A 127,596-nucleotide genomic window follows, 5' to 3' on the forward strand; every position below is an offset into this window, starting at 1 on the left:
TCTCTGGAAAGACCAGAAAATAGCTGGTCAGCAACGCTGCCCATCAAACCGGACAAAGCTTGAGACAATCTGCAGAGAAGAATGGGAGAAAATCCCCAAATACAGGTGTGCCAAGCTTGTAGTGTCATACCCAAGACGAGTCGATGCTGTAATCGCTACCAAAGGTGCTTTAAACAAAGTACTGAGTAAAGGGTTATGAATACTTATGTAAATGTGATATAAAAACCCGTTTTTGCTTTCTCATTATGGGGTATTGTGTGAAAAATATCTGTAATAATTTTTAGAATAAGGCTGTAACGTAAGTTTATTTAGTAAATATTTTCTAAACTTGTATTTTTCTTAACAGCATTGTTGGTTAAGCGTTTCACTGTAAGGTCTACACCTTTTGTATTCGACACTTGACAAATAAAATTTAATTGGATTTTGAGGCAGGCACCCTGACGAGGCTTATATTTTTCGCCATTTTGTTCAAATCTGAAAACGATGTGAGCCACGCCTATTTTCGGAAAAATTGCATTATGGGCCCTAAAAGCACGGAAAAAGTGTCCACTTCGTATTTTGTCGAATTTAGTATGTCATCCAAGAACTTTTGGCATAGAAACTATATCCACACTATTACCAATAAGCATACTATATACTCAATTCACGTCACAAATAATACGGTTAGTATGAGTATTCGAACACAGCTCAGGTTTAGTGAAGAGAATAATTGGAGGGCGGTCTCACACTCCAGTACAGTAGGTGGCGATGTATGCACCTTTCAGTTGGTTGCGTCAATACAAATGTAAAAGTAATAAGCGGAAGTGAGTAGAGATCGAGAACAATTTCCACGTTAGCCTTTTTGTTTTTTAGACATTTATTAACACCCTGAAACTCAATGCGATTCATTTTAACTGCAAAACAACACGTACTTAACTCGGGTAGTCTTTAATTCGCGTTGGAGACAGGACTTGGTTGATAGCAGCTAGCTAGCGTTACCTAGAAAACATCTAACGATACTAGTAAACAATGGCTAACGATATGGTTTTTCACACTCAAATAGCCTCGATTATGGAGGTGCTAGCGAATGCAGCCGTGGCAGAGATCTGTAAACTCGTAGACGACGACTATGCAGTGTTTCGTTTGGAAATGTCTCAAAGCCAGAAAGACAATAGGGGATTGCGCAGGAAACTACAGCTACTGGAACTGAAGGTGGCACGGGAGCGTGCAGAGAGGACAATACGAGAGCGCGTCCTTGCCATTCGTCCCAGTAGTGTCAAGATCCTCGACCGATACAGAGGAATGGCAAGAGGTACTTTTTGGTGAAGGCTGAGGTGCCTGTTCGGTTATTTTCTGGGCATGTGTTCAGATGTGTTACCCAGAATTGGGTCTTAGTCAGTTTTTGGATAGTATACAATAGTTACCCAGATTAAGCTATCTTGTAATATTTTATTTATTTTACCTTAAATTGACCTGCTTGGTAAAATAAAGAAAAAATATTATTGCACAGAGACACGATGGCCATTTTTCCGAATACCCATTATTGCGTTCTAAATAGTAGGTTGTTAGAGGTCAAAATGAAACTGTTTCTGGTGTTATACTTTGTATTCCATGTTATAGAGAAGCTTCTCAGGAACACAGAACACTTTATTTCATGAGGATAGGAGTTATCATTGCTAAAATGTCGTATTTTCTAAGTGATCGAAAAAGGCAAATTCCTAGTCCAGGGGTTTCAATTAAGGCCTAGACAACCAGGTGTGGGGAATTCCTTACTAATTAATTAGTTAGATTAGTTAATTAATTAGACCTTAATTAGTCAATGAATTACAAGGGAGTAGCGAAAAACCCGCAGACACTCGGCACTCCGTGGAATGAGTTTGACACCTTTGCCCTATTCAATAATGGCACCAAATCACCTGTCTGGATTATTAATTTCAACACGTTTTGTCCAATATCCCAAGATCGGGTTGTCATATTGTTATGCCATTTTCATGGCTGATGTAGAGTTAATTCAAATTAAAGTAAAAAGTATGAGGTTAAACTTCAATATTATGCTAAGGTCGACTTAATATCCAAATGAGGCAGTACGGGATGCATAATTACAGTAACGTATAATCAATAATTTAAGGTAGGGTGGTCATGTTATTAACAAATCTTAATTCCTTATGCAAAACTGAGTTTAACAATTTATGAAGTTCGAATGCAACTTTTATACTACAATGCAAATTAGGTAAATACAGCATGTTAAGCCCGTTTATTTAAAGTAAGGGGGTCATATTGTTAACTTCTTGGATTAGCAGGTGTGTGACATTGTCTGTCATGGAAAGCGCATAGTGTTCGTAATGTTTTGTACACTCGGTGTATGTTAATATGACCACCTTTAAATAAATGGGCTTAACATGCTGTATTTGTTTAATCCAGGTGAGAGCTATGACCCGTTATTGATGTCACTTGTTAAATCCACTTCATTCAGTGTAGATGAAGGGGAGGAGACGGGTTCAAAAATAATTTAAGGCTTGAGACAGTTGAGACATGGATTGTGTATGTGTGCCATTCAGAGGGTGAATGGGCAAGACAAAAGATTGAAGTGCCTTTGAATGGGGTATGGTAGTAGGTGCCAGGCGCACCAGTTTGTGCCAAGAACTGCAATGCAGCAGGGGTTTTCACACACAGCAGTTTCCCATGTGTTTCAAGAATGGTCCACCACCCAAAGGACATCCAGCCAACTTGACACAACTATAGGAAGCATTGGAGTCAACATGGGCCAGCATCTCTGTTGAATGCTCTCGACACCTTGTAGAGTCCATGCCCCTACGAATTGAGACTGTTCTGAGGGCAAGGGGGTGCGCAACTCAATATTATGAAGGTGTTCTTAATGTTTTGTAGACACAGTGTATATTTGTTTTATGAAGAACTGGGAGGTTGTAACAATTTCATAAAGAAATACCAGATAATTAGTGAATTGCAACATTCCATTCACTTCAATGGGATTTTATTTACACCTTTTAAGCTAGACACACCAAACTAATTTTAAAACAGTCAAGCGGATCTCTCTTGTGGGCAAAGTAATAGTTAAAAAATGAACTTGGAATACTGCAGTTCGCAATACTGCCTATAACACTTCCTGTGCCATTACTGTAATATCTGCATGTGTAGCCTAATTGCCACCTTCTCAAAGACATCAGGAAGTTGAGACATCACACTAGCAGATTGGAGTTTTTTTGTCAGGACATTAAGACCAGAAAAATAGAGCCCCCTCCCCACACATGCACACACACCAATGTGGGCATCTCACTCTCTCATCAAATATCGGTATGTAGGTGCATTAATATGGTACACAGTGCAGCAAGGGTGACTTAAATGGTCAAGTGTACAGTAACAGTGCAAACATGACGAACAGTAGCAGCATTGGTAACAGGTTATATACATATGTCCTGGAGAATAAAGAAGATCGAAAACATAGTTGGGTTACATTGTAATGTTATGTGTTGGTCTTGATGAGTTATTATAGTGATGGGAGGATAAACTGCACCGTTTCCAGCCTATAATTAGCCCAGGCTGAGACAGAGTGAGCTTCCTGCTAGCCACCTGCACAGCAAGATAGATGGGACACATTTGAAATAAAACCATCAATCACAAAATTCCTGGATTGCACAATACAGCCTCTGCAGAGCAGAGACCAACAGATGCGTATCTGTATTCCCAGTCATGTGAAATCCATAGATTAGAGCCGAATGAATTTATTTCAATTTGCTGATTTCCTTATATGAACTGTAAATCAGTAAAATCTTTGAAATTGTTGCATGTTGTGTTTTTTTATATTTTTGTTCAGTATAGAATTCTCACATAGCGTCCATTGTTTGTCGCGTCAACTATAAATAGTAGCAGAGGTGGAAAAAAAGTACCCAATTGTCATACTTGAGTAAAAGTAAAGATACCTTAATAGAAAATGACTGAAGTGAAAGTCACCCAGTAAAATCCTACTTGAGTAAAAGTATTTGGTTTTAAATATACTTAAGTATCAAAAGTAAAAGTAGAAATCATTTCAAATTCCTTATATTCAGCAAACCAGACGGTACCATTTTCTTGTTTTCTTTAAAAATGTATGGATAGCCAGGGGCATGCCGCAACCCTCAGACATAATTTACAAGCTAAGCATGTATTTAGTGAGTCTGCCAGATCAGAGGCAGTAGGGATGACCAGCGATGTTCTCTTGATAATTGTGTGAATTAGATCATTTTCCTATCCTGCTAAGCATTCAAAATGTTAAGAGTACTTTTGGGTGTCAGGGGAAAATGTATGGAGTAAAACGTACATACTTTTCTTTAGGAATGTAGTGAAGGAAAAGTATAAAGTTGTAAAAAAATATAAATTGTAAAGTACAAATACCCCCAAAAACGACTTAAGTACTTTACATCACTGAATAGTAGTCAAAAATAGCTGATATTCAAGTATGGGTTGTGCTACCAAAATGAACGAATTGCGCAGAACAGCGCAATTGCGCATTAGATGAAGCATTGTCAGTATGGATGAGCCTAGTGTATTTGTTGTTTAGGGCATACGTTTTTACTAAACAGTACTTTCTAAATAATATATAGTATGATTAGTATGCAGTTTAAGTAGTAGGCAAGCCAGATTTCGGGCACTGCCAGTATCATATTCTAACCAGATTCTGATTTACTGAATTACTTATTGTCATATTCAATAAAAACAATGTGATGCATGGAACATAATCAATCAATCAATCAATCAATAAATAGTATATCAAAAAGTTATGAGAAGTGTTACCTTGCGTCCTTGCCAATTGTAAACAGTGTCAATAGTGTACAATATAGCGTTGAGGATTGACAGTACCTAACCTAACCACCTCTTTTCCCCCAATCACTCTCAGGTGAAGGACATCTCACTGTAGGCCACAGGAGTATTGTGAAGCCAGTGGGACCCAATGCGTGGAGAGATGACCAACCCATAGCTATAGATGAGGGGAGTGGAACCTCAACCCAGCATGTTATCGTGATAGAGGTCAGTGTCATAGTGTAACATTAGAAATTACAGTACATCAAATGTGGTCCATTTTATTTCAGAAATGGTCCACTCAGCTATTAAAATCAAATAACATTTTATTTGTCACATGCGCCGAATACAACGGGTGTAGACTTAACCATGAAAATAGTAACACAAGGAATAAAATATACTAGAATGGAGCTAAACAAAAAAAGAAACGTCCCTTTTTCAGGACCCTGTCTTTCAAAGATAATTCGTAAATATCCAAATAACTTCACAGATCTTCATTGTAAAGGGTTCAAACACTGTTTCCCATGCTTGTTCAATGAACCAGAAACAATTAATGAACATGCACCTGTGGAACAGTCGTTAAGACATTAACAGCTTACAGACGGTAGGCAATTAAGGTCAAAGTTATGAAAACTTAGGACACTAAAAAAACACCAAAATAAAGATGCCCAGGGTCCCTGCTCATCTGCGTGAACGTGCCTTAGGCAAGCTGCATGGAGGCATGAGGACTGCACATGTGGCCAGGGCAATAAATTGCAATGTCTGTACCTTGAGACGCCTAAGACAGCGCTACAGGGAGACAGGATGGACAACTGATCGTCCTCGCAGTGGCAGACCACGTGTAAGGGTCAGTGCAGATAGTCCGGTAACCAATTAATGAACTATTTAGCACTCTTATGGCTATTTAGCAGTATTGTGGCTTGGGGGTAGAAGCTACAGTATCTCGGAGCCTGTTGGTCCGAGAGTCGATGCTCTGGTACCGTTTCCAGACTATGGCTTGGGTGGCTGGAGGCTTTGGCAATTTTTCGGGCCTTCTGGCACTGCCTGATATAGAGGTCCTGGATGGAAGGGAGCACGGCCCAAGTGATTGACTGGGCTCTCCGCACCACCCTCTGTAGCCCTTTCCGGTTGAGGGCAGTGCATTTGCCATGCCAAGCGGTGATGCAGCCAGTCAAGATGCTCTCAATGGTGTAGAACTTTTTGAGAATCCGAGGGCCCATGCCAAATCTTTTAAGCCTCCTGACGGGGAAGATGTGCTATGGTGCCCTCTTCACATCTGTGTGGGTGTGTATGGACCATGTTAAGCCGTTAGTGATGTGGATGCCAAGGAATTTAAAGCACCCGACCCGCTCCACTATGGCCGTCGATGTGGGTGGGGGGGCATGCTCTACCCTCTTTCTCCTGTAGTCCATTATCAGTTCCTTGGTTTTACTGACATTGAGGGAGATGTTGTTGTCCTAGCACCGTGTCGTCAGCAAACTTGATGATGGTGTTGGAGTCGTGAACAGGGAGTACAGGAGGGGACTAAGCACACACCTATGAGAAGCCCCTTGTTGAGGGTCAGCGTGGCAGAGGTGTTGTTGCCTACCCTCACCACATGGTACCGGCCCGTCAGGAAGGCCAGGATCCAGTTGCAGAGGAAAGTGTCCAGTTCCCGGTAGAGGTCTTCACGGATCCACCTGTACCTGAATACCCGAGCGGTTCCGGATCCAGAATTCTAAATAATGTCACTGGTCTGGGTCGGATCTGAAATTGTCTCGGGTATGTTTAATTTTAACTGACTTGTCCGGAAGGATCCGAACGAGACTGCTGCGGTAGAGAAATGTATGCATCTGCTCTTTGCTTTTCACAAAAGTGGCGCATGTGACTTGTTGTTGACCAAACATAAGTCATCAAAACGGCAATAGGTTACAGTCATAGTTTCTCTGTGTGGGGCAAAGCTATCTTAACTAGCTTCTCCCGGTTTGATGCAAGACAGGTAGCCACTACAAAATCCTATTGCATGATTAAAAAACCTATGGCAGCTATTAGTTCGGAACGGGCCTCTATATATTAAAAAATAAATTATGCATATCCGGTCAAGGTTGGAAAAGCCCCAGGTCCAATTTGGAATGGGTCCAACTTTTTGGACCCATGAAGGCCTCTAGTCCCAGTGTCCCCAGCTTTGGGATTAGCTTGGAGGGGACTATGGTGTTAGACTACAGCTCGGTGTTCATGAACCGCATTCTCAGATACTTATTTCCCCTCTTGTTCAGGTGGGAGAGGTCAGTGTGAAGTGCCATTGAGATTGCGTCATCTGTGGATCTGTTGGGGCAGTATGCGAATTGGAGTGGGTCCAGGTGGTCTGGGATGATGGTGTTTGTGTCATGGCCAGCCTTTTAAAGCAATTCATAATTACAGGTGTGAGTGCTACTGGGCGATAGTCATTTAGGCAGGTAACTTTGGAGTTCTTGAGAACAGAGACAATGGTGGTCAGCTTGAAACATGTTGGGATTACAGACTGGGAATGAAAATGTCAGAAGGCACTTGCAAGCTGGTCTGCGCATGCTTTGAGAAGATTCCATTTGGCCCGGAGGCCTTACGAGTGTTGACCTATTTAAAATATTTACTCACATCAGTCACAAAGAGCGAGATTACAGTCATCCGGAACAACTGGGGCTTTCACACAAGACTCAGTGTTGTATTCCTTGAAGCGAGCATAAAAGGTATTTAGCTCGTTTGGAAATTCTGCATCACTGGGCGTCTCACAGCTGGGTTTCCCTTTGTAATCCGTTATCATCTGCAAGCCCTGCCACATACGATGAGCATCAGAGCCGGTGGAATAGGATTCCACCTTCCTCCTATATTGTCCTTTTACATGTTTAATGTCTCATCTAAGCTCGTAGCGTGCTTTCTTGTATGTGTCCATGTCTGTGACCCATTCCATGTAAGAAGTAGCTCTAGCCTTTATCCCAGCGCAGATATTGCATGTAATCAATGTTTTTTGGGGGTTTGGATACGTTTGTATGGTCACTGTGGACGACTTCGTCTATGCACTTATAGATGAAGCCCGTGCCTAATGTGTCAAACTCCTGAATGCTATCAGATGAATCCCGGAACATATCCCACATATACATATCCCATATCCCAATTTGCTTACATGTACATCCTAATTTATCTGCCATAGGGGAGCTTGTGAGACTTCCCTATGACATTGTTATCTTATTCAAATCATGTACCTGTAATAACCTCCTCTTTTGTGTCAGTCTGCAGATCCAGAGGCTGCAGGTCCTGAAGGATCGTCTCTGGTCAAGCAGGAGAGGACTGAAGGAGAGGACCCACGGCACAGCGGAGACACCCAAACTAGAGCAGTGGCTACTGTGGCACCTCCTGAAGCCACGGTGGACCTCACCACCGCCAGCTCACCCCAGCCCAGGACCGGATGTAGCATCACGGAGGTCAGTGGAGCGCCGAACACCGTCCTCAAGTCAGAGAGGGACGCCGAGACTTTAACTGTAACACACAGGCTATTACCAACAGGATCCGATCACAGATCAGATCCAGACAGACTGGGGAAACTGGGCTGTCCTCCTGCTCCTGGCTCAGAGTATTTACCGGTATTTCACCAGAGCCAGAGGATGGTTTATTCCCGTGATGATGGTGACGCATTACACTCTGGCGGTGATGATCCGTCTTGTTCTTACACTACAGAGATGGACCTTGGCAACATGCCCATGGGTTTAGAGAGACAGACTGCTCTGTCTAGAGGTTACTGGAATGGGTACAGTAGTAGTGTTTACTCTGAAGGGTGCCAAGATAAGAAAGGAGAGGTTACATTGGTAGATGATGTAACTGTGAAAGTGGAGGGCGACGCTCCTCTGACATGGAATGTAGACGAGACTCACTTAGAAGAACTCTCACAAGGCAGAGATTTCTTAGATTACAGGGGAATCTTAGAGACAAATCATATTGTTGCCACCAACTCCCCTTTACACTCTTTCAGGGATCGCGACCCAGTGTCCACATCAACTGCACCTTCCGATTCACACGGCTGTGTCCTTTTCGATCAGGTATTGAACTCAAAGGACCAAAGGGCGTGGGGAGGGGGACCAACATCAGACAATAGTCAAGAGAAGGGGTTCCTCTGCATGTTCTGCAACAAAGGCTTCAGCTGCCCCCAGAAGATGGAGATCCACCAGAGGGTCCACACAGGGGTGAAACCCTTCAGCTGTAACCAGTGTGAGAAGAGGTTCTCCCAGTCTGGTGACCTGAAGAGGCACCAGAGGGTCCACACAGGGGAGAAACCCTTCAGCTGCCCCCAGTGTGAGAAGAGGTTCTCCCTGGCTGGCAACCTGAAGATGCACCTGAAGGTCCACAAGGGAGAAAGACCGTTCGCCTGTACACACTGTGGGAAGAGGTTCTCAGAAAGGAGCTACCTCAAGATACACCAGCAGAAAACACATTCTACTCTATAACATAGAAAATAATCATTCCACTCGATAGCTTCTGACGTTTAGATCAAACCCTGCATAAAGAAGATAATTTTTCTTTTTTTAAGCTCTACAGATGCATTTGGAATAACGAGAGTAACAGATTTCAGTGTCGACTATTCCTGGGTAGAATATTGCATACAGACATTGTGATACATAAGGCATATACACTAAGTGTATAAAACATTAGGAACACCTTCCTAATATTGAGTTGCACCCCCTTTTGCCCTCAGAACAGCCTCAATTCGTCTTTCCCATTAACCCTCAATGGCACACCTACACAATCCATGTCTCAATTGTCTCAAGGCTTAAAAATCCTTATTTGACCTGTCTCCTCCCCTTCATCTACACTGATTTGATGTGGATTTAACAAGTGACTTCAATAAGTGGCCATAGCTTTCACCTGGAGTCACCTGGTCAGTCTGTCAAGGAAATAATGAGTATTCCTAATGTTTTGTACACAGTGTATAAGCCTAAAAAGACTGTTACATATTATTTTTGTACTCTGCTATATGATGTTCACAAATGCCTGTTTCATTTCTTCCGTTCAACTACTTAATTTTTTACCCCAATATACTTTTTAGTAAGAAAATAAATGGAGTTTATCAAGTTTGTGCAGAGTTTGAGTTGAGACATTACATTTACATTTTAGTAATTTAGCAGATGCTCTTATCCAGAGCGACTTACAATCAGTGCATTCATCTTAAGATGGCTGGGTGAGAACCACATATCAAAGTCGTAGTAAATCAGGGCTCAACATTCAGGGGGAATTGCAGCTGCTGATTTGGCGTCCTTTTTGAACTTGCTCCTCAAGAAATGCTGTCGGCCATGACAGAAGCCATACTTGAGTTGGCTTGGGTGTGTGTGGTTTAATGTGGGTGTAGCTCCCTCCAGTAACCACGAGCACAACCGTTCCTTGATTTTAACTGGCGGCTTTATTCTGTAGATTGTCAGAATTATCACCTTTCGTGAGAACTATAAAGTAAAAGAAAATACAGTTAAGCACACTCTTACAACCTCCTTATCTTACGAGTGACTTATTAGCTTGGTATAACTCTGAAGTGCTTACATACATAAACATTTTTGCCGGCGCTATAACAGTATCAGATTAAACACATGAATAAAGGAAAAATACCTCACCTCTATCGTGTTTGTCCTTGCCACCACCAAGACACACCCATATGTCAGAACCTTGCCTGCAGCAGCCCCCCCCCCCCCCCCCCCCCCCACTCAGTCACAACAAACAAACCTTCTGCTTGTTGAGTACAATAACTACAGGCAGATGATAGCTGTATGGTGAGATGCCGGAGGAAGCTTTGAATAGGTCAGTAGCCTACAGTGTAAAAACGACAAGAATGTGATTGCTAAATTTATGTAAATATGCTAAATTTATGTAAATATTCTAAACTAAGTATTTTGATAACTTTCAAACGTAGTAACAGGTCCATGTAGAATAAACAACACTTTACATAATACCATAGAAGCAGTGTTCTGCTAATATAACAATGTGAACCTTTGACCTTTCATTGTCATTCCCAGCCGATACAGATACTCTATCTGCATTTTGTCTGGCGGTAATGTGGCTGCCTTAGCAAACATATCAGTGGTCATACCTTCATGTGTTGTGTCCCGTATAAAACAGGAGTTCCCTGATCCTGGTGCAGAATAAACAGTTTCTCCCTCCCCGTATTGACTGATACCATTTAATTCAATAATAAATAAAGACAATGCAAGGAAAAGTTATCTAGTAACATGTTTATGCCGAGTGCCAGGTCTCTCCATTCAGAGACTCGAGCCTGTCTGTCGGTCAGGACTCCATCACATCACCTTGCAAGTCTCCAAGTGCTGGCTCCATAGATGTATCCGTCAACATATACACAGTCACTGTTCTATCACCAATCCTAACTGCCATTGGTAATATCTGACAAACATACTGTGTTGAAGTTTTAACAGGTCAGACTAAACCTACCTAATTCTGGTCTACTTATCGACAATCGTTGTTGCGCAAACGAGGTGAGGCTGGAGGTGAGGTCTTTGCCATTGTAGATCAGGTTGGTGGCACCTTAATTGGCGGGATGGGCTCATGGTAACAGCTGGACTGGAATAAGTTGAATGGTATCAAATACATCAAACTTTCCATTCGTGCCGTTATGAGTCGTCCTCCACTCAGCAGCCTCCATTGATACAAATGCACACAGAGCACTGATTACATTATCAATGGTGGTTATGATTAGCGTGGTGGAACCAACCTGATCGCTGAGTATGCCTTTCTATTTCACTTCAGATATCATGATATGTGAAATAGAATGGTAAACGCAGCGATCAGGCTAGGTTATGATGTTGAATTGGGGGAAAAAAATTGATAACTGTTTTGACCAGGTCAAATTTGACCAACCTGATTCAAGTGTCCTCCCTGTTCCATTTATAGGAATGCTCACAGCGAGTGCATGTCTGCGTGATGTTGAGGGTCCCCTTGCTGGTCTTCTCTATGTTGGCTGTTCGGCTGCAAACTGGACATCTCTCAAACAACTGCAGCAGGCAATCCTTATAAACAATTTACTTCCTCATATCATGAGGTGGTGTTGACTGGGAGAGCCTGTGACAGCGTTATACAATAGACAGCCACGGGGTTAATTGCATTTTGTTATAAAGAAAGGAGAAGAAAGGAGAACACGTTTGATAATGCACTTCACAACCAAAATGATCTACTACTTCTATCTGCTTGGCTGAGTAATTAACCTACTAGCTCATCAAACCGGGTATTTTTTTTATACATCTTTTCACATATCACACATTTACCATTGTTGATGAAGCAGTCTGTCACCAGGCTATTAACTCGGAGTCAAGCTAATTCTAGGTTGTCACTAGTTACCACAGCCACAAAGTCAGAAACCCAGCCTATTTCTAAAATGTATCTTTTATTAAAATGTGATTTTAAACCTAACCTTTACCACAATGCTAAACTTTTGCCTAACCCTAACTTTAAATTAAGACCAAAAAGCAAAAAAATATAACATATCAATTAATTTTTAAGATGAGCTTCCAAACTCTGTTTTAGAAGAGATGTATGTAACCTTTATTTAACTAGGCAAGTCAGTTAAGAACAAATTCTTATTTACAATAATGGCCTATCCCAGCCAAACCCATACGACGCTGGGCAAATTGTGCACCGCCCTATGGGACTCCCAATCACAGCCGGATGTGATGCAGCCTGGATTCGAACCAGGTACTGCAGTGACGCCTCATGCAGTGTCTTATACCACTGCGCCACTCGGGACCAAAACTATCCTACTTAGTAGTCAATTTTGACACTAGAATAAATGTTTCTGACTCCTATCGATACCACACAGGCTGTTTTCAAAGGGATTAGTTGCTTTTTAGGGGCAGTTGCTTTTTCACGCTTGTCCTCGTCTGGGAAATAAAGTAAAATAAATAGTCAAAAATTGTCGCACAAGAGGAATATAGATTTAAGGTGTCCAAATGGACAAGTAAAAGAAATCACACACATCACAATATCAAACTACTACTCCGATCAGAATTGCATCAGAGCTGAATGTCTTGAGCCAATAAGTATTTAACTCCTTTGTTATGGCAAGCCTAAATAAGTTCAGGAGTACATTTTGTGTTGCTGAAGTCACATAAGTTGCATGGACTCACTCTGTGTGCAATGATAGTGTTTAACATAATTTTTAAAATAACTACCTCATCTATCCCACAGATACAATTATCAGTAAGGTCTCTCAGGTGAGCAGTGAATTTCAAATACCGATTCAACTACAAAGACCAGGGAGGTTTTCCAATACCTTGCAAAGAAAGGCACCTATTGGTAGATGGGTAAAAACAAAAAGCAGACATTGAATATCCCCTTGAGCATGGTGACTTTATTAATTACACTTTGGATGGTGTATCAATACACCCAGTCACTACAAAGATAGACGGCCTTCCTAACTCCGTTGCCGGAAAGGAAGGAAACCACTCAGGGATTTCACCATGAGGCCAATGGTGACTTTAAAACAGTTAGAGTTTAATGACAGTGATGGAAAACTTAGGATGTATCAACAACATTGTAGATACTCCACAATACTAACCTAATTGACAGAGTGAAAAGAAGGAAAATATTCAAAATCATGCATCCTGTTTGCAACAAGGCACTAAAGTAATCCTGCAAAAAAATGTGGTATAGCAATTAACTTTTTGTCCGGAATACAAAGTGTTATGTTTAATGCAAATCTAATATAACACATTACAGAGTACCACTCTCCATATTTTCAAGCATAGTGGTGGCTGCTTCATGTTATGGGTATGCTTGTAATCATTAAGGACTGGGGAGTTTTTCAGGATAAAAAAAAAAATGGAATGGAGCTTAGCACAGGCAAAATCCTAAACCTGGTTCAGTCTGCTTTCCACCAGCCACTGGGAGAAGAATTCACCTTTCATCAGGGCAAGAACCTAAGAACACAAGGCCAAGTCTACACTAGAGTTGCTTACGAAGAAGACGACAGTGAATGTTCCTCAGTGGCCGAGTTACTGTAGTTTTGACTTAAATCTACTTGAAAATCTAAGGCAAGACCTGGAAATGTTTTTCTAGCAATGATCAAAAAACAATTTGACAGAGCTTGAAGAATTTTGTGTGGAAAGCTCTTAGAGACTTACCCAAAGACTCAGGTATTCACACCCCTGAGTCAATACATGTTATAATCACCTTTGGCAGCAATTACAGCTATGTAAATGAGATATTTAATTTTCAATAAATTTGCAAAAATGTCTAAAAACATGTTTTCACTCTGTCATTATGTGAAGATGTGCGAGACAAAATCTATTTAAACAATTTTGAATGTGGGCTGTAACACAACAAAATGTGGAATAAGTCGAGGGGTATGAATACTTTCTGAAGGCACTGTATCTCTTGATCTGCTTGACATGTTTAGTGGGACGGCCAAGAGACCAGAGGTGGCGGAGTGCTCGATTTGGGGTGTAGAGTTTGAGCATAGCCTGAAGGTAGGGAGGGACAGTTCCCCTTGCTGCTCTGTAGGCAAGCACCATGGTCTTGTAGTGGATGTGAGCTTCGACTGGAAGCCAGTAGAGTGTGCTGAGGAGCGAGGAGACATGGGAGAACTTGGGAAATTGCAGCGTTCTAGATAAGTTGCAGGGGTTTGATGGCACAAGCAGGGAGCCCAGCCAACAGAGAGTTGCAGTCGTGTAAACAGGGAGATGAAAATAGCCTGGATTAGGACCTGAGGAGCTTCCTGTGTGAGGAATGGTCACACTTGTCAGAGCATGAACCTGCAGGAGTGAGCCATTGCTTTGATATTCTCTGCACTCTGAGTGGGGGACGCCGTGGAGTTGTCAACCGTGATGGAGAGGTCTTGGAGCGGGCAGGCCTTCCCCGGGAAGATAAGCAGCTCCGTCTTGTCGAGGTTGAACTTGAGGTCGTGGGCTGACATCCAAGCTGAGATGTCTGCCATGCACGCAGAGAGACGTGTTTGTGTGGTTTTCACATGGTGGATTTAACACTTGTTTATGTTTAATAAACACAAAATGGGACTTTTCAATCTAAGACTTTCAATGAGACTCTCTTTAGTATACATCACATCTGATCTCACCCTATTCTGCATACACCTGACAGCGCTTTATAACCAATATACACTTAAATATAAATAAATATACCTACACACTAACAAACCTACTGTACACGTCAAAATAGTTTAGTCAGGTTTGCCTGATGATGACTCATTTTTACCCACAACATCTTATTTATGTCCACCATGATGGGTTTAACAACAAAGTCATTCTGTAACTACAGTATGGGACTCAAACATAGTGGGGATGGGCAAACACTCCATGTTGACACTGTGTTTATTATCTGTGTGTACGTACCTGAGGGAGTGTATGTCTGTGTAATCTGTATCACCTGTCTTTTCCAGGAGGAGGAGGGTCCAGAGGTGCTTCTGGTGAAGGAGGAGGGTCTGGGGAACCCTGAGGGGACCATGGTCATGGAGGACAACCAGACTACACCTCCTCCTGAAACCACAGAGGAACCAGCTGAGCAACACAGGACCACACACAGTCTCACTGAGGTGAGCCCACTGTGAACTACTGTCTGAATGATATTAGTTCAGGGCCTGTATCCACAAAGCCTCTCAGAGTAGGAGTGCTGATCTAGGATCAGTTTAACCACTTTAGATAATAATGAATAAGACCGATTTAGACATATGGGGACCTGATCCTTGATCAGCACTCTTACTATGAGGCGCTTTATGGATATGGCCCCAGGTCTTGATTCATTTTGTCTTAAGTGTGGGACCATGCCTTTGAATGACCATAACATTAAGTATCAAGTAATCAAGTTATTTGCATAGTATCAAATCAACTAACAAGTTCGCATAGTACTTATAGCAATCCCTCATTGCCCAATCAGAAGATGCTCCATAGCAGGGTGCTCATATCAGATTTCTTGATCCAACATCCTCTCACTTTGTATCTCTTACAGTCAGTAGACATGGAGGATGGGAAGCCTGATCTGCTGCTGGTCAAAGAGGAGACAATAGAAGATGGACCAGAGAGCATTGATCTGCTGAGTGGACTAAAGATAGGGGAGCAAGGTAAGGGAGAAATACATATAACCTACATACAGTAATAGTTCTTCAATGGGAATAGTGAAGCACCTGGCTATAATTTTTTTCTTCATTCATAAAATGAAATCAATACAACTTATGTTTACATACAAAAACACACATTATAATGTATGTTATAAAAACATTTATGTAGCATTATCTTCCAGGTTTTTAGTCTATTTTCTAACCTCTTCCTGTAGATGGTTGGCTGGAGGCTAACAGAGGAGACTGGGCAGCCATCTTGAATTCCCAGAACCAGACGGGTGCAGCTAAGGGCCCAGGGGATATCATCACTGAGCAAGCCAGGACCAGAGGCGACATAGTGGAGGTCAGTGGATGGGACACCGTCGTCAACTCTGGGCTGGGGAACAACACTGTTAACCAGAAACAGACAGTCAAACACAAAACAGACCAGAGCGAGGCATAGATTTTGTCTGCGGGGACGGGGAGGTGTCTGTATTCGGCTGGAGAGAACAGACACAGACTCGGCTAGCGATGCTCCGTCCTGCTCCTATAGTTGTCATTCAGAGACTGATGGTGCCTCAGGTTAACCCCCTAACAGATGCTGCCTTCAGCCTGCCTTCTATAGGATCTATCAACTGGAACATGAACCCTGCGACAGCACATTCACTCCCTGGTTAGGCTGCCAACTGTGCCAGGACAGTATTTCACACTCGTCCAACCTGAAGAGGCAAATGGGAGTCCACACAGGAGAAACCCTTAGGCTGCCCCAGTGTGAGGAAAGGTTTTCCCATTAGCACGACCAGCTGAAAATGCACCTGAAGGTCCACACGAGAGAGAGGCCGTTCGCTTGTAGGCACTGCAGGTTTTCAGAGGAGCTACACTATACATACAAAAGTATGTGGACACACGGTCAAATTAGTGGATTAGGCTATTTCAGCCACACCCGTTATGACAGGTGTATAAAATCGAGCACACAGCCATGCAATCTCCATAGACAAACATTGTCAGTAGAATGGCCTTACGGAAGAGCTCAGTGACTTTCAACATGGCACCGTCATAAGATGACACCTTTCCAACAAGTCAAATCGTCAAATTTCTGCCCAGCTAGAGCTGCCCCGGTCAACTGTAAGTGCTCTTATTGTGATGTGGAAACTTCTAGTAGCAACAACGGATCAGCCGTGAAGTAATGGGCCATATAAGCTCACAGAACGGGGCCGCCAAGTGCTGAAAGCGCGTAGCGCGTAAAATTAATCTGTCGTCAGTTGCAACACTCCCTACCGAGTTCCAAACATCCTCTGGAAGCAACGTCAGCACAAGAACTGTTCTTCGGGAGCTTCATGAAATGGGTTTTCATGGCCGAGCAGCCGCACACAAACCTAAGATCACCATACGCAATGCCAAGTGTCTGCTGGAGTTGTGTAAAGCTCGCAGCCATTGGACTCTGGTGCACTGGAAACGTGTTCTCTGGAGTGATGAATCACACTTTACCATCTGGCAGTCCGACGACGAATCTGGGTTTGGCAGATGCCTGGAGAACACTACCTGCCCCAATGCATAGTGCCAACTGTAAAGTTAGATGGAGGAGGAATAATAGTCTGGGGCTGTTTTTCATTGTTCGGGCTAGGCCCTTACTTTCAGTGAAGGGAAATTTTAACGCTGCAGCAATGACATTCTAGACTTTGTGGCAACAGTTTGGGGCCCTTTCCTGTTTCAGCTGGACAATGCACAAAGCGAGGCCCATACAGAAATGGTTTGTCAAGATCGGTATGGAAGAACTTGACTGGCGTTGCACAAAGCCCTGACCTCAACCCCATCTAACACGTTTGGGATGAATTGGAACGCCGACTGCAAGCCAGGCCTAATCGCCCAACATGAGTGCCCGACCTCACTAATGCTCTTGTGGCTGAATGGAAGCAAGTCCCCGCAGAAATGTTCCAACATCTAGTGGAAAGCCTTCCCAGAAGAGTAGAGACTGTTATAGCAGCAAGGAGGGGATCAACTCCATATTAATGCCCATGATTTCGGAATGAGATGTTTGACGAGCAGGTGTCCACATACTTTTGGTCATATAGTGTACCTCAGGATACACCAGCAGAAAATGCACACGGCCCATGTATAGATTATAGTGATATGTATTCTAGGTGAATTGAGTAAATAATGAGTATGATGTGGAAGAGTAGATGATATGGTGGTTGGTGTGATGGTGTCTGTAAAAATGATTCACTATTGAAAAGTGGCAACCCTGACCTGTTGTTTGATGCTGGTGTTTTATGAGGAAATGATAGTGCCTTCATGTGTTTACTTGACATGATGTAGTGAAGATGTGTGAAAGATAATGGTGAACCTTTTCCAACGTATTCTAAAATTAATTTTATCAAAGCGAGGGTACCAGATTTACAGAAAAAGTCAAGTGTTACCATAGTGAGAAAAGTTATTCCTCTTGTCACATATCGTTTTGTGCAATAAAAGTACTGTACTTCAAAGTTGAATGTATGACCATTTTGTTTAAATTAAATACAAAATTGACTCTGTGCTGACAGACTTGGTTATTTTTGTATTATTGCAGGGACTGAGTTTCCCTTATCAGTTGAACCAAAACATTATACTTCATTCTTGAATCAACGCATATAGACCGTTTTTGGCTCCATACTGTTAGGTACTTGAATCAGTGTTCGAGACAGACTTAACTGTGGTTAACATTTGATAATTATCATGTCATGTTTTTGTGTGTACAGCAAAGTTTCTTTCATAAACTTTTAAATGCTCTTCTGTACAATTTGTGTTTACAGTCTGGAGTCCATGAAGACCTGCTAATATCTGGTGTTGCTGGCAGGAGAGACTGGGCCTCTGAGGTGGCTGGTCACAAGCCCTGGCTCTTGATCAGGACCCTGAATCAGGAGCCGTCGCACTTCCTTCCCGAGTCGGAACGGGGACGGAATCGCGAGGGACCGAGACTCCACCAACACACAGAACACACCCAGTGGACAGGTGGACTGAACAACAGTCCTGGTGGTCATCAGAGAGACAGAGGCTCCAGTCAGGGATCCAGTCCGCAGCCCAGACCCTTCTCTTCACAGTCTCAGTGCAGGGATGAAGTAGGGCCTGGGGCTGATAGAGACAGACCCTCATGTTCCTATGATACAAACACCACAGTATCCATAATGAACAGAGCAGGTCACCCTGGGCTTCAGCCTTCACAGAGAGTGGTGGGAGACCCCCCGGGTGATAGTCTAGCAGCAAGTCTGTCTTCACCTTCAGGGTCTTGTCTAATGCCTGGTGACTGGGTTCATAGAAGTCCTGGGTCTGGACCTGTGTCTAGCCTTCCTCAGCTACCTCATAGTTACCCCACCAATACAGACAGGGTCAGGATGGGTGTTCACCACAAGAGGTATCTAGCTTATAACGCAGCACACAATCCCAACAACACCCAAACAATGGCTAGAGGTCAAGGAGGAAGCTCAAAGACTCCTGCTTCTACCTCCTCTGGTGTCATTGGGTCACAACGTGGGATGCCAAGCATTAGCACAGACGAAGACAAGCCATACTCCTGCCCCACGTGTGGGAAGCGCTTTGCAAAGGCGACCTACGTGAAGAAGCACCAGACCATTCACATCAAGGAGAGGCCTTTCAAGTGTAAGCTGTGTTACAAGAGCTTCTCATTCCTGAGTTACCTTATCAGACATAGGAGTGTCCACAACAGGGAGCAATCGTAGCATTGGGTCTTAAGATGTACACAGGAGATATCTGGAAACTATTATTTAGCTGAAATATTATAGTTATCATGTGAAATGTCCTGGAGTTTTGGGGGGGATTACCAAGTCCCTCAGTTGAGCATCTGGGTAAACTCACATTCTCACATGATAGACTTGTTTGGTGTGCTGGCATAGCCAAAACACTGTCATGTTACTGAAGAGTAACACTATATTCCCCCTCTGAATTTGGTTTTGCCTATGTTCTATTCATAATAAATATGTCCCTCTTTTTTATAACACCTTTATCCCCCCCCCCCCACACACACACACTCAGGTTGTACCTGTTCCTTTATGTACAAAAAATAGGTGATCAAAATACACCCTCTTTTTATAACACCTTTATAACAAGCCAGGTCTGCTGAGATGACCCTGAGGTCATGCTTTCATTGGGGAAGAGGTCCAAAAACAACCCCTTACTGTGTCCCTTCCCCCTATTGCCCTCCCATGGCACTGGGTAGTAGGTAGGAGTTCTCCTTAATCAGATAGTTTTCATCCTCCCCTCTATCATCTTCCATATCTGTTATGTGTATTATTGTTATGCATCTCCCATGGTTGTAGCAAACATTGCCACTCAATACTTGACTTCCCCAGCCACACAAGTCATTGCCTGACGAATCAAACTGAATTATTCCGCTGCTCTATCATTCGCTACGTACTTCAGTCTGAGACGGCCATCATTGAAGTCGTTTGTGGTGACATCAAAGTGAGGGGTGTTTTACAAAACAAAGTCATCGGCGATTGGATCATTTCTAACCAATCGGTATCAAAGCCAATGACGAATTTTCAAAACGTAGCTTTACCCAATGTGTGTTCTGGCTCTGTCCTGACCCATTGGTTTCTGCGACCAATCAGAATGGTTAGAATATGTTTGCGTTTTAGAAATCGTCAGGGAGGTACTCTAATAGCGTTTGGCCGGAGCAAGAAGTTTGAGTAGCCAAGCAAAGCAAGGCACACTCAGAGTAAGCTGTATTTATACTGCCGTACGTCACCATGTCAATGGCCTGAAGGCTTAATAAGGTCTTGTGATGACTGGGGTAAAATATTAAACATGAACGAATGTGCACCTGTACTTGAGATTACTGACTGGATGGCTCTACAAACTGTTTAGGAGGGTAATTAACCACATGCCTCTCATTAACCCTTTGTTAACTTGTCATTTGAAATGGGTTTGTGTGAACTGTTTTTAGAGAGACAGTACATCTAGGCTAAAACAAGGACAGTTGAATATTTACCTTACTGAGGTGAAGATGGAATAAAGTCATACTCTTTTCTACTCTATACTTACTGACACACTGTTCTTTCTAAACAAGTCTGCTCTCAGCTTGAAAGATACTGTAGTTGTCATGAAGAGGATTTTATTTTATTTTATTAGGATCCCCATTAGCCGACACCAATGGCGAACGTTAGTCTTACTGTGGTCCGACACATAACGAAAAAGACATTACAGACAATTTACATATATTTAAAAACATTAACATGTGTGTGTGTGTGCATCTATCAGTTACACACACGTTTGTACATCCACACAACAAGTAAGTCACATGGGGGAGAGGCGTTGTGTCGTGAGGTGTTGCTTTATTTGTTTTTTGATAGCCAGGTTTGCTGTTCACTTGCGCTATATGAAATTGAATGGAGTTCCATGCAATCATGGCTCTGTATAATACTGTACATTTCCTTGAATTTGTTCTGGACCTGGGGACTGTGAAAAGAACCATGGTGGCATGTCTGGTGGGGTAAGTGTGTGTCAGTGCTGTGTGTCATTTTACTATGCAAGCAATTTGGAATTTCCTTACACATTTTTTGTTATAAAAACAAGAAGTGACGCAGTCAGTCTTTCCTCAACTCTTAGGCAAGGGAGACTGGCATGCATAGTATAGATATTAGCCCTCTGATTACAATGAAGAGCAAAAAGTTCCGCTCTGTTCTGGGCCAGCCGCAGCTTAACTAGGTCCTTCTTTGCAGCACTTGACCATATAACTGGACAATAATCAAGATAAGATCAAACTAGATCCTGCAGGACTTGCTTTGTGGAGTGTGGTGTCAAAAAAGGAAAGCATCTCTATCACAGACAGACCTCTCTCCATCTTTACAACCATTGAATCTATATGTTTTGACCATGACAGTTTAAAATCTAAGGTAACACCAAGTGTACTGAACAACAATATAAACGTAACATACAACAATTTCAAAGCTTTTACTGAGTTACAGTTCATATAAGGATATCAGTCAATAAAAAAAATGGATTTAACATGACTGGGAATACAGATATGCATCTGTTGGTCACAGATACCTTTAAAAAAAGTAAGGGCGTGGATCAGAAAACCAGTCAGTATCTGGGGTGACCACCATTTTCCTCAAACAGCACGACATCTCCTTCGCATAGAGTTGATCAGGCTGTTGATTGTGGCCTGTGGAATGTTGTCCCATTCCTCTTTAATGGCTGTGCGAAATTGCTGGATATTGGCGTGAACTGGAACACGCTGTCGTACACGTTGATCCAGAGCATCCCAAACATGCTCAATGGGTGACATGTCTGGTGAGTATGTAGGCCATGAAAGAACTGGGACATTTTCAGCTTCCAGGAATTGTGTACAGATCCTTTCGACATGGGTCCGTGCATTATCATGCTGAAACATGAGGTGATGGCGGCGGATGAATGACACGACAATGGGCCTCAGGATCTCATTACAGTATCCCTGTGCATTCAAATTGCCATAAAAAATGCAGTTGTGTTTGTTGTCCGTAGCTTATGCCTGCCGATAGCATAACCCCACCGCCACCACGGGGCACTCTGTTCACAACGTTGACATCAGCAAACTGCTTTCCCACACCACACCATACACGCTGTCTGAAATCTGCTTGGTATAGTTGAAACTGGGATTAATCCGTGAAGAGCACACTTCTCCAGCATGCCAGTGTTCATCGAAGGTGAGCATTTGACCACTGAAGTCGGTTACGACGCCAAACTGCAGTCAGGTCAAGACCCTGGTGAGGACGATGAGCACGCAGATGAGCTTCCCTGAGACGGTTTCTGACAGTTTATGCAGAAATTCTTTGGTTGTGCAAACCCACGGTTTCAGATAATCCCGCAGGTGAAGAAGCCAGATGGAGAGGTGCTGGGCTGGCGCAGTTACACATTTTCAAAAATGACATTGGAGGTGTCTTATGGTAGAGAAATTAACATTCAATTCTCTGGCAACAGCTCTGGTGGACATTCCTGCAGTCAGCCAGCCAATTGCACGCTCCTTCAAAACTTGAGACATCTGTGGCATTGTGTTCTGTGACAAAACTGCACATTGACAAGTGTGGCTGTTTAATCAGCTTCTTGATATGCCACACTTGTCAAGTGGGTGGATTATCTTGGCAAAGGAGAAATGCTCACTGCTAAACAAATTTTGGCACAACATTTGAGAGAAATAAGCTTTTTGTGCGTATGAAACATTTCTGGGATCTTTTATTTCAGCTCATGAAACATGGGACCAACACTTTATATTCTGTGTTCATAATTTTGTTCAGTATATATGATTTTGCTCAACTGAAACTGGATACTTACATTCTGTTTTGGATTTGAATGTGTTTCTTTTTTTAAACATAATTGAATAAAAAAATACAAGTATGTTAAAAAAATTAATTTGTTTAATTTCATTTATTTTTCGGTTGTTTGTATGATTATCACCCCCAACATCGGTTCTGTTTTTTTGGAATCCTGTTTCTATCCAACACAGTAGGTGGCTCACTAAATTAAGCGCTGGTAGTGCGTACAGATTTTTAGCACCTGAAACATGCGCACAAGATGAAAATACATGCATGAGATCGTGCGCGTGTTTACATGGTTCTGCGCATACTTCAGGTGCTAGAAATCTGAATGCACTACCAGCGCTTTGAAAAGTTGATGTAATTATACTTTTTTTGTGGATATATTGTCTCCAGTGGAGATTTCAGCATGTAAATCTTGGTGGGGCAAAAAAAAAAAATACATGCCAGCAAAGCCACAACACAACACTAAACAATACATTAAATCCACTATAACGGTGACAAACGGTGCCCACAAACTGTTAGGGCCTACACAAAGCTGTCCCAACAGCAGTCCCAACACCTTCTCACTGCTACACCTGGCTATCAGCGGAGCCTTGTCTGGCAGCGAAACAGTTCATTCAGCCTCATGTACTGCCTTTTAAAAAAACATAGCTGATATGGCTGACTTGCTTAAACAAATGTGGTTTCTACAGACAATTGAGATGTACAAACTATGGCATAAGGGGACGACGAGCATATAAGAGGCAATCTGTAATTTCGATTAAAGACATTAATAAGCGAGCTAGGACGGACATAGTCAATTTAACTATTTGTTCAGCACTTTTGAAATGTAAAGTGACAGAATTCAGAACATGGGTCGTTCTTACAGTGTTCTCCCTGTACACCAAGTCAGAACTGTAGGATAAATAAAGGGGGAATATAGCAGACAATGAAAGCTCTTACCATATTTGATTATTACATTTCTCTAAAACAGGCTATAGGCTACATATGCACCACCAAGTCAGAAACAGTAGGCTAAATTATGATGGGAAAGGGGACCAAATTATTAGGGTGAGGCACATAGGCTACTAACAGCTTACTACACAACATACACTAAGTATTACTTTCTTAGCTACAGTATACATATCTCCCTGGCATATTTCATAATTTATGCAGCAGCATACAATACATTTTTTGGACTCACCTTGTTGTGCTGTGCTCACAGGAAGGTGGCACAGCGGTCTTTCGTGGGAAAATGTTGTCATCAAACTTTGTTGTCATTCTCTGGATTTATGGTGCTTTCAAGAAAACTGGGAACTCGGGAAAAAACTATATCATGAGGACATCAGTGATCTTCAGGTTGGAGCTCTAGAAAGATGCCCAAGTTCCCGACTTGCAATTCCGAGTTGGATGACCATTCAAAATGTATTTTCCCCAGTCAGAGCTAGTTTTTTTCCAGAGTTCCCAGTTATCTTCCCAGTTCTGAGTTTCCAGCGCGGCAGAAGTCATGCTGGATTGACAGAATGGCCAATGTTGAATGTTTATCCTTTTAAGCTTGGTAAAGAGACCCTTAAACCCAGACTTGGACCACATACCCACTCCACTGAATAGCAGGCTAGTGATTGCTTTGCAATGCTTGCAGTTAGCCACTAATTCCTTCCAACCATTTCTCTTCATTATTTCTCTTAATATGAGCCTTCTTGCATGGGTACATCTAATGTAACTCTATGGCAGCACCCAAGGGGCTTACATTTTTGAGCTCTACCCTTAGATTTTGCGGTGACGTAGTGTCCCCATGAGTTACAGAACACTGAGCCAATCACAGCGCAACTAGAGAACATTACCAACCCCTACGCTCCGTATTTTCCGCTGGCTGACCCACCATCCAGAAAGCACTGAGCTAGGCTGAAACACCTGCATTTTGGAGCTGCCTTACTCAAGAAAGCAAAAAAGAGATCATGTTTGTATGCGGATTTATTAACTCAATTATTTATTTATTTTACATTGTTTGCAAACTGATATGTGATATGTATTAATGCCAACATAACATGCAAAACAGGCACAAAAAAGAGCCCAACTGTTTTTGCTAAACAGGTGGGACTCAAAACAGGTGGGGCTCTGCCCTGTTTTCTTTCCGGCTTTGAGAAATTTCCAAACAAAACACTGGAGGCTATTTCAGTGAAAAATCATACAGTTAGCCATTGTTGGCTAACGTTAGCAGACCTGAGAAGCCAGCAAGAATAAGCAAGACCTAGCTAGAATAATGCAGTGTTCAGGTGCTAATCGGCACTAGCAAACTCTGACATTTCCGACTTGCTTACTCATTATAGAAAGATTATCCACACCCAACTATCTTATCCCTTGCAGGTATCTAACAGCATGTTACAATACAATGCAAAACGGCAACAAATTATATATTCCGATAGTTGAATTTGCTAAATGTACTGCATTTCAGCAGAGCATGTGGTCATGAAAGATAGTTTAGTTCACATTCCTCTTTGTTGTAGAGAACAGATCCCACGGGATTTCCCCCAATTAGAAAAAGGAGATAGACAGTCAACAGACTGAACTGGGCTGTAAGTGCGTGTGTGAAGGGTGAACTGACGGGGCTGGAACTACGTGGTATACCAATGATAACCTACGCTCCTATTATGACAAACAAAGAAGAGGACAACGTCACGCTTATGCAGGTGAAGGATTTTTTAAACCAACAAAATTAATTCTACAAGGATCTGTTACAACTGCAGGAAAATAGCTTAGTCCGAATATTGGTAGATCCAAGAATGGACAATCTGACCAGAGGTCCACGACCTGAAAAACAGTCTGCATTTCTCCTAGGGAGAGCTTGATGAGTTGAAAAAAAGACGGCAGCAACATAACTAACTCTGAAAAAGACGGCAGCAACATAACTAACTCTGATTCCAAGAGAAAAGACAACAACACTGTCTGTGAATCGATGTTGATAATGACAGGGAAATGGGAGTACCTAGAAGGACAATCAAGGCAAAATGACATCGTTGTGGATGTAATCACATAGTCTCCACATGAGACCTGGACGAAGCCTGAGAAAGTGAGGAAAATGATTGATGAAAAGTTGCATTTGGATCAAGAAAGATTGAGGTCAAGCACGCCCACAGGACTGGAAAATATATCACCAGTAGTGATTAAGTTCCTGAGGAACAAGGACAAAGTGGTTGTTCTGGAGAGAACCAAGATCTTGAGAGGAACCAACATCTTCCTATTTTCCTAAACGAGGACTACTCTGAAGCTGTGCTCCAGAGGAGAAAATAACTGATCCCAGCAATGAAGGCTGCCAGGGATCATGGGGACATTGTTAACATCCGATACAAAAGGTCAAATAGGGAGTGTTATATTTGTCCTGTTTCACTGCATGTATAAGTGGGTAACCTGTACGAGTGTGAGGTGTGAATTGGAAACATGTTTTTTTTGCATATCCCAACTCCCCCTGAGACCAGCAGCATACCACCTTGCATCCCATTGCTGATTTGCCTCTGAAGCGAAACAGGGTTGGTTCTGGATGGGAGACCAGATGCTGCTGGAAGTGGTGATGAAGGGCCAATAGGAGGCACTATTTCCTCTGGTCAATTTATTTTTTATCCCAATGCCCCAGGGCCGTGACTGGGGACATTGCCCTGTGTAGGATGCTGTCTTTCGGATGGGATGTTAAACAGGTGTCCTGACTCTCTGTGGTCACTAAAGATCCCAAGGCACTTATCGTAAGAGTAGGGGGTGTTAACCCCAGTGTCCTGGCTAAATTCCCAATCTGGCCCTCATACCATCATGGCCACCTAATCATCCCCAGCTTCCAATTGGCTCATTCATCCCCACTCCTCTCCCCTGTAATTATTCCCCAGGTTGTTGCTGTAAGTGAGAATGTGTTCTCAGTCAACCTGGTAAAATAAGGGATAAATAAAAAAGTAACATCCATCGGAGAGTGGAGTCGCAGCCAGGGCTTCAGACATTATTGACGGTGATCTTGCAGCAATTAGGATGAAGTGCCTTGCTCAAGGGCAGATTACATGTTTTTTGCCTTATAGGTTCGGGGATTCGAACTTGCAACCTTTCAGTTATTGGCTCAACGCTCTAACTGCTAGGCTACATGCCGCCCAGGTGCATTCACTCTCCCACCCAAATAGAAAAAATATTAATATATAACCTCAGAAATAAGGTTAATTAAATAAATATATTGCAAACTTTATATTGGCCATCACTGAGGCTTACTTAGATAATTGCTTTGACAGTACAGTAGTGGCAATACATGAATACTTACACTGACTATACCAAACATTAGGAACACCATTACTAATACCCCCCACCCCCCTACTTTGAAAAATCTCAAATATAAAATATATGTTGATTTGTTTAACACTTTTTTGGTTACTACATGATTCCATATGTGTTATTTCATTGTTTGGATGTCTTCACTATTATTCTACAATGTAGAAAATAGTCAACATAAAGAAAAACCCTGGAATGAGTAGGTGTGTCCAAACTTTTGACTGGTGCTGTATATCTCATGGTGTAAAAGACACCTGATTGATCCATTGTGGAGGCCGTGGGAATGGCACAGTCCATCAGTCAAAGATATGTGTTACTGAAATTGTATGTGGTTATATAACAAACAATGGTGCAACACTAACAAAAATAATAACATGCGCTTTCTCCCTTGTTGGATAGCGGTTGCTGTCCATGGTTTTGAAACATGAATTGGATTGAATTGGCGCCTTTTCCTAGACCATGTTGCTATGTGCATAATAGCAAAGTTAACCAGCATATTGGTGTTGAGAACAATGCCGGAGGCAGCAGCAGAATGAGGAGATGAGAAAACAGCCCTTGACTTATTGTCTAAGAAAAGTGAGGAGAGGAAACCCAAACTTAATTAGGTTTATAATCAATAGCCTAACTGTGAAATGTGCCTGGCTTTATAAATCATCAATATACCTACAGAAATAAGACAAATCCTGCTTCTGTTACCTGTTTGACCGTTTAATAGCCTACTGATTCCATGAGGCTAAGCAACGACATGCCAAGCAAACCATTTCACAAATCCGTCTGTTTTTAATCTTTGCTTTGCTGTAACAAAGGCTTTCCACTTTTTTTGTTAGAACAGCCTCTGGTATTATTTATCATTTATTTTGTGTTTACACTGTACCAAATTAAAAAAAAAAAAATCTAGATCTCCTTGTTATTATTACTATAATAATAATAATAAGTCATTATCGATTGGTAGGCTTAGTATAGCAACCTTGTATAACCACCATCGAGCTGTAGACCTAAAAACACATCCTGTTTAGTCTTAATACCGTAATTTACTTAGGACTATATTTCAATACTTCTATAGGCTACTGTATCAATCAATCATTCATTCATTCATGTCATCACATGAGTCATTCATGATTTGAAATGCAATCAAGCATTTTAAAATAAAATAAAGCAAGTCTTGAATAATTAGCTTAAACAATAAATAAACCGTTCCATTTCGAAAATTGCATTCACAAATTAATTTGACTGTTTTTAGACTTTGCTGTAATTAAGGCTTGCAAAAAAACATTACAACATACTCTCTGGTATGCATATACTTTATTACACATAATATACACGCAGTGCTGCCTCCTTACCTCCTTTTTGATCTCCAGTATTTTCCATAACTAGTCACATTTATTCCACTTTCCCTTTACCTCCTGAGCAACCTGTAAATATTCCCCCCTTTTGAGTTTATTTGTCATGTCCTCTGCATCCATTTTGGTGTTACGGTGTTCAGAGTTTGTTATAACCATTGATATATAATTCATTGATGCAATTATGATATGCTATAGGCATGGCCTGCCCACTCATTAGGCAGGATTAGGGGGCCGCCCATGGCGGCAGATTGACGAAGGCGGCATTTTCTGAGCTAAACTGACCAAGACACACCTCCAATACCAACACATAAAACCTCATAATTCTGCCCCAAAACAATGACAATTTCTATCAACCAGTGGTATATGGGCTTTTAGGTGAGCGGTGATGCCACACTTTGATAAGCAGTGCCCACTATGTCAAAGGCAGGGGCGCAAAATATGTTGCTTGTTCATTCCCAGCGTGCCTCTCCAGGGTGATGTTGGAAAGATGCATCTCTGCAGCGCTCAACCAACGTTCAGTCCAAAAAATGAACTAACAAATCATGTAGCAGATATAGGATATTGTAGAAAGAGTACGTTGCCTTTTCTGTAGTTTACAGAATGGTGATAAAATGTATGACAATGTAATGAGACGGACACTTTTTACATCATGCAGGTTTCTCCGATCAAATAGCCTAACCTAAATGGCGCTCAATTAAAATAAAAAATGAGCTGTCATGTTAACAAAGATACATATCCTAAAAACAGGACAGGTCAAAGTAAAATGGACATTATGGAATGGACTATCACAACTGATGTCCAGGAGTTTCACCCCATTCTCATGATTAGTATAAGTAAACATGAATTAAGGCATTATAATTTTCTCATTATAAAACACCAGCATCAAAACAACCGGACAAGGTTGTCCCATTCATCAGTGAAGCATTTTAGCAGACACCAACCATCACCATATCATCTACTCCAGGGGTAAGCAACTAGATTCAGCCACGGGCTGAATCTTTGTCGGAGTGAATGGTTGGGGGGGGGAATAATTAGAATTTGTACACTGCAAAATGACCACAACTAAAAAACTAAAATCCCCCAAATCCTGTTGATAACCCCTGATCTTCTCTGTCTCATCATACTCATTCTTTCTTCAGTTCTCATCCAGTTCCCTACTACATCCAAAACCAACAGAATTAACTACAAACTAACTAATACTACATTACATATCACTATACATGGGCTGTGTGCATTTTCTGCTGGTGTATCCTGAGATAGCTCCTCTCTGAGAACCTCTTCCCACAGTGTGTACAGGCGAATGGTCTCTCTCCCGTGTGGACTTTCAGGTGCATCTTCATATGGTGCTGGCGGGAGAACCTCTTCTCACACTGGGGACAGCTGTAGGGTTTCTCCCCTGTGTGGACCCTCTGGTGCCTCTTCAAGTTGGACGAGTCTGAAAAACTGGCCCGGCACAGGTGGCAGCCGAATGGTTTCTCCCCTGTGTGCATCCTCTGGTGGATCTCCACCTGTTTGGGCAAACGGAAGGCTTTCCCACAGAACGAACACGGGAAGCGCTTCTCTTTGGCGCCGCCACCTTTACTGATTCCATCTGTACTACTGTCATTTGTCAATGGGCTTGTGTAGCCATTTAGTGTTGAGGAACTGGCATTGTCTGAGGTCTGATTTAACATAAGGAGAGTGTGAGGAGGATGAAGGCCAGGGAGTGTCTGTGTTGTCGCAGGGTCCATGTTCCAGTTGATAGAGCCTATAGAAGGCAGGCTGAAGGCAGCACCTGTTAAGGGGTTATTAACCTGAGGTGCCATCAGTCTCTCTGACTCACAACTATAGGAGCAGGACGGAGCATCGCTAGCCGAGTCAGTCTCTTCTCTCTCCAGCCGCATACCGAAACCTCCCCGTCCACGCAGACAAAATCTACGCCTCGTCCTGGTCTCAGCCAGTCTGTTGTCATGGAGACTAAATTCAGCTGTTGTTTTGTGTTCGACAGTCTGTTTCTGGTTAACATTGTTGTTCCCCAGCCCAGAGTTGAAGACGCTGTCCCATCCACTGACCTCCACTATGTCGCCTCTGGTCCTGGCCTGCTCAGTGATGTCGTCCCCCGGGCCATTGACTGTACCCGTCTGGGTCTGGGAATCCAAGATGGCCACCCAGTCTCCTCTGTTAGCCTCCAGCCACCCACCTGCAGGAAGAGGTTAGAAAATAGATCTTAAAAACATGGCAGAGAAAACTACATAGGGAGTTTGACTCAATTACTTGGTCAAGTTCATACATTATGTGTGTTTTGTATGTAAACATAGGGTTGTATTGATTTAATTTTATTAATGAAGAAAATAAATAAATAATAATAGCCAGGTGCATCACTATTCCCACTGAAGATCTATTACTATTAGTATGTAGGCTATATGTATTTCTCTCTTACCTTGCTCCCCCATCTTTAGTCCACTCAGCAGATCAATGCTCTCTGGTCCGTCCTCTATCGTCTCCTCTTTGACCAGCAGCAGATCAGACTTCCCATCCTCCATGTCTACTGACTGTAAGAGATACAGAGTGAAAGGTTTGGATCAAGAAATCTGATATGAGCACCCTGCTTTGGGGCATCTTCTGATTAGAAAATTAGTGATTGCTATGAATACTATGCAAACGTGCTAGTTGATTTGATCACTTGACATTCTTTATTGGTTTGCTAATTCAAAGGCATGGTCCCACACTTAAGACAAAATGAATCAAGATCAGGGCTTGTATCCACAAAGCGTCTCAGACTAGAAATTTGGTCGTAAGTGCTGAGAAGAGAGACATTTTACTACTACTCTTATGGCTAAAAATAAAAGCTATGCGTGAAGCCTCTTCTAGTCGACAGATATTTAGGACCCCTCATGAGTTGTCCTAACCGATTAAGAGTTACCAGCAAGTGTCTTGATTATAAGAAAAGGCAGAGTCAGTGGCTCCTGTACCCCATGCAATTGTTTTGGAGTTCAAAGAATGTTTTGATATTTCTATATGATCAACCCATAAATAATCTACATTGAACAAAAAAAAAAGCAATATGCAACATTTAAAAAAAATGTACACATCTCCTTCACAGAGTTGATCAAGCTGTTGAGTGTAGCCTGTGGAATGTTGTCCCACTCTTCAATGGCTGTGTAAAGTTGCTGGATTTTGGCGGGAACTGAAACACGCTGTTGTATACGTCGAACCAGAGCATCCCAAACATGCTCAATGGGAGTATGCAAGCCATGGAAAAACAGGGACATTTTCAGATTCCAAGAATTGTGTACAGATACTTGTGACATGGGGCTGTGCATTATCATGCTGAAACATGAGGTGATGGTGGAGGATAAACGGCACGACAATAAGCCTCAGGATCTCGTCACGGTATCTCTGTGCATTCAAATTGCCATCGACAAAATGCAATTGTGTTAATCGTCCGTAGCTTATGCCTGCCAATACCATAACCCCACCATGGGGCACTCTGTTCACAACATTGACATCAGCAAACATCTCGCCCACATGACGCCATACACATCGTCTGTGGTTGTGACGCCAGTTGGACGTACTGCCAAATTCTCTAAAAATACGTTTGAGGCGAGTTATTGTAGAGAAATTCCCATTCAGTTCTCTGGCAACAGCTCTGGTGGACATTCCTGCAGTCAGCATGCCAATTGCACGCTCTCTCAAAACTTTAGACATCTGTTGCATTGTGTCGTTTGACAATGCTGCACATTTTAGAGATAGGGCCTTTTTATTGTCCCCAGCACAAGGTGCACCTGTGTAATGAACATGCTGTTTAATAAGCTTCTTGATATGCCATACCTTTCAGGTGGATGGATTATCTTGGCAAGGGAGAAATGCTCACTAACAGGGATGTAAACTAATTTGTGCACAACATTTAAGAGAAAAAAGTTTTTTGTGCATATGGAAAATTTCTAGGATCTTTAATTTTAGCTCATGAAACATGGGACAAACAATTTACATGCTGTGTTTATATTTTTGTTCAGTACAGATCTACATGCAACAGTAGGCTATCTTTTGCGCTTTTGACAATGATTTTACATGAGGCCTAAGTCACATGATACGCCTAAATACTTATAACCACAAGGCTAATAAATAATAAAACATTTCTTTTGATTATTGAATTGACATACATCATGTTATTTCAAGTTATGAGTTGGGCAATTGATTTATAAGCAATTGACAGCATCTAGGGCCTACGGTTTGGTGATTAATGATAGACCTTTCATACGTTTTAAGCAACATTATCGAGTTGATGCCTAGCCTACCGTGCCAAAAGTAATTTAGAGAGTTGTTGAACGGGAGTACGCGTGTGTTGATATAATAGCTATCCAAATTCTACTTTTAACAACCATACTATATGATTCAGTGCAATATGCCTATCACATTATAAAAAATATCAGAATCGCCCCGACCCGGGCGCGAACCAGGGACTTTCTGCACACATCAACAACTGACACCCACGAAGCGTCGTTACCCATCTCTCCACAAAAGCCGCGGCCCTTGCAGAGCAAGGGGAAACCCTACTTCAAGTCTCAGAGCAAGTGATGTAACCGATTGAAACGCTATTAGCGCGTACCCGCTAACTAGCTAGCCATTTCACATCCGTTACACTCACCCCCCTTTCGACCTCCTCCTTTTCCGCAGCAACCAGTGATCCGGGTCAACAGCATCAATGTAACAGTATAACTTTAGTACGTCCCCTCGCCCCGACACGGGCGCGAACCAGGGACCCTCTGCACACATCAACAACAGCCACCCACGAAGCGTCGTTACCGATCGCTCCACAAAAGCCGCGGCCCTTGCAGAGCAAGGGGAAACCCTACTTCAAGTCTCAGAGCAAGTGACGTAACCGATTGAAACGCTATTAGCGCGTACCCGCTAACTAGCTAGCCATTTCACATCCGTTACACCAACATTAGGAAAAAAATAAGAGAAGGCAAAGTTATCGTGTCAGGTGAAAGTTATATAAAACGTTTTACCATTGCAACATTTGACGTAAAGTTACATTCACCGTTGTAGTCTGAAGCGTGCTATAGCGTTCAAAGCTGGCGATGCCTCATTGCGATAGTTTATACCCCATCATTTGCAACAATGTTAATGAGCATCATCATCTTTCCTTTGCAGTAACTCAAACTGTCGTGATAACTAGCTGAGAAACTTTTGAGTTTATTTTACTCATGTTGCAATGATAAAACGTTTGATATCATTTTTGCCTGACACAATCAATTTGCCTACTCTTAATTCTTGGCAAATATGTTAGCATGCATAACCTGATAGTTGAAGCAGAATTTTTATAATTATACCGTTATATGAACACACTCTTCACTCCTGTTTAACAACTCGCATAGGCTCAGTTGGCATCAAATCACTTGCCGATAGTGTTGCATAAAACGTTTGAAAGATCTATAATTCTCATTGAACACAAAGTTAACATAGGCCCTAGATGCCTTCAATTGCACAAGTTAAAAAAGGCATTCCCCATTTAGGTATATTTTTTAACAACGTGATATTGGGCTCCAAAGGGATATCTTGAAATAGCATGATGTAGGTTACTTAAATAATAATTCAAAAACAGGCTAATAAAGAATAACATATGTGGTTATAAGAATTTAGGCATATCATGTGAAATAGGGCAAACTCCCTTATTTAAGTAACCTACATCATGCTATTTCAAGATATCCCTTTGGAGCCCAATATCACGTTGTTAAAAAATATACCTAAATGGGGAATGCCTTTTTGATTGGACATGATTTTGAAAAGGCACACACCTGTCTATATAAGGTCCCACCAGTTGACAGTGCATGTCAGAGCAAAAATCAAGCCATGAGGTCGAAGGAATTGTCCGTAGAGCTTCGAGACAGGATTGTGTCGAGGCACAGATCTGGGGAAGGGTACCAAAACAATTCTGCAGCATTGAAGATCTCCACAGTGGCCTCCATCATTCTTAAATGGAACAAGTTTGAAACCACCAAGACTCTTCCTAGAGCTGTCCGACCGGCCAAACTGAGCAATCGGGGGAGAAGGGCCTTGGTCAGGGAGGTGACCAAGAACCTGATGGTCACTGACAGAGCTCCAGAGTTCCTCTGTGGAGATGGGAGAACCTTCCAGAAGGACAACCATCTCTGCAGCACTCCACCAAGCAGGCCTTTATGGTAGAGTGGCCAGACTGAACCCACTTCTCAGTAAAAAAGGCACATGACAGCCCGCTTGGAGTTTGCCAAAAGGCATCTAAAGACTCTCAGACCATGAGAAACAAGATTCTCTGGTCTGAGGAAACAAAGATTGAACTCTTTGGCCTGAATACCAAGCGTCACATCTGGAAGAAACCTGACACCATCCCTACAGTGAAGCATGATGGTGGCAGCATCATGCTGTGGGATGTTTTTCAGCGGCAGGGACTGGGACACTCGTCAGGATCGAGGGAAAGATGAACAGAGCAAAGTACAGAAAGATCCTTGATGAAAACCTGCTCCAGAGCGCTCAGGACCTCAAACTGGGGCAAAGGTTCACCTTCCAATAGGACAACGACCCTAAGCACAAAGCCAAGAAAACGCAGGAGTGGCTTCGGGACAAGTCTCTGAATGTCATTGAGTGCCCCAACCAGAGCCCAGACTTGAACCCGAACGAACATCTCTGGAGAGGCCTGAAAAAGTTGTGCGGCAACGCTCCCCATCCAACCTGACAGAGCTTGAGAGGATCTGCAGAGAAGAATGGGAGATACAGGTGTGCCAAGCTTGTTGAGTCAGACCCAAGAAGACTAAAGGCTGTAATCGCTGCTGCCAAAGGTGCTTCAACAAAGTACTGAGTAAAGGGTCTGAGTAAAGTATTGTGTGTAGATTGATGAGCATTTATTTATTTTTAATTAATTTTAGGATAAGGCTGTAACTTAACAAAATTTGGAAAAAGTCAAGGGGTCTTAATATTTTCTGATAGCACTGTTTATATACAAAAAAGGAGGAGGACAGACTATTTGCTGACAGGTGTATAAAATCAAGCACACAGCCATGCAATCTCCATAGAGAAAAATTGGCAGTAGAATGGTCTTACTGAAGTGCTCAGTGACTGTCAACGTGGCGCCGTCATAGGATGCCACCTTTCTAACAAGTCAGTTCATCAAATTTCTGCCCTGGTCAACTGTAAGTGCTGTTATTGTGAAAATGTCTAGGAGCAACAGTGGCTCGGCCGCAAAGCGGTAGGTCACACAAGCTCAGAGAACGGGCCGCCGAGTGCTTGAAGCGTGTAGCGCGTAAAAATAGTCTGTCCTCAGTTGCAACACTCACTACAGAGTTCCAAACATCCTCTGGAAGCAACGTCAGCACAACAACTGTTCGTCTGGAGCTTCATGAAATGGGTTTCCATGGCCGAGCAGCCACACACAAGTCTAAGATCACCATGCGCAATGCCAAGCGTCTGCTGGAGTTGTGTAAAGCTCATCGCCATTGGACTCTGGAGCAGTGGAAACGCATTCTCTGGAGTGATGAATCATGCTTCACCATCTGGCAGTCCGACAAATGCCAGGAGAAGGCTACCTGCCCAAATGCATAGTGCCAACTTTAAAGTTTGGTGGAGGAGGAATGATGGTGTAGGGCTGATTTTCATGGTTTGGACTAAGCCTCTCAGTTCCAGTGAAGGGAAATCTTAATGCTATAGCATAGAAAGAATCTCGACGATTCTGACCTTCCAACTTTGTGACAACAGTTTAGGGAAGGCCCTTTCCTGTTTCAGCCTGACAATTCCCCGGTGCACAAAGCAAGGTCCATACAGAAATGGTTTGTCGAGATCGGTGTGGAAGAACTTGACTGGCCTGCACAGAGCCCTGACTTCAACCCCAGCGAACACCTTTGGGATGAATTCTTCTGAACCGGAAGTCAGCTGAACCGGAAGTATCGGAAGTCTTCTGAACCGGAACCCCAACAGAAGCGAGCCAGCTAACTAGCTACTAGCTAGTAGTCAGCTAGCCACTGCTAGCGGTCATCAGCTACCTCTAGCACGAACAACTTTCGCCAGTCTGCACAGCACGACTCAAACCAGAGCAAATCGGACTTACTTTTCTCCATATCTCTGGATTCCTACCACAAGCTCTGAACCTTTTCTTCTTTTTTTTTCTTCACATGGATCATCGCAGCTAGCTAGCTGCTATCCGAGTGGCCACTCCTGGCTAACGTTCCTGTCCCGAAGCAAGAACCAATTAGCCTGGAGCTAGCCCTGCCAGGCCCATCTCCCGGCTAGCCAAAGAGGCCCATCAGCTACTCCCTGGGCTACAATACCTATTTTGCCAACTGGCCCGGACCCCCGCCGACCCATCACGACTGGACCACCGACGTGATTTGCCCGAGAGGGTTTTCTCAACTGGCTCTGCCGTCGCGTCGTCCCCTGAATGCCCATCCGTTAGCCTGCTAGCCGCGGCCTGCTAGCTGTCTAGAACACATCGGACTGTTAGCTTAAGAGGCCCATCGGACAAATTCTTTGGCCACCATACCTATTTTGCCAATTGGCCTGGTTTACCACACGGAGCCCTGCTGATCTGTCTGCCGACGTAATAGCACGAGGGGGCCACAACAGACTTTTGTCCGTCGCGACGTCCCTCCAAGGCCTTTCTGCTAACTTGCTAGCTGCCTGAAGCCACTCACTGGACTCCTTTGATTCACTCGGCTACGCATGCCTCTCGCTAACGTCAATACGCCTTGTCCATTGCTGTTTTGGTTAGTATTTATTGCCTTATTTCACTGTAGAGCCTCTAGCCCTGCTCAATACGCCTTATTTAACACTTTAGTTCCACCTACCACACATGCGATGACATCACCTGGTTTAAATGATATTTCTAGAGACAAAATCTCTTTCATCGTCACTCTATGCACAGGTTTACCCCCACTGTATTCACATCCTACCATACCTTTGTCTGTACATTATGCCTTGAATCTACTCTACCGTGCCCAGAAATCTGCTCCTTTTACTCTCTGTTCCGAACGTACTAGGCGACCAGTTCTTTTAGCCTTTAACCGTACCCTTATCCTACTCCTCCTCTGTTCCTCTGGTGATGTGGAGGTTAATCCCGGCCCTGCAGTGCCTAGCTACACTCCCCAGGCGCTCTCTTTTGTTGACTTCTGTAACCGTAAAAGCCTTGGTTTCATGCATGTTAACATTAGAAGCCTCCTCTCTAAGTTTGTTTTATTCACTGGCCTAGCACACTCTGCCAACCCGGATGTCCTAGCTGTGTCTGAATCCTGGCTCAGGAAGACTACCAAAACCCCTGAAATTTCCATCCCTAACTATAACATTTTCCGACAAGATAGAACTGCCAAAGGGGGCGGTGTTGCAATCTACTGCAGAGATAGCCTGCAGAGTTCTGTCTTACTATCCAGGTCTGTACCCAAACAATTCGAGCTTCTACTTTTAAAAATCCACCTTTCCAGAAACAAGTCTCTCACCGTTGCCGCTTGCTATAGACCACCCTCTGCCCCCAGCTGTGCCCTGGACACCATATGTGAACTGATTGCCCCCCATCTATCTTCAGCGCTCATGCTGCTAGGTGACCTAAACTGGGACATGCTTAACACCCCGGCTATCCTACAATCTAAGCTTGATGCCCTCAATCTCACACAAATTATCAATGAACCCACCAGGTACAACCCCAAATCCATAAACACGGGCACCCTCATAGATATCATCCTAACCAACTTGCCCTCCAAATACACCTCTGCTGTTTTCAACCAAGATCTCAGCGATCACTGCCTCATTGTCTGCATCCGTAATGGGTCCGCGGTCAAACGACCACCCCTCATCACTGTCAAACGCTCCCTAAAACACTTCAGCGAGCAGGCCTTTCTAATCGACCTGGCCCGGGTATCCTGGAAGGATATTGACCTCATCCCGTCAGTAGAGGATGCCTGGTCATTCTTTAAAAATGCCTTCCTCACCATCTTAAATAAGCATGCCCCGTTTCAAAAAAATTTGAACCAGGAAAATATATAACCCTTGGTTCTCTCCAGACCTGACTGCCCTTGACCAGCACAAAAACATCCTGTGGCATTCTGCAATAGCATTGAATAGCCCCCGTGATATGCAACTTTTCAGGGAAGTTAGGAACCTAAATAAACAGGCAGTTAAGAAAGCTAAGCCAAGCTTTTTCAAGCAGAAATTTGCATCCTGTAGCACAAACTCAAAAACGTTCTGGGACACTAAAGTCCACGAGCACCTCCTCCCAGCTGCCCACTGCACTGAGGCTAGGAAACACGGCCACCACCAATAAATCCACTATAATTGAGAATTTCAATAAGCATTTTTCTACAGCTGGCCATGCTTTCCACCTGGCTACCTCTACCCCGGTCAACAGTCCTGCACCCCCCACAGCAACTCGCCCAAGCCTCCCCCATTTCCCCTTCACCCAAATCCAGATAGCTAATGTTCTGAAAGAGCTGCAAAATCTGGATCCCTGCAAATCAGCCGGGCTAGACAATCTGGAACCTCTCTTTCTAAAATGATCTGCCGAAATTGTTGCAACCCCTATCACTAGTCTGTTCAACCTCTCTTTCGTATCATCTGAGATTCCCAAAGATTGGAAAGCTGCCGCGGTCATCCTCCTCTTCAAAGGGGGAGACACCCTAGACCCAAACTGCTACAGACCTATATCCATCCTACCCTGCCTTTCTAAGGCCATCAAAAGCCAAGTTAACAAACAGATTACCGACCATTTTGAATCCCACCGTACCTTCTCCGCTATGCAATTTTGTTTCAGAGCTGGTCATGGGTGCACCTCAGCCACGCTCAAGGTCCTAAATGATATCATAACCGCCATCGATAAGAGACATTACTGTGCAGCCGTATTCATCGACCTGGCCAAGGCTTTCGACTCTGTCAATCACCACATTCTTATTAGCAGACTCAACAGCCTTGGTTTCCCAAATGATTGCCTCGCCTGGAGCACCAACTACTTCTCTGATAGAGTTCAGTGTGTCAAATCGGAGGCCCTGTTGTCCGGACCTCTGGCAGTCTCTATGGGGTTGCCACAGGGTTCAATTCTCGGGCCGACTCTCTTCTTTGTATACATCAATTATGTCGCTCTTGCTGCTGGTGATTCTCTGATCCACCTCTACGCAGACGACACCATTCTGTATACTTCTGGCCCTTCTTTGGACACTGTGTTAACTAACCCCCAGACGAGCTTCAATGCCATAAAACTCTCCTTCCGTGGCCTCCAACTGCTCTTAAATGCAAGTAAAACTAAATGCATGCTCTTCAACCGATCACTGCCCGCACCTGCCCGCCCGTCCAGCATCACTACTCTGGACGGCTCCGACTTAGAATATGTGGATAACTACAAATACCTAGGTGCCTGGTTAGACTGTAAACTCTCCTTCCAGACTCACATAAAGCATCTCCAATCCAAAATTAAATCTAGAATCGGCTTCCTATTTCGCAACAAAGTATCCTTCACTCATGCTGCCAAACATACCCTCGTAAAACTGACCATCCTACCGATCCTCGACTTCGGCGATGTCATTTATAAAATAGCCTCCAACACTCTACTCAACAAATTGGATTCAGTCTATCACAGTGCCATCCATTATGTCACCAAAGCCCCATATACTACCCACCACTGCGACCTGTATGCTCTCGTTGGCTGGCCCTCGCTTCATACTCGTCGCCAAACCCACTGGCTCCAGGTCATCTACAAGTCTCTGCTAGGTAAAGCCCCGCCTTATCTCAGCTCACTGGTCACCATAGCAGCACCCACTCGTAGCACGCACTCCAGCAGGTATATCTCACTGGTCACCCCCAAAGCCAATTCCTCCTTTGGCCGCCTCTCCTTCCAGTTCTCTGCTGCCAATGACTGGAACGAACTGCAAAAAGCACTGAAGCTGGAGACTCATATCTCCCTCACTAGCTTTAAGCACCAGCTGTCAGAGCAGCTCACAGATCACTGCACCTGTACATAGCCCATTTGTAAACAGCCCATCCAACTACCTCATCCCCATACTGTATTTATTTATTTATCTTGCTCGTTTGCACCCCAGTATCTCTACTTGCACATCTATCATTCCAGTGTTTAATTGCTATATTGTAATTACTTCGCTACCATGGCCTATTTATTGCCTTAACTCCCTTATCTTACCTCATTTGCACTCACAGTATATAGACTTTTTTTCCCTACTGTATTATTTACTGTATGTTTTGTTTATTCCATGTGTAACTCTGTGTTGTTGTATGTGTCAAACTGCTATGATTTATCTTGGCCAGGTCGCAGTTGCAAATGAGAACTTGTTCTCAACTAGCCTACCTGGTTAAATAATGGTTAAAATAATAAACTTGGACCGCCGACTGCGAGCCAGGACTAATCGCCCAACATCAGTGCCTGACCTCACTAATGATATTGTGGCTGAATGGAAGCATGTCCCCGTAGCAATGTTCCAACATCCAGTGGAAAGCCTTCCCAGAAGAGTGGAGGCTGTTATAGCAGCAAAGGGGGGACCAACGCCATATTAATACCCATGATTTTGAAATGAGATGTTCGACGATCAGGTGGCCACTTACACTACATGACCAAAAGTATCTGTCAAGTAGGTGGGACTCTTATGACTAAAGAGGCTTCCTGCATAGCTTTTTTTTTAACCATAAGAGTAGGAGTAACATGTCTCTCGTCTCAGCACTTACGACCAATTTTCTACTCACAAGACTTCTAAGAGTAAGAGTACTGATCTAGGATCAGGCCCCCACCTGGTCAGCACTCCTACTCTGAGAGGCTTTGTGGATACGGGCCCTGACCTAATGCCAAACAGACAGTAGTTCACAGTGGACTCACCTCAGTGAGACTGTGTGTGGTCCTGTGCTGCTCAGCTTGTTCCTCTGCGGGTTCAGGAAGAGGTGTAGTCTGGTTGTCATCTATGACCATGGTCCCCTCAGTGTTCCCCAGACCCTCCTCACACCCCTCCTCCTTCACTAGCAGCCCCTTTGGACCCTCCTCCTCCTGGAAGAGACAGCTGATACAGATTACACTCCCTCAGGTACGTACACACACTACGTTTGAGTCCTATACTGTAGTTACAAAATGATGTAATTGTTGTTAAATTCATCATGGTGGACATAAATATGATGGTGTGGGTAAATATTAGTCAAAAGTCTAACAAAGCCAACTAAACTATTCTGACATGTACAGTAGGTGTTTGTTCGTGTGTGGGTTTTTATAGATATATTTAGTAAGTCTATAATGGTTATAAAGCGCTGTTGGGTGTATGCAGAATAGGGTGAGATCGGATGTGATGTGTACTAAAGAAAGTCTCAATGAAAGTCTTAGAATAAAAAGTCCCATTTTGTGTTTTTTATAAACATAAACAAGTTTTAAATTACACAATAATAAAAATACACCATAAAAATCAGCATGAACTTGATGAACTGCATTAATTTTCTCATTAAAAGTGTCTTGAAAAAAAATGTAAGTACTTGAATGAAAGTAATTAAATACGCATTTGTGAACATCATATTGTTACACAGTACAAACAATATGTAACGTACTTTTTAGGGTTATATATGCCTTATATATCACACAGTGCCTGGATGCAATATTATACCCGGGAATATTGAACACTGAAATCTGTTAGTCTTGTTATTCCAAATGTATCTGTGGATATTTTCTGCTGACAACAATAAAAATGTATATTTGTCTTTAATGGTTTATTCTAAATATCAGGAACGAATTCAGTGGAATGGTTTTTCTGCTGGTGTATCCTGAGGTAGCTCCTCTCTGAGAACCTCTTCCCACAGTGTGTACAGGCGAACGGCCTCTCTCCCGTGTGGACCTTCAGGTGGATCTTCAGATGGTGCTGGTGGGAGAACCTCTTCTCACAATGGGGGCCAGTGTAGGATTTCCCCCGTGTGGACCCTCTGGTGCCTCTTCAGGTTGCCTGCCTGGGCGAAGTGCATGTGACACTGGGTACTACTGAAGGATTTATCCCGTGTGGAACCACCTTCTGGAGGCAGCTAAAGCCTTTGTTACAGAACATGCAGAGGAACCGTTTCTCTTTACTACCGCCCGATGTGTCTTCCCCTCCCTGAACCTGGGCTCTAGCCCTGTCATTTGAGTTCAATACCTGATCGAAAAGGCTGTGTGAATTGGAAGGCCCCATCGACATGGACACTGGGTTGTGATCTGATTTGGATTTGTCTCTAAGCTTTTCATGTAATCTAAGAAGTCTCTGTCCTGTGAGTGTCTGTCTCCTAGGTGACTATCTGCATTCCATGTGAAAGGAATGTCACCCTCCACTTTATCTACCACTATAACTTCACCTTTCTTATCTAGGCACCCTTCAGAGTATACACTACCACTGTACTGGTTCCAGTCCTCTCTAGACAGATCAATCTGTGTCTCTAAACCCAAAGATATGTTGCCAGGGTCCATCTCTGTAGCGTAAGAACAAGACAGATCATCACCTCCAGTGTGTAACGCATCACCATCTACACAAGAATTAACAGCCCTTTGGCTCTGGTGAAATACCAGTAAATACTCTGAGCCGGGAGCAGGAAGACAGCCCAGTCTGCCCAGCCCCTCTGGGTCTGATCTGTGGTCAGATCCTGTGCTCAAGAGCCTGTGTGTTACCGTTAGATGTCTCTGACATTAGGATGGCGTTCGGCGTGCCACTGACCTCTGTGATGCTGTGTCGTGGGTCCTCTTCTTCAGTCCTCTCCTGCTTGACCAGCGACGATCCTCCAGGACTTGCAGCCTCTGTATCTGCATCCTGACACAAGAAGAGGAGAGGTTATTACCAGTACATGAGTAGAATTGGATAACAATGTCGTAGGGAAGTCTCACAAACTCCTCTATGGCAGATAAATGAGGATGTACGCAAGTGAATGTATGAGGATGTAAGCAAGTGAATAGCTGAGGGGAGCCTTTCTGAAATGAACTGACCACATTTGATGTACTGTTACACTAACCTCTATCACAATAAAGTGCTGGGTTGAGGTTCCACTCCCCTCATCAACAGTGATTGGTTGGTCATCTCTCCATGTATTACGTCCCGCTGGCTTCACAAAGCTCCTGTGGCCTCCAGTGAGATGTCCTTCACTCGAGAGAGTTATTGGGGGAAAATAGGTGGTTAGGTTAAGTACTGTCAACACTGAACGCTATATTGTACAATATTGACAGTTTTGACAGTCTAGAATTGGCCAGGATGTAAAATTACACTTTGCATAACTTCTTGATACACTATTTATTGATTGATTGATTATGTTCCATTCATCATATTGTTTTTAATGAGTAAATAATAGTAAATGCAGTAAATCAAGAATCTGGTTAGAATATGAGTGTGTCTTTGTGCAATATAGCTAAGTAATCAGGGGAATTATTGCAAACGATTCACAAACTGTCCAAGACCCAATTCTGGTTAACACATCTAGTCACACATGTGCAGAGGGGGCCCCGCTGCCTCGGCCTTCTGCAAAATGTACCTCTTTCCATTCCTCTGTATCGGTCAAGAATCTTGACACTACTGGGACGACTGGAGTGTGCGCGCTCTCGCGTTGTCCTCTCTGCGCGCTCCCGTGACACCTTCAGCTCCAGTAGCTGTAGTTTCCTCCGCAAAACCCTGTTTTCTTTCTGGCTATGAGTTATTTCCAAACGAAACACTGCATAGTCGTCGTCTACGAGTTTACAGACCTCTGCCACGGCTGCATTCGCTAGCACCTCCATAATGGAGGCTATTTGAGTGTGAAAAACCATGGCCATTGTTTGCTAACAACTAGCAAGCTAGAGTTACATAGATAACATATATCAACCAAGTCCTGTCTCCAACGCGATTTAAAGAGGCATAAGTATGTGATGCTGAGCAGTTAAATTCGTAATATTTTGAGTTCCATAGTGTTAATGTCTAAATAAAAACCCTAACGAGAAAATTGTTCTTGGTCATGTTTACGTCAATACTTATCTGGTTTTTAAATGGCGGTTGGCAACCAAAAAGGTGCATTACCGCCACCAATTGGACTGGAGTGTGAGTCCATTACACGTGATACAAAAAAAAAATGGGGGAAAGGAAAGAAAATGTCCCAACCAACTAACCCTACACCCATAGAGCCCCACAGTGGAGACCAATATTTGTATAACTAACCCAAGATTGAATAGAGCCTGTCGTTTCCAATGGGAGCAAATTAATCATAGCGGGCAGAACAAGCAGGAGGTGGGCAGAGCCAAGCACAAGCTAGTGAGATCCTATTGGTGCGTTCTAGCATATATTTGCATATTTCCGTTAGGGAACGCCTAGTCTGAAGTGCGCTCGTGCAATAACTCATTCTAAACAAAGCAATTGTTTTTAAAACTTTGGCAAAGAGTAAAGTCTACAAAACGCAATCCACTCTGTTTGTTACAAATTCTAGTTTTGGAAACAGAAAACTGTATGGAGATCAAATGTGATGAGAAAATTTGCTGGAAAATCCATTTTGCTCCGTCTTCTCCCACTTCTGGCCACCGGGCTTCCTCTCATCACCATATTTGGTAGTGAGTGGAAACGCCAACCGGATGCTTCATATTAATACATCTGGTGAAACATCTGGTGAAACATCTGGTGAAACATCTGGTGAAACATCTGGTGAAACATCTGGTGAAACATCTGGTGAAACATCTGGTGAAACATCTGGTGAAACATCTGGTGAAACATCTGGTGAAACATCTGAATCATTGTTCTATCTGTGGTGGCGGTGTCATAATACCCTTAAAACCTAGCGGTCAAACACGGAAATGGTTCCAATCGTTTTTCCACCATTAATTTTTACCATAGGGGATTTTAGAAACACTTACATTAAGGGCTGTGTTTTGTGTAGCTTTACCCTGGTGTGACTTTTTGATAACTATGTAATTCTCTCGGACAAGGTGAATTTGATCAATATTCAGCTCTATTTACTCTAAGATTTAAAATGCTAATTAGCATCAAAGTAGACATCATGCAAGACTACAAATCTCTGCAAGCTCCTGAACGTCATATCTAGCTGGCACCTTTGCTAACAGGTAAATTAAGAAATGTAGCCAATTTATTCATTACTACATTTAGCTAACATTGGATAGTTAATGCAGAGAATCTTACTTTTGCCTCGATTCTGCAGTCTCGTCCAGATCATCATGACATTTTTAGTTTTTTATGATAGCCACATTAGCAGCCGATTAGCATTTCATTTGTTGGGGTTAAATACAGGCGAATATATTGATAAAAGTCACCTTGTCCGAGTTTTTCCACATTTTGTTAGGTTACAGCCTTATTCTAAAATTATTTATTATTTTTCCCTCAACAATCTACACATAACGACAAAGCAACAACAACAAAAATGTGAAAATATTGCTAATTTAGAAAACAAAATAAACTGAAATATAATATTTACATAAGTATTCAGTCCCTTTATTCAGTACTTTGTTGAAGCACATTTGGCAGTGATTACAGCCTCGAGTCTTCTTGGGTATGACGCTACAACCTTGGCACACCTGTATTTGGGGAGTTTCTCCCATTCTTCTCTGCAGATCCTCTCAAGCTCTGTCAGGTTGGATGAGGAGCCTTTCTGCAAAGCTATTTTCAGGTCTCTTCAGAGATGTTTGATAGTGTTCAAGTCCAGGCTCAGGCTGGGCCACTCAATGACATTCAGAGACTTGTCCCGAAGCCACTCCTGCATTGTCTTGGCTGTGTGCTTAGGGTCATTGTCCTGTTGGAGTGTGAACCTTTGCCCCAGTTTGAGGTCCTGGGCCGCTCTGGAGCAGGTTTTCATCAAGTATCTCTCTGTACTTTGCTCCGTTCATCTTTGCCTCAATCCTGACTAGTCTTCCCTGCTACTGAAAAACATCACCACAGCATGATGCTGCCACCACCACCATGCTTCACCGTAGGGATCGTGCCAGGTTTCCTCCAGAAGTGACGCTTGGCATTCAGGCCAAAGAGTTCAATCTTGGTTTCATCAGACCAGATAATCTTTAGGTGCCTTTTGGCAAACTCCAAGTGGGCTGTCATGTGCCTTTTATTGAGAAGTGGCTTCCGTATGGTCACTCTACCATAAAGGCCTGATTGGTGAAGTGCTGCAGAGATGGTTGTCCATCTGGAAGTTTCTCCCATCTCCACAGAGGAACTCTAGAGCTCTGTCAGAGTGACCATCGGGTTCTTGGTCACCTCCCTAACCAAGGCCCTTCTCCCCCGATTGCTCAGTTTGTCCTGGCGGCCAGCTCTAGGAAGAGTCTTGATGGCTCCAAACTTCTTCCAGTTAAGAATGATGGAGGACACTGTGTATTTGGGGACCTTCAATGCTGCAGATATTTTTTGGTACCCTTCCCCAGATCTGTGCATCGACACAATCCTGTCTCGGAGCTCTATGGACAACTCCTTCAACCTCATGGCTTTGTTTTTGCTCTAGAATGCACTGTCAACTGTGGGACCTTATATAGACAGGTGTGTGCCTTTCCAAATCATGTCCAATCAATTGAATTTACCACATGTGGACTCAAATCAAGTTTAAGAAACATCTTAAGGATGATCAATGGAAACAGGATGCACCTGAGCTCAATTTCGTGTGTCATAGCAAAGGGTCTGAATAATTATATAAAGTATTTCTGTTTTTTTTTTAAATACATTTGCAAAAAAAAAAAAAATGTTTTTGCTTTGTCATTATAGGGTCTTGTGTGTTGATCGCTGAGGATATATTTTTTTATCAGTTTTAGAATAAGGCTGTAACGTAACAAAATGTGGGAAAAGTCAATGGGTCTGAATACTTTCCCGAAGGCACTGTACACAGTTATCAATACGTAATGCCAGGTTAAGCCCACACAAAACACAGCCCTTAGTTATTATGCATTTTTTACCCCCTTTTTCTACCCAATTTCGCGATTACGATCTTGTCTTATTGCTGCAACTCCCCAATGTGCTCGGGAGAGGCAAAGGTCGAGTCAAGCGTCCTCCAAACATTGCCAATACGTGCTTCTTAATACCTGCTTGCTTAACCCGGAAGCCAGCTACACCAATGTGTCGGAGGAAACACTGTTCATCTGACGACCGTCGTCAGCCTGCAGGCACCTGGCCCGCCACAAGGAGTCACTAGAGCGCCTGGCCAAACCCTTCCCTAAACCGGACGACGCTGGGCCAATTGTCTGCCACCCTATGGGACTCCCGGTCACAGCCTGGGATCGAACCCAGGTTTTTTGTACATATGACAGGAGTTTACACATTCTGTTCCAGCCTTTCACTAACACCTCGTTCAACTAATTGTGGTCTAAATTGTTGACCATGAATAGTTGAACATGGTGTTTGTGCTGGGCAGAAAATAAAAACTGTAAATACCAACCATATACAGTGCATTCGGAAAGTATTCAGACCCCTTTTTCCACATGTTATGTTACAGCCTTATTCTAAAATTTTCCACTCATCAATCTACACGTAATACCCCATAATGACAAAGCAAAAACAGGTTTTTAGAAATCTATGGCAAGACCTGAAAATGATCAGCAACCAATTTGACAGAGCTTAAAGAATTTTGAAAAGAATAATGGGCAAATGTTGCACAATCCAGGTGTGGAAAGCTCTTAAAGACTTACCCAGAAAGACTCACAGCTTTAATCACTGCCAACAGTGCTTATACAAAGTATTGACTCAGGGGTGTAAATACTTGAGATATTTCTGTATTTAATTTTCAAGTAATGCGCACAAATTTCTAAAAAACATGTTTTCACATTGTCATTATGGGGTATTGTCTGTAGATGGGTGAGAAAACAAATGTATTTAACCCTTTTGAATTCAGGCTCACAACAAAATGTGGAATAAGTCAAGGGGTATGAAGAATACTTACTGAAGGCACTGTACCTCTCGTGGTGAACGCCAAATCAAATCAAACTTTATTTGTAACATACACATGGTTAGCAGATGTTAATGCGAGTGTAGCGAAATGCTTGTGCTTCTAGTTCCGACCATGCAGTAATATCTAACAAGTAATCTAACCTAACAATTTCACAACACTTACCTTATACACACAAGTGTAAAGGAAAGAATAAGAATATGTACATAAAAATATATGAATGAGTGATGGCCGAACGGCATAGGCAAGATGCAGTAGATGGTATAGAGTACAGTATATACATATGAGATGAGTAATGTAGGGTATGTAAACATTATATACAGTGTCATTGTTTAAAGTGGCTAGTGATAGATTTATTACATCAATTTTTCTATTATTAAAGTGGCTAGAGTTGAGTCAGTATGTTGGCAGCAGCCTGATGGCCTTGAGATAGAAGCTGTTTTTCAGTCTCTCGGTCCCCGCTTTGATGCACCTGTACTGACCTCGCCTTCTGGATGATAGCGGGGTGAACAGGCAGTGGCTCGGGTGGTTGTTGTCCTTGATGATCTTTTTGGCCTTCCTGTGACATCGGGTGGTGTAGGTGTCCTGGAGGGCAGGTAGTTTGCCCCCGGTGATGCGTTGTGCAGACCTCACTACCCTCTGGAGAGCCTTACGGTTATGGGTGGAGCAGTTGCATTACCAGGCGGTGATACAGCCCGACAGGATGCTCTCGATTGTGCATCTGTAAAAGTTTGTGAGTGTTTTAGGTGACAAGCCAAATTTCTTCAGACTCCTGAGGTTGAAAAGGTGCTGCTGCGCCTTCTTCACCACGCTGTCGGTGTGGGTGGACCATTTCAGTTTGTCCGTGATGTGTACGCCGAGGAACTTAAAACTTCCCACCCTCTCCACTACTGTCCCATCGATGTGGATAGGGGGCTGCTCCCTCTGCTGTTTCCTGAAGTCCACGATCATCTCCTTTGTTTTGTTGACATTGAGTGTGAGGTTATTTTCCTGACACCACACTCCGAGGGCCCTCACCTCCTCCCTGTAGGCCGTCTCATCGTTGTTGGTAATCAAGCCTACCACTGTAGTGTCGTCTGCAAACTTGATGATTGAGTTGGAGGCGTGCATGGCCACGCAGTCGTGGGTGAACAGGGAGTACAGGAGAGGGCTGAGAACGCACCCTTGTGGGGCCCCAGTGTTGAGGATCAGCGGGGTGGAGATGTTGTTACCTACCATCACCACCTGGGGCCGGCCCATCAGGAAGTCCAGGACCCAATTGCACAGGGCGGGGTCGAGACCCAGGGTCTCGAGCTTAATGACAAGTTTGGAGGGTACTATGGTGTTAAATGCTGAGCTGTAGTCGATGAACAGCATTCTTACATAGGTATTCCTCTTGTCCAGATGGGTTAGGGCAGTGTGCAGTGTGATTGCGTCGTCTGTGGACCTATTGGGGCGAAAAGCAAATTGGATTGGGTCTAGGGTGTCAGGTAGGGTGGAGGTGATATGGTCCTTGACTAGTCTCTCAAAGCACTTCATGATGACGGAATTGAGTGCTACGGGGCAGTAGTTATTTAGCTCAGTTACCTTAGCTTTCTTGGGAACAGGAACAATGGTGGCCCTCTTGAAGCATGTGGGAACAGCAGACTGGGATAAGGATTGATTGAATATGTCCGTAAACACACCAGCCAGCTGGTCTGCGCATGCTCTGAGGATGCGGCTGGGGATGCCGTCTGGGCCTGCAGCCTTGCGAGGGTTAACACGTTTAAATGTTTTACTCACGTTGGCTGCAGTGAAGGAGAGCCCGCAGGTTTTGGTAGTGGGCCGTGTCAGTGGCACTGTATTGTCCTCAAAGCGAACAAAGAAGTTGTTTAGTCTGTCTGGGAGCAAGACATCGTGGTCCGCGACGGGGCTGGTTTTTCTTCTGTAGTCCGTGATTGACTGTAGACCCTGCCACATACCTCTTGTGTCTGAGCCGTTGAATTGCGACTCTACTTTGTCTCTATACTGACGCTTAGCTTGTTTGATTGCCTTGCGGAGGGAATAGCTACACTGTTTGTATTCGGTCATGTTTCCGGTCACATTTCCCTGATTAAAAGCAGTGGTTCGCGCTTTCAATTTTGCCCGAATGCTGCCATCAATCCAAGGTTTCTGGTTGGGGAATGTTTTAATAGACGCTGTGGGTACAACATCACCGATGCACTTGCTAATAAATTCGCTCACCGAATCAGCGTATTCATCAATGTTGTTGTTCGACGCTATGCGGAACATATCCCAGTCCACGTGATCGAAGCAATCTTGAAGTGTGGAATCCGATTGGTCGGACCAGCGTTGAACAGACCTGAGCGCGGGTGCTTCCTGTTTTAGTTTCTGTCTATGGGCTGGGAGCAAGAAAATGGAGTCGTGGTCAGCTTTTCCGAAAGGAGGGCGGGGGAGGGCCTTATATGCGTCGCGGAAGTTAGAATAACAATGATCCAGGGTTTTGCCAGCCCGGGTTGCACAATCGATATGCTGATAGAATTTAGGGAGCCTTGTTTTCAGATTAGCCTGGTTAAAATCCCCAGCTACAATAAATGCAGCCTCAGGATATGTGGTTTCTAGTTTACATAGAGTTGAATGAAGTTCTTTCAGGGCCGGCGATGTGCCTGCTTGGGGGGGAATATACACGACTGTGATTATGATCGAAGAGAATTCTCTTGGTAGATAATGCGGTCGGCATTTGATTGTAAGGAATTCTAAGTCAGGTGAACAAAAGGACTTGAGTTCCTGTATGTTGTTATGATCACACCACGTCTCGTTAATCATAAGGCATACACCCCCACCCTTCTTCTTACCAGAGAGATGCTTGTTTCTGTCGGCGCGATGCGTGAAGAAACCAGGTGGCTGTACCGACTCCGATAGCGTGTCTTGAGTGAGCCATGTTTCCGTAAACAAAGAACGTTACAGTCTCTGATGTCTCTCTGGAAGGCAACCCTTGCTCGGATTTCGTCTACCTTGTTGTCAAGAGACTGGACATTGGCGATTAGTATGCTCGGGAGCGGTGCGCGATGTGCCCGTCTACAGAGCCTGACCAGAAGACCGCTCCGTCTGACCCTTCTGCGGCGCCATTGTTTTGGGTCGCCGGCTGGGATCCGATCCATTGTCCTGGGTGGTGGGCCAAACAGAGGATCCGCTTCGGGAAAGTCGTATTCCTGGTCGTAATGTTGGTAATGTTGGTGAGTTGACTTTGCTCTTATATCCAATAGTTCCTCCCGACTGTATGTAATAAAACCTAAGATTTCCTGGGGTAACAATGTAAGAAATAACACCTAAAAAAAACAAAATACTGCATAGTTTCCTAGGAACGCGAAGCGAGGCGGCCATCTCTGTCGGCGCTGGAAGATCCTGACCCTGTCTGTATTCGTGGGGGACCCATGAGCTAACTTTTTTGTTGACAAGATAAAGTTAGGGATGACATGCAAACAACAAATGCTGAGCCTTCATATTCATGCTTAACGGACCAAATAATGAAAGACAAGCACTGTAGTTTTGAGTTCAGCAAAATGGGTGTGGAAGAGGTGAAAAAGGTGTTGCTATCTATAATATAATAAAGACAAGCCACCTGGTACCGTCAACCTGGATGGGAAATTGCTGAGGTTGGTAGTGGAATACATTGCGACTCCTGTTTGCAACATCTTCAATTTAAGCCTAGAAGACGGTGTGTGCCCTCAGGCCTGGAGGGAGGTAAAGGTCATTCCATTGCCCAAGAATAGCAAAGCACCCTTTAATGGTTTAAACAGCCGACCAATCATCCTGTTACCAGTGCTTACCAAGCTTTTAGATTTCTTTAAACCAAATACAAAGTTATTAGCAACAGAAAACAAATTAGCAACAGACTTTCAGCATACTTACAAGGAAGGGCACTCAAAATGCTCGGCACTGATGATTAACTGAAACAAATGAATAGAAGATTGTGGGAGCTGTTTTGTTAGACTTAGTGCAGCTTTTGATATCATTGACCATAACCTATTTCTGAAAAAACGTAGGTGTTTTGGATTTGCATCCTCTACCTTATCATGGATTGAGAGTTACCTATCTAATAGAACACAGATGGTTTTCTTTAATGGCAACCTCTCTTATGCAAATTTGGTTGAGTGTGGTGTACCGCATGGCAGTCGGCTTGGGCCATTGTTTTCAATAATAACCTTCCACTGACTTTGAATGAAGCCTGTGTGTTTATGTACGCTGAAAACTCAAGAGTATACTTGTCGGCTACGACAGTAAAATAAATAACTGACACCCTTAACATAGAGCTCCAGACAGTTTTATAATGGGTAACAAGCAATAGGCTGGTGCTAAATATCACAACATCTAAAATCATTTCTTTTTGGGACAAATTCCTCACTCAACGCTAAACCTCATTTAGATCTATTATTGAATAATGTGGTGATTGAGCAAGTTAAGGAGACTAAACTGCTGGGTGTAACCAGCAGCTGCCAAGATCAAAGCATATAGACTCAATGGTTGCTAAAATGGGAAGAGGTCTGTCCATAATAAGGTGTTGCTCTGCTTTCTTGATATCTGCGTCTACCAGACAGGTCCTAGTTTTGTCGCACCTGGACTACTGCCAGTTGTGAGGTCATGTGCGGCAAAGAGGGACATAGATGAATTGCAGTTGGTCGGGAAGCACGTATTGCACTTAGATGTACACAGAGGGTGAATGTCAGTAACATGCTTGTCAATCTCTCCTGGCTCAAAGTTGAGGAGAGATTGACTGCATCACTATTGGTCTTTGTGCGAGGTGTTGAAGGTACTAAACTGTTTGTTCAAGCAGTTGGCACACAGGTCGGACACTAATCGGTACAACACAAGACATGCAATCAGAGGTGTCTTCACAGTCCCTAGGTCCAGAACAGAGGCTGGGAAACACACAGTATTAAATAGAGCCATGACTACATGGAACTCTCGGCCACCCCTGGTAACTCAAGCTAGCAACAAACACAGATTTTTAAAAAACAGATAAAAGAACACCTTACGGCACAACAGGGACTGTGAAGACACAGCCATTTTGATACATTTTGTATTGTAATTTAAACTGTATTGTGTACTGTATTATGTAAATCGTGGGCCTTGCACTAGCCGGAACTGTTAATAGGGTAGGAGCCATCTCCTGTTTCTGAAGCTTGAGGCAGAAACAGGAGATTATGTGGTGTACAAAACATTAGGAACACCTGCTCTTTCCATGACATAGACTGACCAGGTGAATCCAGTTGAAAGCTATGATCCCTTAATTAAGTCACCTGTTAAATCCACTTCAATCAGTGTAGATGAAGGGGAGGAGACAGGTTAAAGAAGGGTTTTTAAGCCTATAGAGACAATTGAGACATGGATTGTGTATGTGTGCCATTAAGAGGGTGAATGTGCAAGACAGAATATTTAAGTGCCTTTGAATGGGGTATGGTAGTAGTTACCAGGCACACTGGTTTGTGTCAAGAACTGCAACGCTGCTGGGTTTTTCACGCTCAACAGTTTCCCATGTGTATCAAGAATGGTCCACCACCCAAAGGACATCCAGCCAACTTGGCAGCACAACTGTGGGAAGCATTGGAGTCTACATGGGCCAGTATCCCTGTGGAACGCTTACGACACCTTGCAGAGTCCATGCCCCAATGAATTGAATCTGTTCTGATGGCAAAAAAAGGGGTACTATTAGGAAGGTGTTCCTAGTGTTTTGTACACTCAGTGTATGCTAGAAGTTTGTTAATGTCATTATTTATATTATGCATTTTATTTGTTGTGTTTTTTTTTCCTGTTTGGACCCCAGGAGGCAGCAGCTAATTGGGGATCCTAATAAATACAAAATACAAACAAAAAAAACTGAGGAAGGCTAGAACCAGGTTTTCTATGAAGTCACTCACCAAGCATTAGATCCTGAAAGAGAAGACAGACTTCCTGTTAGACTCCCACCAGGGGGGTCTCCCACCACTGTCTGTGAAGGCTGAAGCCCAGGGTGACCTGCTCTGTTCATCATGGATACTGTGGTGTTTGAATCATAGGAACAGGAGGGTCTATCTCTATCAGCCCCAGGCCCTGTATCATCCCTGCACTGAGACTGTGAAGAGAAGGGTCTGGGTTGCAGACTAGATCCCTGACTGGAGCCTCCGTCTCTCTGATGACCACCAGGACTGAGGTTGTTCAGTCCACCTGTCCACTGGTTCCCCTTGTCCACTGGTACCCCGTCTATATAGCTAAGTTATTGTTACTCATTGTGTGTTATTTCTATATTATTTATCTTTCTGCATTGTTTGGGAGGGGGCCGTAATTAAGCATTTCACTGTTAGTCTACACCTGTTGTTGACAAAGCATGTGATTAATAAAATGTGATTTGGTTGTTCTGTGTGGTGGTTTTGGTGAAGTCACTGTACCTCGTGGTTGGATCATGGTTCCAACTCGGGAAGGAAGAGCGAAGGCTTCTGATTCAGGATCCTAATCCGGGGCCTGAGGTCCAGTCTCTCCCACCATCAACACCAAGTCCAGGTCCTACTGGATTGCTGACTGTTGTGGAAGGACCACCAGAGGGCAGACTGCTCCCACGGACAGTAGCCCAGCCCGGCATGTGAGTCAAGGTGATCAGAGGCAATTAAGCACAGCTGACGGTACTAATGAGTACTAATGGGGTGACGACAATGCAAATAGTCCAGGTAGCCATTTGATTAGTTGTTCAGGAGTCTTATGGCTTGGGGGTAGAAGCTGTTAAGCCTTTTGGACCTAGACTTAGCACTCCAGGACCACTTGCCATGTGGTAGCAGAGAGAACAGTCTATGACTAGGGGGGCTGGGGTCTATGGCAATTTTTAGGGCCTTCCTCTGACACCGCCTGGTATAGAGGTCCTGCATGGCAGGAAGCTTGGCCCCAGTGATGTACTGGGTGTCTTGTCTTTGGCTATGCCGGATTAAGTGATATGACATGCTATTCTATAAAATAATTTCTCTGTAATTAATATTACCTGATTAAGCTAATCAGGTAGATAATTAACTAGAAAGTCGGAGCACCACGAAATAATGTTTATAGTGCTGTTATCTTCCGAATAAGCTCTTAAAGACCTGGTAATCTTTTACATCAATATTTAATCGTCACCTTATTTAGTCTCATCTGAAAGTTGTAAATTCTTGGTTATCTTCACGAACCCTGGCTAACAAGTTGAATCAGCAATACAAAATTTGGTATAATTATTTATTTACTAAACACCTAAATAATCACACAGAATGGATCATACATTGATTACAAATTATGTCATAAAGAAAACGTCCCTGGTGGACGGAACAGATACGACGGCTGGTTACACAAAGAAAGGGTTTGAGTGAAAGAGCTGGAAGACTGAGTAACAAAGGGAGAAGCTATGTTATCGTAAATACAGTATCTTATGCATTCTAAATTACCCCCCATTTGAAAAAGGAGAATGCAATAAATATTTACTCTGAGCTGCGCTTCGGTAGATTGGTCGTAGATCGTAGGCCGGGTTGTCCAGCATGGATCCCTGGTCCTCTGAAGACTGTCTAGTGGTGAACTGGAGCGTGGTAGAATGGATACTCTGTCCGTCCTCTCCTAGCCCATGTTTAGCGACTGCTGCTAACTCAACGGCTAGGAGGTATCACTTCTGGAGTGAATAAGAGTTCAAAGTTCATACCAAGTTGCCATACTTTTAAGCTCATGCTATATTCTGGCTGGTATAGTCGAAATTCATCCTTTCAGCGTGTTGACCGTCATCTTCACGTTGAAATTCGATGCTGGTTTCATTAGGTTATCTGAACCCTTTTAACGTAAGACGGTCGCCCTAACGTCCTCGGAACAGAAAATTACATTTTCGTCAAGGGCTTTATATAGGAGGGGAGAAAAGGGTGTGTTTCATAGTTTATAACCAATGTCTGTTCACATGGGCAGGGCCACTGAGTTGAGCATAGTTCACTCATGAAAACCCAATTCTCTCATTTGGAAGCTAAAATTACATTTAATTTTTTCACAAATAGTTTAATATTTAAACATTTAAATTGCACAACAATTCCATGTGAATCTGATAACTAGAATGTGTAGACTTTCCAAGATACAGTTTATGTCGTGATATCATCAGTAATAATGTCTTAGACGCCAACTGATCTGGCATCATATTCATTTAGTACCAACACATATTTTCAGCTGGTTGGATTACCAAAATATGGTTCCGTTCCCATCTTTTGATGTCACCAGACTCTCTCTCAATGTTAACCAAGGGAATTTCAAGAGTCACATCGGTAGAGTAGAAAGGGAAAAAGGGGAAAGGCATTTATGGGGGGGTCATAAACCTCCCCCACGTCATGACATGGGCCATACACAATACCCTCTGTATTGCCTTGCGGTTGGAGGCCGAGCAGTTGCCATACCAGGCGGTGATGCAACCAGTCAGGATGCTCTCGATGGTGCAGCTGTATAACTTTTTGAGGATCTGAGTACCCATGCCAAATCTTTTCAGTCTCTTGAGGGGAAATAGGCATTGTCGTGCCCTCTTCACGACTGTCTTGGTGTGTTTGGATCATGATAGTTTGTTAGTGATGTGGACACCAATGAACTTGAAGCTCTCAACCTGTAGTTCCACTACAGCCCCGTCGGTGAGAATGGGGGCATGCTCGGTCCTCTTTTTCCTGTAGTCCACAATCATTGTAGAAATTGTAAAGGATATGGTCACGTGTCAAATGTTTGCAGACGGGAGAAGTATCATATTGAAAAATCTGTGAATGGAAAATGTTGCAACTGTGGTGGGCATCATACTCCGGACTTTCTTGAGTGTCCTGTTAGGGTAAAGGAGGTCCAGGTGTCAAGGATCAGGGTTGCGCAGCGGATCTCCTATGTGGAGGCGGTGAAGAGAGTCAAGGGGCAAGGGGCAACAGTGTTGGCGATATGGTGGTACATTCATTGCAACCAGTTGATAGTGTCCTAAGTCAATCAGGTGATCTGGATACACTCATTGTGAAGATGGTGTATGTTGTGACATTTATAGCCACAGTGATTAATTGTACAGCACAAGTGTCTAAGATGTCCAAGAAGCTGGACATCATATCTGCAGCCTGATACGTTTTTGAGGCTCAAAGACTTGGGGCTCCAAGGACTATTGTCCCGTCCTCACAGGAGGCTTCTGAGCCTCTGTTAGACCTGATTAGAATGGGTTTTTTACAGAAAGCAGGTTGATTTTGTATAGTTAATTTATTTTTTGGTAGTTTGTAAGATATTTTATTTATTTTTACCGAAACATTTTCCTTTTTGGGATCCTTATTATCTACCCGCACAGTAGGTGGCGGAATGCACATCTAATTGTTGCGAACACCATTATACCATAGTAGAAGACGAAGTTTGAATAGAGAAAAGGACTCATTCTCCTGTTTTGTCACTGTGTGTACCGCAATGAGCATGGAGAAAATAAAGAAAACCAGAGAATTGTCTGAGGAGGTCAGACACAAGATTGTAGCCAAGCATGGACAATCAAGGCTACAAGTCCATCTCCAGAGTTCCTGTTTCTACCGTACGTAACGTTATCAAGAAGTTTAAGGCCCATGCCGCTGTAGCCAACTTCCCTGGAAGGGGCCGCAAGAGAACTTGATGGAAGATTGCAGCGAAGGATTGTTTCAATGGTGGAGAAAGCACCTCGATAAACTGCCACACAGTTTCAAGCTGAACTTCAGACACAAGGTATGACAGTTTCAACTCGCACCGTCCGTCGCCAACTCAATGAAAGGGGGTTATATGGTAGGAGACCCAGGAGGACCCAACTGCTGAGAGAGAGACATAAGAAAGCCTGACTGCAATTTGCCCTAACACCTGAACATGCCAAAATCCTTCTGGGAGAATGTCCTGTCGGCAGATTAGAACAAATTAGATATTCTTGGTAAAGCACACCATCTCTGTTTACAGAATTAAGCCTTCAAAGAAAAGAACACCTTCCCTACAGTCAAACTGTAGGAGGTTCAGTGATGTTTTGGTGTTGCTTTGCTGTCTCTGGCACTGGGTGCCTTGAACGTGTACATGGCATCATGAAATCAGGAGAATACCAAGGCATTTTAGATCGCAATGTCAGACACAGTGCCAGAAAGCTGGGTCTCCGTCAAAGGTCTTCCAGCAGGACAATGACCTTAAACACACTTCAAAAAGCACCCAGGAATGGTTCAAGAGAAAACGCTGGACTGTGCTAAAGTGGCCAGCAATGACTACAGAACTAAATCCCATTGAAAACTTGTGGAGACCTGAAAACAGCAGTTGGGAGATGGCACGCAAGAGGAGTGGGCCAAACTGCCAGTACAGAGGTGCAGGAAGCTCATCGATGGCTACAGGAAGCGCTTGATTATACCAGTTATTTTGACCAAAGGCTGTGCTACCAAATATTATGTCTTAGGGTGTCAATAATTTAGTCAATGCCATTTCTGTTTATTTTCTGATTTAAAGGGATATATTAAGTTATGAATCAAAAACAAAAGGTTCTGTAATATTAACAGTGAAATAAAGCATTTGAGACCAAATACAATGTTCAATTTCAACAAATTTTTTAGGGAAAATGGTCAGTTACTTGATAAAAGTGCAAGGACCACGACTGTGTGTGTTGATTAAATAATTAAGTATAATGTTTTGGTTAGACTGATAAGGGAAACTACAATGATACAAAAATAACCAAGTCAGTCAGCACAGAGTCAATTTTGTATTTCATTTCAACAAAATGGTAATTTACTCACATAACTTTTACGTACAGTACTTTTATTGCACAAAACGATACAAGTAGATTAACTTTTCTCACAATGGTACCATTTGACCTTTTCTGTAAATCTGGAACCCTTACTTTGATAAAATGAATTTTAGAATACTTCGGAAAAGGTTTAACATTACAAGGCACCATCCTGATCTCACTATAACACCACCAGTATCAACCTAAAGGGACTAAATTTCTTCATTAGTGAAGCATTTTTACTAGACACCATCACACCACATCATCTACTCTGCCTCATCATACTCATTCTTTCCTCAGTTCAATCAAATTTCAATCAAATGCATTCATAAAGCTCTTTATACATCAGCAGAAACCCAGATTAAAACCCCAAACAGCAAGCAATGCAGATGTAGAAGCACGTTGGCTAGGAAAAACTCAGTCCTCTTCTGGCTGTGCTGGGTGGAGTTCACCTCATCCAGTTCCCTACTAAATCCAAAAGCAACAGAATTAACTACAAACACACTAACTAGTACTACATGTTACTATACTCTATACATGGACCATGTTTTCTGCTGGTGTATCCTGAGGTATCTCCTCTCTGAGAACCTCTTCCCGCAGTGTGTACAGGCGAACGGCCTCTCTCCCATGTGGACCTTCAGGAGCATCTTCAGCTGATGCTGGTGGGAGAACCTCTTCTCACACTGGGGCAGCTTCAGGATTTCTCCCCTGTGTGGACACTCTGGTGCCTCTTCAGGTTGAACAAGTGTGAAAAACTGGCCCGGCACAGGTGGCAATTGAATGGTTTCTCCCCTGTGTGGACCCTCTGGTGCCTCTTCAGGCTGAACGAGTGTGAAAAACTGGCCCAGCACAGGTGGCAGCCGAATGGTTTCTCCCCCGTGTGCATCCTCTGGTGGATCTCCACCTGTTTGGGGAAACTGAAGGCTTTCCCACAGAATGAACACGGGAAGCGCTTCTCTTTGGCGATGCCACCTTTACTGATTCCATCTCTACTACTGTCATTTGTCAATGGGCTTGTGTAGCTATTTAGTGTTGAGGCACTGGCATTGTCTGAGGTTTGGTTTAATATAAGGAGATTGTGAGGAGGATGAAGGCCAGGGAGTGTCTGTGTTGTTGCAGGGTCCATGTTCCAGTTGATAGATCCTATAGAAGGCAGGCTGAAGGCAGCACCTGTTAGGGGGTTAACCTGAGGCGCCATCAGTCTCTCTGAATCACAACTATAGGAGCAGGATGGAGCATCGCTAGCAGAGTCTGTGGCTGTTCTCATACAGACACCTCCCCGTCCACGCTGGCCAAATCTACGCCTCGCCCTGGTCTCAGCCAGTCTGTTGTCATGAAGACTAAGTTCAGCTGTTGTTTTGTATTCGACCGTCTGTTTCTGGTTGTGGTTAACAGCGTTGTTCCCCCGCCCAGAGTTTAGAATGCTGTTCCATCCATTGACCCCCACTATGTCGCATCTGGTCCTGGCCTGCTCAATGATGTTGTCCCCTGGGCCCTTGGCTGCACTGGTCTGGGTATCCAAGATGGCCGCCCAGTCTCCTCTGTTAGCCTCCAACCAACCACCTGCAGGAAGAGGTTAGAAAATAGACTTTACAAACATGGCAGAGAAAACTCTACATATGGAGTGTTTTTGAGTCAATTACATGGTCAAGTTCATACATTGTGTTTTTGTTGTATGTAAACATAAGTTGTATTGATTTCATTGTATGAATGAAGAAAATTAAGATAAAATAGTCAGGTGCATCGCTATTCCCATTGAAGATCTATTACTGTATGTAGGTCATATGTATTTATCCCTTACCTTGCTCCCCCATCTTTAGTCCACTCAGCAGATCAATGCTCTCTGGTCCATCTTCTATTGTCTCCTCTTTGACCAGCAGCAGATCAGGCTTCCCATCCTCCATGTCTACTGACTGTAAGAGATACAGAGTGAGAGGATGTTGGATCAAGACAACTGATATGAGCACCCTGCTATGGAGCATCTTCTGATTGGGCAATGAGGGATTGCTATGAGTACAATGCATACATGTTAGTTGATTTGATACTAATGGTTGGATAATTCAATGGCATGGTCCCATACTTAAGACAAAATTAATTAAGACCTGACCTAATTCAGACAGTAGTTCACAGTGGGCTCACCTCAGTGAGACTGTATGTGGTCCTGTGCTGCTCAGCTGGTTCCTCTGTGGGTTCAGGAGGTGGTGTAGTCTGGTTGTCATCCATGACCATGGTCCTCTCAGGGTTCCCCAGACCCTCCTCACACCCCTCCTCCTTCACGAGCAGCACCTCTGGACCCTCCTCCTCCTGGAAGAGACAGGTGATACAGATTATAGACATACACTCCCTCAGGTATGTACACACAGATGAACACACTTTCAACATGGAGTGTTTACCCATCCACACTACGCTTGAGTCCTAGTTACAGAATTAATTGTTGTTAAACTCATCCTGGTGGACATGAATATGATGTGGGTAAATATGAGTCATCATCAGTCAAACCTGACTGAACTATTTTGAAGTGCACAGCAGGTGTTTGTTAGTGTGTGGGTATGTGTAGGTACAGTGCAGTGAAGGCTTCTGAGGGGAGAACAGCTCGTAATAATGTCTGGAATGGAGTAAATGGAATGATTTCAAAGACATGGTTTTCATGGTTTTGATACCATTCCATTCACTCTATTCCATCCATTAAACTCCATTCAAGCCATTATTGTGAGCCGTTCTCCCCTCAGCAGCCTCCACTGTTACAGTTCCTTCAGAAAGTATTCATGCACCTTGACTTTTTCCACATTTTGTTATTTTACAGACTCAATTTAAAATTGATTAAAATTGAGATTTTTTGGGTCACTAGCCTACACACAATACCCCATAATGTCAAAGTGGAATGTTTTTTTTTTTTAAATTTTGACAAATTAATAAAAAATGAAAAGCTGAAATTTCTTGAGTCAATAAGTATTCAACCCCTGACTTTAAGACAGCCACATAGTTTAATGGCTGTGATAGAACAGAGGATGGATCAACAACATTGTAGTTACTCCACAATACTAACCTCTTTGACATAGTGAAAAGAAGGAAGCCTGTACAGAATAAAAATATTCCAAAACGTGCATCCTGTTTGCAACAAGGCACTAAAGTAGTACTGCAAAAAAAAAAAAGTGACAAAGCAATTAACTTTTTGTCCTGAATACAAACTGTTATGTTTGGAGCAAATCCAATACAACACATTACTGAGTACCACTCTCCATATTTTCAAGCATAGTTGTGGCTGCATCGTGTTATGGGTATGCTTGTTATCATTAAGGACTGGGGAGTTTTTCAGGATAAAAAAATTAACGTAATGGAGCTAAGCACAGGCAAAATCCTAGAGGAAAACCTGGTTCAGTTTGCTTTCCACCAGATACTGGGAGGAATTCATCTTTCTGCAGGATGATAACCTAAAACACAAAGCCAGATCTACACTGGAGTTGCTTACCAAGAAGACCGCAAATGAGTGGCCAAGTTACAATTTTGACATAAATCTGCTTGAAAATCTATGGCAAGACCTGAAAATGATTGTCTAGCAATGATCAACAACCAATTTGACAGGGATTTAAGATTTTTGTTTAAAATAAATTGGGCAAATGTTGCACAATCCAGGTGTGGAAAGCTCTTTGAGACTTACTCAAAGATTCACAGTTGTAATTGCTACTAAAGGTGATTTTCATGATTTAAAAAATATATATTGTATAGTTTTTCTTCCACTTTGACAGAGAATTTTTACAATTAAATCCATTTTAATCCCACTTCGTAACAAAACAAAATGGGAAAAGGGGCTGTGAATACTTTCTCTAGGCACTGTATGTAGGCCCTACATGTATATTGGTTATAAAGCACTGTTGGGTGTATGTAGAATAGGGTGAGATCAGGTGTAATTTCTTCTAAATAGAATCCCAATGAAAGTTAATGTTTATTAAACAAAGTTGTATATACGTCATATGAAATCCACACATATATGTCTTAACAAAAAATGTCCATGAACTTGATTAACTGCATTCATTTTCTCATTAAAAGTGTCTTGGGGAAAAAAGTTAGTTGAATAGAAGTAGTGAAATATGTATTTGTGAACATAATATAGCCTACACAATACAAACACAATATGTAACATATGTTTTATGTCTGAATGCAACATTCTAACTAGGAATATTCAACACTGAAATCTGTTACTCTCGTTATTCCAAATGCATCTGTGGATCTTTTCTGCTGACAACAATGAAAAGTAATCTTTGTCTTTAATTCAACGTTTGATCCAAACATCAGAATATATCGTGTGGAATGGTTTCTATGTTACTGAGTGGAATGTTTTTTTTCTGCTGGTGTATCCTGAGGTAGGTCCTCTCAGAACCTTTTCCTGCAGTGTGTACAGGTAGGGCTGTGGCGGTCATGAAAATGTGTCAGCCGTTAACTGTCACGCAAAATGACCACAATAACAAGGTTATTGACCATGTATTAACAAATACGGTTGGCATCTCCGGGTTTCCAAGCATACAAGCCGCTGATGCGCGCCTTTGGAACATCTAAAATTGAAATATGGATTACAAATCCATTTAATATACACCATCACAATAGCTGGTGTTAAGAAACATTATGATATGAAGAAAATCTATTTCAGAAGAACAGAATTTCATATTGAGTCGGCCAACTGTATGTTACCGATCTGGGAGTGCCATGCCAATAGCAGAAAAAATATACTTAAATCCTGTGCAATTATTTTATATGACTTTATATTTACAAGAATATAAGTGTACATTGATTAATAAAATAGAAAGGATATTTTTCTCTAACGATTACCGAGCGAGTGCGCAATGGCTATTCTGTGTCGAGTGTAAAAAGTGATCATTTGTAACATGTCCTATATGATTCATTTCGAGTTATTTGACAACTTTAGTTGTGAGACAAACCTTAGAATGTCTTAGAAATCAAAACATATGGGCTGCATGATGCAACAATTGACGATTTGAAAAAGTTGCAAAAAAGGCATGCGCTCCGTTTCTTGCCTAGACTGCACACACTGCTCATTAGTCTCTCATTCACAAGTAATAATATTCTCTCCCATCAGACTACTCTCAATTTATAAGATCTTTATACTAAATAATATATGTGTGTGAAATTAGTTTAGAATGGGCCATTATCAGCTGCATGGGCATGCCATCCGTATGCACTCGACAGTGTCGATGAAATACGAACGCTATAATAGGTGTGTTGGAAAAATGACCAGCTCCTGACACGCATCATTAATTCATTATGAATAACATTCATTTGATTTCATTCTTCATTAATGTAACCACAATGTTCAGTTGAAATGACTCGCATTTGCATGCACCAACAGTAGCGACATCTTATTTAATATATATATATTAAATAAGATGCGTAGTGTCCAGAGCATGGAGGCGCTACCAGGAGACAGGCCAGTACATCAGGAGACGTGGAGGAGGCCGTAGGAGGGCAACAACCCAGCAGCAGGACCGCTACCTCCGCCTTTGTGCAAGGAGGAGCACTGCCAGAGCCCTGCAAAATGACCTCCAGCAGGCCACAAATGTGGCCTGACAGACACAGCAAACCTTCTTGCCACAGCTCGCATTGATGTGCTATCCTGGATGAGCTGCACTACCTGAGCCACTTGTGTGGGTTGTAGACTCCGTCTCATGCTACCACTAAAGTGAAAGCACCGCCAGCATTCAAAAGTGACCAAAACATCAGCCAGGAAGCATAGGAACTGAGAAGTGGTCTGTGGTCACCACCTGCAGAACCACTCCTTTATTGGGGGTGTCTTGCTAATTGCCTATAATTTCCACCTTTTGTCTATTCCATTTGCACAACAGCATGTGAAATTTATTGTCAATCAGTGTTGCTTCCTAAGTGGACAGTTTGATTTCACAGAAGTGTGATTGACTTGGAGTTACATTGTGTTGTTTAAGTGTTCCCTTTATTTTTTTGAGCAGTGTATATATAAAATGTGGATTTGGGCTAATTCACCATCTGAGGAAGTGGAAACTCAAAATGCATTAGCTAGAAAACTAAATATAATATGCTGATAGATTAATCAATTACACAGCTAACTAACAGTTCAAGTAGTTAGTTAACAGTTAATGTAATGTCCTGAAAACTTTTCAGCATACCCAATGATGTCTATAGGCCTATGCAATTACTCCGCCCCGTATAAGATATATCTCAAAGCTATAGCCTATGAGACACTTCATTTAAAAAAGGTGCTCCAGCAGTCCAAATTGAGAAATAAATATAAAACCTACAGAAAGCTGAGACCCTCCTGCCTCCCGAGTGGCGCAGCGGTCTAAGGCACTGCATCGCAGACTCTGGTTCGATCCCAGACTGTGTCGCAGCCGGCCGCAACTGGGAGACCCATGAAGCGGCGCACAATTGGCCCAGCGTCGTCCAGGTTAGGGGAGGGTTTGGCCAGTTGGGATGTCCTTGTCCCATCTCGCTCTAGCGACTCTTTGTGGTGAGCCAGGCGCCTGCAAGCCAACTTCGGTTGCCAGCTATACGGTGTTTCCTCCGACACATTGGTGCGGCTGGCTTCCGGGTTAAGCGAACAGTGTGTCAAGAAGCAGTGCGGCTTGGCAGGTTGTGTTTCGGAGGACGGATGGCTCTCGACCTTCGCCTCGTCCGAGTCCGTACGGGAGTTGCAGCGATGGGACAAAACTACCAATTAGGTATCACAAAAAAAAAAAACACGAAGACATCTGAGACCCTCTTCTCTCCAACAGTCACAACAATAGGCCTATTTGTGTGACTTTCCCACAACTGCAATTTGAAATGTTGCAATCACAATGCATTTCTCTCCCTCTCCTCTCACCCACTTGGAGCGCAGGGAGAGAGAGCATGGTTTGGAGGATGGATGAGACGTTTCAGATAATAACAGCAAGTCTATGTCAATATAAAAATGTGGAACTTGAAACTGAATGACTGTAGTCAAATTCCACGTGACCGTTGAGTCATGGTAACTGGGCTACTCAAACTGTGCTCTGTAAACGGATGGTGCTGATGGGCGTTAGTAGGTTACCAAACTTGCTAACGGCCATCAAGATGCTAATGACCTGGTACTCAACGCTCTATTGTCCCTCAAATCACTCTGCGCAGAGATAGAGAGCGTGGTTTGGACGATGGATGAGACGTTTCAGATAATAGCAGCAAGTCTATTTCAATATAAAAATGTGGAACTTGAAAGTCATGGTCAACACACCTGTATTTACAGAATGCAACACACATGTATTCCTGCTATTGTGATCCCTGCAGATTATTCAAATTCAATCATGAAGGGTTTGATGCGATTTTCAAATGCATTAGCATTGATGTCAGAGTGATTTGAGGGACAATAGAGCGTTGAGTACCATGCGATTAGCGTCTTGATGGCCGTTAGCAAGTTTGGTAGGCTACTAACGCCCATCAGCACCACTCATTTACAGAGTGCAGTTTGATTAGCTCAGTTACCATGACTCAACGGTCATGTGGAATTTGACTACAGTGATGACTTGTGACCACCGGTGTGGCGGTATTACGGTCACCGTAACAGCCCTACACACAGGGGAACGGCCTCTCTCCTGTGTGGACCTTCAGGTGCATCTTCAGCTGGTGCTGGTGGGAGAACCTCTTTTCACACTGTGGGCAGCTATAGGATTTCTCCCCTGTGTGGACCCTCTGATGCCTCTTCAGGTTGCAAGCCTGGGCAAAGCTCATGTGACACTGGGTACAGCTGTAGGGTTTCTCCCCTGTGTGGACCCTCTGGTGGATCTCCACCTTCTGGGGGCGGCTGAATCCTTTGTTACAGAACATGCAGAGGAACCGTTTCTCTTTACTATTACCTGATGTTGCTCCCCCTCCCTGAGCCTGGGCTCTAGCCCTGTCGTTTGAGTTCAATACCTGATCGAAAAGGACGCGGCCGTGTGAATCGGAAGGTACCATCGACGTGGACACTGGGTTGCGATCCCTGAGCGGGTGTAAAGGGGAGTGGGTTGCGACATTTGGATTTGTCTGTAAGCTTTCCCTGTAGTCTAAGAAGTCACTGGTGTTGCCCTGCGAGTGTCCTTCTCCTAAGTGAGTCTCGTCTGCATTCCATGTCAGAGGAGTGTCGCCTTTCACTTTCACTTCATCTACGACTATACCCTCCCCTTTCTTATCAAGGCACACGTCAGAGTATACACTACTACTGTACCGGTTCCAGTCCCCTCTCAATGGATTAGTCTGTGTATCTAAGCCGATAGGCATGTCACCAGGTATCATCTCTGCAGCGTATGAACAGGACGGATCATTGCCAGTCTGTAACGTGTCACCTGAGTCCTGGTGGGACAGAACCGTCCTTGGGCTCGTGTTACCGTAAAGTAAATACTCTGAGTGGGGAGCAGGAGGACAGCCCAGTCGGTCCAGCCCCGTTAAAGTCTCTGTATCTGTCTCTGACTTGAGGACGGCGTTCAGCGTTCCACTGACCTCCGTGATGTTTCGTCGGGTAATGGGTGGCGCTTGGGCGGGGTCCTCTGTGGCTACAGGGGGCGCTCCAGCCGTTCCAGTATGGATGCATTTGCTGTGCCGTGGGTCCTCCTCTTCTTGAGACCTCTCCAGCTTGACCCCAGGACCTGCAGGCTCTGCATCCTGACACAAGAAGAGGGGAGATTGTTATCCAAATTCTACTCATGTACCGGTAATAATGTCGTGGGGAAGTCTCAGAAGCTCCCCTATGACAGATAAATTAGGATGTACTTGTAAGCAAGTGAATAGCTGAGGCGAGCCTTTCTGAAATGAACTGGCCACATTTGATGTACTCTAATTTTGATGTAATACTATTACACTAACCTCTATCACGATAACGTGCTGGGTTGAGGTTCCACTCCCCTCATCAACAGTGATTGGTTGCTCATCTCTACATGTATTGTGTCCCGCTGGCTTCACAAAGCTCCTGTAGCCTCCAGTAAGATGTCCTTCAACTGAGACAGTGATTGGGGGAAAAGAGGTGGTTAGGTTAGCTACTGTCAATGCTCAAAGCCATGTTGTACACCAATGACAGTTTTGACACTCTAGAATTGGCAAGGATGTAAGGTAACACTTCAAATAACTTCTTGATACACTATTTATAGATCAGTAGATTATGTTCCATGCATCACATTGTTTTCAATTAGTAAATAATAGGAAATGCAGTAAATCAAGAATCTGGTTAGAATATGATAGTGTCTTTGTGCAAGATAGCTAAATAAAATCAGGGGAATTATTGCATACAATCCACAAACTGACCAAGACGCAATTCTGGTTAACCAAATGTGGTTAACACATTTAAAGTCACATATGCGCAGAGGGGAAAAGACGACAAAATGTACCTCTTGCCTTTTTTTCTTTAAAAAAAAATCATCTTTATTGAAGTTAACTTTTTACAACCATAAATATTTCACATAAATACAATTCAAGTTTCACAATACATTTTAGTTCATAATTACATAACGTGATGTACAGATTTTATAGTGTCCGTGGTAGTTTATCTTATTTCCTCTTTTTTAGTTCCGTTTTGATTATTATACTTTTTTTAATTGAACAAAATGTTATTTCATAGTCATAATGCATCTTGTCTTCCAAATTTTACTGTTCACAACGTATATTATTGTCCACCATAATTCTTTAGTAGAGTCATCCACGTGAGAATCAAAGACACCATGAAAGACAGACTTGGGATTTATACATACAGTACAAGTCAAAAGTTTGGACACACCTACTCATTCAAGGGTTTTTCTTTATGTTTACTATTTTCTACATTGTAGAATAATAGTGAAGACATCAAAACTATGAAATAACACATATGGAATCATGTTGTAACCAAAAAAAGTGTTAAACAAAACAAAATATTTTTGATTCTTCAAAGTAGCTAACCTTTGCCTTGATGACAGCTTTGCATACTCTTGGCATTCTCTGAACCAGCTTCATGAGGAATGCTTTTCCAACAGTCTTGAAGGAGTTCCCACATATGCTGAGCATTTGTTGGCTGCTTTTCCTTCACTCCACGGTCCAACTCATTCCAAACCAACTCAGCTGGGTTGAAGTTGGATGATTGTGGAGGCCAGGTCATCTGATGCAGCACTCCATCACTCTCCTTCTTGGTCAAATAGCCCTTGAACAGCCTGGAGGTGTGTGTTGGGTTATTGTCCTGTCGAAAAACAAATTATAGTCCCACTAAGCACAAACCAGATGGGATGGCGTATCGCTGCAGAATGCTGTGGTAGCCATGCTGGTTAAGTGTGCCTTGAATTCTAAATAAATCACTGACAGTGTCACCAGCAAAGCACCAGCACACCATCTCCTCCTCCATGCTTCATGGTGGGAACAACACATGCGGAGATCATCCGTTCACCTACTCTGCGTCTCACAAAGACACGGCGGTTGGAACCAATCATCTCAAATTTGGACATCAGACCAAAGGACAGATTTTCACGGGTCTAATGTCCATTGCTTGTGTTTCTTGGCCCAAGAAAGTCTCTTCTTATTATTGGTATCCTTTAGTAGTAGTTTCTTTGCAGCAATTCAACCATGAAGGGCTGATTCACACAGTCTCCTCTGAACAGTTGATGTTGAGATGTGTCTGTTACTTGAACTCTGTGAAGCATTTATTTGGGCTGCAATCTGAGGTGCAGTTAACTCTAATGAACGTATCCTCTGCAGCAGAGGTAACTGGGTCTTCCCTTCCTGTGGCGGTCCTCATGAGAGGCAGTTTCATGATGCACTTGATGGATTTTGCGACTGCACTTGAAGAAATGTTCAAAGTTCTTTAAAGTTCTTACTTATTTGAGCTGTTCTTGCCATAATATGGACTTGGTCTTTTACCAAATAGGGCTATCTTCTGTATAACACCCCTACCTTGTCACAACACAACTGATTGGCTCAAAATCATTAAGGAAAGAAATTCCACAAATTAACAAGGCACATCTGTTAATTGAAATGTATTCCAGGTGATTACCTCATGAGCCTGGTTGAGAGAATGCCAAGAGTGTGCAAAGCTGTCATCAAGGCAAAGGGTGGCTACTTTGAAGAATATCAAATATGTTTTGATTTGTTTAACAGTGTTATTTCATAGTTTTGATGTCTTCACTATTATTCTACAATGTAGAACATAGTACAAATAAATAAAAACCCTTGAATGAGTAGGTGTCCACACTTTTGACAGATACTGTACATTTTCTGACAACTGTGCAACGAGTATATATATTTTTAAACATCCTTGTTTCTGCAGGAGGGTTCAGATTGCGGTATGCGACTTCAACACCATATTTAATCAGATATCACTTTATAAATAGTTTTGTTCAAGTTTCAAAATGTGTATTTAAATGTATGAAATTGACTGAGATACCAGATCCTTTGGTTCCGTAATCGTATTAAAACCCCCACATATAATTACGGAATTTCCCACACATAAATAGCCCCTTATGTACCTCTTGCGGTTCCTCTGTATCTGTCGAGGATCTTGACACTTCTGGGACGACTGGCGAGAATGCGCTCTCGCATTGTCTTGTCAGCGCGGTCCCGTGGCACCTTCAGTTCCAGTAGCTGTAGTTTCCTCTGCAATGCCCTGTTTTCTTTTTGTCTTTGAGTTATTTCCAAACGAAACACTGCATAGTCGTTGTCTACGAGCTTACAGATCTCTGCAACGGCTGCATTCGCTAGCACCTCCATGATGGAGGCTATTTGAGTGTGAAAAACCATACAGTTAGCCATTGTTAGAAGCTAGCTACCTAGCGTTACCTAGATAACATCAACCTAACCTGTCTCCAACGCGAATAAAATAGTACCCGGGGTAAGTATGTGATGCTATGCAAGGTTTTAATAAACGTCTAAATAACAACAATAAAAACGCTAACGTAAAAATTGTTCTTGGTTACTGTTCACTTCCGTTTAAATTGTCTTCTTCATGTGGTTTTCCGGCCGACTAGACGCTTTGTTGCGTTTTGCTGCCTTTCACAGGTCAGAGATTGAATTGCACATTTTGTTCACGGAAAAAGGGCACCACCATCTAACCCTACATATATCCCACTACAGGCCGTCGGCCTGGGAGGCTGGAACCCCTTCTCTTAAAACCCTGTGTAGTTCTTCTGCACTAAAATCTGACACCCAAAAAACTTCTCTGCTGCTGCTACTACCAAACCTATCTTCTGGGATTTCTTCTCCATCTGTGTGGTACAATTAATGACCATAGCGATAAATGATAAGAAGCCAAACGTACTAACACACAAACTGTCCGGGTCACTCTGTACTGGCCTACGAGTCACAGGGATCCTCTCAGGCTCCCTCACCCAGCCTCACTCTTTTCCCATCACCATCTACTTTCCTCACTCGCACATTTCTGACCCCCAGCAACACCACCACAATTGAAGCACCACTTTTTCCACCAAAACTACACACTCCTTTGTCCCATGCCCTCCTGTACACTTCTCAAACGTCAGAATTTCCCTCCTACATACTGCTGTAACATGACCATACACTTGGCACCTGAAACACCGTAGTAGGTTCAGAACAAAAGCTCTTATGGGATACCTGACATGTCCTAGCATGACTTTATCAGGTAAACACTCAACATCAAAACTCTGAAGGATAGACAGGGTCTCCTCAATATCGCGCTCGCCACCGGGTCTGCGTTCCACCAAACGGCGTGCATCACAGACACCAGGGATCCTCAACTTCAGTTGTTCCACCTCAACACTCAAAGCCACCCCAGTTATCACTCCTTTGTGCTCTACTCCAGATAGCAAAGCAAGACACAGCTCTTGTCCCAAGGAGCGAGATGTGGAGTGCCCGCTCCTTCTGGGTGGAAGACACACAGAAAAACAGTAAGTCCACTTCTAGATGCTTTGACTGAGATAACAATACACAACTCCTTCTCCACGCAGCCGGATACCACAAATTGGTTGGCCAAAAGGCATGAATTCACTTTCTCCACAAATCACAAGAGTCATCTCAGGCATTTTCCTGATGATTGGGGTGAGGCTCAGAAGTCTTCAGGTTCTTTTTCTTCACTTTTGTCAGGTTTGATTTCTAAGCTTTCACTATCCGACTCCCATTGTTGGAAAAGTACCCAATTGTCATATTTGAGTAAAAGTAAAGATACCTTTTGTAGATGACTCATATGACTCAAGTAAAAGTGAAAGTCATCCAGAAAAATAATACTTGAGTAAATGTCTAAAAGTATTTGGTTTTAAATATACTTAAGTATCTAAAGTAAATCTAATTACAAAAATATACTAAAGTATCAAAAGTAAAAGTAAAAGTGTGAATCATTTTTTAATTGCTTATAATACGAAAATCAGAAGGCACAATTTTCTTGTTTTTAAAATGTACGGATAGCTAGGGGCACACTACAACACGCAGACATAATTTACAAACGAAGCATTTGTGTTTAGTGAGTCCTCCAGATCAGAAGCAGTAGGGATGACCATGGATGTTCTCTTGATAAGTTAGTGAATTGGACCACTTTCCTGTCCAAAAATATAAATAGTAAAGTACAGATACCTAAAAAAACTACTTAAGCAGTATTTTAAAATATTTTTTACTTAAGTACTTAACACCACTGCTGACTCCATCTCATGCTTTTCAGGAGAGGAACATGTAATTATCTCTGCTGTAGTTGACTCATGAGAGAAAGTACTTTGCATGTATTTCGCAGAGATTTGTACGGTTTGTGCCTTTCTCCCTTCTTTCTGCCTCGTGTCATCTCGCCATCCACCATTCTTCCTCCAAGTGCCCGCCGGTCAAGCTAACTAGCTAGCTAGCTCCACTTCTGTTGACACTGAAGAGAAGGGATCTTATTGGTTGGCATCATAGCTCGAAGGGTGTGGTTAAATGAAAAAGGTGTACACGCTGTTCTTTAAATTACGGGACTGCTTATCACTTTACACATCAAATCTCCTATGATCAGTATCTTTCAAGCTGAGAGCAGACTTGTTTAGAAAGAACAGTGTGTTAGCAAGAATAGAGTAGAAAATATTAGAATTACTTTATTCTATCTTCATCACCTTAGTAAGGTTAATATTCAACTGTCCTTGTTCTTGACTAGATTTACCGTCCCTCTAAAAACAGGTACAGTGGGGCAAAAAAGTATTTAGTCAGCCACCAATTGTGCAAGTTCTCCCAATTAAAAAGATGAGAGAGGCCTGTAATTTTCATCATAGGTACACTTCAACTATGACAGACAAAATGAGAAGAAAAAAAATCCAGAAAATCACATTGTAGGATTTTTAATGAATTTATTTGCAAATTATGGTGGAAAATAAGTATTTGGTCACCTACAAACAAGCAAGATTTCTGGTTCTCACAGACCTGTAACTTCTTCTTTAAGAGGCTCCTCTGTCCTCCACTCATTACCTGTATTAATAGCACCTGTTTGAACTTGTTATCAGTATAAAAGACACCTGTCCACAACCTCAAACAGTCACACTCCAAACTCCACTATGGCCAAGACCAAAGAGCTGTCAAAGGACACCAGAAACAAAATTGTAGACCTGCACCAGGCTGGGAAGACTGAATCTGCAATAGGTATGCAGCTTTGTTTGAAGAAATCAACTGTGGGAGCAATTATTAGGAAATGGAAGACATACAAGACCACTGATAATCTCCCTCGATCTGGGGCTCCACGCAAGATCTCACCCCGTGGGGTCAAAATGATCACAAGAACGGTGAGCAAAAATCCCAGAACCACACGGGGGGACCTAGTGAATGACCTGTAGAGAGCTGGTACCAAAGTAACAAAGCCTACCATCAGTAACACACTACGCCGCCAGGGACTCAAATCCTGCAGTGCCAGACGTGTCCCCCTGCTTAAGCCAGTACATGTCCAGGCCCGTCTGAAGTTTGCTAGAGAGCATTTGGATGATCCAGAAGAAGATTGGGAGAATGTCATATGGTCAGATGAAACCAAAATAGAACTTTTTGGTAAAAACTCAACTCGTCGTGTTTGGAGGACAAAGAAAGCTGAGTTGCATCCAAAGAACACCATACCTACTGTGAAGCACGGGGGTGGAAACATCATGCTTTGGGGCTGTTTTTCTGCAAAGGGACCAGGACGACTGATCCGTGTAAAGGAAAGAATGAATGGGGCCATGTATCGTGAGATTTTGAGTGAAAACCTCCTTCCATCAGCAAGGGCATTGAAGATGAAACGTGGCTGGGTCTTTCAGCATGACAATGATCCCAAACACACCGCCCGGGCAACGAAGGAGTGGCTTCGTAAGAAGCATTTCAAGGTCCTGGAGTGTTGCCCAGCAACAGCCCCAAAACATCACTGCTCTAGAGGAGATCTGCATGGAGGAATGGGCCAAAATACCAGCAACAGTGTGTGAAAACCTTGTGAAGACTTACAGAAAACGTTTGACCTCTGTCATTGCCAACAAAGGGTATATAACAAAGTATTGAGATAAACTTTTGTTATTGACCAAATACTTATTTTCCACCATAATTTGCAAATAAATTCATTAAAAATCCTACAATGTGATTTTCTGGATTTTTTTTCTTCTCATTTTGTCTGTCATAGTTGAAGTGTACCTATGATGAAAATTACAGGCCTCTCATCTTTTTAAGTGGTGTAACGTCTTTCGTCGGTAGAAGGAGAGGAGGACTAAAGCGCAGCGTGGTGCGTATCCATAATTTATTAGAATACTTCTCAATATGAACAAAAACAATAAACAGACGAAAAACCAACGAAGCTACAGTCCCGAACTAGTGAACACAGAAAAAAACAGGAACACACGAACAGGAACAATCACCCACAAATCAACAGTGAAAACAGGCTACCTTAATATGGTTCCCAATCAGAGACAATGCAAAACACCTGCCTCTGATTGAGAACCATATCAGGCCAAATGACAAACCTCAACATAGAAACACATAACATAGACTGCCCACCCCAACTCACGCCCTGACCATACTAACTAAAGACAAAAACAAAGGAAAATAAAGGTCAGAACGTGACAGTACCCACCCCCAAAGGTGCGGACTCAGGCCGCAAAACCTGAACCTATAGGGGAGGGTCTGGGTGGGCGTCTGTCCGCGGTGGCGGCTCTGGCGCGGGACGTGGACCCCACTTAACCATAGTTTTAGTCCACCTCAACCGCCCCCGTGGCCTCTTACGAGCGGCGCTCCTTGCCGCCGACCTCTGACTGGGGACCCTAGCCATGGGTCCCGAATGGACGGGAGATTCCGGCAGCACCGGAGTAAAGGACGACTCCGGCAGCGCCGGACAGGTGGGCGACTCCGGCAGCGCCGGAGTGAAAGGCAATTCCGGCATCGCCGGCTTAACAGGCAGCTCTGGCAGCTCCTGGCTGACTGACGGCTCTGGCAGGTCCTGGCTGACTGACGGCTCTGGCAGGTCCTGGCTGACTGACGGCTCTGGCGGCTCCTGGCTGACTGACGGCTCTGGCGGCTCCTGGCTGGCGGGCTGCTCTGGCGGCTCCTGGCTGGCGGGCGGCTCTGGCGGCTCCTGGCTGGCGGGCGGCTCTGGCGGCTCCTGGCTGGCGGGCGGCTCTGGCGGCTCCTGGCTGGCGGGCGGCTCTGGCGGCTCCTGGCTGGCGGGCGGCTCTGGCGGCTCCTGACTGACGGACGGCTCTGGCGGCTCAGGACAGACAGGCGGCTCTGACGGCTCAGGACAGACGGGCGGCTTTGACGGCTCAGGACAGACCGGTGGCTCTGACGGCTCAGGACAGACGGGCGGCTCTGACGGCGCTGGGCAGACGTCGGCTCAGACGGCGCTGGGCAGACGGGCAGCGCAGGCGGCGCTGGGCAGACGGGCAGCGCAGGCGGCGCTGGACAGACGGGCAGCGCAGGCGGCGCTGGACAGACGGGCAGCGTAGGCGGCGCTGGACAGACGGGCACACCTGTAGGGAGGAGACGGAGAGACAGCCTGGTGCGTGGGGCTGCCACAGGACCCACCAGGCTGGGGAGACCTACAGGAGGCTTGGTGTTAGGAGGAGGCACCTGAAGGACCGGGCTGTGGGGGAGCACTGGAGCTCTGGTGCGCAGCCTTGGCACCACTCCCCCAGGCTGGAATACTACTCTAGCCCGGACCCTCCAGAGTGCAGGCACAGGTTGAACCGGGCTGTGGGTGAGCACTGGAGAGCTAGTGCCTACTACACGCACCTCTCCCTTAGGCTCCACTCCCACATTTGCCCGGCACGAGCGGAGCGCAGGCATAGGACGCACTGCACCCTCCCAGCGCCCCGGAGACACAGCACGCAGAGCCGGCGCAGGATAACCTGGACCGAAACGGCGTACCGGAGACCAGACACACTGAGCAGGCACAATACGCCCTGGCTGGATGCCCACACTCGCATGACACTTTCGGGGGGCTGCCCTATAGCGCACCGGGCTATGGGCACGTACTGGCGACACCGTGCGCTTAACCGCATAACACGGTGCCTGACCAGTAACGCGCTGCTTATAATAAGCACGAGGAGTGAGCTCTGGTCTGCTACCTGGCTTAGCCAGTCTCCCCGTGTGCCTCCCCCCCCAAAAAAATTGGGGGCTGCCTCTCGTACCTGTCGCGCTGCCGTGCTGCCTCCTCATATCGCCGCCGCTCAGCTTTCGCTGCCTCCAGCTCTGGTTTGGGACGGCGATATTCCCCAGCCTGTGACCAGGGTCCTTTCCCATCCAGAATCTCCTCCCAGGTCCAGGAGTCCTGCGATCGCTGCTGCCCGATACCACGCTGCTTGGTCCTTGGTTGGTGGGTGAATCTGTAACGTCTTTCGTCGGTAGAAGGAGAGGAGGACCAAAGCGCAGCGTGGTGCGTATCCATAATTTATTAGAATACTTCTCAATATGAACAAAAACAATAAACAAACGAAAAACCAACGAAGCTACAGTCCCGAACTAGTGAACACAGAAAAAACCAGGAACACACGAACAGGAACAATCACCCACAAACCAACAGTGAAAACAGGCTACCTTAATATGGTTCCCAATCAGAGACAATGCAAAACACCTGCCTCTGATTGAGAACCATATCAGGCCAAATGAGAAACCTCAAAATAGAAACACAACATAGACTGCCCACCCCAACTCAAGCCCTGACCATACTAACTAAAGACAAAAACAAAGGAAAATAAAGGTCAGAACGTGACAAGTGGGAGAACTTGCACAATTGGTGGCTGACTAAATACTTTTTTGCCCCACTGTATTTACTCAAGCTTGTTTCAAAGCACAAGTTAACAAAGGGTTAATAAGGGGAATGTGGTTAATTACCCTCTTACCCCAAGACACTAGACATGATAACTATCCCAGATATACCCTGTGTATATCTCAAGCCACACTGCTACAATATCTCCTCATCGTGGACTCTCCTATGTCTGATAAGGTTAGTCAGGAAAGACAAGCTCATGTAACATAGTTTGCACTTAAAGGGCCTGTCCTTGGTGTGAACTGTCTGGTGCTTCTTCACATAGTTTGCCTCAGCAAAGCGCCTCCCACACGTGGGGCAGGCGTATGGCTTGTCTGCGTCCGTCCTAATGCTCGGCCTCCCACGTTGTGACCCAATGACACCAGAGGAGGCAGAAGCAGGAGCCCCCACCCTCAGTTGGTTAGTCTTTGAGCTCCCTCCTTGACCTCTAGCCATTGTTTGAGTGTTGTTGGGATTGTGTGCTGTCTTAGGCTAGATACCTCCTGTGGTGAACACCCATCCTGACTGTCTGTTTTGATGAGGTAATCCTGAGGTAACTGAGGAAAGCCCAGGGTGACCTGCTCTGTTCATCATGGATACTGTGGTGTTTGTATCATAGGAACAGGAGGGTCTATCTCTATCAGCCCCAGGCCCTGCTCCATCCCTGCACTAAGACTGTGAAGAGAAGGGTCTGGGCTGCAGACTGGATCTCTGACTGGAGCCTCTCTCTCTCTGATGACCACCAGGACTGAGGTTGTTCAGTCCACCTGTCCACTGGTTGTGTTCTATGTAGTGGTGGTGGACTCTCTGTCCCTCATGGTTCGGCCTCGGTTCCAACTCAGGAAAAAAGATCAACGGCTCCTTATCCATGGTTCTGATCCGTGGCTAGGGTTTGTGACCAGCCGCTTCAGAGGTCCAGTCTTTCCCACCAGTAACATTGGATATCAGGAGGTCTTCGTGGACTGCAGACTGTAAACACAAATTGTACAGAAGAGCATAAAAAGGTTTATATAAGAAACTCTGCTGTACACACAGAAACATGACATGACCCCTCTGCAGTCCACTTTAGCTCAGTTAGTAGAGCATGGCGCTTGCAATGCCAGGATAGTGGGTTCGATTTCCGAGACCACCCATACGGAAAAAGGTATGTACGCACGACTAAGTCGCTTTAGATAAGTATCTGCTAAATGGCATATATTATTATATATTACATGATATTATAACATGTTAACCACAGTCAAGCCCATCTCTAACACTGTGGTTCAAGTAGGGAGGCGTGGGGTAAATTGTTTACATTCAGTATCACTCCGTCAAGGGGAATATAGTATATTCTTTCTATCAAAGATATCTACACATATTTCAGGATGTTGTGTATCTCTGGAAGTTCATGAATTCATGTAAACATTACACTTTTGAAAAAATAGCTTGTCCAAAAAAAGAAAGTGGTATGTGGTAAGTTGAGCTGCGGGACAGGGCAAGTTAAGCCTCCTATAAAGCCATGTCTATCTTTATGTCCAAAACACAATTCAACACAATCGCTTTTTCAAAATAATTTTAAGCATAGTTTAACACAGGCTTATCACCTAACAAACACTTTGTACTTTAAAAAAACACTTTTACCATAGACCAGGCCCTGTTGTAACCTCATATAACAGTGATAATGCCTTGCATTACACCAGGGAGTAAAACACTTCCATTGGCTCAACTTACCCCAAGGCAAACATTTTGACTATATTATTTTGACCATACAGCTACATGGATGCACTTTCATGCTATGTTTAGGACCTCAAGCTTATAGAGACCCCAAATGATGTATAGAACAATCTCAAAATTATACATTTTGGTTTAGATACAAGCATTATGAAACCTCGAATACATTCATTCCACTGAATCTGTTTTTTGGACCTAACTTGCTTACCACTTTTTCCATGTCGTTTCTTCCTTCACAGACTCCATGAAATTATGACTTATTTGGTGAAATTATTGTGTGTGTGTATGGTTACCTAGAAACAAGGGTTGCTCAACTTACCCCTTTGGCTCAACTTACTTGGAGTTTATTATAAAAAATAATACTTCATTATAAAAAATAATAATACTTCAAATAATAATACTTCAAGAATCTTTTGGTTCCACTGAGATAAGGGAAACTCAGTCCCTTCAATGATACAAAAAAACAAGCCAGTCAGCACAGATAAAATGTTGTATTTCATTTCAACAAAATGTTCCTACGCTCACAACGTGAAGTACAGAACTTTTATTTCACAAAATAATACATGTGACAAGTAGAATACATTTTCTCACTGTGGTAACACTTTACCTTTTCTGTAAATCTGGTACCCTCACTTTGATCAAATTTGTTTTAGAATACTTTGGAAACAGTTCAACATCACATTACACACATCTTTACTACTTCATGTCAAGTAAACATTAATTAAGGGACTATCATTTCCTCATAAAACCCCAGCATCAAACAACAGGACAAGGTTGAAGTATTTTTACAGACAGCATCACAATAAACATCACCACATAATCTACTCTGCCTCATCATACTCAGTTCACCTCATCCAGTTCCCAACTACATCCAAAAACAACAGAATTGACTACAAACATACTAACTAGTACTACATTACATGTCACCACTATACTCTATACATGGGCCGTGTGCATTTTCTTCTGGTGTATCCTGAGGTAGCTCCTCTCTGAGAACCTCTTCCCACAGTGCGTACAGGCAAACGGCCTCTCTCCCGTGTGGACTTTCAGGTGCATCTTTAGCTGGTGCTGATGGGAGAACCTCTTCTCACACTGGGGGCAGCTGTAGGGTTTCTCCCCTGTGTGGACCCTCTGGTGCCTCTTCAGGTTTGATGAGTCTGAGAAACTGGCCCGGCACAGGTGGCAGCCAAAAGGTTTCTCCCCCGTGTGCATCCTCTGGTGGATCTCCACCTGTTTGGGGAAAGTGAAGGCTTTCCCACAGAATGAACAGTGGAAGCGCTTCTCTTTGGCACTGCCACCTTTCCTGATTCCGTCTCTGCTACTCTCATTTGTTAATGGGCTTGTGTAGCCATTTAGTGTTGAGACTCTGGCATTGTCTGAGGTCTGGTTTAACATTAGGAGAGTGTGAGGACGGAAGACAGGGAGTGTCTGTGTTGTCGCAGGGTCCATGTTCCAGTTGATAGATCCTATAGAAGGCAGGCTGAAGGCAGCACCTGTCAGGGAGTTAATCTGAGGCGCCATCAGTCTCTCTGAATCACAACTATAAGAACAGGATGGAGCATCGCTAGCCGAGTCTATGTCTGTTCTCTCCTGCCGCATACCAACACCTCCCCATCCTCGTAGACCAAATCGACGCCTCGTCCTGGTCTCAGCCAGTCTGTTGTCTTGGAGATTTAGTTTTGTTGTTGTTTTGTGTTCAATTGTCTGTTTCTGGTTGTGGTTAACAGTGTTGTTCCCCAGCTCAGAGTTGAGGATGCTGTCCCATCCACTGGCCTCCACTAAGTCGCCTTTGGTCCTGGCCTGCTCGGTGATGATGTACCCTGGACCCTTGGCTGCACCCGTTTGGGTCTGGGAATCCAAGATGGCCACCCAGTCTCCTCTGTTAGCCTCCAGCCAACCACCTGCAGGAAGAAGTTAGAAAATAGACTTTACAAACATGGCAGAAAACTTTACATATGGAGTTTTTTTTGTCAATTACCTGGTCAAGTTCATACATTATAATGTGTGCTTTGTATGTAAACATAAGTTGTATTGATTTAATTTCATGAATGAAATTTAAGAAAAAAATATCCAGGTACATCCCTATTCCCATTGAAGATCTATTACTGGTCATTACAGTGCCTTCAGAAAGAATTCAGACCCCTTCCCCTTTTCCACATTTTGTTAAGTTACAACCTTATTCTAAAATTGATTTAATAAATGTTTTTTCTCATCAATCTACACACAATACCCCAAAATGACAAAGCCAAAACAGGTTTTTAGAAATAAAAAACACAAATACCTTATTTACATAAGTATTCAGACCCTTTTCTATGACACTCGAAATTGAGCTCAGGTGTATCCTGTTTCCACTGATCATCCTTGACATGTTTCTACAACTTGATTGGATTCCACCTGTGGTAAAACATTTTTTATTGGACATGATTTGGGAAGGCACAGACCTGTCTGTATAAGGTCCCACAGTAGACAGTGCATGTCAGAGAAAAAACCAAGCCATGAGGTCAAAGGAATTGTCCGTAGATCTCCGAGACAGGATTGTGTCGGGGCGAAGATCTGGGGAAGGGTACCAAAAAATGTCTGCAGCATTAAAGGTCCCCAAGAACACAGTGGCCTCCATCATTCTTAAATGGAAGAAGCTTGGAACCACCAATAATCTTCCTAGAGCTGGCTGCCTGGCCAAACTGAGCAATCCGGGGAGAAGGGCCTTGGTTAGGGAGGTGACCAAGAACCTGATGGTCACTCTGACAGAGCTACAGAGTTCCTCTGTGGAGATGGGAGAACCTTCCAGAAGGACAACCAGCTGCCCTTACACAGCCTGGAGGTGTGTGTTGGGTCATTGTCCTGTTGAAAAACAAATGATAGTCCCACTAAGCGAAAACCAGACGGGATGGTGTATCGCTGCAGAATGCTGTTGTAGCCATGCTGGTTAAGTGTGCCTTGAATTCTAAATAAATCCCTGACAGTTTCACCAGCAAAGCACCCCCACACCATCACACTTCCTCCTCCATGCTTCACGGTGGGAAACACACATGCGGAGATGATCCGTTCACCTACTCTGCATCTCACAGACATGGCAATTGGAACCCAAAATCTTTCATTTGGACTCATCAGACCAAAGGAGAGATTTCCACCGGTCTAATGACCATTGGTCATGTTTCTTGGACCAAACAAGTCTGTTCTTCTTATTGGTGTCCTTTAGTCGTGTTTTCTGTTTGATTCAAGCAGTTGATGTTGAGATGTGTCTGTTATTTGAACTCCGTGAAGCATTTCTTTTGGCTGCAATCTGAAGTACAGTTAATTGCCGATTTCTGAGGCTGGTAACTCTAATGAACTTATCATCTGCAGTAGAGGTAACTCTGGGTCTTCCATAGCCAGTTTCATCATAGCGCTTGATGTTTTTTGCGACTGCACTTAAGGTGACTTTCAAAGTTGACATTTTCTGGATTGACTGACCTTCATGTCTTAAAGTAATGAGGGACTGTTGTTTCTCTTTGCTTATTTGAGCTGTTCTTGCCATATTATGGAGTTGGTATTTTACCAAATAGGCTATCTTCTGTATACCAACTCTACCTTGTCACAACACAACTGATTGGCTCAAACGCATTAAGAAGAAAATACATTTCACAATTAACTTTTAACAAGGCACACCTGTTAATTGAAATGCATTCCAGGTGACTATGTCAAGCAAAGAGGTGCTGAGTTTGAAGGTAGGCCTTGAAATACATCCACAGGTACACCTCAAATTGACTCAAATTATGTCAATTAGACTATCAGAAGCTTCTAAAGCCATGACATCCTTTTCTGGAATTTTCCAAGCTGTTTAAAGGCACAGTCAACTTAGTGTATGTAAACTTCTGACCCACTGGAATTGTGATACAGTGAATTATAAGTGAAATAATCTGTCTGTAAACAATTGTTGGAAAAATGACTTGTGTCATGCAAAGTAGATGTCCTAACCAACTTTCTAAAACTATAGTTTGTTAACAAAAAATTTGTGGAGTGGTTGAAAAACGAGTTTTAATTACTAATAATGTGTATGTAAATTTCCGACTTCAACTGTATTTATTTGTTCATCAATTTTAGAATAAGGCTGTAACGTAACAATGTCGAGAAAGTCAAGGGGTCTGAATACTTTCCGGGTGCACTGTTTATACAAGGTTATTATATACAAGGTTATTATATACAAGGTTTTTAAAGTAAACTAAAACAAACTAATCATGAAAAAACAATTTAGTAAACTGAAATAAAATAATTAACAAACTCATTTGAAAAACTACAACTATACTGAAACTATCTTTGACTCCAAAACAAACTTAAATAAAATCCATCATGAATTATGTTCAGTTGTAGTTGTTTTTTCTAAAGATAATTGTGCAAAAATCTAATAGAGTTAAGCTTTTTTCCCTAATGGAGTTTAAGCTTCTGAATCTGCCGGGTCACATTGAGATTTACTTTAATTTAAATGTAGACTCAGCGAGATGACGTTGCCATGAGTAGCACGGCAGATATTGCTTCCCCTGCTCAGATGTTACATGCATCAACCAATGATTGCGTACCACGTCATTTACTGTGCAGTCGGCACTAGATATCTGTAACATGTCAGTAGTGTTCCTCTGCTCAGACGTTGCTGACAAATGCCAGATCTTACAAGTGAAATGAAAAAAATTACTTGTTTCACAAAATTATAAAAAGTAAAAAACGGAAAAGCGGTGCGTGCATATGTATTCACCCCCTTTGCTATGAAGCACCTAAATAAGATCTGGTACAACCAATTACCTTCAGAAGTCACATAATTAGTTAAATAAAGTCCACCTGTGTGCAATTTAAGTGTCACATGATCTCAGTATATATATACCTGTTCTGAAAGGCCCCAGAGTCTACAACACCACTAAACAAGGGGCACCACCAAGCAAGCGGCACCATGAAGACCAAGGAGCTCTCTAAACAGGTCAGGGACAAAGTTGTGGAGAAGTACAGATCAGGGTTGGGTTATAAAAAATATCAGAAACTTTGAACATCCCAAGGAGCACCATTAAATCTATTATTAAAAAATGGAAAGAATATGGCACCAAAATAAACATGCCAAGAGAGGGCCGCCCACCCAAACTCATAGACCAGGCAAGGAGGGCATTAATCAGAGAGGCAACAAAGAGACCAAAGATAACTCCGAAGGAGCTGCAAAGCCCCACAGCGGAGATTGGAGTATCTGTCTATAGGACCACTTTAAGCCGTACACCTCACAGAGCTTGGCTTTACGGAAGAGTGGCCAGAAAAAAGCCATTGCTTAAAGATATAATAAGCATACACGTTTGGCGTACGCCAAAAGGCATGTGGGAGACTTTTTGGCCATCAAGGAAAACGCTATGTCTGGCGCAAACCCAACACCTCTCATCATCCCGAGAACATCATCCCGAGAACACCATCCCCACAGTGAAGCATGGTGGTGGCAGCATCATGCTGTGGGGATGGTTTTCATCGGCAGGGACGGGGAAACTGGTCAGAATTAGAATTTAAGGAATGATGGATGGCGGCTAAATACAGGAAATTTCTTGAGGGAAGCCTGTTTCAGTCTTCCAGATATTTGAGACTGGGACGGAGGTTCACCTTCCAGCAGGACAATGACCCCGGTTTAAGGGGAAACATTTACATGTCTTGGAATGGCCTAGTCAAAGCCCAGACCTCAATCCAATTGAGAATCTGTGGTATGACTTAAAGATTGCTGTACACCAGCGGAACCCATCCTACTTGAAGGAGCTGGAGCAGTTTTGCCTTGAAGAATGGGCAAAAATCCCAGTGGCTAGATCTGCCAAGCTTATAGAAACATACCCCAAGAGACTTGCAGCTGTAATTGCTGCACAATGTATTGACTTTGGGGGGGTGAATAGTTATGCACGCTCACGTTTTCATTTTTTTTGTCTTATTTCTTGTTTGTTTCACAACAAAAAATATTTTGCATCTTCAAAGTGGTAGGCATGTTGTGTAAATCAAATGATACAAACCCCCCAAAAATCTATTTTAACTCCAGGTTGAATGCCAAGGGGGGTGAATACTTTCGCAAGCCACTGTACATATCAGCTAACCATATCATATGGTACAGCAGTCTGGTGCCCGACTGCACAGTCTATGACGTGGCACGCAACCATTGGTTGATGCATGTGACATCTGAGCAGGGGAACGTGACCATGATGTGGTTAGCTGGTATGTAAAAAACTTATCCAGGTGTTGTAAGATCGGGCAGGTGTCAGCCATGCAAGATTTTGCTCTCACACAGTCACACAGAGTATCTGAACATGGGTGCGCTTCATGCTGCTACAACTTGGTACCAAGGGACGAAAACAGCAAAGAAGTTTAACCTCGTGCTTCAAAGCTCCTCGTCATTGAGGAAATTGACCCACTACTACTGTTTACTTGGTGCATCTATGTCATCTCACTGAGTCTACCTTTAAACCTAACGACCTGACCCATCACCTTATGTATTACTGCCCCACAGTGGAAAGTAGTGACATCCACAAAAACAGAAAATGTATAAATGGCTCCTAGCCTCCCACGCATAGGCTACTTCTGTCCCTAAAACAAACAAAAAATAAAAAATAAATAGAAATGCTTGTATAAAACTATAAAGCGAGGAAATCAGTTCTGAAAACTAACTGAATCTAAACAGAATTTTTTTAAACATCTTAAAACAAATAGAAAGAAAAACAAATATAAAACACAAAACTATAATAACCTTGGTATGTAGGCTATATGTATTTCTTACCTTGCTCCCCCATCTTTAGTCTACTCAGCAGATCAATGCTCTCTGGGCCGTCTTCTATGGTCTCCTCTTTGACTAGCAGCAGATCAGGCTTCCCATCCTCCATGTCTACTGACTGTAAGAGATACCGAGTGAGAGGATGTTGGATCAAGAAATCTGATATGAGCACCCTGCTATTGAGCATCTTCTGATTGGGCTATGAGTACTATGCAAATATGTTAGTTGATTTGATTACTAATCTCTCTTTCATGGTTTTATCATTCAAAGACATGGTCACACACTTAAGACAAAATGAATCAAGCCCTGAGCCCATATCTACAAAGAGTCTCTGAGTACGAGCGCTGTTCTAGGATCTCTCTATATAATCTTATTCATTATGATCTGAAAGGCTAAACTGATCCTAGATCGGCACTCATGTTTTAAGAGGCTTTGTGGATACGCCGGGCCCTAACCTAATAGCATTTTAAAAATTTAACTAGGCAAGTCAGTTAAGAACAAATTATTATTTACAATGATGGCCTACCCCGGCCACACCCGGATGACGCTGGGCCAATTGTGGCCGCCCTATGGGACTCCCAATCACGTCCGGATGTGATACAGCCTGGATTCGAACCGGGGACTGTAGTGATGCCTATTGCACTGAGATGCAGTACCTTAGACCACTGCGCCACTCGGGAGCCCATACAGACAGTTTACAGTAGGCTCACCTCAGTGAGACTGTGTGTGGTCCTGTGCTGCTCAGCTGGTTCCTCTGTGGGTTCAGGAGGAGGTGTAGTCTGGTTGTCCTCCATGACCATGGTCCCCTTAGGGTTCCCCAGATCCTCCTCACACCCCTCCTCCTTCACCAGCAGCACCCCTGGACCCTCCTCATCCTGGAAGAGACAGGTGATACAGATTATAGACATACACACAGATAATAAACACACTTTCAACATGTGGGGGCCATACTTGCGAACTTGAACACAGTGCGCGGCAAGAAGTTGACCACATGCCTCCTATGAATTGGGCAACTTTAGCAATTTTTTTGTTGTCTGAGTGAGGGAAATGCTGTACATAAAGAGGACTTAATGTATTTTGCAAGATGCGATGTTGAGGATTATAATAAATACAGCTTTGATGTCATACAAGCAAGCCAAAAACCAGTTTGTCCAAATGTGCACTTCACATTTCCATATCATAAAACTCATGTTATATACATTGTCAACATTTATGATCACTATGCTTGATGTACAGTCACAAATAACATGGCGTCATACCCTGGGTTGTTCTGACCCGCAATAACATCTGCTAAATATATGTATGCAATTGAGTTTGAACAGAATGAGCACGTTTGTCGTTTTCTTAAGAAATTTGAACACAGCATTTCCCTCACTCAGACAATGCACTCATGACTCTATTCTATGTGCAGCAAATTTAAGATCTGCTTCTCTGATTTGCCTTGTGAAAGCCTAACACTGTAAGATCGTATTTTGTTACTTAGATAGCCATGTTGGCAATATAACATGTTTTCAAATTATGCCCACCTGTGCAAATTGTGATTTAAATGGACCGTTTCTGGAATGCGCGAACAACAACAGTAATTGTTTGATGGCGGGAAGGCAGGGTTGTGTTCCAAAGAAAACCGCTTGCTCTAGTTCCTCAACAGCACGGCTAGGACAGCTCAAGATACCACCTAATAGTTAGTTGACTCTTCGAGTCATAAAAGTGCATTGAAATTACGTAGGAACTGTGCACACTTTGGAGAGGTGTGTGGCCACTTGAAGACACCAGTTAGACCTACCGCTCAAACCCTTGTAATTTTTTTGTTTTATGTTGAACTTTCCCCAAATTTCCATGAATATTTTTCATGTTACTGAATGTATCCAGAGTATTTTCAGAGTTTGTTAACAACAAATGCGGCAAATATTACAGTAAATGTAAAATACACAAATCAACAGTTAATGTTTGGATTCAGTCTTGTGTCAGATTAACTGTTGTCCTCACCTTTAGTCTAATTTTCCCATAATCTCCAAAGTGATCCCTTTTTATTGCTACCATAGTTATGCATATGCATTCCATATTTCTTCTGTAAGAAACATCTCAATTCAGCCCTATCATATAGGTGCGGCAGGTAGCATAGTGGTTAGTAGTGATGGGCATTCCGGGTCTTTTCAGTGAACCGGCTCCTTCGGCTCAACTCACCAAAAAAGAGACGACTCTTTTGGCTCCCAAACGGCTTTAAAAAAAAATATGTTTTGTATTTTTTCAAGTCAAACAGTTTGCGATAGTTTGACTATGATTGGTGTTAAAACAATTCTAATTAAATTATTAAATGAAATCATACTCTACCTTAACCACAATGTATTTAAAAATGCATTGGTTTGTTTTGAAAAAGTTTGCATTTAAAGTATAACTTTTTAATGTATATAATCAAAATGCATATAAATCTAACCATTCAAAACGAATACAATCTGAACAGCATAATAGAATATTGCACCATATCAAAGAAAAATAAATAACTATTTGCAAAACTGCAGCATCCCACAAATTGAAATAAACATAAAGAAGGATGCTATTACACATGTGCATTTAAAGTATAACTTTTTAAAATGTATATAAACAAAGAGCATATAAATGTAACAATTCAAAACGAATACAATCTGAACAACATAATAATAGAATATTGCACCATATCAAAGAAAAATAAATAACAATGTACAAAACTGCAGCATCCCACTTAAAACATTAAACTGGTCCTTCTTTTCTCTCTCTTATTTATTGCCATGTTATAACCAGCAGCACACAGCAATGCTGACCATATTTTGCTTTTATAAGAGATTTGCATTCAGAAATGCAAGCTGCCTCACTTTTGAGGGGCTGATGTTTTTTCTCTCAGTAATTATTTGTCCCGTTTTCGAGAAGACCCTCTCAGAGGGAACAGATGTGGCCACTATGCAGTGTCTCCCTTTCATGACTTTAGTAAGCCGTGGGTAGACAGAGGCCTTGTTCTTCCACCAGCTCAGAGGATCTGCAGATCTTTGGAGGGGCTCCTCCAAATATAATCGGACCTCCATTATGGCATCTGCTGAGGGATTCCTTCGTACTGCATCCCCAGTTGCTCTCTCGTCAAACAGCATCCGAACAGCAGACGTTTGTGGCGCTACTGCTGGTGCTTCTGCTCCATCTGATCCCTCTTCTTCCTGTTTCCCTGGTGCCTGAGCCAGCTGACTGCTGGGGATGTCCCTCCCTGCTGCTGAGGTTATTCTTTGAAGAGCCTCATCAATCGCTCTGGCATCACTGAAGGCTAACTTCTTAAACCTGGGGTCAAGTGCAACGGTTTCTGATAGCACATGATTATATTCCATTCTGTGGAACTTTCTGTCCATTGATGAACATAGGGTGTCCATCAACTCTGTCACATATCCTGTGGTTACATTTGCTTCTCTCTGGCGGCTGGCTGTGATTCGCTGCAGACCCTTACACAGGATTATCATTTTTGAGGCTGTCACATAGCTGAAAAGAGAGAACAGTAACTTATTAGTTCAGGTTCATGTTTTGTCTGCTGATACTACATTCTCATCTACTGCCCATATACATATATAATACTGGATTAAATAATGATGTAGTAATAATGGCTTACTGTACCTCACTCCACTGATCTCCATAGTGACCTGCTCAAAGGTTTCCAGGACTCTGCACACCTCCTCCACCACCTCCCATTATTCCTCTTGGGTCAGAACATCAACAGGTGCATTGACAATGGCCAGGGTAGAGATGATGGCATCCTTTGACTCAAGAAACCGCTTCAACATATAAAATGTTGAATTACACCTTGTAGTGCAGTCTTGTTTAGGCCTCAGCTCAGGCATCCCCATCTGGTGTTGTGTAGACTTTAGTTTTTTAGCACCTACTGTGCTCCTGCGGAAGTATTCCACAGCTGCTTTCACTTTGTCCATGGTGGGCTTCATCACCTTCAGAGCATCTCTTACAATCAGGTTGATTGTGTGGGCAAGACATGGATGATGGGTCCATTTAAAAATGTTCATGGCTTTGGTTATGTTAGCTACATTGTCGCTAACACAACAGACCACTTTTTCATCTACTTGCCATTCTCATGCCACTCTCAACAAGTTCTCTGGGGTGTGTCTGTCGCTGAACTCAAAGCAGTCCAGAAGACAGCTAGACATCGAAAAATCTTCAATGAAGTGACATGTAACTGACATGTAAGAAGTGGTTGCCCAGTCAGTGGTAAGGCAAACTGCAGTAGCTATTTGGACTCTTTCCCGCACTGATGCCTGTGTGCTCTCGTACAGTTGTGGAATAAGTGATTTTGAAAGGGTTTTCCTGCTTGGAATTGTGTACATTTGATTTAGACTATTGCTATAATTTCTAAAACCTCTGTCCTCCATGATCGAAAATGGCTGGAAATCGGTGCCAATCATTTTAGCCAATGCAATATCAATGTGGCCTTGTTTTGCTACAGACATAGACTTTGGCATAAACTGGTCCATAGAAGACTGCGTTGCTGTGGGTTGCGGAGTAGGCCTACTTGACTGAGTGGATACACCTCCATGTGCTGGCTCCACCACTATCACTAGCAGGCCCGCTAGTTTCTCGAAGCTTCACCGTTGGGTGCACAGTTCGCATATGCCGGTGTAGGTTGTGCGTAGAACCGGCTTTATATGAGATTTTGTTTTGGCAAATTCTACACTGTGCTCTAACATTGTCTACATGATTCAAATGCATCCAGATGCTACTGTGCTTCCGACTCATTTTCCAGCTGTTGTTTTCACAGCTGTCCTTCCTCTCTCTCCTCGGCTGCTAAGTGTGTGACTGTGAGTGAGTTGGCTCGGCCCTCCCTCACGCATCTTTGGTTCATTGGTTGACACTGCGTGTCTGATTGACAGGATCAACAGGTGAGGCTGTTAGTCTGAGCAGACAGTCAGAACGAATGTGTGTGCGCTTGAGCATTTAGGCCTATATTAATTAATTAAATGTTTTGTTCTTTGAATTAGTTAATTCTATTAATTTACATCTTTTGATTATTCATATCTTTATTTTTTATAAATAGATTTGGCTCTTTGATATGCGAGCCGGCTCCCAACGTTCACCTACAAGAGCTGGCTCTTAGAGCCTACTCGTTCGCGAACGACCCATCACTACTGGTTAGTGGGCCAATAACCAAAAGGTTGTAGATCTAATCACCGAGCTGACAAGGTAAAAGTCTGTTGTTCTGCCCCTGAACAAGGCAGTTAACCCACTGTTCCTAGGCCATCATTGTAAATAAGAATGTGTTCCTAACTGTCTTGCCTAGTTAAATAAATGAGGCCAGGGGTGTCAAACTCATTCCATGAAGGGCCTAGTGTCTGCTGGTTTTAGTTTTTTTTCTTTCAATTAAGACCTAGAAAACCAGGTGAGGGGTGTTCCTTACTAATTACTGACCTTAATTCAGCAATCAAGTACAAGGGAGGAGCGAAAATTAGCAGGCACTCGACCCTCGAGTGTAAGGGGTCACTCAGCCTATTAAAATTGTTGAGGTAGTGGCACGTGATCAAAGGCTACATGTTAGCGGTTCCCATTACATAAGGTTGCACATTTAGCCCTATGCAAACCTCACCAGGTGGCCTTGATTATTTCCGGTAACAGCTTATCATCGAGTTTGAACTTTTTCTCCACAAACCAATGGCATTTCTTAAAATAGGTCAACTTTTTTTTGACTTATGGACTTGTCAAATAGCTGTCATGTACCGTAGCCATTGCCTTTCAGGTGACAAACAGCGCTAATGCGGTTGACTCGAAAAAGACAGTGTTCGTTAAATGCGGGTTCGAAAACCCCTCGCTTCAAGCATTTTTGTTAAGGGAAATACTGTTCACTGCTGGTCCACACATGACGAAGTGGATGATTATAATAATGCATATATAACATTGTAGATGTAGGTGCAAGCCCACACGTATATATGATATAGAATATACTAGAGTAGCGTTGATTATTTATGTAGCTGTGCCAGTAGCCTGTGTCGGTCTGCATGTTTACATTGAATTCATGGATTTCACATGAGACGGGTTCCAGGAGTGATACATTTTTATTTCCGTAGGACTATAGCCTATCGACAATGGAAGTGTACCATGCAAAGTCCCATATAATAGGTTATAGCATAAGGGGGACACTATCTGATGTGAATGTAGGTTATAGCTCTACTGTTGATCGGAGCTCCTATAGTACAGAATATGATCATCAAATCAAACTTTGTCACATGAGCCGAATACAACAAGTGTAGACTTTACCGTGTAATGATTACTTACAAGCCCTTAACCAACAGCGCAGTTCAAAAAGAGTTAAGAAAATATTTACAAAATAAACTCAAGTAAAAAATAATCAAAAGTAACACAATAAAATAATAACGAGGCTATATACAGAGTCAATGTGCGGGGGTACAGGTTAGTCGATGTACTTCGTACATGTAGGTAGGGGTGAAGTGGCTATGCATAAATAATAAACAGCGAGTAGCAGCAGTGTACAAAACCAATGGGGGGGTCAATGTAAATAGTCCGGTGGCCATTTGATGAATTGTTCAGCAGTCTTATGGCATGGGGGTAGAAGCTGTTAATTAAGGAGCCTTTTGGTCCTAGACTTGGCGCTCCGGTATCGCTTACCGTGCGGTAGCAGAGAAAACAGTATGACTTGGGACCATTTTTTGGACTTTCCTCTGAAACCGCCTATTATATAGATCCTGGATGGCAGGAAGCTTGGCCCCAGTGATGTACTGGATGTTCTCGGTGCAGCTGTATAACTTTTTGAGGATCTGGGGACCCATGCCAAATATTTTCAGCCTCCTGAGGTGAGAAAGGTGTTGTCATGCCCTCTTCACGACTGTCTTGGTGTGTTTGGACAATGATAGTTCGTTGGTGATGTGGACACCAAGGAACTTGAAACTTTCGACCCGCTCAGAGTTAGTTGACTGTCAAATAAAAATAATTCGCTATCTGATAATAACAAATATCGTCCTCCATTAAGATTGTCGATTTGGAATAGTTTACACACGGTAGGCTTAGCGTGGGTTCGAGTCCGGACTTGCGATAAACTTCTTTAAAATAAACTGCAATACTGCCATCTGTAGGATGATAGTGAGAGTACAACCTGTAATCCTACTCTAGTACACTTTGTAATGCTCGTCCTCAAGTCAAATAACACATATGTGACGAAGTAGATGATTATAAAAATGCATATAAAACGTTGTAGGGCTACATTTAGGTGTACACGTCCATACAATATAGCCTATGTAATATGATTATTAGGCCATAGCAGTGTTTGTCTGCAAGGCTGAAGAAAGAGGTAGCTCCTTAATAAATTCATTCTTAATCTTAATGTTCAAACTGTTGGCTACATCCTTTCAACACACTAACACAAATATAATTCCACATTTCAAAGGGGGGGGGACTAATGTGAGATTCGAACCATTGCCACAATCTGTGACAATTATCTGGAACTAGGCCCTCTACACAGAAAGCAATTTGACCAATCAGTTAAATACACGTGATGTAGTTGCTCTGATTATCAGTACATGCTGTTATACTTCTGTTAAAGACTGTTCCATGAACACGTGTTGGAACATGTCCAACTATGTTGCCGATTTTTATTTGGCTGATACATCATTTGTTACAGGAAATAATCACAGCCACCTGTTGAGGTTATCATAGGGCTAAACTTGCAAGCTCATGTAATGGGAACCGCTAACATGTAGGCTTTGATCACATGCCACTACATCAAAGATTTAAAATGTGCTGATACTTAAACTTTACCTTTAACATAAACTTTTTCTAATATTCACAAGTATGGCCCCAGTGTGTTTACCCACCCCAATACGTTTGCATCCTAAACTGTAGTTACAGAATGACTTCATTGTTGTTAAACTCATCATGGACATAAATATGATGTGGGTAAAAATAGTCAAGTCATCATCAGACAAACCTGACTAAACTATTTTGATATGTACAGTAGGTGTTTGTTAGTTTGTGGGTATGTGTAGGTATATTTAGTAAGTGTATATTGGTTATAAAGCGCTATCAGAATATGCAGAATAGGGTGAGATCAGATGTGATGTACACAAAAGAGAGTCTCAATGAAAGTCTTAGAATGAAAAGTCACATTGTGTTTATTAAACAGACAAGTTTTAAATAAACCATATGAAAACCACACATACATGAACTGCATTAATTTTCTAATTGAAAGTGTCTTGGGGACAAAAATAAAGTAGTTGAATTAAAGTAATGAAACAGGCATTTGTGAACGTCATATAGCCTACACAGTACAAACACAATATATAACAGACTTTTTAGGCTTATGTGGCTCATACATAGTGTACAAAACATTAGTAACACCTGCTCTGTCTATGGTGAAGGTGAAAGTTATGGTCCCTTATTGATGTCACCTGTTAAATCCACATCAATCAGTGTAGATGAAGGTGAGGAGACATGTTAAAGAAGGATTTTTAAGCCTTGAGGCAATTGAGACATGAATTGTGTATGCGTGCCATTGAGGGTGAATGTGCAAGACAAAAGATTTGAGCGCCTTTGAACGGACGGAGTATGGTAGTAGTTACCAGGCGCACCGGTTTGAGTGCAATGCTGCTGGGGTTTTAAACACTCAGCAGTTTCCTGTGTGTATCAAGAATGGTCCACCACCCAAAGGACATCAAGCCAATTTGACACAACTATGGGAAGCATTGGAGTCAACATGGGCCAGCCTCCCTGTTGAACGCTTTATGACACCTTGTTGAGTCCATGCCTCGACGAATTGAGGCTGTTCTGAGAGCAAAAGGGGGTGTAACTCAATAGTAGGAAGGTGTTCCTAATGTTTTGTACACTCAGTGTATATCACACAATGTATTTGTATTTATTAGTGATCGATATTAGCTGCTGCCAAGTGAATGGTTTGTTCAAAATACAATGCTTTTAGTTAAAAAAAATATTAAGTACAAGCTTATTACTTGCCACCCATTCTAAAAATGACTGCAGTTCTTTAAGTGTTGCAGTGATTTATCTTGCTGTGGTAGCTGACGTGTTTACTGTTCAGTCATCAGAATGCATATATTGTTTTTCCGCTATTTTTACCATACCGCCAACTTTTTCCCCCGCCTTTTCTTTATATCTGATATATATTGCCGGTATCAAAGCCTAAACTTGTATTTCTACCTAACGACCTAGTAATCAATTTGGTAAAGTTCTGCCTACGGCTTAGTATGATACGTAGCTGTATCGCTGAGGCGGCATTGACATGCACTAAGCTCTTAAACCCTTGATGGTTGCTAGGCACCGCCCTGTAACCATCCTCCCGCCAGTTTCTATGTCACCTCGCCCATCTCTTCGCATAGCTCGCCTAAGTGTGCACTGTTTTCTTAACCGCAACTGGATGGATCCATAAAGAACTACCGTGGGAATAAATATCACTGAATGACAAAAATAATGGAATAAATAAAATAAGGCTAATGCAATTGAAGACATGTATCAAATTGTTCCTTGATGAAACTCCCAAAGTCATCCATTCGAGGTAATACATTTGAAGCAATAGCCTACCCACATGTGGTCAACTAGATGATAATTTCAGCACCGTTTCGATTGGGATAGCGCCATCGTGCTGCTTTGAGACAAATATGGGGACTCGTCTTGATAAATCAATCAATGTCAGATTTTTTGTTTTCATCGAATGTCCGTTTGGATATTGGTTAGGCTACAATTTACACTGGGGAAATGTTAGCTAAGTTGAGGTGAGTGCTGCTCATGATCATGTTGTATAGTTGGCTCATTTGTTAGAAAATGTTGTCAGCATGTAATATGCAGTTCAACAAGTGGATTATTTTGCTCTTCACTCGCAGTTGTTTAGTAGTCTACGCCTACTCCCGACCAAAAGCCTGACTTCACGGACTTGTCTCAGGCAATTTGGTTAATTGGTTTCTGGCTGAGCAAATCAGAAACATATTGAATGGTATAATGTAGCAAGTGTAGACCTAATATTTTGCTCGTTCGCATATAGGCAACTCCAAAAGTCTGCGGAGATTGTGAAATATGAACTCGACTCTTATTTTCTATCGTATCACGATGAAGACCCCAGGCCTGCTCCCTAACAAAGTGGTGTGAGGATAGGAAATAGATGAAACGTGGATCAAAAAAGCATGTGCTTGAGTTCTATTTCAGAATACCACTTTTTAATATGACAGTGGTTGTGTAGGAAAAATATTATTTGTATTTTATTCTTACTATAAAATACAAGCGTGTTGACTGAATGGGGTAGGTGTGTGTCATGAGTTTAATGAACAAAATAATGAACTATTGACTTAATTCATTTGTACATAACATCATTACACTTTATGCTAGGCCTATTCTATCCCTTTGAAAATACATTATTAGTCTTATGTTTCTTAGGACCTGCCTGAAAAAAACTATAAAGTATTTATTTTTGAAAGTGTATATTCAATGGATTTATTCAAATAAACGCCCACCAGCATCTGCATACCACTAATGCCACTCGTCACCTGCATTCTGGCATGCGCATAGGAGGTATAAAAGGGGTATGCAGGCAAGAATGTGGTAAAAATGGGCACGTAAAGACATAATACATTTTCCAGCAGCAAATTATGATCGATAATGTCAAAAGCTGCACTGAAGTCTAACAAAACATCTCCCACAAGCTTCTTATTATCAATTTCTTCCAGCCAATCATCATTGTGTAAGTGCTGTACATGTTGAGTGCTCTTCCCTATAAGCAGGCTGAAAGTCAGTTGTTAATATGTTTATTGTGAAATAGCATTGTATCTGGTAAAACACCATTTTTTTTCAAGAAGTATACTAAGGGTTGGTAGCAGGTTGATTGGTCGGCTGTTTGAGTTTGTAAAGGGTGCTTTGCTATTCTTGGGTAGCGGAATGACTTTTGCTTCCCTCCAGGCCTGAGGACAATTACTTTCCTGTAGGCTTATACTGAAGAGATGGCAAATAGGAGTGGCCATATAGGCCGCTACCATCCTCACAAATTTTTCCTTCAAGTTGTCAGATGCAATATTCAAACCAGGAATATTCAACACTGAAATGTGTTACTTTCTCTACTCCAAATGCATCTGTGGATCTTTTCTGCTGACAACGCAGGGTTTGATCGAAACGTAATACGCTATAACATGCAATGGTTTCTAGTTTATAGAGTGGAATGGTTTTTCTGCTGGTGTATCCTAAGGTATCTCCTCTCTGAGAACCTCTTCCCGCAGTGCGGACAGGCGAACGGCCTTTCTCCTGTGTGGACCTTCAGGTGCCTCTTCAGGCTGCCAGCCTGGGTGAAGCGCATGTCACACTGGGGGCAGCTGAAGGGTTTCTCCCCTGTATGGACCCTCTGATGCCTCTTCAGGTCACTAGACTGGGTGAACCGCATTAGACACTGTGTACAGCTGAAGGGTTTCACCCCTCTGTGGACCCTCTGGTGCCTCTTCAGGTCACTAGACTGGCTGAAGCGCATGTGACACTGGGTACAGCTGAAGGGTTTAACCCCTCTGTGGACCCTCTGGTGGATCTCCACACTCTGAGGGCTGCTGAAGCCTTTGTTACAGAACATGCAGAGGAACCGTTTCTCTTTACTATTGCCTGATGTTTCTCCCCCTCCCCGAGCCTGGGCTCTAGCATTGTCGTTTGAGTGCAATACCTGATCGAAAAGGATGCGGCTGTGTGAATCGGAAGGCCCCATCGAGGTGGACACTGGGTCACGGTCCCCGAACGCGTATGAAGGCGAGTGGGTTGCGACATTTGGATTTTTCTCTAAGCTTTCCCTGTAATCTAAGAAATATCTTCCCTGTGAGTGTCCGTCTCCTAAGTGACTATCTGCATTCCATGTGGGAGAAATGTCACCCTCCACTTTCACAGTCACTTCCTCTACAACCAGACCCTCCACTTTCTTATCTTGGCACCCTTCAGAGTATACACTACTACTGTACTGGTTCCAGTCCCCTCTAGACAGATCAGTCTGTGTCTCTAAACCCAAGGGCATGTTGCCAGGGTCCATCTCTGTAGCGTAAGAACAAGACGGATCATTACTGCCAGTGTCTAACGCGTCACCATCACCATCCTCACGGGAATGAACCGTCCTCTCGTTCTGGTGAAATACCGGTACATAGTCTGAGCCGGGAGCAGGAGGACAGCCCAGTCTCCACAGCCCAAGTCTCTTTGGGTCTGGTCTGTGGTCAGATCCTGTGTGTAAAAGCCTGTGTGTTACAGTTAAAGTCTTGGTGTCTGTCTCGGAATTGAGGACGGAGTTCAGCGTTCCACTGACCTCCATGATGCTGCGTTGAGTCCTGGGCTGCGCTGGGGCGTTGGTGGGGTCCTCTGTAGCTACAGGGGGTGCTACAGCCACTCCAGTCTGGATGTCTCTGCTGTGCTGTGGGTCCTCCTCTCCTTCAGTCTTCTCCTGCTTGACCAGAGACAATCCTTCAGGACCTGCAGCCTCTGTATCTGCAGACTGACACAAGAGAGGTTATTATCGGTACATGATTTGAATTGGATACATTAAGAGTATGTTTACATGCATAGTAAAAATTCTATATTAAACTGATTATGGCAGTAGGCAGATTATGCAATAGTTATGTAAACACCTTACTCTGCCCATCTTAAATCGGCGGACGGTCATAATCTAAGTAAGCATACGCCGATTGAAACACCTGGTTTTCTGAGCAATCGTTTTAAATTATTAGAACATGTAAACACCTTAAAAATCGGTGTTCCAGCGGTGTATTTGATCTGCGCATGTGCTAGCACCAGCCGAGCGAGCCTCCCTCTTTGTGGATAGTCAGATTAATATAATAGTTCAATTAAAAAAGTTGACATGCTTTGCAAGAAGAACGATTTCCCTAATCGTAAATGGACACATCTGAAAGGCTACCTGTTCAGTCTCTCCAGGATTCCGCGATTGCGTAATTCAATGCAAAAATCAACCAATCAGCGCATATTATGCGAGAGCTTGCAATTTTTACCAATCCCCGCACTTTTAGCGCATAAAAGGGTCCAATCAAAAGCGGGTTTGTAATTTTGACCAATTACTGTACTGTTACCGTGGAAAATGGCCCAATCCGATCACACTTCAACAAAGTATTTTCCCCCTGGCCTGTCAGCCTATTCACATGCGAAGATGATAGGTGATGGTTGATGGCTGACAGGCAGTACAATGAACTGAAATCAATCTCATTTTCCAACAAAAATAACAGTTCATGAACGTGCAAAACAATTTACAAATGTTTTTAGAAACTAGAGAAAGTCAACAATCAACAGTCACTTCGAATCAGCAAAGCATACGAGAATGTCACAACAGTTCCCACAGCAGCGGCAGACCACCATGACTGAAGTGGTAGCACTGTCTATGGAGAGCGCCGCTCAAAGCGCTGAGTGCTATTTGTCAGCACGACCCTTTCAGAAAAAAAATCATAATCTCAAGTATTTTGAAAACAATTTATTAGAAAGAAATGTCGATCCTCAAATTGAAAGCGATTGATCAGCTTTGAATCAATTTGGGGTTTTTTTTTGAGAGAGAGAGAAGGAATGGGAGGTGCATCTCGTGTTGATAGCAAGCCCCAAGCCTGATGGAGAGAAGAGGTGTGTGTGTGAGTGAATGTGTGAGTGGATTATGACATAGTTGTTTGTTGAGGAAAATAAACAAAATTGAGCACTTTAGATGTTTCTAATTGTTTTTGTATTCTGCTTAAAATTGTCCTAAAACTGAGCACATGCCTTTATATGAAATGAAGGTTAAAAAAAAACATCGCAAAATGTTTCGTAGAATTTCAGAAATTCTGCCGCCAAATCAAGCATTTTTGGCCACAGAAATCACAATAAAATGTTGCGAAATCCTGTTGGCAGTCTGATAAATGTACAAAATCGCCAATCAAAATAGATTTTCTATCACGTTATTTTTGGGAAGTATATTTGATTCTGAATTGGGACATGTAAAGTTTGTATGTGAAAACTACTTCTAAGATGCATACATTCAGTTGATCCAAACTCCACCAGCGCTAATAATCACATTACTGTGTGCATGTAACCATACTCAATGTTGTAGGAAAGTCTCACAAGCTCCCCTATGGCAGATAAATTAGAATGTACATGTAAGCAAGTGAATAGCTGAGGGGAGCCTTTCTGAAATAAAAGGGCCACATTTGATTTACAAATAACACGTTTTATGCATTACACTAACCTCTATCACAATAACATGCTGGGTTGAGGTTCCACTCCCCTCATCAACAGTGATTGGTTGGTCATCTTTCCATGTATCGTGTCCCACTGGCTTCAGAAAGCTCCTATGGCCTCCAGTGAGATGTCCTTCACCTGAGAGTGTGATTGGGGGAAAATAAGTGGTTAGGTTAGGTTGGGGGAGGGTTATAAAGGTCTAGCACACAAATTTGGTGGTAATGTTTTTTTGGGGGGTGTTTAATATTTTTGTGTTTTACATTTCGATTTATCAGGGGAGCTGCAGCACCCCTACTTCCCGTGGCTATGTTGACACTGTCTACAATTTGGGCACCCGAGTGGCGCACTGCATCTCAGTGCAAGAGGTGTCACTACAGTCCATGGTTCGAATCCAGGCTGAATCACATCCGGCCGTGATTGGGAGTCCCATAGGGCGGTGCACAACTGGCCCAGCGTTGTCCGGGTTTGGCCGTCATTGTAAGAATTTGTTCTTAACTGACTTGCCTAGTTAATTAAAGGTTAAATGTTTTTTTTTTAAAGGATGTAAGGTAACAATTCTCATAACTTATTGATATACTATTTATTGATTGATGTATTATGTTCCATGTATCACATTGTTTTCGTTGAGTAAATAATAGGAAATGCAGTAAATCAAGAATCCGGATAGAATATGATTGTGTCTTTGCGCAAGATAGCGAAGTAATCATACTATCCAAAAACTGACTAAGACCCAATTCTGGGTAGCACATCTGAACACATGTGCAGAGGGGAACGGGGCGACATAAAATGAGCTATATACAAGCATTTCGCTATACCTGCAATAACATCTAAATATGTGTATGTGACCAATACAATTTTATATTAACGGCGACATGCAACGCAGCCTCAGGCTTCTGCAAAATGTACCTCTTGCCATTCCTCTGTATCCGTCAAGGATCTTGACACTACTGGGACGACTGGCGAGGACGCGCTCTCGTATTGTCCTCTCTGCACGCTCCCGTGCCACCTTCAGTTCCTGTAGCTGTAGTTTCCTCCGCAATCCCCTGTTTTCTTTCTGGCTTTGAGTTATTTCTAAACGAAAAACTGCATAGTCGTCGTCTACGAGTTTACAGATCTCTGACACTGCTGCATTCGCTAGCACCTCCATGATGGAGGCTATTTGAGTGTGAAAACCCATACAGTTAGCCATTGTTAGATGTATCTAGGTAACGCAAGTTTTTTTTTTTTGGGGGGGGGGGGGGGGGGGTAACGCTAGTTAGCTGCTATCAACCAGGTCCCGTCTCCAATACGAATTAAATACTACCTGGTGTAAGTACGTGATGCTGTGCCGTTAAATGAGTCATATGGTTCAGTTCCTTGGTGTTAATAAATGTCTAAACAATAAAAACGATTACGAGGAAACTGTTCTCGGTACCGTTGAGAAACGGTTGTGACTAGATGGAGTACAGCTACGGACGAGATGTACCATTGAACTACCGCGAGAGTCGGAGTCGGATATCGCTTAGATTTGTAGGCCTAAACCCTGAAATAAGCTACCTCTGGTTCTTTCAGCCGTCTCTATGGGAAAACTGAATGGGGAAAGGATAGGGTCCGAAAATGAACTACGATGTATCAGCGACCAGATACAATATAACCAAGCCAATTTGTCCTGCTAAATGCCAATACAGCCTAAATGTGGTATTTTCAAATAAACTCCCTATTGACCACCCGTTATCTGCACATTGCTCTCCTCCTGCCTCTAGCTGCTTTTGCCATAGCAAAAGTGATATCCGACCACTGACGTATAAGAATTAACCGATTTATCAGGCTTCAAAACGTACATCCAAACTCTCGCAGTAGTTCAATGGTAAATATCGTCCGTAGCTGTACCTCGTTTAGTAACAACCCTATGAAGGGTTGGTAATCTAGATGAGATCCAGTTTTTGTCAAATGAAGATCAAAATATATTTTTTGTTGCTAACCCCAAACCTTTTCCTAATCTTAACCTAATTCTCCTAACCTGCTGCGTGAGTTCTCCCAACCTGCTACAAAAAGTCAAAATCTGACTTTAATTTGACAAAAGCTGGATCCCTTCTAGCCCTGAACACGAAACAGGCAAGAATAACTAAGTACTTCTGGCTCACAGAGTTTAGGAATCCTTCTTCTATGGTATTGTGGTGGTCGGCAAACAATTGTAGGAAAGGGGGAAAAACTAAAATCATCCAAAAACCCAGAGGCAGCTTGGCCATCTGCCAAATGGGCTAGAGAATTTTTTTGTTGGGTGGGCTGGTCAAAATTTACACACACAACTTATTGTTTTATTTTTCTATATACAAAAAGAGTAAGAAGACATTTGCGGTGGCCCATGGGCCTTTATTAATGATTTTTGCTAATCTATAATGAGCCATTGGCTGATCAGTGGGCAATGGATGGACCTATCAGGATGGGCCGGCCCTTTTTTCTGATAGGCTGAGCTGAGGTCACACAAACACACATTCAAAGTCAAAATTCATGACAATGGCTGGATTAGGATGCATATCAAAATATCATGAACTCATACATTCCTGCTTGGACTTGTTATGTATGAGTATATGATATTTTGATGTGCAACCTAATCCAGTGACTGTCATGAATTGTGGGTTGACAAATTGACTATATTTGCTATATTGTCAATTAAGGTGACCAGATTTTGGAAATACAATTTTGAAATGTGTTTTTTTTTGCACTATGAATGACCTGATTAGATGGTAACTCATGATTTGGATATTTGGGTTCGACCATATCATGGGCTGGTGCTACCAACTGTAAAAGTCTGAGAGTTTCCTATTTTCCACTACAACTTTACTTCTCATTTCCTTTCTTTTTCACCAGTGTAACCCACTCACAAAATTATTTCTCATTTATTAACAGATTTGATCACCTATTTTTTTTGTACATAAAGGAACAGGTATCACCTGATTGCCAAATAATGTTGGGGGGAGGGGGTGTTATAAAGGTGTTATAACAAAAGAGGGACATTATATTTGTTATGAATAGAACATAGCCAAAACCAAAGTCTGAGGGGAAATATAGTGTTACACTTTAATGACAGTGTTTTGGCTATGGGTAAATCCATTTGAATTCAATGACTTTTTGATGGCACCCCTTTTGATTTGAACAAAAACCATGGTATAAGTGCTCAGAAAGTAACTTTTTGGATCTGAATACCAAAAAATTCAGGAGATAAAGGTGCTCAAAGTTGACCCATTTTGCATATCCCACCATACCATGAGACATCCATGACTTCATCACTGGAAAAGATAAACGGTTGGGATTTATATTTAAAAAAATTACAAACAGGGTTGTCAAACTATTTTATGATTTCTGGAGATTTATTTTATATATTTTTTTTAATTAAGTATTAATAAAACGTTTTTAAAAAGTCAATTATCTAAATCTGTAATCAGATTTTTTTCATATTCGCATATGCTGTATCTTAGCCTGTTTGACATAATCTAAGGTGTTTGTGTTGTGCCCGCCATCAGTTGAGACAAAACATGCTCTTGAATACAGGGTGGGTGTCATGTTTTGGATGATAAATGTACAAACATTTCAAATTTCAAATGGTACCACAAAGATGGTTGGAGGTCCACACATCCGAGAATGTTGACTTGAATGTGAATATCTGTTGTTTCAAATTATACTGCCAATCCTCCATAGGAAACCTATTGAAATAAAGATAATATAATAGACATGACCCTTTAAATTGACATTAAACTGTGGGTGGACCCAAGGTCATTGTTGTGGTAGTTATTAGAAGTAAAAATGTAAATTCAATAAAAATGTAAATTACAGCGGTCTGAAGGAATAGGTCCGTTCTATGAGTTATATTTCTATGATTGAAATGACACCCACCCTGTATTCAAGAGCATGTTGTGTCTCAACTGATGGCGGGGCACAACACAAACCTCATATAATGTGAAATAGGGTCCAAGCTGCAACATTGGAGTTTACGTGTCACTTTCTGACAACTTCTTCCATGGGCAAACATGTATGGAAAGTTTTGTTTAAATCATAACGGATGCTGTCAAAAAGTGAGTGAATTCAAAATGGATTTACCGTGTCAGCACACCAAACAACAAGTCTGTATCATGTGAGAATGTGAGGGTACCCAGATGCTCAACTGAGGGACTTAGTAATCCAAAAAACCCTCTCTCTAAGACACTTCACATGATGACTATAATATGTCAGCTAAAGAATTGCTCCCAGACATCCCCTGTGTATATCTCAAGCCACAGTGCTACGATTTCTCCCCATTGTGGACACTCCTATGTTTGATAAGGTTACTCTGGAAGGAGAAGCTCTTGTAACATAGTTTGCACTTGAAGGGCCTCTCCTTGGTGTGAACGGTCTGGTGCTGCTTGATATATTTCGTCTTAGCGAAGCGCTTCCCACATGTGGGGCAGGCATACGGCTTTTCAGCATCCGTCCTAATGCTCGGCCTCCCACGTTGTGACCCAATGACACCAGAGGAGGTAGAAGCAGGAGCCACCACCGTCAGGTGGTTAGTCTTTGAGCTCCCTCCTTGACCTCTAGCCATTGTTTGGGTGTTGTTGGGATTGTGTGCTGTGTTATAGGCTAGGTACCTCTCGTGGTGACCGCCCATCCTGGCCCTGTCTGTATTGGTTGGGTAACCATGAGGTAACTGAGGAAGGCTAGACCCAGGCCCAGGCTTTCTATGAACCCAGTCACTAGTCATTAGACAAGACCCTGAAGGAGAAGACAGACTTCCTGATAGACTACCACCAGGGGGGTCTCCCACCACTCTCTGTGATGGCTGAAGTGCAGGGTGACCTGCTCTGTTCATCATGGATACTGTGGTGTTTGTATCATAGGAACAGGAGGGTCTATCTCTATTAGCCCCAGGCCCTGCTCCATCCCTGCACTGAGACTGTGAAGAGAAGGGTCTGGGCTGCGGACTGGATCCCTGACTGGAGCCTCTCTGATGACCACCAGGACTGAGGTTGTTCAGTCCACCTGTCCACTGGTTGTGTTCTGCGTGGTGCTGGAGTCTCTGTCCCTCGTGGTTCGGTCCTGGTTCTGACTCGGGAAGGAAGAGCGATGGCTCCTGATCCAGGGTTCTGATTCGGGGCCAGGGTTTGTGACCAGCCGCTTCAGAGGTCCATTCTCCCCCGCCAGCAACACCAGATTTCAGCAGGTCCTCATGGACTGCACACTGCAAACAACGATTGTAAAGACAAGCATAAAAGTTTATATAACAAACTCTTTGCTGTACACACAGAAACATGACATCATATTATAAACTGTTTACCACAGTCAAGCCCATCTCTAACACTGTGATACAAGTACCTAACAATATGGAGCCATTGGAGTTTACTATAAAAAATGTCCTTATATGTTGATTCAATAATTAAGTATAATGTTTTGGTTTGACTGCGATAAGGGAAAGTCTGTGCCTGAAATACATTTTTTTGATAGTCAGTCAGTTTGTATTTCATTTGAACAAAATGGTTATACACTCACATAACATGAAGTACAGTACTTTTATTGCACAAAGCGATGTGGCAAGAATAATATTTTTTCTCACACTTTACCTTTTCTGTAAATTTGGTACCCTCGCTTTGATAAAATGAATTTTAGAATATTTTAGAGAAGGTTCAACATTACACACAGCTTCACTATTTCCTTTCAAGTAAACATGAATTAAGGCACTATCATTTCCTCATTATAAAACACCAGCATCAAACACCATGATAAGGTTGTCACTCTTCATCAGTGAAGCATTTTTACAGACACCATCACACCAACCATGACCATATCATGTACTCTGCCTCATCATACACACTCTTTCCTCAGTTCACCTCGTCCAGGTTCCTACTACATCCAACAGCCTCTCTCCCGTGTGAACCTTCAGGTGCATCTTCAGCTGGTAAAAAATAAATGGATTCCCATCCACTGACCTCCAATATGTTGCCTCTGGTGTCATCCCCCGGGGCCTTGGCTGCACCCATCTGGGTCTGGGAATCCAAGATGGCCGCCCAGTCTCCTCTGTTAGCCTCCAGCCAACAACCTGCAGGAAGAGGTTAGAAAATAGACTTTAGAAACATGGCATACTTATGAACCTTTGCTTAGACTAGCTTTAATTAAAAAAAAAAAATAATAATAATTTTTCCCCTTTTCTCCACAATTTTCGTGGTATCCAATCTCTAGTAATTACTATCTTGTCTCATCGCTACAACTCCCATACGGGCTCGGGAGAGACGAAGGTCGAAAGCCATGCGTCCTCCGAAGCACAACCCAACCAAGCCGCACTGCTTCTTAACACAGCGCGCCTCCAACCCGGAAACACAGTGCACCTGGCCCCCTTGGTTAGCGCGCACTGCGCCCGGCCCGCCACAGGAGTCGCAGGAGCGCGATGAGACAAGGATATCCCTACCGGCCAAACCCTCCCTAACCCGGACGACGCTAGGCCAATTGTGCGTCGCCCCACGGACCTCCCGGTCGCGGCCGGCTGCGACAGAGCCTGGGCGCGAACCCAGAGACTCTGGTGGCGCAGCTAGCACTGCGATGCAGTGCCCTAGACCACTGCGCCACCCGGGAGGCCCAGACTAGCTTTAAACCATCAGTCTAAAATGGCTAGCTGCTAGCGTTTCTCAAAGTGCAACCTGGCCAAATAAGCCACGATGCTGTGGACGGCCAGCTGAGCATATAATTATATCCGGTAACAAAATAACAAATTCAACCCATCAGAGACCTCAAGCGGTAGAGCCACCATCCATTCGCATTTGTTCAACAGGTCAATTTGGCCAACTGCTTGGTTCAATTTGTTACCCATGGTCTAAGCGGAGTAGTGGCGTCATACACTAAAGTGGTCTACTCCAGATGTTGGCATATGGTGGCTGTGAGTTCAAATCCAATTCAGGTCAAAATTATTTTTAAAGAGAAAACCCTCCACTGCTGGTCGTCAAGTGAAATAGTGCAAATGTGACAAATTAGCCGAAGATGCTTTAGGGTCATTCCACCTCAAGAAGCACAAGAAAGAGGATTTTGACACCCACCATCTCAGATTGTTCTGAAATTGTTTTTGTTGTTCGAAATAGATAAGATTAGCATTCCTGCAACATTATTTGCTTGAAATATAATTTCATCTCTGAGAATTGATTGCACCCAACTTGTCCATTCTAATTTATAGGATTCATATATTGTTCAATAAATATAGCATCTAACCTCTGATTTGGACCAAACTTTTTCAAAAAATAATTTAGACATGAGGAATCTAAAGAAATTGTCAAATGCCACCCATGAACCCTCCACACCAATTCCACCCCAGTGAATTTGGTGACCCCCCCTCCTTTTAGACACATTGGTCTTTGAAGTTGTTAGGTTTATGTCCATTCCTACATCCTGATATTACTGTATGTAGGTTATATGTATTTCTCCCTTACCTTGCTCCCCCATCTTTAGTCCACTCAGCAGGTCAATGCTCTCTGGTTCATCTTCTATTGTCTCCTCTTTGACCAGCAGCAGATCAGGCTTCCCTTCCTCCATGTCTACTGACTGTAAGAGATACAGAGTGAGAGGATGTTGGATTAAGAAATTCGCTATGAGTACAATTCAAACGTTTTAGTTGATTTGATACTATGGAAACGTTCAATTTTATTATTTGACACTCATTCGTGGTTTGATCATTGAAAGACATGGGCTGTGTCCGAATAACCATATTTGGTTCCTAAATAGTAAGCTGTTTGAGTTTATGAAAAAATAAAAGTTTAATAGTATGCGACGTTTTGAAAATCGAGTATACTTTAAATGCCTGGATGTAATAACGCTATTGTTATTTTACTGCTGCTGTTTAATTAAATTAAATTTTCTACTTAAGAAAAATAAGTTTAACTTCTTAAAGCATTGTTGATTAAGGGCTTGTAAGTAAGCATTTAACTGTATTTTAAAAAAATACAAAATAATTCACCTTTATTTAACCAAATAGGCCAGTTGAGAACAAGTTCTCATTTACAACAGCGACCTGGCCAAGATAAAGCAAAGCAGTGCGACAAAAACAATAACACAGAGTTACACATGGGATAAACAAACGTACAGTCAATAAATAAAACAATAGAAAAATCTATGTACAGTGTGTGCAAATGTAGTAAGATTAGGGAGGTAAGGCAATAAATAGGCCATAGAAGGGAAATAATTACAATTTAGCATTAACACTGGAGTGATAGATGTGCAGATGATGATGTGCAAGTAGGGATACCGGGGTGAAAAGAGAAAAAAAAGAACAATATGGGGATGAGGTAGTTGGGTGTGCTATTTACAGATGGGGTGTGTACAGGTACAGTGATCGGTAAGCTGTTCTGACAGCTGATGCTTAAAGTTAGAGAGGGAGAAAAAACTCCAGCTTCAGTGATTTTTGCAATTTGTTCCAGTCATTGGCAGCAATAGAACTGGAAGGAAAGGTGGCCAAAGAAGGTGTGGTCTTTGGGAATGACCAGTGAAATATACCTGCTGGAGCGCGTGCTATGGGTGGGTGTTGCTATGGTGACCAGTGAGCTGAGATAAGACGGGGCTTTACCTAGCAAAGACTTATAGATGACCTGGAGCCAGTGGGTTTGGCGACAAATGTAGCGAGGGCCAGCCAACGAGAGCATACAGGTCGCAGTGGTGGGTAGTATATGGGGCTTTGGTGACAAAACGGATGGACCTGTGATAGACTACATCCAATTTGCTGAGTAGAGTGTTGGAGGCTATTTTGTAAATGACATCGACGAAGTCAAGGATCGGTAGGATAGTCAGTTTTACGAGAGTATGTTTGGCAGCATGAGTGAAGGAGGCTTTGTTGTGAAATAGGAAGCCGATTCTAGATTTAACTTCTTATGGCTGGGGGCAGTATTGAGTAGCTTGGATGAATAAGGTGCCCAGAGTAAACTGCCTGCTACTCAGGCCCAGAAGCTAAGATATGCATATTATTAGTAGATTTGGATAGAAAACACTCTGAAGTTTCTAAAACTGTTTGAATGATGTCTGTGTATAACAGAACTCATAAGGCAGGCAAAAACCTGAGAAAAAATCCAACCAGGAAGTGGGAAATCTGAGGTTTGTAGGTTTTCAAGTCTTTGCCTATCCAATATACAGTGTCTATGTGGTCATATTGGCTTCCACTAGATGTCAACAGTCTTTAGAACCTTGTTTCAGGCTTCTACTGTGAAGGAGGAGAGAATAAGAGCTGATTGAGTAAGAGGTCTGGCAGAAGGCCATGAGCTCAGTCAGGCGCGCGCCCGTGAGAGCTAGCTGCGTTCCCTTTCATTTCTAAAGACAAAGGAATTCTCCGGTTGAAACATTATTGAAGATTTATGATAAAAACATCCTAAAGATTGATTCTATACATCGTTTGACATGTTTCTACGAACTGTAATGGAATTTTTTTTACTTTTCGTCTGGCCTGCGTGTCGTGAATTTGGATTTGTGAACTAAACGCGCGAACAAAAAGGAGGTATTTGGACATAAATGATGGACTTTAACGAACAAAACAAAAATGTATTGTGGAACTCGGATTCCTGGGAGTGCATTCTGATGAAGATCATCAAAGGTAAGTGAATATTTATAATGCTATTTCTGACTTCTGTTGACTCCACAACATGGCGGATATCTGTATGGCTTGTTTTGGTCTGTACTCAGATTATAGCATGGTGCGCTTTTTCGGTAAAGCTTTTTTGAAATCTGACACAGCGGTTGCATTAAGGAGAAGTTTATCTAAAGTTCCATGCATAACACTTGGATCTTTTATCAATGTTTATTATGAGTATTTCTGTAAATTGATGTGGCTCTCTGCAAAATCACTGGATGTTTTGGAAGCAAGGTTAGTGATTAATTCTATCTATATTTCTGCTTTTTGTGACTCCTCTCTTTGGCTGGAAAAATGGCTGTGTTTTTCTGTGACTAGGTACTGACCTAACATAATCAGATGGTGTGCTTTCGTCGTAAAGCCTTTTTGAAATCGGACACTGTGGTGGGATTAACAACAAGTTTATCTTTAAAATGGTGTAAAATACTTGTATGTTTGAGGAATTTTAATTATGAGATTTCTGTTGTTTGAATTTGGCACCCTGCACTTTCACTGTTGTCATATCGATGCATAATGTGATCTGGAAGGAGAGTTTACAGTCTAACCAGACACCTAGGTATTTGTAGTTGTCCACATATTCTAAATCAGAACCTTCCAGAGTAGTGATGCTAGTCGGGCGGGCGGGTGCGGGCAGCAATCGGTTGACGTGCATGCATTTAGTTTTACTAGCATTTAAAAGCAGTCGGAGGCCACGGAACGAGTGTTGTATGGCATTGAAGCTCATTTGAAGGTTTGTTAGCCCAGTGTCCAAAGAAGGGCCAGATGTATACAGAATGGTGTCATCTGCGTAGAGGTGGATCAGAGAATCACCAGCAGCAAGAGCGACATCATTGATGTATACAGAGAAAAGAGTCGGCCCGAGAATTGAACTCTGTGGCACCCCCATTGAGACTGCCAGAGGTCTGGACAACAGGCCCTCCGATTTGACACACTGAACTCTATCTGAGAAGTAGTTGGTGAACCAGGCGAGGCAGTCATTTGAGAAACCAAGGCTATTGAGTCTGCCGATAAGAATGCGGTGATTGACAGAGTCAAAAGACTTGGCCAGGTCGATGAAGACGGCTGCACAGTACTGTCTTTTATCGATGGCGGTTATACTTACTGACTTTATTGTCCCCATGGGGAAATTTTGTTGCAGTGTCATGTACACATTTAAAGTGGCGTTTAAATACAAAACAAAATTGACAATACAACTTTCATAACAGTTACATACCAATATATATATATTTTTAAATAATAAATAAAGAAATAAAGACTAGCCTGCTGGCCTTACGGAGTCGATAGGAACATTAGCCCGAGCTATTTAGGAGGGATATCACACCTGGCACAAATGATTGTCTAGTTCTGTTTTTCCTGCTGAGGGGTGCCCTATACCTGCACCCAGAGGGGAGTAGTTCAAAGTCCAGGTACAGGGGGTGGCTTGGGTCTGAAATTATTTTGTGAGCCTTACGGAGGGCCCTGACCTTAAAGATCTCATCCAGGCCTGACTGTTTGACTCCAAGTACCTTGCTTGCTGTGGTAATAATTCTTCTCAACATATTTCTCTGGCTGACAGTGGCATTGTCAAACCAACAAACAATACATTGTTTAGGACCTTGAGCGTGGCTGAGGTGCACCCATGACCAGCTCGGAAACCAGATTGCATAGTGGAGAAGGTACGGTGGGATTCGAAATGGTCGGTGATCTGTTTGTTAACTTGGCTTTCGGAGATTTAGGAAGGCAGGATGGATATAGGTCTATAACAGTTTGGGTCTGGAGTGTCTCCCCCTTTGAAGAGGGGGATGACCGCAGCAGCTTTCCAATCTTTGGGGATCTCAGACGATACGAAAGAGAGGTTGAACAGGCTAGTAATAGGGGTTGCAACAATTTCAGCAGGTAATTTTAAAAAGAGAGGGTCCAGATTGTCTAGCCCAGCTGATTTGTAGGGATCCAAATTTTGCAGCTCTTTCAGAACACCAGCTGTCTGGATTTGGGTAAAGGAGAAGCAGTTGGGGACTTGGGCAAGTTTCTGTGGGGGGTGCAGAGCTGTTGGCCGGGGTAGGGGTAGCCAGGTAGAAAACTTGGCCAGCCGTAGAAAAATGCTTATTGAAATTATCGAAGATTTATCGGTGGTGACAGTGTTTCCTAGCCTCAGTGCAGTGGGAAGCTGGGAGGAGGTGCTCTTATTCTCCATGGACTTTACAGTGTCCCAAAACTTTTTGGAATTAGTGCTACAGGATGCAAATTTCTGTTTGAAAGAGCTAGCCTTAGCTTTCCTAACTGACTGTGTATATTGGTTCCTGACTTCCCTGAAAAGTTGCATAAGGTCTACACCATTTGTATTCAGCGCATGTGACAAATAAAATTTGATTTGATACTCTTTTTGGCTTTGACAACAGCTGATAAATTAGATATAGGGATGCGCTAACAAAATCAACTAATAACAGGAAAAAAAGACAGGCAAAACTGATCCTAAATCAGCACTCCTATTCTGAGAGGCTTTGTGGATACTAATACCATTCAGACAGTAGTTTACAGTGGGCTCACCTCAGTGATACTGTGTGAGGCCCTGTGCTGCTCAGCTGGTTCCTCTGTGGGTTCAGGAGGAGGTGTAGTCTGGTTGTCCTCTATGACCATGGTCCCCTTAGGGTTCCCCAGACCCTCCTCACACCCCTCCTCCTTCACCAGCAGCACCTCCAGACCCTCCTCCTCCTGGAAGAGAGAGGTGATACAGATTACATAGACATACACTCCATCAGATACGTACAGTACACACTAAAAACGCAGAGATAATAAACACACTTTAAACATGGAGTGTTTACCCATCTCCACTACATGAGTCCTGTACTGTAGTTACAGAATAACTTCATTGTTGTTAAACCCATCATGGTGGACATAAATGATGAGGATGTGGGTAACTAAGAGTCAGCTATGATAAGTCAAAGGTCATCATCAGACAAACCCGACTAAATTATTTTGAAGTATACTTTTTTTTCTCTTCGTTTTTTTCAACCACCCCTCCCCTAATTGCAGTAAACAAATGGACAACTTCCAGCTTATACATACTATATACATTTTACGGACATAGTATATTTTACATTATTTCTCTTTCTCTATTTTGGGCCCACCCTTCAGCTACCCTCAACCCCTCCCATCTATCCCTGAAGACCATCCCGTTTTGATTTCTAATTGCCATATATTTTTCAACTGTGCTGTGCTGTTTAACCAAAGTTCTGAACCTTTCTATTCTCATTGTTTCTACAATTGTAAATTAAAGATGACCATTTTTGCTAAGAGTATTATTATATTATTGATCGATTGACTATGACTTTTCAAAATCACCCAGCAGTGCTATATGCAAAGTTAGCGCCAGGTAAATGTAGCAATTCTTCAGCCATTCCTGAACCTGCAACCAAAAACAAGCTACATATGGGCAGTACCAAAACAAGTGATCTAATGACTCTGTCCCTTCGCAGCAAAATCTGCAGAGCTAGGATGGTTGTATCCCACATATATACAGTGCATTTGTAAAGTATTCAGACTCTTTCCCTTTTCCCCAATTTTGTTATCTTACAGCCTTATTTTAAAATTGATTAAATTAATATTTTTCCTCATCAATCTACACAGAATACTCCATAAGGACAAAGCGAAAAAAATAAATAAACTGAAATACCTTATTATTGGAATCCACCTGTGGTAAATTCAATTAATTGGACATGATTTGGAAAGGCACACCTGTCTATAAGGTCCCACAGTTGACAGTGCATGTCAGAGCAAAAACCTAGCCATGAGGTGAGGTCGAAGGAATTATCCGTAGAGCTCCGAGACAGGATTGTGTTGAGGCACAGATTTGGGGAAGGGTACCAGCATTGAAGGTCCCCAAGAACACAGTGGCCTCCATCATTCTTAAATGGAAGAAGTTTGGAACCACCGAGACTCTTCCTAGAACTGGCCGTCCGGCCGAACTGAGCAATTGGGGGAAAAGGACCTTGGTCAGGGAGGTGACCGAGAACCCGATGGTCACTCAGAGAGCTCCAGAGTTCATCTGTGGAGATGGGAGAACCTTCCAGAAGGACAACAATTTCTGCAGCACTCCACCAATCAGGCCTTTATGGTAGAGTGGCCAGACGGAAGCCACTCCGCAGTAAAAGTCACATGACAGCCCGCTTGGAGTTTGCCAAAAGGCACCTAAAGGACTCTCAGACCATGAGAAACAAGATTCTCTGGTCTGATGAAACCAAGATTGAACTCTTTGGCCTGAGTGACAAGCGTCACGTCTGGAGGAAACCTTGCACCATCCCTACAGTGAAGCATGGTGGTGGCAGCATCATGCTGGGGACGTTTTCAGCGGCAGAGACTGGGAGACTAGTCAGGATCGAGGGAAAGATGAACGGAGGAAAGTACAGAGATCTTTCATGAAGACTTGCTCCAGAGCGCTCAGGACCTCAGACTGGGGCGAAGGTTCACCTTCCAACAGGACAATGCAGGAGTGGCTTCCGGACAAGTCTACGAATGTCCTTGAGTGGCCCAGCCAGAGCCCTGACTTGAACCCCATCTCTGGAGAGACCTGAAAATAGCTGTGCAGCGACGCTCCCCATCCAACCTGACAGGGCTTGAGAGGAACTGCAAAGAAGAATGGGAGGAACTCCCCAAATAAAGGTGTGCCAAAATTTTTGTCATACCCAAGAAGACGAGGCTGTAATCGCTGCAAAAGGTTCTTCAACAAAGTACTGAGTAAAGGGTCTGAATACTTATGTAAATGTAATATTTCCGTTTTTTTTTTTAAATACATTTGATGAACTTTCAAAAAAACTGTTTTTGCTTTGTCATTATGGGGTATTGCGTGTAGAATGGTGAGGAGAAAAAAATATTTACACCATTTTAGAATAAGGCTGTAACATAAAATGTGGAAAAAGTCAAGGGGTCTGAATACTTTGAATGCACTGTAGATAGAAAGATAGATATATAGATATACTCACTGTGCATAACATTCTATTGGTTGCAAGAATCTTGTATAATAATAAAAAATTGAAAGAGTTTTGAATCAAGCGTAGTTGTCACATAAACCACGTGCCATGGAATCGGTACATCGAAAATCTCTTCAACTATTTTGCAACCTGTATGGTGCATCTGGTCCTAAAATGAAACGGGTATACTTTTATTTATCACAATTTTCTTTAACCAATTTTGGTCTTTAATGCAGGTCTGACAGACAAATTTGTTATCTTCTCCCCCTTTCACTTGCCTCATTCATTTTTGCAGTAATGCTGCAGTTGGTTGTAATTTTGGATAGAGCAGACATTTCCATATTTTTGTAAACTGCATGTATTTTTGTAAACTGCAAATAATTCTACCAGTCCTATTTATGATATAATTTGCAAAGATGACTGTTTTTGTGTGTTTTTTTAAAATGTTTTTTTTAATATCAATTCGTATATTTGAGTTTAAACATAATATGTGTTGTAATATTTGTTCTCTTTTCTGGTGGATTAAACTGAAATGGTAACCAGCTTTCTATGGCTCGTTTTAAAAAGAGTGATATTTTGAAGATTATTTAATTTTCAAACAACCGAAAGTGAGGTTATAATCTGAATAAAGGGAATAAGGTCATTCTTGAACACGGAGCGAACCATATTGGATTTATGTATAGCTTTTGCATGACTGAAGCCTTTACTTAGAGGTCCAGTACTTGAATATTTTATTATTTCTGCCCTCCGAATTCATTATATAAATAGGCCCGTTCAATTTTGTCTGGCATGATGTTCCATAATAAATAGGTGTTTGTTAGTGTGTGTGTGTGTGTGTGTATATGTGTAGGTATATTTAGTTTATATTAGTTATAAAGTGCTGTTGTGTGATTTATATGATCAGAAGTGATGTATATTAAAGGAAGTCTCAATGAAAGTCTTAGAATGAAAAGTCAAATGTTTTGTTTATTAAACAAGCAAGTTTTAACTAGACCATATAAAAACCACACATACACACATCTCAACTACAAATCTGAATGAACTTGATAAACTGCATTCATTTTCTCATTAAAAGTGTATTTGGAAAAAAATAAGTAGTTAAATATAAGTGATGAAACAGGTATTTGTGATCATTCTATAGCCCCTCCCAGCTTGATTTAGTTTAATTTGAGGGACCTAGGAATTTTGTTTTGAAGATAATTTCCTGCAGTTCTACATAGCTTAACAAAGACTCATTACATCTTTTAGGTAGGCTATTTAATGATAATAATAATAAAAATGAATGGATAAGGAAAATAAATGATAGACCAGATTTCCCCAAATGTTATTCTGCTACCAAATATGTTTTATAATAATAATTTATATGAACATTCAATTTTATTATACATATTATATTTTACAGAAAGTGAATTGATAGCGAGAGTCACACATTGTATAAGATTACTTCCCAAGCAAAGTCAAATTTCTTTGACTCCTCGACTTTAGAAGGTTGTAGCTAAGCTTCTGAATGTCAGGCTTATATATATGCCTTAAATATCCCACAATGTCTGGGCCTTGCACTTCAATGCTCTTTGTTGTTGCGGAAATTGACCAACTACTGCTGTTTACTTTGTGCATCTATGTCATTTCACTGAGTCTACCTTTAATGCAGGGTTTGATGTTAACATCAGAAGCTATTGAGTGGAATGGTTACTTTCTATGTTATAGAGTGGAATGGTTTTTCTGCTGGTGTATCCTGAGGTATCTCCTCTCTGAGAACCTCTTCCCGCAGTGCGTACAGGCAAATGGCCTCTCTCCGGTGTGGACCTTCAGGTGCATCTTCAGCTGGTGCTGACGGGAGAACCTCTTCTCACACTGGGTACAGCTGAAGGGTTTCTCCCCTGTGTGGACTCTTTGATGCCTCTTCAGGGTGCCAGCCTCAGCGAAGCACATGTGACACTGGGTACAGCTGAAGGGTTTCACCCCTGTGTGGACCCTCTGGTGGATCTCTACCTTCTGGGGGCAGCTGAAGCCTTTGTTACAGAACACGCAGAGGAACCGCTTCTCTTTACCAGATTCTGATCCCCCTCCCTGAGCCTGGGGTCTAGCCCTGTCGTTTGAGTTCAATACCTGATCGAAAAAAACGCGGCCTTGTGAATCGGAAGGCCCCATCGACGTAGACACTGGGTCGCGATCCCTGAACGCGTGTAAAGGGGAGTGGGTCGCAACATTTGGATTTGTCTCTATGATTTCCCTATAATCTAAGAAATCTCTGCCCTGTGAGTGTCCGTCTCCTAGGTGACTATCTGCATTCCATGTGGGAGGAGCGTTGCCCTCCAATTTCACAGTCAATTCATTTACAACCATAACCTCTCCTTTCTTATCTAGGCACCCATCAGAGTATAGACTACTACTGTACTGGTTCCAGTCCCCTGTAGACAGATCAGTCTGTGTCTCTAAACCCAAGGGCATGTTGCTAGGGTCCATCTCTGTAGTGTAAGAACAAGACAGGTCATCACCACCAGTGTCTAATGCATCACCATCTCCATGGGAATAAACTGTCCTCTGGCTCTGTTGAAATACCGGTAAATACTCTGAACCAGGAGCAGGAGGACAGCCCAGTGTCCCCAACCCCAGTTTATCTGGGTCTGATCTGTGGTCAGATTCTGTGTGTAAGAGCCTGTGTGTTACAGTTAAAGTCTTGGTGTCTGTCTCTGACTTGAGAACGGCGTTCGCCGTTCCACTGACCTCCATGATGCTGCTTCGGGTCCTGGGCTGCGCTGAGGCGGTGGTACGGTCCTCCGTGGCCACAGGGGGTACTCCAGCCAGTCCAGTCTGGATGTCACTGCTGTGCCGTGTGTCCTCCTCTCCTTCAGAACTCTCCAGTTTGACCCCAGGACCTGCAGCCTCTGCATCCTGACACAAGAAGAGGGGAGGTTATTACCGGTACATGAGTAGAATTGGAAAACAATGTCATAGGGAAGTCTCACAAGCTCCCCTATGGCAGATAAATAAGGATGTAAGCAAGTGAATAGCTGAGGGGAGCCTTTCTGAAATAAACGGGCCACATTTAATGTACTGTCATTTTTTTATCTTACACTATGACACTAACCTCTATCACGATAACATGCTGGGTTGAGGTTCCACTCCCCTCATCAACAGTGATTGGTTGGTCATCGCTCCATGTATTGTGTCCCGCTGGTTTCACAAAGCTCTTGTGGCCCCCATTGAGATTTCCTTCACCTGAGAAAGTGATTGGGGGAAAATATGCTTTTAGGTTAGCTACTGTCTTTTCAACGGTATAGACCCCATTCTGTGTTTTCAAACATTGCTGCACCAGGGCTATGTGCAGAATTTGGTTGCAGAAGATGGGGAAGTTCTCATAGAACGTCAGCAACAACAGTTGCTTATGAATGCATTTCACACTACTGTACTTTTGGATTTAATTGGATTTTAAGGCTTGCGTGAATGTCCTGCTAGATAATGTTTATCATCATTGCAAATCAACTGCATTACACTTAAAAATGATGGCTATTTCGGCTAACTTTGCTACAGCCTACAGTGCATTCTGAAAGTATTCAGACCCCTTAACTTTGTCCACATTGTTACGTTACAGCATTATTCTAAAATGCATTAAATCGTTTTTTCCCTCATCAATCTACACACAATACCACATAATGACAAAGCAAAAACAGATTTTTTTGCTAATTTATATTTTAAAAATATCACATTTACATAAATATTCAGACCCTTTACTCAGTACTTTGTTGAAGCACCTTTGGCAGCGATTACAGGCTGAAGTCTTCTTGGGTATGACGCAACAAGCTTGGCACACCTGTACTTGGGGAGTTTCTCCCATTCTTCTCTGCAGATCCCCTCAAGCTCGGTCAGCTTGGATGGGAAGCGTCGCTGCACAGCTATTTTCAGGTTTCTCCAGAGACCGCGATCTGGCTGGGCCACTCAAAGACATTGAGAGACTTGTCCCGAAGCCACTCCTGCATTGTCTTGGCTGTGCTTAGGGTTGTTGTCCTGTTGGAAGGTGAACCTTTGCCCCAATCTGAGGCCCTGAGCGCTCTGGAGCAGTTTTTCATCAAGGATCTCTCAGTACTTTTCTCCGTTCATCTTTCCCTCGATCCTGACTAGTCTCTATGTCCTTGCCGCTGAAAACATCCCCACAGCATGACGCTGCCACCACCATGCTTCACTGTAGGGATGGTGCCAGGTTTCCTCCAGATGTGGTGCCACCACCACCATTTAGGCCAAGGAGTTCAATCTTGGTTTCATCAGACCAGAGAATCTTTAGGTGCCTTTTGGCAAACCCCAAGTGGGCTGTCATGTGCCTTTTACTGAGGAGTAGCTTCCGTCTGGCCACTCTACCATAAAGGCCTGATTGGTGGAGTGCTGCAGAGTTGGTTGTTCTTCTGGAAGGTTCTCCAATCTCCACAGAGGAACTCCGGAGCTCTGTCAGAGTGACCTTCGGGTTCTTGGTCAACTCCCTGACCAAGGCCTTTCTCCCACAATTGCTCAGTTTTACCGGGCAGCCAGCTCTAGGAAGTCTTGGTGGTTCCAAACTTCTTCCATTTAAGAATGATGGAGGCCACTGTGTTCTTGGGGACCTTCAATGCTGCAGACATGTTTTGGTACCCTTCCCCAGATCTGTGCCTCGAAACAATCGTGTCTCAGAGCTCTACGGACAATTCCTTCGACCTCATGACTTGGTTTTATGCTCTGACATTTACTGTCAACTGTGGGATCTTTCCATATCATGTCCAATCAATTGAATTTACCACTGTTGGACTCCAATCAAATTGTAGAAACATTTCAAGGATGATCAATGGAAACAGGTTGCACCGGAGCGTAATTTCGAGTCTCATGGCAAAGGGTCTGAATACTTTTTGCTTTGTCATTATGGGGTATTTTGTGCAGATTGAGTGAAAAATGATTTAATACATTTTAGAGTAAGGCTGTAACGTAACAAAATGTGGAAAAAGTCAAGGGGTCTGAATACTTTCCAAATGCACTGTATGTCAATGAGCGTTAGCATTCTAGCTAACAGCTACATCCAAAATAGGTATTTTGCACACAAAAAAGACCACAACCAAATATAATCTTAGTGACTATTCAAATAATAATCAAAACATTGTACGTGTATGACAAACCAAAAATGTGTGGCTCTGGTTACAACAACCTATGATTTGATTCTTCGGGGCCCTGACTGACGACTGGGTGACCTGCTCTCATTCTGCAATCTACATCCAAAAGTAGCGCTCACCTGGTCAGAATACCTGTACGATATTGTGTCTGCACAAATAATTTCCCTACGTAATCAGGGAAATTATTTCATACTATTCAAAAACTAACCAAGACCCAAATCTGAACACATGTGCAGAGGGGAATGGTGCGAAATTGTACCTCTTGCCATTCCTCTGTATCGGTCGAGGATCTTGACACTACTAGGACGACTGGCGACGACGCGATCTCGCATTGTCCTCTCTGCGCGCTCCCGTGCCATCTTCAGTTCCAGTAACTGTAGTTTCCTCCGCAATGCCCTGTTATCATTCTGGCTTTGAGAAATTTCCAAACGAAACACTGCATAGTCGTCGTCTACGAGTTTACAAATATCTGCCACGGCAGCATTCGCAAGCACCTCCATGATGGAGGCTATTTGAGTGTGAAAAACCATACAGTTAGCCATTGTTAGCTAACGTTAGCAGCTAGCTAGCGTTACCTAGATAACATCTATCAATAAAGTCCTGTCTACAACGCGAATTAAAGACTACATGGGGTAAGAGTGTGGTGCTGTGCTGTTAAATGGTCCATATTCTGAGTTATATTGTGTTGATAAACGTCTAAATAACCGAATTAAAAACGCTAAAGTGGAAATGTTTCTTGGTCGTTGACATTGTTTACTTCCGTTTACACTGAAGAGAAAGGATGTTGTTCTTCTTCGAGGATGTTTAACGCGGTTGGCATCCAATATATGTTGCATTACCGCCATCTATTAGACTGGAGTACAACTACCTTATACTTTGCTTGAAAAATAAATAAACAAATACCCTACTATCTAACACATACCACTACTTTCCCCAATGCTACACATTCCTTTGTCTCATGCCCTTCTGCACACTTCTCACACCTAGGAATCTCCCTCCTAAACATTGCTGCCACATGCCCATAAGCTTGACACCTGTAACAACGTAATGTATTTGGCACAAAAGCTCATACAGGATAACTTATATACCCAAACATCTTTGATGGGAAAAGACTCATCAAACTCTTCTGTTTCCCCACTCTCGCCACCCTGTCTGCGTCGCACCAAACGACGAGCATCACACCAAACGATGAGCATCACAAACACCGGGAATCTTCCCCTTCAGTTGATCAACTTTTACTGCTACCGCAGTAATCACTCCTGTTATTGGCAGGTGTCATAACTCAAAGGGTGTGGCTAAATTATTTTTTATTACATTTATTTTATACATTTTTTTTCTATTTTTATGCTTAACACCCCAGCCGTCCAACAATCTAAGCTAGATGCCCTCAATCTCACACAAATGATCAAGGAACCTACCAGGTACAATCCTAAATCAATAACCATGGGCAACCTCATAGATATCATCCTGACCAACTTGCCCTCTAAATACACCTCTGCTGTCTTCAACCAGGATCTCAGAAATCACTGCCTCATTGCCTGCGTGCGTAATGGGTCCGCGGTCAAACGACCACCCCTCATCACTGTCAAACGCTCCCTAAAACACTTCAGCGAGCAGGCCTTTCTAATCGACCTGGCCCGGGTATCCTGGAAGGATATTGACCTCATCCCGTCAGTAGAGGATGCCTGCTTGCTCTTCAAAAGTACTTTCCTCACCATCTTAAATAAGCATGCCCCATTCAAAAAATGTAAAACTAAGAACAGATATAGCCCTTGGTTCACCCCAGACTTGATTGCCCTTGACCAGAACAAAAACATCCTGTGACGTTCTGCATTAGCATCGAATAGCCCCAGCGATATGCAACTTTTCAGGGAAGTCAGGAACCAATATACTCAGTCAGTTAGGAAAGCTAAGGCTAGCTCTTTCGAACAGAAATTTGCATCCTGTAGCACTAATTACAAAAAGTTCTGGGACACTGGAAAGTCCATGGAGAATAAGAGCACCTCCTCCCAGCTGCCCACTGCACTGAGGATAGGAAATACTGTCACCACCGATAAATCTACGATAATCAATAATTTTAATAAGCATTTTTCTACGGCTGGCCAAGCTTTCCACCTGGCTACCCCTAGCCCGGCCAACATCTCAGCACCCCCCGCAGCAACTTGCCCAAGCCCCCCCCCCCCCCCCCCCCCCCCCCGCTTCTCCTTCACCCAAATCCAGATAGCTGATGCTCTGAAAGAGCTGCAAAATCTGGATCCCTACAAATCAGCTGGGCTAGACAATCTGGAACCTCTCTTTCTAAAATTATCTGACGAAACTGTTGCAACCCCTGTTACTAGCCTGTTTAACCCCTTTCGTATCGTCTGAGATCCCCAAAGATTGGAAAGTTGCCACGGTCATCCCTCTCTTCTAAGGGGGAGACACTCCAGACCCAAACTGTTGTAGACCTATATCCATCCTGCCCTGCCTTTCTAAAATCTTCGAAAGCCAAGTTAACAAACAGATCACAGACCATTTCGAATCCCACCATACCTTCTCCACTATGCAATCTGGTTTCCGAGCTGGTCATGGGTGCACCTCAGCCACGCTGAAGGTCCTAAACGATATCATAACTGCCATTGATAAAAGACAGTACTGTGCAGCCATCTTCATCGACCTGGCCAAGGCTTTCGACTCTGTCAATCACTGCATGCTTATCGGCAGACACAATAGCCTTGGCTTCTCAAATGACTGCCTCGCCTGGTTCACCAACTACTTCTCAGATAGAGTTCAGTGTGTCAAATCGGAGGGCTTGTTGTCCGGACCTCTGGCAGTCTCTATGGGGGTGCCACAGGGTTCAATTCCCGGGCCGACTCTTTTCTCTGTATACATCAGTGATGTCGCTCTTGCTGCTGGTGATTTTCTGATCCACCTCTACGCAGACGACACCATTCTGTATACATCTGGCCCTTCTTTGGACACTGTGCTAACAAAGCTCCAAACGAGCTTCAACGCCATACAACACTCCTTCCGTGGCCTCCAACTGCTTTTAAATGCTAGTAAAACTAAGTGCATGCTCTTCAACTGATTGCTGCCTGCACCCTCCTGCCCGACTAGCATCACTACTCTGGAAGGTTCTGACTTAGAATATGTGGACAACTACAAATACTTAGGTGTCTGGTTAGACTGTAAACTCTCTTTCCAGACTCACATTAAGCATCTCCAATCCAAAATTAAATCTAGAATCGGCTTCCTATTTCGCAACAAAGCCTCCTTCCCTCATGCTGCCAAACATACCCTCGTAAAACTGACTATCCTACCGATCCTTGACTTCGGCAATGTCATTTACAAAATAGCCTCCAACACTCTACTCAGCAAATTGGATGTAGTTTATCACAGTGCCATCCGTTTTGTCACCAAAGCCCCATATACTACCCACCACTGCGACGTGTATGCTCTCGTTGGCTGGCCCTCACTACATATTTGTTGCCAAACCCACTGGCTCCAGGTTATCTATAAGTCTTTGCTAGGTAAAGCCCCACCTTATCTCAGCTCACTGATCACCATAGCAACACCCACCCGTAGCACGCGCTCCAGCAGGTGTATTTCACTGATCATCCCCAACGTCAACACTTCCTTTGGCCGCCTTTCCTTCCAGTTCTCTGCTGCCAATGACTGGAACGAATTTCAAAAATCACTGAAGCTGGAGTTTTTTCTCCCTCTCTAACTTTAAGCATCAGCTGTCAGAACAGCTTACCTATCACTGTACCTGTACACAGCCAATCTGTAAATAGCACAATAAATAGCACAATAATTATTTCGCCCCTGTAATTATTTTGCCCCTATGGCCTATTTATTGCCTTACCTCCCTACTCTTCTACATTTGCACACACTGTACATAGATTTTCTATTGTGTTATTGACTGTACGAATTGTTTGTGTAACTCTGTTGTTGTTTTTGTCGCACTGCTTTGCGTTATCTTGGCCAGGTCGCAATTGTAAATGAGAACTTGTTCTCAACTGGCCTATTTGGTTAAATAAAGGTGAGGAAAAAATATAAAAATATAAAACTTCACACCGTGTACCATGGGTATGACAAAAAATGACTTCAAATAAAAATCTTGTGGTCACATACACATGGTTAGTGGGGCGAAATGCTTATGCTTCTAGATCCGACAGTGCAGCAGTATCTAACAGGTCATATCTAACAATTCCACAACAAAACCTAATATCTAGCAAATTCCACAACAAAATCTAATACACACAATCTAGTAAAGGATTGAGATAAGAATATATACAGGAAGTCGGAAGTTTACATACACTTAGGTTGGAGTCATTAAAACTCGTTTTTCAACCACATCACAAATGTCTTGCTAACAAACTATAGTTTTGGCAGGTCGGTTATGACATCTTCTTTGTGCATGACACAAGTAATTTTTTCAACAATTGTTTACAGACAGATTATTTCACTTATAATTCACTGTATCACAATTCCAGAGGGTCAGAAGTTTACATACACTAAATTGACTGTGCCTTTAAACAGCTTGGGAAATTTCAGAAAATGACGTCATGGCTTTAGAAGCTTCTGATAGGCTAATTGACATAATTTGAGTCAATTGGAGGTGTACCTGTGGATGTATTTCAAGGCCTACCTTCAAACTCAGTGCCTCTTTGCTTGACATCATGGGAAAATCAAAAGAAATCAGCCAAGACCTCAGAAAAAGAAATATAGACCTCCACAAGTCTGGTTCATCCTTGGGAGCAATTTCCAAATGCCTGAAGGTACCACGTTCATCTGTACAAACAATAGTACGCAAGTATAAACACCATGGGATGACGCAGCCGTCATACCACTCAGGAAGGAGACGCGTTCTGTCTCCTATAGATGAACGCACTTTGGTGCGAAAAGTGCAAATCAATCCCAGAACAACAGCAAAGGGCCTTGTGAAGATGCTGGAGGAAACGGGTACAAAAGTATCTATGTCCACAGTAAAATGAGTCCTATATCAACATAACCTGAAAGGCCGCTCAGCAAGGAAGAAGCCACTGCTCCAAAATCGCCATAAAAAAGCCAGACTACGGTTTGCAACTGCACATGGGGACAAAGATCGTAATTTTTGGAGAAATGTCCTCTGGTCGGATGAAACAAAAATAGAATTGTTTGGCCATAATGACCATTGTTATGTTTGGAGGGAAAAGGGGGAGGCTTGCAAGCCGAAGAACACCATCCCAACCGTGAATCACGGGCAGCATCATGTTGTGGGGGTGCTTTGCTGCAGGAGGTACTGGTGCACATCACAAAATAGATGGCATCATGAGGGGGGGGGGGGAAATTATGTGTATATATTGGATATAACGTTTGACCCAACGTTCTGACCCACTGGGAATGTGATGAAAGAAATACACTTTCTCTCTACTATTATTCTGACATTTCACATTTTTAAAATAAAGGGGTGATCCTAACTGACCGAAGACAGGGAATTTTTACTAGGATTAAATGTCAGGAATTGTGAAACTTTGTTTAAATGTATTTGGCTAAGGTGTATGTAAACTTCCGACTTCAACTGTAAGTATAAAATATATGGATGAGCAGTGACAGAGTGGCTAAGATGCAATGGATAAAGAATGGATAGTGAAGGATACAGTATATACATATGAGATGAGTAATGTTAGATATGTAAACATTCTTAAAGTGGCATTATTAAAGTGACGAGTGTTCCATTTATTAAAGTGGCCATTGATATATGAAGTCCGTAGGTAGGTAGCCGCCTCTCTGTGCTAGTGGAGGCTGTTTAACAATCTGATGGCCTTGAGATTGAAAAACAGCTTCTATCTCTCTGTCCCAGCTTTGATGCACCTGTACTGACCTCGCCTTCTGGATGAAAGCGGGGTGAACAGGCAGTGGCTCGGTGGTATTTGTCCTTGATGATCTTTTTGCCTTCCTGTGACATCGGGTGTTGCTGGTGTCCTCGAGGGCAGGTAGTTTGCCCCCGGTGATGTGTCGTGCAGACCGCACCACCCTCTGGAGAGGCTTACGGTTGTGGGCGGTGCAGTTGCCGTACCTGGCTGTGATACAGCCCGACAGGATGCTCTCAATTGTGCACCTGTAAAAGTTTGTGAGGGTTTTCGGTGACAAGCCCAATTTTCTTCTGCCTCCTGAGGTTGAAGAGGCGCTGTTGCGCCTTCTTCACCACACTGTCTGTGTGCATGGACCATTTCAGTTTCTCTGTGATATGTACACCGAGGAACTTAAAACTTTCCACCTTCTCCACTGCTGTCCCGTTGAAATGGATAGGGGGGTGCTCCCTTTGCTGTTTCCTGAAGTCCACGATCATCTCTTTTGTTTTGCTGACATTGAGTGAGAGGTTATTTTCCTGACACCACACTCCGAGGGCCCTCACCTCCTCCCTGTAGGCTGTCTCGTCGTTGTTGGTAATCAAGCCTACCACTGTTGTGTCGTCTGCAAACTTGATGATTGAATTCATGGCCACGCAGTCGTGGGTGAACAGCGAGTACAGGAGGGGGCTGAGAACGCACCCTTGTGGGGCCCCAGTGTTGAGGATCAGCGGAGTGGAGATGTTGTTTCCTACCTTCACCACCTGGGGGCAGCCGTCAGGAAGTCCAGGACCCATTTACACAAGGCTGGGTCGAGACCCAGAGTCTCAAGCTTAATGATGAGTTTGGAGGGTCCTATGGTGTTGAATGCTGAGCTGTAGTCAGCATTCTTACATAGGTATTCCTCTTGTCCAAATGGGATAGGGCAGTGTGATTGGTAACGTCTGTGGTAACCAGTTTATATTAACAATTAGGCACCCTGGGGGTTTGTTGTCAATATACCTTGGCTAATTGTTGTATGCAGGCACTCCGCGTTGTCATGCTTAAGAACAGCCCTTAGCTGTGGTACATTGGCCATATACCATACCCTCTCATGCTTTATTGCTTAATCATAGCAGTCAAACGAGTTAAATCGACATCCATTGATGGAAAATGATCTGGCATGTTAAATTAGTTTGTCATGTGATAGTTCACTTATTATTTTGATGAAAAACTAATTTTGCTTCTAACGTAGTTACAAGTTACGTCTATTCCTTCTAAATTAGCTTGAAAACATAATGGAAAAATTGTTTATCGTGTAAATGTGGCAACTCTTGCTGTGGGAAATAAAAATTGGCACATTTTCAGGCCCTTTGGCTGGTTTTTGAGTGGTCATTGGGCTTGAAATGTTTGCTAGACCTGGCAATCATGCCTGAGGGGACCCCATGTTGTGGGTCAGCATGGTGGAAGTGTTGTAGCCTACCCTCATCACCTGGGGGCGTCCTGTCAGGAAGTCCAGGATCCAGTTGCAGAGGGAAGTGTTCAGTCCTAGGGTCCTTAGCTTAGTGATGAGCTTGGAGGACACTGGTGTTGAACGCTGAGCTGTAGTTAATGGACAGCATTCTCACATAGGTGTTCCTATTGTCTAAGTAGGAAAAGGCAGTGTGGAGTGCAATAGAGATTGCGTCATCTGTTGGGGCTGTATGCGAATTGGAGTGGGTCCAGGGTGTCTGCGATGATGGTGTTGTGAGCCATGACCAACCTTTCAAAGCATTTCACAGCTACAGATGTGTGCTATGGGGCGATAGTCATTTAGACAAGTTATCTTGGCGTTCTTGGGCACAGGAACTAAAGTGGCCTGCTTGAAACATGTTGGTATTACAGAGTGGGTCAGGAAGAGGTTGAATATGTTAGACACTTGCCAGCTGGTCAGCGTATGCTCTGACTACGCGTCCTGGTAATCCGTATGACCCTGCCGGCCATGTGAATGTTAACCTGTTTAAAGGTCTTACTCACATCAGCTACAGAGAGCTTGATCACACAGTCATCTAGAATAGCTGGTGCTCACGC

At 43.0% G+C, this 127,596-nt stretch overlaps 5 protein-coding genes across 7 annotated transcripts; all 5 read right to left on the bottom strand.

Annotated features, from left to right (window-relative positions):
* Nucleotides 1-28,677: 28,677 nt before the first annotated feature.
* On the bottom strand, nt 28,678-44,669 carry LOC120052968 (zinc finger protein 606-like). The gene is made up of 5 exons (XM_039000217.1): nt 43,671-44,669; nt 43,379-43,471; nt 41,542-41,719; nt 31,150-31,261; nt 28,678-30,909 (listed from the first exon to the last, which is right to left on the bottom strand). The coding sequence occupies exons 2-5, from the start codon at nt 43,468-43,470 to the stop codon at nt 29,945-29,947; spliced, it is 1,347 nt and encodes a 448-aa protein (XP_038856145.1). The 5' UTR covers nt 43,471; nt 43,671-44,669; the 3' UTR covers nt 28,678-29,944.
* A 14,610-nt stretch (nt 44,670-59,279) lies between these two features.
* Nucleotides 59,280-61,581, bottom strand: LOC120052225 (zinc finger E-box-binding homeobox protein zag-1-like). The gene is given in 4 exon segments (XM_038999049.1): nt 59,280-59,929; nt 59,932-60,807; nt 61,046-61,157; nt 61,384-61,581. Coding segments are annotated over 4 exon segments (1,347 nt in total). The 3' UTR covers nt 59,280-59,768.
* Nucleotides 61,582-66,751: 5,170 nt separating this feature from the next.
* On the bottom strand, nt 66,752-71,140 carry LOC120052966 (gastrula zinc finger protein XlCGF48.2-like). Its single transcript, XM_039000213.1, has 3 exons — nt 70,698-71,140; nt 68,083-68,213; nt 66,752-67,881 (listed from the first exon to the last, which is right to left on the bottom strand). Exons 1-3 carry the CDS (start codon nt 70,978-70,980, stop codon nt 66,811-66,813), a joined length of 1,485 nt encoding a protein of 494 aa, XP_038856141.1. The 5' UTR covers nt 70,981-71,140; the 3' UTR covers nt 66,752-66,810.
* Nucleotides 71,141-79,692: 8,552 nt separating this feature from the next.
* LOC120052919 (zinc finger protein with KRAB and SCAN domains 1-like) lies at nt 79,693-120,502 on the bottom strand. 2 transcript variants are annotated; one of them, XM_039000150.1, is made up of 7 exons: nt 119,994-120,502; nt 117,694-117,824; nt 117,330-117,497; nt 112,183-112,347; nt 107,477-107,588; nt 105,992-106,101; nt 102,913-105,246 (listed from the first exon to the last, which is right to left on the bottom strand). In XM_039000150.1, exons 1-7 carry the CDS (start codon nt 120,274-120,276, stop codon nt 104,311-104,313), a joined length of 1,905 nt encoding a protein of 634 aa, XP_038856078.1. In that variant the 5' UTR covers nt 120,277-120,502; the 3' UTR covers nt 102,913-104,310. The 2 variants fall into 2 exon arrangements, with proteins under 2 accessions (XP_038856079.1, XP_038856078.1); XM_039000151.1 differs by lacking the exons at nt 102,913-105,246; nt 105,992-106,101 and adding an exon at nt 79,693-81,012.
* On the bottom strand, nt 94,499-101,465 carry LOC120052936 (zinc finger and SCAN domain-containing protein 12-like). Of its 2 annotated transcripts, none has more exons than XM_039000175.1 (3): nt 101,356-101,465; nt 100,060-100,190; nt 94,499-98,334 (listed from the first exon to the last, which is right to left on the bottom strand). In XM_039000175.1, exons 1-3 carry the CDS (start codon nt 101,393-101,395, stop codon nt 97,027-97,029), a joined length of 1,479 nt encoding a protein of 492 aa, XP_038856103.1. In that variant the 5' UTR covers nt 101,396-101,465; the 3' UTR covers nt 94,499-97,026. The 2 variants fall into 2 exon arrangements, with proteins under 2 accessions (XP_038856103.1, XP_038856102.1); XM_039000174.1 differs by lacking the exon at nt 101,356-101,465 and adding an exon at nt 100,959-101,241.
* Nucleotides 120,503-127,596: the final 7,094 nt, after the last annotated feature.

Source organism: Salvelinus namaycush, chromosome 8, assembly GCF_016432855.1.
Source record: "Salvelinus namaycush isolate Seneca chromosome 8, SaNama_1.0, whole genome shotgun sequence".
Taxonomy (NCBI): Eukaryota; Metazoa; Chordata; class Actinopteri; order Salmoniformes; family Salmonidae; genus Salvelinus; species Salvelinus namaycush.

Excerpts from the sequence above, each read along its gene's own strand:
- LOC120052968 (XM_039000217.1), bottom strand. The coding sequence starts at position 43,470 with ATGCAGATACAGAGGCTGCAAGTCCTGGAGGATCGTCGCTGGTCAAGC. Across the intron at positions 41,720-43,378 it reads CACGACACAGCATCACAGAG|CTGTCTCTTCCAGGAGGAGG; the intron begins GTCAGTGGCACG and ends AATCTGTATCAG. Across the intron at positions 30,910-31,149 it reads ACTAAAGATGGGGGAGCAAG|GTGGGTGGCTGGAGGCTAAC; the intron begins GTAAGAGAGAAA and ends CTCTTCCTGCAG.
- LOC120052919 (XM_039000150.1), bottom strand. The coding sequence starts at position 120,276 with ATGGCTAACTGTATGGTTTTTCACACTCAAATAGCCTCCATCATGGAG. Across the intron at positions 117,498-117,693 it reads AGCATGTTATCGTGATAGAG|GATGCAGAGGCTGCAGGTCC; the intron begins GTTAGTGTCATA and ends TTCTTGTGTCAG. Across the intron at positions 112,348-117,329 it reads CCCGAAGCAGCATCATGGAG|GAGGAGGAGGGTCTGGAGGT; the intron begins GTCAGTGGAACG and ends TCTCTCTTCCAG.
- LOC120052966 (XM_039000213.1), bottom strand. The coding sequence starts at position 70,980 with ATGGCTAACTGTATGGTTTTTCACACTCAAATAGCCTCCATCATGGAG. Across the intron at positions 68,214-70,697 it reads ATACAGAGGAACCGCAAGAG|TTGAAGGACATCTTACTGGA; the intron begins GTACATAAGGGG and ends TCACTGTCTCAG. Across the intron at positions 67,882-68,082 it reads AGCACGTTATCGTGATAGAG|GATGCAGAGCCTGCAGGTCC; the intron begins GTTAGTGTAATA and ends TTCTTGTGTCAG.
- LOC120052936 (XM_039000174.1), bottom strand. The coding sequence starts at position 101,241 with ATGGCTAACTGTATGGGTTTTCACACTCAAATAGCCTCCATCATGGAG. Across the intron at positions 100,191-100,958 it reads ATACAGAGGAATGGCAAGAG|GTGAAGGACATCTCACTGGA; the intron begins GTACATTTTGCA and ends TCACACTCTCAG. Across the intron at positions 98,335-100,059 it reads AGCATGTTATTGTGATAGAG|TCTGCAGATACAGAGGCTGC; the intron begins GTTAGTGTAATG and ends CTCTTGTGTCAG.